Source organism: Artibeus jamaicensis, unplaced genomic scaffold (genome assembly GCF_021234435.1).
Source record: "Artibeus jamaicensis isolate MK-2021 breed Jamaican fruit bat unplaced genomic scaffold, CSHL_Jam_final contig_944, whole genome shotgun sequence".
Lineage (NCBI taxonomy): Eukaryota > Metazoa > Chordata > Mammalia > Chiroptera > Phyllostomidae > Artibeus > Artibeus jamaicensis.
Window position 1 is genome coordinate 2,769,753 of NW_026522020.1, and position 139,927 is coordinate 2,909,679.

Here is a 139,927-nt window from a genome sequence, read left to right on the forward strand (position 1 = left end):
GAGAGACACACTCTTAAGCTAGGAATAAAGAGCATTAGCTTTTATGTCCATTTTGCATTATCTTCCCATTACGGCCTCCATCAGCACAAATAATTTAGTTTCATAAAGTGCACCGAAGCTGCCCGCAGGCGTAGATCTTATAATAAACTCTTTCCTTAACTCCACTTCCAGGTTCTCATTTCCAACCAGACGTCAAGTGCCTTTCCCAGAACTGCCTCCTTCACCTACGAGAGAAAGAAAAGAGCCCGGGGCATTTCTGGAAAACAAGTGACGTCATGCGGACGTTCTCAGGCTTGACTCCCCTGAACTGCACTGGACAGGATCATGCCAACAGGCGTGACACCTTCCCAGGCCCCAGGGCCTGGCACCTCTTCACTGATGTCACTGTGCCCCTATCCAGTAAAGCAAGCTAGACGCCCGTGAGTGGGGAGGCCCTTTTGATTCACTTTAAAGTAAGCCAGTTGCCGATGTCCGTCTTTACCTGTGGCTGGTCCCGAGTTCCTCTGAGTGCACCAAGGGCACAGGAGACTCCAAGTGTCCCAGCACCTGAAATAAGTGCTGAAATAGCAAAGAGAACAAAACCAGCCCTGTCATTTTAAATGACACCCTCCAGGTGGGAGAAAAGTGGCTTTTGTTTTGCCAGCAACTACATGCAACAAACGCAAATCCTGTCTCCTCAGAGAGCTGGGTGTGGGTCTAAGAAAACCCATCCTCTGCACCAGGTCAAGTGCAGAAAGGCCCCCCCATAGTGGAGGACCACACTGTCCCAGCCGCAGATTGGAACACATCTGCTACTTGCAGCCAGGAAGCAGACTGAACTTGAAATTCAAGATGGCCCTGTACGATCTAAGAGATGAGGTGGAGTCCAACGAGGGAAGACTGTCCTGCTCAGCCTAAAAGGGGACAAAGATGGACCACAGCAGTAGGAGACGTTCTGGAAAGACAGAGGGAACCTGAGCATCCGCCCCACCCTGGCGGGTATGAGCTGGGTGCACGGTGTGTGCCCTGGTGCCCAGCCAGGCGCCTTTGGGCTGTGTCCTTCAGCTTACGGTGCAGGGGACCAGAACTAAGATAGCCACTCCTGACCCTCCGCTTTCGCTCTTCTCCTGGGAACTCAGGGAGGAGCTCCCCCTGCAGAGAGTTCGCATGCATCTATTTTGGGGTAAGCATTTCTGACATAACAGAACCAAATCTACTCAAAATAGCAGCAAACCCACAGCCAAGCACCCTTCGTGGTTGTTGCCGAAATCACTCCAGTCCTTCTAGTCCTGTGAAGCATGGCCGCTCTCACTTTCTCCAGGCGGTTCCACAAACAGAACTTTGCCAGAGGATTCCCTAGAAATAAATATTTAGGAGGCCTGCTTGCCGATAAAATGTTGCATTAATAAATATTTAGGGAAGCCAAAGTGCTTCTGTAAATGGTACCCAGATGAGCCATTCTTACACCACGAGGAGAAACATCTTCAGTGAGTAATAAATGGTAACTATTTTAATTCTTTATTGGTGCAATCCAAACTTATTCAACAAAGCTGAAAAAGGATCAAAATCTTCGTAAATGGAAGTACATGCAGAAGTTCAGTCTTTGGGAAGCAAACACATGGATACAGACAATGGGAAGGTGGTTGAGGGATGCAAGGCTTTGAAGACGTTCTTGGAGGATTTCTGTAAGAGAGGTTGGCTGAACGGAACATACACACACACAGAGATACGTTTCATTTTATACTTTAAAAAAATGCATTTATTTTTTAATTTTTTATTGATTTACTTTTAGAGAGAGGGAAAGGGAGGGAGAGAAACATCAATGTGTGGTTGCCTCTCACGTGTTCCCTGCTCGGGATCTGGCCGGAAAACCAGGCATGTACCCTGACTAGGAATCAAACCGCCGACCTTTTGTTTTGCAAGCTGGTGCTCAATCCACTGAGCCACGCCATCCAGGGCTGAAATAATGTGTTTGAATGAGCCAATTATTCGTCAGCTGCCTTGCGTGCGTATCCCAGTGCTGTCCTGCAGCACAGAAAGGTGCCGTCTCACGCCGTCGTTCATTCACGTGTTCATCCAACCAATACTGACTGAGCGTCTGACGCTGTGGGACCCACAGGGCACCACACTGTGCCTGTGTTCTCCTCTCCACTCCCAGGGCCACGGCCCTCCCCCCCGACCTCCGCACTTCTCCTGCCAAGCACAGGCTTTGCCCTCCTATCCTCAGTGGCCAAAAAATTAAATAAATAAATAAATAAATAAATAAGCCAAAAATAAACCTATAATTACAATCTGAGATGAACATCTGGGGGAAAGCAACTGGGCCTCTCTGTGATGGGGGACTCAAGCTGGCCAGCCACCTCGTATGAGTGGGACTGTCCCACCTTAGTTCCAAAGTCCCTGGATGCCGACCACCCTGGGCACACTTAAGTGGCTGATACTGGGCAGGGAGGTCAGCAGATGCCTGCAGTGGGGTGTGGAAAGGCCACAGCAGAAGGACTGATGGACAGACCAATGAGGCAGGAGGGGGGACTGGGATCACTAGCGGGTCCATGATAAGGAATGATAACCAAGGGTGGGAGCAGGGAGGCGGACCCCTAGGCAGAGTGGGTCTCAGGTCTGACTTCTACAAGCAGCCCGTCATTGGCTTTTGTTTCTTTAATTCAATTCTTGTTCCATTTGCTTAGAGAATTGACCGGCTCATGCTCATCGTCATCATTTATATTCAGTCTTGCTTGCGGCATTTTTATTGTTCTTTTGTTTGCTTTCTGTTTCTATTTGTTCAGATGACCCCACCCACCTTTTGCTTTTGCTGCATAGGGTTCTGTAGTGATTTGCAGAACAAAACAACTTTTATTATTTCTTTCCTTTTTAAAATTCTCTTTTCCTTTTTATTGTATTTTTTTCTCATTAACACTTAGTCCCCTTATACCCGCTCCCCCTGTAATCATCACACTGCTGTCCATGCAAAACATCTTTGAATTCTGTTAAATTACATCAGAGGTTTTTTAAATGCACTATAAAGTGCACTTTTGAACTTGTGGCAAAGCAGCTGCCCAAGCCATCAGACAAGTGGGCGGGAATCTGCTCTGAGGAAAACACAGGGTTTGCCTGGAGACGTCCATTCCCACCTCTTCCTCCTGCCTCCCCGGTCCCCCCTCCGTGGCCCAGGTCAAGCCAACCTGGAACTTTAAACACCATCATTTCTATTTTCCACTGTAAACTAGTTCTTTTAATACCAAAAAATCTTTTAAAAATAGTGCCTTAAAAATTGCACAGCATTACCTCAGTATATTTTATCTGCTCTTTCCAGCGGATAAATTTTCCTCAATTTTGAGTCCCAATTCGGGGATGACTTGCACTCTATCCCGCTATTTCTGCGTCCTCCAGTTCCGCTCCGTCTCCATTTTAAGCCTCTTTCTGAGAGGCTGCTACGCCTGGTCCTGAGAGGATGGGGCTCTGCACAGATCGTCCTTCCTCTGCCGGTCTCGGTCGGCTCCGACTGGGAACAAACTCCACAGACCGGTCCACCTCGTCCGCTGGCCAGAGTCGAGATATCGTTGTAGGCTAGTACCCACCGGTTCCCTCCTCACAGCCCCTGAATTCCGCCGCTGCCTCCTGAACATCGCTCTCTCTGCCTGTGGCCCCCTTCCCCCCCACCATCACAGCCCTGGTCCCAGCCCTCCGCACTCCTTGTCCCAACAACCAGTTAACTGTCCTCCCTGGCCTGAGCCCCGTCCCCTCTGGGCCAACCCTCCATACACCTGACAGGGGTACTTTCGAAGAACAGACTTTATTATGTTCCCAGTCTGCTTGAAATCCACAGTCTTCAGTCCAGACCATGTGGCAAAGGGATCTGCCCATCATTTGACTGTAAAATGCTTTCCTCCCCATTGCACACACATGCACGTGCCTGCACACACTCACACATGTGCACACACACCCTTCCATCCACCCTGAGTCACGCAGGTAGCCTTCCATGTCTCTTGCTGTTCCAGGTGCCCATACCTGAAGGACGCATGCCTGTCGTCCTTCAGAATACAGCCCCCGCTGGTTAGGTCGGTTCTGGCACACCCACAAGGCGAGTGAACACCCACACAGCCAGTGAGACCCTCTGTGCACGGAGAAAGGGGCGGGCCCTGCAAAGTGCTGTAGAGCTGTCCCCAGGGCGGTGCAGAAACCGAGCTGGGGGCTGCAGAGTTGTTTGTGGGGTGGGCCGGGGGGGGGGGACGAGGATGCTACCATTTATGCAAATATACATCGAATACAATGGCAGAAATTAAAACTCGGTAGAAAATCCTGATACTGCATAAAACAGAGGAAAAGGACAAAGAGCAAATGGGCCAGGAAAACGAGGCATCAGTCCACGAGGTCAGATATGCCAATAACAGAAGTTTCAGAAAGAGAAAAGGGAGGGACTAGGTACTTCTCAATTTATTTCTTAAAATGTCAGGAAAACTTCTCATAATTTCAAGATAGGCGCTTCCAGATTGCAAGGGTGGTTAAATTGTCCGTCCCGAATTACAATAAGTGAAAACAGAACCATGTAGAGAGCTATCTCCAGAAACTTCAGGACCCTGGGAACCAGGAGAAGTTTTCTGTCCACAGAGAGGGACGGGCTGCGCCCATCACACGGGGGCAGGCTGGTCCTCTGGATGGAGCGATGAAGTCCCTGCTGGTAGGTGATGCCCTTCCTCATAATTTGTTTTGTTTTCCCTTCACTCTGCCAGGGAGCTCAGAGCCCAGGTCTGTGGCACTCCGATGGGTCCAGTTTGGCCAAGATAAAAAAACAAAACAAAATTCTTTCCATCTCTAATTCATTTTATAAGACCCTTAAACATCTGTTTATCCTATAATGGCTTCATGGCTAGTAACTGTATAGACCCTTTTAGAACCACCTGGGCATGAAAAATAAGCCTGCAAGGAGGTCTTCCTCCAGTCGGGCACACCTTTCCAGGTGTGGCCCACCTCTCGCTGGAGTGAGCCTGCAGCCCAGGGCACCTGTTTATGGCCATGGCTCCCCTCCTGCACGGCTCTGCCTTCCTCGGAGCCCGGGACAGGCATCTTTCGAGGTGGCCGTCAAGTCTGTGGGAAGTCACAAGGAAAATGACCAATCTGGACTTTTTTACAGGCTCAGTTGATGTCTGGTCCCCGCCCGGTTTTAGATTCTGCGGGAGCCTCTATTTCTTGGGGCTTCGACACTGCCAGACATGTAGACATGTTCTAGGGCTGCCACAGACCGGGGGGGTCGGAGCAACACACATGGGTTTTCCCACAGTTCCAGAGGTGGCAAGTCCAAGACCAAGGCACCAGGATGCTCGGTTTCTGGAGCGAGCTCTCTTCCTGGCTTGCAGACTGCAGACAGCATCCTCCCACCGCGCCCCCACATGGCCCGCCCCCTGTTGGTGCAGAGAGAGCTCTCTGGCGTTATAAGGGTGCCAATCCCACTGGATGAGGGCCCCTCCTTATGACCTCATTTAACCTTAAGCACCTCTCCAAAGGCCTGCCTCCAAGTGCAGTCCCACTGGGGGCCAGGGCTCCGACACAGGAATCGTGGGGACACGGCGCAGCCCCTACCAGCTCTGACGTAGGATGTGTTACACGAATCGGTGGATCTGGAATCCTGGGGCTGGGGACGGCTTCACAGATGATCCAGCCCATCTGCTTCTTTGGCCCAAACTTAGCTCTCCCTTCTCTCTGAGCCGTGATTTATGTCTTCTTCTGGTCTCCCCCTGACGTGCGAGTTTCGGCCGTTACTGATTTCACTTGACCAAAGGAACACTTTTCTTTTTACTTGTTTGCTGAGAATGCCCTTGCAGATCCCTTTATGTGAAGCCCGCATGAGGTTTCTGAGTAGTTACTCCCTGACGTGAAATGTATCTTGTAGGTGTCCAAAATGCTATAACACATTAGCAGCTTTGGATAGTATACGGTCCGTGGAGACTTATTCCTGTTCGAGCTGCTATTTCTGGGAGTGTTGTGTCTATTTTGAGAAGCCTCTAGAATGAATCATGAGTGGTGTGGATTAAACTTCAACACCGCTGATTTTTATAACAGAGGTAACAAGTTGGCAGTCCAAACCCACCCCCCCTTCCTCTGACTTCCCTGTCGTCTTACTTCCTGAGCGCAGGGGACTTCTGAAAGCGTCACTCTTCTGTATGTGTGGAGTAGGGCCACTGGAGAGGAACCCACGCCGGTGGCGAGATGGGGCCAGTGAAACCCGCAACGTCTGCAGTCCACGCTCTTCAGTGGCCTCACCAACCTTTTTCCCTCCGGCCGCGTGCTCAGCCTCTTGCCGGCTTCAGTGGCTTTTGAAAGGCATGTTGGTGTATAGCTCATTTACAGCAAGGACCGTTCTCTTGTGTCTTACGTGAGGCAAAGAGTAACTTATCAGTGTGCGTGTATATAAATAATAATGACGACAGTTCGTATTTATACACACTGTCTGTGCTGAGTGCTCAGCCCACACTGAGCAATCTGCACGTGTTATGTCATTCCATCCCTGCGAATACTGCGCCCATCTCCAGGTGAGCAAGCACCCAGCCTCTAATGGGAGCTGGGCTCGCACCCAGCAGCCTCGTTTCAGCCCCCACGCTCTGTCTTTCTCTACTGATCTGTGCATGTGTATGTATGTATGTGTGTATATACACACTCATGCCACACACATGTATCCTGTATACATGCCCACACACACTAACCATAAATGCTAAGAAAAAGGTTTCAGGTAGACAGACGACATACTGTTAGGCACAAAGTCTTGTGAGAGGGTATGAAATGGGTTGACGCTTGCTTGTTCCTCTACACATTTTTCTCACCGTTTGAATCGTTTGAAACGAACCTGCATTATTTTCGTGCCTAAAACACCAAGTGACTGGGTTTGCTGTGCGTGTTGCCAGCAGGCCTGCGTCCTGAGTAACTGCATGTTCTGAGCGGCACATATTTTTTTCTCTTCTGTCTTTGGAAGGGAAGTGATAAAAACTGGTGGGACTACGAGAAAGGGAAATTCAGCAGGGGCAGCGTCGGGGGCCCCCCTGCCTTCCAGGGCACGGAAGGCAGAACAGTCTGTGAACAACCATGAACGACTTGCACCTCAATGGGCCAGGTGTCTCCCAGTCTCACCAGCCCCCGGTGTCACCGAGCTGTCCTAGCAAGAGAATGAGTAGAGGTCTGTGCCCTTTTTTGCTGCTGTCTTTAAACACTCTGACCTCCATAACTCCCTGTGCTGGGAGGAGGGCTCAGGCCACCGCCATACCTGGCATTGTTCAAAGACTGTGGGTGTCACAAGGCATGCTCTCTGCCCACCTCCCACCCCCCACCTGCCCCTTCAAACCCGGCAGCAGCTCCGTGTATTTGTTGGTTCCTGCACTTGGCTCTTTGTGATTTTCACGACGCTTCCTCAGTCTCTCTGAGGACGCAGCTTTCCCCGCACGGCGCCCTGTCTTTATTGGACTGGTTTTGTGCTGTGCCCTTGCTCTCTGCAGCAGGAGCAGTGGTGCCGCTTGTGCGTTGGGCCCTGCGTGGTGCTTCTGGGGATTGCTTTTCCAACCCTTTGTCCACTTTCTACCGGCTTATCTTCTGCAATGCTTTATTGGCATTTCTTAAAAATTACACAGTGAGGATGTTGGTCATTTGAAGCAGCAGCAATGTGAGCAGCTCACACTTATTGAACGCCAGTCTGCACCCGGCCCTCTGCTCAGCGCTGGGCATGACACATTCATTTCTCACCCTCCCGTCGGACACTGAGTCACAGAGGGGCAAGAGGGCTCCCCCCTCAGTGTTCCTCACGTGTCCCTGTGCCACCGAGGACCCCCAAGCCTCCACATGTCCCTGGACACCCTCCTCCTCCCTGATGCTTCTCTACCTGCCCCTCCCTTAAAAATCTGCACCATTCATCTGAGTGCTGTCCAAATAATGGAGCCAGAGCCACCGTGAAATGGAACGGAGCCACCAGGACAGGGGAACGGCCTTGCCTGTCTCACGTCTCAAATCTGTGGATGCGAAAACAGGGCCAAATAACCTCTGCGTGGGGCCGGAAGCAACACCACGTCCCCATGAATTGTTGGCGAAGATGCAAAGGGAGTAGCTGTCACGACTCCGGGACTGATGGCTGCTGGACTGACAATTTTTTTTTAAATGTTGAGAATTAACATCGCCATGTAATGTTACGTGCACCCCTGGAAATGCCCCCCCAACAGATGGAACTGTCCCCCCTTCCATTTTTCCTGAACACCCCTCATCTTCCATCGGAAGCAGACAGGCCCCAAACAGCTATTCTCATTGATCCCAAAGACAGGCTTGTTGCCTCTCACTTCGAAAAACCCTTTTATTTTTAGGGCAGCAGCGCTAATTTCATCCATTTTCAGGAACTCAAAGGTCCACACGTCAGTAGCACCAACATCAGAACACCGGTGCCCACCCTCCTAGTCCCTGTGTCTCCTGAAAATCCCACGGACTTCAGTTCCAGAGGCAGGAGCCAGGTGCCCTGGGCAAAGGGAGGTCCGTCTCCCCGGCAGAGGGAGCCTGAAATGTGGGTTCGAATTTAGATTCCCGCGTCCCCTGCGGTCCTGATACAGTACCCGAGGTCTAAAGTCATGTGTCAAATGTGAATAACAGTATCTGCCTTGAGGGGTAAGGTGAGGAAGGGCTCAAAGGGCAACTAGCTCTGGACAGGAAATGGCTTATCTTTTCTTTCCCCTGAAGACCTGCACTTCCTACTGGTTTCTGCCTAGCAGGGTGGTCACAGTCCTGCCGGGTGGGGGCTGGGAGGACACTCAGTATGCTGTGGTTAGAGCCCAGCCTGGGGGTGGCCTGGGGTCAAATTCTGACCACGGCTCTGCTAGCTCAAACCCAGCCCTCCAAGCTTGAATCTACTCCCGTGTGAAACGGACTATTGGGACTAGCCAAGTGTGGGATTTGGTGAGGATAAAGTGGGCCCATCCATGGAAAGTGCTTACCACACAATGAGTGAATTCATTTACCGAGCATTTATTGAGTGACTACTACGTGCTAGGCAAGCTCTTGGCAGGGACCCAGTGGGGCACAGGCCATATCAAATGTAAAAGGCCGTGAGGCGAGGTATGCCATCTGCATCTTGCTTAGCAGGAACTTCTCCTTTGTAATTTTCAGTGTGTCTGCCTTTTTTCTTGTTCTGACTTTTTAACTTTGCGTTTGCCTTCCAGGGTTCTCCACAAGGGTGTTTTAAGAGCTCTTTTAATTAGATTCTACCCTCCGGGGCCTGGCTGACGTCCGCTCGGGGATCCGAACCTCACCCAGGGACCCCAGAGAAGAGGAGAGGGGATGGGGATGGGGATGCCATAGGCACAGGAGCTCGGCCAAACGGTCTCCACGAAACAGCCGCATCTAGACGCGCCCGGTACCAGGGACCAGGATCCCGGGGACGCCCTGCGTCCGCTCCCTGGCCGGTGCCGGGAAGGGAAAAGAATGTGGCGCCGAGGCGGGATCCCGCGGGACTCCGGAGACCCAGCGCCAACCGCCTCCCCACCCCCCCACCCTCCGCGGCAAAGTGCCACAGCCTCGCTCCTGGTAACACGGCCCGCCTCCGGCCTCCGGGAGACCGCAGCTCGACCCCGCCCCCGGCCCCGGGGCAGCCTCCGCTCCGCCCGCCCCTCTGCGATCGCCCCGCCCCCCGCTCCGCTTCGTCCACACCCTTCTCCAGCGAGGCCACCGCTCGGTCCCGCCCCTTAGACGCCGCCCAGGCGCGGAGACCACCCCTGCCGCTGGCTCCCGCGATTCCCGCTTGGGTCACCGCCTAGCGAGCTCTGCCTCCGCCCCCGAACACCGCCCCAACGAGGGGACCTCCTTCCACCCGCCGAGGCGGGGCCCGAGCGCTCTGGGCACTCTCGGCGTCCCGGCCCCTCGCCGCCGCCACCGCGCGGTGATCCCCGCGGAGCCGCGCGCGTCCCCGGTCGGGAGAGTTCCCAGACCGAGAGGAGAGTCGCAGGAGCCGGTGAGACGCGATGCGAGCCAGGTAGGTAGTCGGCGCGCCGGCCGGTCCCCTGCGAGCGCTCCAGCCTGGTGCCCGGCCTCGCTCGCGCGGTGCCTGCTAGGGCTCGGCGGGCTTGGCACCTTTCAAACGCCGATCGTTCCCCCGCCGCCTTTGAGTTCAGGGTCCCGGGTGCCTCGGCGCGGCTGGCGTCCGGGGGCTTCTGGAAGCCTCGCGCGCCCCTTGCGACTTCCCCAGTCTCCCCGGTCACCGGCGCAGGCGGGCGGGTAGGGGTTCCGGTGCCGAGCCGTACCCAGAGCCCTTGCCTGAGCCCGGCAGATCCCCGCTCTCCTGGCCCTGGCGCTTCCCGGGGCGGCCGTGTGGGGTGGCCCACATCGACAACAGGGCACGAATATGGGGGAAGATCACTCGCCTCCCGAGGCCGTGGGGCGCCCTGAGGGCTGGAGGGTCCGGGGCGCCCCCTCGCGCGGCCCCGGGGTGGAGGGAAGGGCGCGTGGTCCCGGGTTAAACTTGTTGGTGACAGTGCATATTTCGGTTTAGGAGATCCCTCTTTTTTGGACGGAAATGAAAACCTGGGTTTATGGCTTAGTCTTGCAGTGACCGAGCAGCCGCGAGGTGACAGCGCCGGCGGCCGGCGGGTGGGGACAGCGGCGAGAGGCACTTTGGTCTTTAAGGGGTGTTTCCCCGGAAGCCCACTCCGAGGCGCGGTCAGTGGTCAGTAGGGTCCCAGCCTTGGGGTCCTGTGGCTCCCACCGGGGGCTGGCCCTGCAACCTGGGGTCCGGCCGCCCTGGCCCTTCCCCGGGGTGTCGGTTGGCCAAGGAGCAGCCGGCTCTCGGGTCTCTACCCGCACACTGGGCAGGCTTTTATTGGGGCAATTCTTTTCAAGTTAGGGCAGCAGCCTGGTGCTCTCTGCTTATCAGTAGTAATAAGTTAGTGTAACTTTTGTTCTGATCACCGAAACAATAATCTATGCTTCGTGTGGAAAACGTGGAAGTAGAGACATATAAAACAGAAATCAGCCATCACTGATCCTGCAATCCCTAGGCCTTTAATATTTACTCATCTTTCTTGGGGTCCCACGCTTGCAAATTTGTTAAGTGGCGACCAGAGCCTCTAGCCTAAAGCAAAAGTAATCTCTTCATGCCACTCTCCCCTCCCCACCCATCAAAATGGGATCATGTCCGAGCACAAGAGTTTGGGTTTCTGGGGCCTGTTTTTCCTCTCGGCAGGTGCCAGCCCCCTTTCCAGTGGGCGCGAGGTGGAGAGAGGGGGGAGCGGTCAGCGTGGACACTGGCTCAGGCAGGACTGGCCCCGTGCCTCTCCACCCTCCCCTGTGGTTTTGGCCCCTTGCCTTGTAAAAATGAAGGTAATGATTCTCAATCTGCTTTTCAGGCCACCATAAAAATTAATGGGTGGTTTGCAAAGCGTATGGCTGTCCTTGGGTGGACAGCGGCTGTACTTTGAGGGACTAGGGAGCACTGTGCTTGCTGTTCCGTGTTTTTGTCATCACCAAACAAAACAGGCTGCCTCCCACCTGGCCACCCTGACCCGGAGACCGACTCCAGGAATGTCTGGGGGAGCCTGGGGGCCAGTCCTGGTCCCCTGCTCAGAACAGCCTGTCCAGGCCAAGTCCCCCAGAAACTGGGGGCTGTGGACATAGACAGGTGCCCCAACCCTCCTCCACTCTGCCTCCCGCATCTGGGCAAAGGGGGAGGGGGTCAGAGGGCACCGATATTAACACAGGACCCGAGTTGCACAGGCCTGGACTGCCGAGGCCACACTGAGGCCACACTGACCCCAGAGGGAACAGTGAGTTCTGCGAGAGGGACATAGCGCACAAACCTGGCTTCCCAGGGTCTGCTTTCTGGCTCACTTGTTTACTAAATGAACAATGACCGGCCGGGATCAGCCTCCAGGAGAAGCCTCTGTGAGCCGTAGTGTTTTTCCTGTTGTCCCAGTCTGAGGCAGCACACCTCCCGGACCTTCGAAAACAATTAAAAGATACTCAGCCCATTAGTTAATTTCAGCTCTGAAAGGCCAGGAGTGGGGGGGGGGGGCCCTCCGCACAGGTTGTCTTTTGTCCCCCAGAACCGAAACCGATGGGGGAAGATCTGCTTTCTTGGAACCTCACCGCTCCCTCTCTCTGCTCTGGTTTGTCATCTGATAGTTTCAGTTTTTTACTGCTGCTCCCACCGACACTTTGATCTGCCCAAGGTCCAGTAGCCGACCCCAGCCCAGACCTAGGGGGTTTCCGGAAGCGCCCAGGGGCTGGACGGGTTGCTGATAAGGGCCTTGGCGGGCTCATTGTGTGGTAACGTGCTCTTCCTACGCCCAGTGTAGGGAGGAGGGGGCCTCTGGCTGCATTTTCCCCTGCGCTGTTGTTTGTGAACTTGCTGGTTCCCGGCCTCCAGAAACTGTTTTCCTGCGGGCTGCTGGGGCAGACTTCTTTCTTATTCTAATGTGGGTTCCTAGCCTGATAATAAGATATGCTAATGGCAGTGGGGTTTTAAGGCTTGGATCCCGGCCAGTGAGGTGTAGGAGCCTGCTGGGGAGGGAGCCCCGCCTCCCGCCAGCTTCTTAGGGAGCCCTGGACTCAAACTAGCGGAAGAGCCTGCCGTTCACCCCTGGTGACCTCACCCGGGCTCAGGGCAAGCCTCTCAGTCTCCCTGTTCGAGGTGCTAGCCTTGTTTTGACGGAGTAGAAGAGGCTGTTTTAGCCAGTGGGCCTCGGGCCAGCCACGTGGGTTTCCCTCAGCTTTGTTATTTTCAAATTTGACACCTGAATTGGGCCGCGTTGCTGTTTTTCTTCTGAGAACTGGAGTCAGGCCCCGGGATATTTTATTCCCTTGGGCCCGGACGATGGGCACTAGGACGTCTTTGTTCGCAGGGCGCTGCCCGACCACCAGGGATTGGGGAGAGGTGGCCCAGCTGGGAAATGGACTTTGCGGACAGTGTGCAGGCCGGCCTGGCTCCGGCCCGTCCGGGTTTACGCTCCGCTGCCGGAGCCAGGCCTCCTGGTTCCTTGGCTGTTGGCACAATAGAAGCCCCAGGTTCTGCCACTACCCTCTGGAGGAGAGACAGAACAGTAATTCAAGCCCCCGCACACCCGAGGAACAATCCAGCTACTTACTCAGGATCTTCCCTGGGCCTGAGGGCGTCCCCATGCCGTTCACAACAGCACCTGATGCGGCAGGACCAGCAGCCCATCGGAAGGATGCTGATCTTCAGCCTTTAGGAGAAGATAGGAGGATGCAGGCGCTGTTTGGGACATTGAGTGTGTTTCAGGGAGGGAATGGCGGGGTCCCATACAGTGGACGCAGGCTTGGGGCCACCAGGCGAGCAAAGACCTTCTGGAACCAGTAGTAGGCGCCTGCAGGTTGAAGGGAGAGAATGGTGGGCTGAGCCGAATGTAAATGAAGATTTGGGGTGTTTCCAGGGGGAAGAAGCAGGGGGCACCTGCTGAGCGCTTACCACGTACCAGGCCCTGAGTGCGCACTTTAAAATCCTCACCAAAACTGTGAGAATTTAAGTTGCTTCTCCAACGTGACAGTTCAACCACTAAGTGCTTGCCCTGGGACTCGAACCTGGAGCTGCCTGTGCCCACCTTGGTCTCTGCCCTGACGTCTCCTAGGGAACAGAAGTTAAACAAATGGCCGGCCCGCTCAAATTTTGGTAGCATCCAGGCAGGAAGCTGGAAGCGTGCCTGCCTCCCTACACCATGATTAAAAAGCATCAGAAATCTTTAAAATCCGTGAAATCTTTTTAGCCTGAAGGGAAGCCAGCTGGTATGGACCTTTGTTCCCAGGGGCTGGTACCCTCGTCCAGTCTGCAGGGTGAAAGTGGATTTATTGGGAAGACTGCGGTTTTGAAGTGGAGATAACCCAGCACCATGCACCAGGGAAGGTATTCTGGGCAGATGAGGTCACTGGAATGAGATTAAAACTATGGAAAGGCGGTTCAGTAAATATAAGATAAGGTTTCCACCTTCCCCGCCACAATCTCAGAAATGATGAGGTACTGGGAGATTGTTCTCATCGACTTGATAAAAACCGGTGTCCTGGAATTCTGCTGAAGCCGGTGAGCCCAGCTCTTCAGAACGGATCGAAGAGGATACTTCCTGCAAAATCGATTTTGTGGTTCCGGATTCTTACACATCATCCTTTCCTCTCTGTCCCTGTTCCCCCTTGCCCTAGGGGTCTGTGCAGTTTAGGAAAAGCCTGACCCCTCACTTCGGAACTTGGAAGCCTCCTCAAGTCTACAGGCCAGAATGGAAGACAAAGATTTCCATTTCTAGCTTCTCCAAGGTAGCAGGTCCTGAGCCCACCATGAGCCATGGCAGAGAAACCTGCTTTCTGGGGGGAAAGCCAAGAGCCTTGATTGTAGCGTCTGCCAATTACCAGGTGTAAATATCTTCCACTGTGGCCCACCTCAAGCTTCCAGTGTCAGAGCTGCGCGTTACTATGTAACAACCTGTGGGAGCCAGTAAGAGCCACTCAGGCTTACTTTCCTGGACAGAGCCCCTGCCCAGCCTCCTCCTGAGTGGACGAAATGGTTGGCTGCCTTCTGCTGGGACCCTGTCTGCCTGGCTGTGGGGGAAGACAGAGGATTTGGGTGTCATTTGTTGGCCTGCACTGGCCAGAAAGCATGCAGTGCTTCAAAACTCAGACCGACCACACATTAAAATTACCTTGGAGCTTAAACAATTTTTTGTAAAAATCCTTGCTGCCCCCTTCTTCTGTTGAATGGGAATTCTGAGGGAGGGGCTCGGCTGTTGTCGTTAAAACCCCCCCAGGTGGAATCACCATGTCTCCCCGGGGTTCAAGGTCACCAGTGTAGGGAAGTGTGTGGAAGAGGAAACTTGGAAAGTGCCAATGTAAGAAATGTCCAAACCGTGGAGCATTTTTACAAGAGTTTATTGCAGCCGATGCAGCGACATTGCTGGGGACCGAGATCGCAGCCGGAGCAGTTTGCGGTCTCTTTTACACACTTGGAATTCGGGAGGGACTGCGAGGAAGCGCCCTGGGGACTGTGGGCGGTGGCAGGGCGGGGACTGGACTGCAGGCCCTTCACGGAGTCTGTGCTCTCTGGAGGGGGGTTGTTCTTCCAGGGGCCTGAAGGAGCAGCATTTCAGAGGTGTCGTGAACCCTGAAAGCGGGGCAGGTGGGGGGCGTCTGGTGCTCACTGGGCTCACGTTTGAGAAAGCAGCCGTTTCTGCACAGGGGCGCTCACACGAAGAGCCCTCTGAGCTGCCCGTAGAGGTTTCCTGGAGCCCTGTGCCCACCAGTGGGACCAAGGGCTTTATACGTTTCCTTCTTCACCGCACCCCGAATTGGAGATTCCTATTGGCGGGGAATTGGCACCAGTGACCATTGGTCGGCAGCGCGTGAACCCGGATGCCCAGAAGCCACAGCCAGGGCTTGCCTGAGACAAAGGAGAGCCTTTCTATGGGCCTGGCGTGTAACTCCCGTGAGCGGGCCAGTTAGGAATACCCCCCGTGACCTGCCCAGTTAGGAATTTACGTAAGATCAGAGCACCTCGTGAGGTGACACTCTGGCCGGATTTGTGACAGAGCGCCTCTGTTGTCCATAGGAGGTAGTCTGGGGCCCCGCACGGTGTACCCTGTTCTGGCAGCAGGGAGCTGGAGCTTCCCCGCGGGTCCAGGAAGGGTTTCCAGCAGAAGGCTCTGAGCGGGGGACTAGGCAGGCAGAGCCCCCGTCTTCCCAGGTGCCAGCTGTCAGTCTCGCTCTAGCGGCCCTGTCCCTCCATGGTGCTGGGCACGTACCTGTTCAGCCTCGGTGGCATCTGCCAGTCTGGCACAGAGAAGGGCCAGGATGAAGCGAGGGGAGGGCCTTGGGTGGGCTGGGCTGGTCTCGGGTGCTAAAGCGGAGAGCCGGTGTCTGGAGGAGCTTCCCAAGACCCCTAGCAAGGGACGGAGGAACTTGACAGCTAAGGACTCCGTGTAAGAGGCCTTGAGCTCCGTGGCACACGGAAGCTGATTACTTTTTTCTGTAGCATAATTAGCAGTAATGTTAGTTTAAAACGAGACAGCATTTGGCCAGTGTCATTGAACTTCTGAGCCAGTCTTGTTAGCAGATCGGGGACTGGCAAGAGGCAAACCAGGCGCGCAGGGTGCAGGCTCCACGGAGGTGTCGTGCACACGTAGGGGTGCCCGGCCGGCCAGGCGAGAGCCGATGCCCACGCAGCCGGGGCTCACCCCTAAGAGTTGACCCCAGGAGTATGGAAGAGCCGAGTGGAGATTTGAATGTGGACAGCGGGGCCCGGGAGCCCAGTCTGGGTCAGCCCCTGCACCCGGGGCAGGGAGGCCCAGGCGAGGGGGAAGGGAGCTGCTGGAGGTGTGTCCCTGTGGCCCAAGAGGAGAAGTTGGGTGCGGAAGCCTCCCACAGACAGGTCCGGGTAGCAGATGGTTAGAGACTGGGACCAGTCTCATGATTGTGGTCGAGGGAAGCTTCTAGAACAAAACAGGGAACACAGAGCATAGGCCATGAAGAAGAATATTAGTGATGAAATGAGTAATTGTCCTTTGAAGGTGTCAAGACAGGAGGCACCCCGGGGTGGGGTGTTGGGGCTGGGCAGGCCTCCTGGGAGTGACAGGAAGTGGACAGCAGGGATTGGGGGAGGGTCCCTCGAGTGGTGGGTGACCCCAGAGAGGGGTGTGAATGGCTACCACCGGGAGGGACTGGCGAGAAAGCTTCCCCAAATGCGGCCTTGGTGGCAGGCTGACTGCAGGGGGACACCCGTGTCCCTCAGACGCAGTTCCCTATGGCGACCCTTTCTGGGAGACCTCTCCTGAGCCCCAGGTCAGGAGCTGACCACTGCTTCCTTCCTTACGTGCCTGCAGCCCTCCAGGGCGCCGCTGGACGCAGGGTTGCATTTCCTCCATTACGGCTCTCCCTTGCCCAGCACACGCAGCCAGCAGGTCTCACGAACGAAGGCGTTGACAGGTGGGGGGGGGACCGGCCATGGTGGCCTCGGAGGGTGGCAGTTCCCTCAGGACCACCCAGCGACAAGGCCAATGTTCTCTTCCTAGACCTCCTAACAGGTTAAGACTTACAACGTGTGGCCAACGTCGTATCCGGCCCAGGGGCTGTGACCATCTGACTCGGGGCCACCGTGGGGTGCAGCCCTGTTCTGTGCAGTCACAGGTGCGTTCGGCCGGGCCCCCCCAGCTCTGCTGCCCGTTTTACACGGTTGCCGTTTCCAAGAGGGTCTGAGTCCCTAACAGCTTTAGGACACGAAGAAGTAGATGGAGTATCTAACAATACACAGGTACCAAAACCTTTGAAACGACCGTGGCATCAGACTGTGGCCTGTGCATAAGTACAGAAGGAAGGGACCCGGTTCGGATCCAACTGGAGCTAATTCCTGGAGATGGTGTGGTCCCTGAAGGTCATTTCTGTCACGTGTTGGGCCCGGGGCCTGGGACCAGAGCAACTCTGGAGGTGGTGCAGACCTGGTGGCCGGTGCAGACAGTGGTCTGCTGTGGTCTCGCTCGCCCTCCCTCCCCATTAGCCCTGCCCCAAACATGCCCTGCAGAGCTGTGTGTTTGCTTCCCCCCGTTTTCCTTGAGGTTTCAGAAATCAGCGTTTTGGGGGTGAACGGGAGGGGGGCCCCGTCTGCTCTCCACTGAGAGCTCACCTTGACGGTGCTGGCGTTTCCTTTGGTTCTTTGGTTTGCAGGCCCGCGTTCAATCCACTGAGCCACACCAGCCAGAGCTGGCATTTCCACCTGTGGTCACAACATTTTGGACTCCGGGTGACGTAGCAGCAGGTCCATCACTTGCTAGACATCAAAATCCAGTTCCCCTGAGTCTGCTAAATGTTTTTTTCCCTTATATTTTATTGGCACCACCCATGATTTTGGGACTGTTTGGTTAATATACCCTCACAGAGAGACCGGGGATCTGGTCAGTGTGGAAGCTTCTGGGCTCTTCTGCGGTCGGGGCTGCGGCCGCCATGAGCCCATCTCCTCCAGGTGGGACCCGGGACTGGCTCCTCGCTCACACGTTGTGTTCTTAAGTATTTTAGGAGCCTGAGAAATTCATGTTTCGGGTCATTTGACATTTAGATAGATGCTAGTCTCTCCCCTACGGTTGCTATTTGGGGACCCACACGCACTTGGAAACTTGAATCCCCCTTCGAACAGGAGTTTTCTCGGTGCCACCCGCTCACTGGGCTTTCCGTCTGTGTCACTGCGCCCGAGTTTCCCGTAAGTGGCCGTCTCCTTTCGGTCGGTCAGATAGAAACAACCCAGTGTGCGTAACTGCAAGTCATCACATTTGATTCAAGGAAAATCTTTATTAAGAAATGAAGTGACTCATCATTTCTCACGTTGTTCCAACACTGTGTTTCCAGGCCATTGTGAGGGAGCAGAGACGGCCGGAACCAAGTTTTCACGGCTGGACTCGGGAAGTTCCTTTTCTTGGCGGGGTCTTCAGTGGCCCACCCTTAGGACTTGTCTTTTTTTCCAGTGACATCAGGGTTTCTCAACCCCATCCACCTGTCTGCGTTGGAGTCTTTGGCTTCTGTTCTTTTCTGGTTTTGACCTCGGGCAAGTTTTTGGACTTCCTCCAGCCTCAGCTTTCTGATCTGTCTGTGGTGATGGTGCTGCTTCCCCCAGGGCGGCGGGGGAACGGACCTGTGGAGACTGGGACCCACCACACCACCCGCCGCCTGTCCGGGAGCCCTGCGCCGCCGTGGCCCCTCTGCCCGGAGTGCGAGGTGTAGGTTACCCTTCGGTGCCGGGTGCACAGAGAGTTGCCTTTTTCACGTGGCACCACCTGCCTCAAGCCAGAGGGCAGCACATGGGCGCTTCTCTGTGCTCCGCCCGGCCTTTAGAAGGTGTACGGCGCACACTAGCAGGTGATCCCTACATAGGGATCAGGGCCCCAGATCGAGCCGGTTTCTCGAAGCCCTGGGAGCCAGAGGTGTGGGAGCAGCAGGGTGCACCCCAGCCCCAGACCTGGTTGGAGTGTGGTTCTGCCTGGCAGCGTGGGGGGCCGGCAGCTCCTTGCGGGAGGCTCTGTTTGCAGGGGCCTGGCGGCCCTGACTCCTCGGGGCACGCGGAGGGGGTGAGGAGCAGCATCCTGCAGTCAATCCAGGCACTTCCTAGATCCAGGAAGTGTTTGGGGACTAGTTTCTCAGGATTTTTCAAAAACCCTGTCTAGTTGAGGGTTTGGGTTTTTTAAAATTACTCAAGTGGTGCTCATTTCAGGAACATTAGAAAATGCAAAAGGAGAAAACATTCCCATCGGTGGAACTCTGCCACCCGGGATAACCCCCTCAGCCGTGGAGAAGTCAGTCTCGACTTTCCAAAGGCTGGCAGCGACCTCTGACCTGCCCTGGCCGGCAGCGTCTGCCCAGTGAATCCTGTGCTTTCATCTCAGACTGTTGCGGACGTGTTTTCGGAGGAACGGGCACAGATTTGGGTGGGGGGGGGACGCCCTCCTTATTTAACACGTCCTTGTTCCTGGGCGGTTTCCCGTTACTCGGGAGTTAGAAACCGGACTGCAGTGACCATCTTGAGATTATCGTAGCTTGTCTGCAAGTTTGTCGTTGCAGTGATTTTTTTTTTTGCTTTCATTGTGCTGCAAATCTATACAGAACTAATTTTGTGAATTGCTGGGTGAATGTATACTCGCTACTCGGGAAAGTGCCCCCAAAAGGAGACATGGGGGACAGCTTCTTCATTTCTTTTTGGTGAACTTGTCCATCAGCCTTAGCGTTGCCGGCACCCCTTCTGGGGGACTGACTTCTGATTGTCCAAATCCTAACATGCCTTGCACTGTGAGTTTTCAGGTGGGCTTGGAAGTGTACCCCTCAATTTTAGGATGCACACAGACACTCCCGTTTCAGGAACAATAAAATATGGGGGAGCCTGTGTGTTTTAGAACATGAGGAACATGTTCAGCTTCAGAAACGGCCACTGCAGACTTCCCAGGGTCATGTTGATGCAATCGGCTGTGACAGGATGGACGGCGGGCCAATCTGGCACAGGGCAGCGGCACAGACTGGATTTTCAGAGGCTCTGGGTTCGTGAAGAGGCAAGCGCCCCATGCCATCCTCTGACGACGAGGGGACGGGCTGTTTCTCAGGGCGGGCTAGCGAGCCGGGGCCACCTCCTGGGCAGGAGAGGAAAGCCCAGTTGTGGCAGCAGACTTTGGCCTGTCTCCTGAGCGTGTTTCTGCAGGGGGGCCTGGCTGCCGCCTCCAGTCTTGGCACCCAACGTGTCCTGAGTCATCGTCCACCGACCGGAACCTTGGGCCGCGTGCTGGGGGCTGCCGGGAAGCCAGGGATCTGCCTGCTCACTCTGGTTGAACCCGCTCTGATTTATTCCAGGGGGCACGGAGTGTGGGGGCTGGAGCCCCTGCGCCGGGCTTGATGCTGGGCCCTTGCGTAACTCTCAGGGACGCCATCCTGGCCCTTTTCCCCTCCTTCTGATCAGCTCCTGTGTGACCTGAGTGCCTGCATTTGTCACCCGCCCTTGTCACCCACCTTTGTCACCCGCCCTGAGCCTCGGTGTGCCAAGTGGAGGGATGGAGAAACCACCAGAGACGGCCCGGCCTGACGTCGGAGGTCAGGGTTCAAGAGGTGTGCTTCGGGGGCAGCAGGACAGTCTCCCCCAAGAAGCCCCACCAAGCAGGGGACACGGAGGAACTGCGTGGGTGCAGGCAGGGTCTTGGGGATGGCGAGTGGTTGGGTAAATGCAGGGAACCACAGGAGGTGACCGCTCAAGGGAGCATCCGAGGGTGACGGGGAGCTGGTGGCTGGGTGGACAGGCTGTGGGGCTGCGGTCAGCTCTGAGCTCTGTCTCCGGGCACCGAGGGGCCTCGATGAGATGTGCCCGCAGGATTGGAAAGGGGCCAGGGAGGCGACCGGCACACCATACCTCATGTGGGGTCCCCTCCTCACAGGCTCCCGGGACCCCACTGTTCGGCCCACAGCGGCACCTCTCCCTCGTGGGCTATTGTGAGACCATCTGATTAAATGACCCGTCTGTACAGTTCTAAGAGTTACCTTTATTTAAGAAAATGAAACTTGGGAAACGAAGCCTCCTGTCAGTCTAAAGGGAGTCACGGCCTTTTTATGCCCCAGAAAGGCCAGGTGTATGAAGATGGGGAGGTTCCCAGTGAGGTGGCATCGGAGGGACCTGGCGAGACGGGTCCCTGACTGTCTCCGAGGCTGCCCCCCAGGCCACAGCACCCAGGGCACCGGACTGCGTGAGTCCTGGCGTCCCTTGTCAGGTGCCGAAACTCCGCAGGCTGGCCGGTGGTGGCTCCCTCTCGGCAGCCCCCTCCTGGCCCCATGTGAGCTGCCGAGAGGCTGCGGCGTCGCCGGCCGGGCCAGCGGATTGCTGTGTTTAACCCACGTGGGCCTTGGGACTCCCGGGTCTGCTTCTGGGGACACTTCAGTACGACCTTCCGCTCCAGGGGGACATCCGGCTGTCCTGAACGCGCTCAGAGTAAACCACCACTTCAAGGTGAAAAGGACTTGACCAAGAGCTAGAAAATGATGTCATCAACACCACTGTTTGGTCATTCGTGACACTGTCAAGAAATGGCTCACTTGGGAGTCAGATGAGGATTCTGGGAAGAATTGGGCTGTTCAATGAGGAAATGGGGTGAAGAGCAAGGTCCTCGGGACGGTGGGTGGAGGCTGCAGGGACAGGGGAGTGAGGCAGTGGGGACAGACTGCTGGTTTACGGTAGGTAGGTGGTTGTAAGTCAGGCTCCACGGGAAGACAAGACGTGAATGGGAAGACGTGAGTGGGTGACTTTGAATGTGTCGGGCTGTCAGCCGCTGTCCTTCCCCTCAGGTTGTTTTACTGCCCAGAATTGCGAACAGGGGCCTCACAAACAGCACCTGGTGCGGGTGTGAAAGCTGGCAGGCGAGGTTTGGGGGCGTGGCCTCCCGTCCCCTCACCCCAACCCCTCTGTTGTCTGTGACAAAACAGACTAAAGTTTAAATGTTTGGTAGCCAGTATTTGTAGAGCACCTGCAGGCAGGCACTTCCTCCTGGTCCCTGACTTATGTGACCACCGTGGAAATCGGGGGGCTCAGTGTCAGTGCCCACATCTTACCAATGATGAAGCTGAAGCCAGGGGTGGTGTGGGGGGCCCACGGACTGACGCAGTGAGGGAGGGAAGGAAGTACCAGGGAGGGAGCTGCACGGTGCTGGTGCCCGGATGCTAGGAGAGGGGCTTCCAGCCCTCACCTTGGTGCCCCGGTGCCTCTGTGGGCGCACAGACCGCAGAGTGGGACTGTTGAGGTCATGGAAGGGGACACCACACCAGACGTTTCACCGTCCGCGTCACTCATGAGCGTTTCTCAGATCAGCCCCGCGGCAGAGAAGCTCCCACTCTGTCCCAGCAACGTGTGTTTCGAGAGCCTTCCAGACCCACTGGGTGCCTTGCGCTGGGGTGGGGGGGTCTGTGCCTGTCCCCCCCTCAGCTTCCTTTGAATGATAGGGACACTCAGGAACTTCAAAGTGGAAGTTGGTTTCATTGATGGCGAAGAGTCCTGGTGTCACACTGATGTGAACATTCTGGCGGGGAAGTGTAACCACTTAATCAGGCCGACAGGTTACCTGGTAACGGAAGAGTCACACAGAATCAGCTGAGCTAACGGTGGAGTTCTCCCCCACCCCCTGCCCCCACCGCCTCCCACCCTGTCCTTGTGGCCGTACTTACAGAGCTCGGACACACCGTGCGTTTGGAGATGACGGGACGTCAGCAGCCTTTGCACTTCACCTGTGAACTCTCCACCTGCACGGGTCCTGTGAGGTGAGGGGCTTTTGAGATGCTGGTGTCACCGACAGGGAGCTGATCCAGAGGAGAGGGGTACGGGACTTGTCGGAGCCGGGAGTGCAGCCCTGGATTTGCGTCCAGACCGTCACTGTGACACTGGGTGCCGAGTCTCCCCCAAGGCTGTCTCTCCCTCCTTCTTCCCTCTCATTTTCTACTTAACCTCTGGTGCCGTTGCATCGGGGCCGGCGGGTGTCCACCTGGATTCCTACTTCCAACTTTACTGAGGCTTCCAGAACCTTCTCGAGCTGGCTGGTGAGGACCCTTGGACCCCTGCACAGCAATCCCTTCGGGATGTGGGCTTTGGTTTGCTGCGACTAAGCTCATTGATGAAGTTCTGTTCTTTGCTGTGTGCCATATGGTCCATCTGGCGGGCGGTCATATTTTGGGAGCTGGGCACGTGGCTCCGGACACGCCCGGTGTTGCCGTTTTTCTGGAGCAGCACTAAGAGTTTTCTCCATCCGTGTTCCGTCTGTGAGGTGGTTGGGTCTTTCTGCCGCTAGACTGTCTTGTCCACCTCGAACGAAGTCCTCCGTTTTGTGTGTGTCCAGCGTCCCCAGTCCCAAATGTCACCTTTCCGGTCCTCCTGCATGGTCACTCTGTCTGGGTCAGTTTGTCGTGGGCTCACCTCACGCCAGGTGCGAGCGGCCCTTTTCACCGGGTGACAGCGCCCCGCCTCGTATTTGCGGCAGTGACGCCTGCGGTTGGTTCGACCCCGGCCTCTTCCTAGACCAGTTTGCGTCTGGGGCCCAGTGAGCTTCCTCCCTCTGCGGTTTGGAGGTCGGTTTGGAGGCCGGCCCAAGTCGCGGGGCGCCGGTCTGCCCAGCCGTTTCCTGTAGGAGAAGAAAGCATTTCCGCCGAGACGACGTGGTGGGGTCAAGAACGAGTGCAGCGTTAGCGCTCTCGGGGGGCTGCTCGCTGGAGGAGGTGGCCGTCTCACCGGTGACGTGCCCCAGGTGTCTCCCCCCAGCGTCTGAGGGTGTGGTTCCCCCTGAGAAAGTTGCCTCACGTGCTGTTGGATCCGCTAACCCTGCTGTGTGTGTTTCGTTGCTCTTTGCGTTGTTGGGTGGTTTGGGTTTTGTGCGTTTAATGCCTTGGTCTGGGGGTGATTCAGGTGACAGTCTAGGTCCCTCCCAGGTCCCCCCACCCAGTGCTTAGGGCCCCCATTTCTGCATTTGGGAGGCTGTGTGTTATTACAGGTAGGAACAGGTGTCTTAAGGACTCCATAGCCCCACGATGTCCCGTGGATGCCAGTCGGCGGTGAGTGGTGTGGCTGTGTGGCCCCAGCCTCCTCCTGTGAAGCCGACCCGCCTTGTTCCCGCTCATTCATGCCTTGGCTCCCTTGCAGACACGCACTGGTGCCTTCAGCGTGCTGGGCATGGTTTCGTCCCGGCCTTCGCCCTTTTCCGAGAACTGAGAGCGCCATCTGACCGTGTGTCTTCCCGGCCTGCAGACCCCCTGCCACCTCCCACCCCCTGGTTTCCCAGAGAGAGTCCCACTCTCCGGCCTGGCAGGTGGGCCGTGAGCATTTTCTCTCTGGCTGGCCCCTCCCTGAGTCCTCCAGGCCCGACCCTAAGAGGCCACAGTGTCCCCCAGTGACGAGTGTTCCTGGGCCTTCCTCCTGGGGCCTCCTGCCTGCCTGTTCCAGCCTCAGCTGCAACAGCCCAGGCGTAAGCAGTGGCACTGAGGACTGGCCGGATGGGGTCCCTTCTTACAGTATGTTACTCCTGAGCTTAAGGGGTGTCTCCGCGTCCTCCTGACCTCCGGCATCGGAGTCACAGTGACAGTTACTTGCAGGCCTGGGGCTGGGGCCCCCACATCCCTAATTTTCAAAGCGCCGTAGGCGGCTCTGCCCAGCCAGAGTGAAAACACCAGCCTAGGGGGACGGTGTGGGCATCGTGTCTTGAATGGTGTTGTTGCCAAGAAGCTGTTTTTTCTAAATGTTTGGTGTGCTTACATCTGTGGGTGGTAAGGGTGACGAGTGCTTTTGTGGCCGTTACGAACAGACACACACCTGGAGGGTGAAAGGCGAGTCGCTGTGCCCGGCTGGAGCGGACGGTATCTCCAGCCTGGACAGTACTCGCTGCGGAAGCCCACCTGGACGGGACTCCTCGGCCTTGGCCTTGGCCTCCGGGGCTGAGCCCCTCGGCCTGTGGGGCTCTTCTGCAATGCCGAGCAGGTCCCTGAGTTTCCTTTTCTGTCTCTCGGCCCTGGGCCACGGGGACGTTTAAATCATGGGCTGCCTGACTATTTTGGGGCACTGACCTCTTTTCCCTTAGATTGTCAAGCAAAAAAAAAAATGACAATGGCAAACACGACAACAGCCATTGGGTGTGAGTGCCCTGTCTTGAACCGTAAATATGCAGGTTACATAATAAAGCCGCATCTTACATCGTGCTGCGTGGTAAGGTTACTAGGCATCCTGCGCCCGATTGGTTAATTCTTGGTACTGGAAACCCTCACATACAAGGATAAGCACCAGGTTTTTTAGAAAGTCACTTCGGAGCGAAAAGGATAGGTGATTACTGTTATCAATTTTTTTTTTTTATCAATCAAAGTTATACCTAGTTTTTCGTCAGATAGGCAAACTGTATATTTTTTGGCATGCCGCAGAATTTAGTAATGAGTGTGTGTGCCCTGAGATGAAAACGGTTGGAAATCGCGGGCTTTCGGATCAGGACCCTTTCTTGTCTCTCTAAGCAGCTGCGGAGGGGATCGTTCGGTTTCCTAGACACTTTATAAGGTTCGTGAGTTTACGTTTGGAGAGAGGGAAAGAGGAAGAGGCCCAGGCCAGGCGCCCTTGCTGACGTGGCCCCTGCGGACGAGGGGGGCGCGCGCAGCCTGGAGGGGGAGGAAGCCCAGCGGCTGCAGCGCAGACGGACACCGAGGACGCCGTGCTCGGTGAAACAAAGCAGTCACAAAAAGACAAGCACTGTACGACCCTTCGTTTACAAGCTACCTGGAACCGTCGAATTCGCAGAAACAGAAAGCCCAGCTGTGGTTACCAGGAGTTAGGGAGTCAGGGTGGGGATTGAACCTGCAACCCAGGCGCCTCCGCTGACTGGGAATCGAACCTGCCACTTTTCACTTTGCAGAACAACGCCCAGCCCACTGGGCATGCGGGTCAGCGCTGCTGGGTTTGTCAGCTTCTCCACGGCTGTCTGGGTGGGGCTGGAGGCCCGGGGAGTTGGGTGGGTGTCACCAGACACTGTGGTCTTCGGAAACTACGTGAAGAGCACAGAACAGGTAGGTCAGTGTTTAGGGCCTCCCTCTTCTTAAGAAGTTTTATTTATTTTCAAAGGTGGTTAAAAGAAACATATAAGAGGGACCTCTTGGCTGTCTCGAATAGCGCAGCCGTGAACACGGGTGGGCCACTATCTCTTCGAGACCCTGTTTTCCGATCTTTTGGGTGGATGCTCGGAAGTGGGCTTGCGGCATCGTCTGATGACTCTGTTTTCGTGTTTGTTCCTGGAACCTCCACACGGTTTTCCACGGGGGCCGTGTCAGTTGTCACTCACCCGCACTGTGCACGGTTCCGGTCCTCCAGTCTCGCCAACACGCGTTCTTTTCTGTTCTGAGTTTTTTTTTTTAAGATTTGATTATTTATTTTTAGAGAGAGGAGAAGGGAGGGAGAAGGAGAGGGAGAGAAACATCAACGCATGGCTGCCTCTCACATGGCTCCCACCGGGGACCCAGCCCTAAACCCAGGCATGTGCCCTGACTGGGAATCGAACCGGCGACCCTTTGGTTTACAGCCCATGCTCAATCCACTGAGCTACCCCAGTCAGGGCATTCTTTTCTGGCTCTGACCATCCTCAGCCTCGGGGCTGAGCGGGGAGGCTGCGTCAAGGTTTTGACTTGCATTCCCCAGTGGTGAGTGAGGCTGAACACCTTCTCACCCATTTGTTGGCCGGCCTGCCCTTTTTCTATTTACTTAGATTTTCTGTAAAGTGTTTTTGACGGTTCCTTTTCTTGCCTTTATTTGGTACCCAAGCTGCTTGTAGTAAAAACGAAAGCCCAGTTGAGTTGTTTTCGGTAGCGCGGGTTCCTCCCACTTGACATAAGCTCGGGGAGCTGATTTCTGAGCAGACCATTTAGAAGGATTTCCTTCCATGAAATTGGGAGCAAGCCTCCCTGGCGTTGCTCCCAGAAAGCCGCCTCCCCCCCTCCAAACTGTTCAGAGGGCTCCTGTAGTTACTGTCCGTTGTCATGAAAACCACGGATAAAATGCTGCTGGTCGCCCCCCAGATGGGAAAGCTCAGAAGAGCCACCCCCCAGGGACTGTGGATCGCCCACTGAACGTGTCCTCTTGGTTTACGAGCACCCCGTGCTTATCAGAGATTTAGAAAACAGACCCTGTGGGAGAAGTGAAAAACCCTCTGACAGCCCCTGGGAGATGAGGCACGTGGACGTGGTTTCAGAAATGGGGTCCTTCACACCCACTCCTGCAGCCGGGGCTTCCCCCGCTGTCCTGGGGTCAGGTTGCTCCATGTCACCCGCCTGCCCGCCAGGGGCAGCGGCGTCTTCTGGGAGTTGTTTGCATCACTGCGTCACCACCCCTGCGGTGACGGAGGTCAGAGGTCCGTGTTGTCCATCATTCCTGTGCACTCCCAGTCCAGCCTTCTGAGAGGGGGTTTCAGCAGGCACCCCCCGCCACGGGAAACAGCTTCCCTGCAGCCCCGAGTCCGGCCGAAGAGCCTGAGGGGGCGGCACCAAGGCGGAAGCCGTCCAGCGTGTGGGGACGGCGTGCATGTGCAGACCCTCCATGCAGACTCTCAGGGGCAGCCAGCGAGTGCCTTCCCCTGCGTCCCTCCCCCACCGGCTGCCCTGAGGCCCTGTCCCCTTTCCGAAGCCAGGTTTGGGGGCTGCGGGCAGCACCGCGGCCATGAGCCCACTTCCAGGTGTTTCTCTGGGTCTGGTTTGGCAGGTTTGCCTGAACCTTCGAACAGGAACGTTTTCACCTGTCTCATCGGGTCAGCTCCTTACCAAACCTTGGAAAACGTCACTTCGGGATCCATGATGGTCTTGAACTTGACCCCAGTTTGCTGCCCCGAAAATGCTGTGTTGGGTGGAACGGGTGGGGGTGGGTTGTCCCATGGACACTCAGCTTGCAGTTCACAGTAGTGTTCTGAGTTACAGCTCGGGGCGCACTGGGCCCCCTTGGAAACCAGCAGCTTCTGGAACCTTCAGCTCCAATCAGCCCCGAGGCTTCGCCGTTAGCGATGGGCTGGCCCTGCGTGGAGGGACAGCATCGCCGCACAGCCCCCACTCCCTCCCCTCCCCCTCCCCCCCCCCCCCCCCCCTCCCCACAGCTCCCGGCCACTCCCAGCTGGTGTCAGCCCACAAGAGGGAGGACAGGGAGGAGTTGGGGCCTCTGCAGGGTCCACCAAGACATGTGACGACTTGTAACGAGGGTCGTCATAAAACTTACCCTGATGACGGTGTGACATGCGCCAGCACGCCTGTCTCAGCACCGTCCCTGGGAGCCCCCGAGCCGGGCCCAGCAACCAGCTGCCTGGGACTTTGTGGGGCTTGGGGGCTCAAGAGGGTATGGCTGGTGTGGGCTTGGGGAACTGAGCCCTTTGTCCCGGTGGCAGCGGCAGCTCTGCACGGGGGCGCCCACACCAGACACGGCCTTCGGTTGGGGCTGAGTAGTTTGTTCCGAGACAGAAGGCCTCCGAGTGACGGTGGTGACAGCAGCCCCCAGGGCAGCGGGTGATCAGCGGGTGCGAGGCGGTGCTGAGTACGCCTGTGCTGCCGCCCTCTGTCTGCACAGGGGGGACTGCCTCCCCAGGGGAGCTCGGGCACCTGTGGAGGCCGTGGGGCCTGCATTCCGTGGGGTGAGAAGAGCTTTCATCCACCACTGCCCAGGGAGCTCACTCCTTGTTCTAGAACCCTCCAGTGAGGCAGGCACCACGAGCCTCTTCATTTAGCCTGTGGGGAGGCACCGAGCACTTCACCCAAGCTTTGAAGGTCAAAAATCGAACAAAAGTGGTCTGACCCGAAGCACACCATCCTACCCCCCTCCCTGCTTCTCTCCCCAAATGGAACTTGAAAGAGGATGCGTTTCTTCTCCCCCGCACCCCGAATCCTCAGGTGCCCGCCGCCCGGTGTGTTCAGGCCCCGCACAGACGCCGAGCTCTCCCAAGGGTGGCGGCTCCGGAGCATGGGACACTCAGCTGAGGGCGGTGCCTGTGACCTGTGGGTCCTCTCCGTGTGCCCCAGGTCAAGGGCCATCCTCTGATGACACCTGGGAAGGACACCACAGACTTGAGGGACTTCACCAGGGAACCCATCCATCTCTGTAGGGTGGCCCCCTTCATCCAGGGCCAGCCACCTGACCAGGTGCGTGCCTAGGGCCTGAGCAGGGCCGCTGGTGTCTGGGCCCCACGAGAAGCTGCCTTCATGGAAACCCAGGCCAGGGTGTCTATCACCCGTGTCATTTACCCAGCCTCCCCCCACCCTGTGTTAACCAGCCAGCTCGGTCTCGTGCCTCTGGCTTCAGTCCTTGTGGGGAAACCGACCGGGAGTGGGAGTCTGTGGCTAAGAGGCAGCCCTCCCGCCCACTCTGAGCTGCTGTAGCTAAGCCGGGCTCTGTTCCCCGGACCTGTGCCGGGTGCTTTGCTTTGCTTGTTTTGTTAAAAATAGAAGAGCTTGTGTGCACACCCCCTGGCTGGCAGTGGACTCGGGGAATCTTTCGGCAGGGAGGGAGGGCGGGGCCTGCAGAAGGGGCTTCACAGACGCTGGGGGTGGGGGCCAAGGTCAGCACCAGCAGCCGAGCTGTGTTGACCGTACTTGACCTTGATAGAAACCGAGTAGAAGGGCACGTCCCCTCCGTGGCCTTCCTCCCCACACCCTGTGACCATGTAGTGACCGTAACAGCAGGTGCACCCTGACGGAGGGGCACTCACGGGAGCCCCGGCCGGTTCTGACCGAAACCACCAAGGTCGTCCCAGTGTGGGAGCGTCTGACAAACCGTCACGGGCATGAGGAGCCTCGGGAGACAGAACTGCGTGCGGAGTGGCACCCTGGGAGGGGTCCTGGGGCGGAAAAAGGACGTCGGGGGAGACGATGGCCCTGTGGGGGCGGAATGGGCATTAGTGCCAGGCAGGCTGTCCTACTGTGTGATGTGTGTCTCACGTGTGCAATGGGCCTTTTCCACACAGCTTTTCTGTGGATCTGAGTCTGTTCTGAAAGGAAGAGTGTGTTTAAAACACACGGGGACGGCCACTGGGTGGGTGGGTGGCATGGGGTTCATGCCCCCTGCCCTCTGCACCCACGCTTGGTCACGCAGCGCAGCGACCCTGGCTGGGGTCTGGGTCCTCCTCTCCCCGGCCTCTGGCCGCCCAGTTCCTCAAAGCCCAGCGCCCGGGGCCCAGCCCCTCCGGGTCAGGCCGGAGCCTGTCTCCTGCCCACAGCGCCTTCTTTGTTTTCCTGGACCCAGTGCTCAGAGGTGAGCTGCTCTCCTGGCCAGCGGGGGAGCTGGTTTCCAAACGCTAACACGATCGTCTCTTTGCCAGGTGAACTTGAGAATGGGAACAGAGCAGTGGGGACAATGGGCCCGTTTATAAGCTGCTCTGCAACGCCGAGGCCGGGGAGTTAGGCTCGGGTTGGGGGCGGGGAGAGGTGTTCGTGGTGGTGGCCCCGGGGCCCTGCCTGTCCTGTTATCCACTCGGGCCCGGGGGTTGCTGCGTGGGGAACAGGTGAGACCGTTTACCCCGAGGACAGTTAAGTAGAGCAAGTGCGGAGTGGACACGGCCACGCCAAGCTGTCTGCCCTTTCAGCTGTCTCGTGCTTACACCACACACTGGCACCGCAGCCCGGCAGCCAGCACGGGCACTTGGTGGGCCCGGGCGAGTCGCGGAGTGTGCCCACGCACACAGCCCGGGCTCTGCGCTCGAGTCAGTGCTCTTCGGAGGGAAGGGGTCTCACAGGACCCAGCGTCAGGGAGCAGGCAGACCCGCCTTGGCCCGCCCAGCCCGTCTCAGATCTGTGTGCACGGGCGTCGCCGGGGGTCTGGTTAGAAGGCCGGCTCAGACCCAGTAAGTCTGGAGGAGGGGGCCGCTGGTCCGGGGACGGCACTCTGAGTAGCAGGGGCCCCGGTCAGCAGAGGCGAGGCCTGGGCTGGGAGTGGCGTGGCCTCCAGGAGATGGGGCCCCTGCTCTGTGCCTTGGGGCCTGGGTCTGAGGTTTCATCAGACAGATAGATCAGGAGATAAGCCTGACCGTGAGTATAGGGCTGAGAGTCGGCTGGAAAGGGACAAGAGAGCGGTGAGGGGAGCGGTGGTGTGGGGAGGGGTCCTCGGTGGTCTGCGTCTGCCCACGTCGGGACTGGACCTGGAGCTGCTGCGTGGGCTAAGTGCGAATTATTCGCTCTCCCCAGGTCCCCCCCTTTGGAGACAAGCAGGTAGGCCAGGGAGGGAGCCAGGCTCCTCCACACCTGCAGGCGGGACAGGTGGCATGTCTCAGGTGACGTGCTCGCCCTTCAGACCAGAGTTCACGGCGCTTCCTGTGCTGGGTGAGCACCCTCGGGGTGCTTGTGAGCATCCAGTGTCGCCCTTCCCCTGAGATGTGGCAAAGGGCCAGACGGCCGCTTTGGTGTCCAAAGTACCCCTGGAATCACTCATGAGCCCTTCCCTGCAGTCTGGGCTCTCCAGAAGGCCCTTCGCCTCGACACCCCGCTTCCCAACTTCCCAGGCCTTCTGACCGGGCCCCGAGTGAGACTCACAGCACCTTTCGTTTGGCACCCACGGCATCCCCTGGGAATCGCTCCGGGCGGGTGCGAGAAAACACACTTCGGGTCCCTTCCTCCCCCTTCGGGAGGAGCCAACTGTGCGGCATGTGCAGGGTTTTTCTAGAAAAGGCAGGTGCTAGACTCCCAGGGGGGTCTTCATTCCTTTTAAGGCCGTGGTACAGAGAGTGGGGTGGCCGCCATGGCCCCGGGGACGCACGGGGGTTTGCACTTGTCCACATCACTCGTGGGCTGTGGACATCGTGCATTTCCTCACTCCATCTCACAAGGCTTGGTCACTCACTCATTCGTTCATTAAGCGTTGGCGAGCCTGAGAAATTGGGGTGTCAGGGTGGGTGGCAAAATGCAGGGTCCTGGGCACTGACCCACTGCCCCCACCATGGACCGTGTAGCCCCCGAGGCTGCCTGGGCCTGCGCCCAGCCCTTTGTGCCCCCAAGAGGTGCGGTGAGCTCTGGTTGGCTCCTTCTTTGTGGCAGGCGTCCTTCCCTTAAGCCCGTGCAGAAAGTTCTTTTGTTCCGCAGAATTGGCGTGACCAAATCGACGTCGCGGCCAAACAGGATGTGGCCTGGGTGGCTCCTGACTTCCAGCTGCCGATGGCTCTTGTTTTCAGATGCCTCGAGAGGGACAAATCGCCCACCACGGGCTGCTTCCAGGCCTCAGGGGGCAGCGCAGGGCTGATGGGGAGAGGCTGAGGCCTGCCCACCCCACCGCCCACGCCCTACTTACCGGGAAGGGAGCGGGCAAGGGGTGGGGCCATTTCTGGGAGCTGTATCCAGCCTGGGAGGAACTGGAGTGTGACTCCAGAGTGAGGGCTGCCAGGTAAAAGCTGGAGGCATGTGAGTTTGATTCCGCCGGGAGTGAGAGAAGGGTTTCCAGGTGGGGCCACGCTTCTAGGTCGGAGCTGCTCTGTTCTTTGTGGGGCGGAGCGGGGCGAGTGCACGGGGGTGGGGGCGCTTTCCCAGGCCCCACCGTGCGCAGGGCACCTGTCCTGACGATTCCATGGGGTACCAAAGAGCCAAGCCATGGGGTCGCTGAGTCTTAAGCTATGAATAATACTTGAAGATATTTAGAATGAGCAGAAACATCACAAAAGCTGTGAACAGCCCTCTAAACACTTGTACAGCCACTGCCCCAGCCAAGAAGTGGACCTTCACCCTTGACGTTGAAGTTCCTGGGGCCCCTGCCCCGCCCATGTCCTTCCCATCTGTCTCCCCAGGGTGTGTTCAGTCCGGCATCACCAAGCTCCCAGGCAGTCCCCGTCTTGAACTGTGTGGCTGTCGTTTTCTTGCATTTACTTAGTTTCACCCCGGAGCAATAGACCTGTGACACTATGCAACGTCACTTGTTCCTTACGTTTATCACCTCTGTGTGAGTGGAACTGTGTCCCATTTGTGGCTGGCCAGCTCTCCTGTGGCCCCTAAACCCCCCTCCCCGTAGTCACACCTGTGGGGTTCCTGCCCTGAGAGTGGCTGGCCCGGCCACCTGCTTCTAACAGACAGAAGCCACCAGACGGGAGGGAGGCCACTCCAGGACTCGATTAAGAAGGGGACCTTGATTTTCTGCCTTGCTGGTTTCAGTGGGGCAGGCGGCCACACAGAGCGCCCCAGTGGCAGAGCCGAGGCCCCCAGCTGCTGCGTTTTGGGGGGCGTCTGGTCCGAGGGGTCTGGGCAGGCACCTGACAGGTGTCTAATTTCCGCTTTCTGTACTGTTGGCCCTAAACCTGTGCTTACTGGCTCTTCTGGTTTCTTTTGATGCAAAGATCTTTTTCACGGTTTTGGCCCATTTTTCTTAGTGAATTGTAATTCTTTGAATTTTCTGGAAAAGGCAGAATTTCTTGGCCACAGGCATCGAGAATGCTGCCTCCCAGTTTGTCTCCTGGCCACGTGGGCTTTAGAAGTCCAATGAGGCCCGTTCTGAACCCTGTCCCGTGGGGACACTCTGCAGGCTTGTTTTCAAGGTGTTCCCGGTCCTGGCCCGTGGCCCCCTCCTCCTTGGCGTCGTGCCTGGGAAATGGGCTCCCACTTTTCCTGATGCTTTGACGCTGCCTCCTGAGGCGGAGCCAGCGCCCTCTGTCCGTGCTCTGTGGCCCGCCCGCTGGTCTGGGAGCGCTTTCCTGGGCAAACACCGCGGTTTGGTTTCTCCGTCACTTTGGAGAACCTGTGAGTCAGCATCGCACCTTGGGCCCCGCCCTCCAGCCCTCTGCATTTTGTGGCAGATCCCTGGTGGTGCCGGCTCTGCCCTGAAGGAAGGAAGGAATGCGGTGTCTGGGGAGAATGTGCCCAGCCACTGAGAGCGAACACATTCCTGGAGAAAGTTAAAATTAGAAAGAGCGGCTCCATTTCCTGCCCGTCCTCGATCCTGGGTTGGTGTTTGTTTTCACGGGGATTCTCAGGGCACCAGCACAGGAGGTGAAGTCACGGTTTCGGCATGGAGGGGGACCTGTTTCCATGGCGATCTTTGTTGTCGAGGGCCTGGGCTTTGTTTGTGAATTCCTGTAGAACTAGGCTGGAAAGGAAAAAGAATATTACTGAAACAACCCCTTTTCCCAGCTAGCAGGAAAGATTTTCTTTTTTTTTAAAGTGCTGTAATGAGAAGGGACCCTCGTGGCGAGTGCCCCTTTGTTAGTGAACTCAGAGAGGGGTGGACATGAGCCCCGCGGTGAACTCGGCTCCAGATCCCACCCCACCCCCCGCCCCTGGGCCATCTCCTACCTCTGCCCTTGAGACTACAAGTTTGGGAAACCCCTCGGAGAGGCACAGTGTGGCGGGCACCTCGGGCCACCAGGGTTAGCAGGTGAAAGTGCAAAGACACCAGGTTCATTTGAGTACCTGGGGTGCACGTGCACGCACAAGAAAGTGTTGTGTATCTACAGTTCGAATTCCCTGGAGACCCTCACCGCACCCCCTTCCCTGGCAGCACTGTGTGGTCCTTGGTTTGGGTTTCTTGTGGTGCCTGGGCCCCTCAGGTGAGCAGGGCCATCATCGCCTGCCCCTGTGGGCTGGCGGCCCTTGTGGGCAGACCTGTGGCTTCGCTGGGTCTGTCGGCTCTGTGTTTGAACACGTCTTCCAGCTGGCTGCTCTCCCTGCCCTGGCGAAGGCTGCTCTCCCTGCCCTGGCGAAGGCTGCTCTCCAGAACCTGCTGTGCCTGAGGGCAGGCCCTGACCTCCTGGTGGGTCTGATGCAAGGCCCAGGGGCTGGGAGGCACTGGGGAAATGTGAGCGCTCATCAGAGACTCACCTCTGCAGAGTTGAGGGCGGGAGTCCCTGCGGGCCTTGAGGTCACCTACACCGGCCTGCCCAGAAGTGCTGTCCTTCAGTGGGCCTGAGAGGTGGCACTGATACCTGGAGTCCTGGTGCGTGGGGGCTGGGGCTTGAAGGAGAGTCTGAGGAGGCACTCCCTGCAGGAGGGGATGGGGTGTGCGTGTAGGGTGAGGGTGGGCACCTGACTTGTCCACAGTTGAAGGCATTTGGCAGGGGGTGCTGAGGAGGCTGGAGGTGCAATAGGGCCTGAGTGGGGAGAGCCCTGAAACTGGCAGGTGGCAGGTCGCAGCAGGAAGCAGGCGCGTTGCGTTCCTGAGCAGAGAGGGATGGGCCAAAGAGCAGCGAGCGAGGTGGTGGGCTTCAGGGAGAGATGCACCTGGGACCACGTGGGGCGCAGACCCGAGGGCAGACAGGGACCGGGGACTCTGTTTCATGTTCAGGAGCCGGGCCCTGCTAATGAATGGAGCACCTTAACTGGGGGCTGGGATGCAGCAGCGCATGAGCCAGGTGGGCTCCTGGGCCAGGACCGAGCATGTTCACCTGGCAGAGCCGGCGCTCTGATTGCTTCAGGAGGTTCTGTAGCAATTTCCTGAGTGCCTGCTATGTTCCAGGTAGTCCAGGTGAGCCACCTGCCTTCACAGAACACTCATTCTGGTAGAGAAGAAGGAAAATGAACAAACGCTAGACAAGGAAATGTCGAGAGTGACGCATGAGGCTGAGGGGAGGGGGTGGGGCGTGAGGCGTGCTGGTTTTGGCTGGGAGTGTGGCAGGCTGACCAGCAGCCTCCAGAGACACGCTCGACCTGAGCCTTACGACCTGTGGCTGTTGCTCTGTGTGGCAACAAGGACTTTGCAGGTGTGTTTCCTTTAAGGATCTTGAGATGGAGAGATTACCCCGGATCACCCAGAGGGCCCCTAACTATAGTACAGTGACAAATGTCATTTCAAAAGAAGATCTTACTACAGAGAAGCCCACGTGGTGACGGAGACCAAGGTTAGAGCGATGGGCTTTGGAGGCGGAGGGAGGGACCCCCAGCCAGGGCTCCGATGCCACCGGAAATGGCAGCCAAATGGATTCTCCCTTTAGAGCCCATGCCCTGGCGACGGCCCGTGAAACTGGCTTCAGATTTCTGACCTTCAGACTGGCCAGAGTAAATTCGTGTTTCAAGTCACCGAGTGGGTGGCAATTTGTTAGAGCAGCCCTCGGGAAGGGGGGGACACAGAGGTCAGGGGTTGAGGAGGTGACATTCGAGCAGAGCCCCTTGGTGTCAGTGACTCACAGTGCACTCAGGAGGCCGGTGGGCGCCTGCTGCGTGGGTTCCAGGCCCAGCTGAGGACCGGGAGTCCCCCGGGAGCCAGGAGCTCTGAGGGCCTCCAGCCTGGCCTCCAGCCACAGGGAATTTGTGTATTTTTAATGTAAAAATGTCAGTGGCGGTATAAATAAATACCCTTTGCTTTTCTCCAGATTTAGTTGGGTGTAAGTGCATCTTATTGATGAAACAAGGTACTTCCTTGGCTCTCTAAATTGGGAGTTTTCTTTCTGCGGAGCCGACCAGGAATCGTACTACATGGCACGGCTGTGTTTGTGTCCTGGCCAAAGGCCCGGCGTCCATTGCCGGCCTCACGTGGCCGTCTCTTCTGGTCGGGGACTTTCCCAGACGCCGGGCTGGAGACGAGGACTCGGGGGCTGCTATTCTGGGGAGAGGTGGCCTCCTGAACTGGGAGCGGGGATCTGGGAAAGTGAGGTGGGGGAGGGGGGAGCAAAGGCCGGGTGGGTGGCCGAGCTCGTGGTCACTGTGACTGCTGAGGGGACCCTCTTAGAATCATCCCTCTGCAGGACAGGAGGCCGGAGCACAGAGGCCTGGGCGCTGGGGGCAGGGGGTGCTGCAGACCCCACGCCCCACTTGGTGTCTACACCGTGTGGTCTTCACTGGGTCCAGACTCAACGGGTCCCCGGGTCCAGAGGAAGGCAGGTTCCAGCCCCATCCCGGTCTGCGTGATTGTCGGCCATCGGCGAGGCAGAAGGTGCTCAGGTCAAGAGGAAGTTCACATGTGTTGGGGGGCAAGGGGGGCACAGAGACAGACAAAAGGGGGGGTTTAGCTTCTGTGCATGGTGGCCTCTCCTGACACCTCTCGGGAGTCCCATCCGCCGAGGGGCCCCTCCCCTGGGTCCCAGGAGTCCCTCTCTCTCTTTGCTCTGTGTGAGAGCAGCTTTACATCCCGGTGTCTGCCATCTAGGTGCCTGCTTTTCCCTCCACCCCAGAGAGCAGGGCACAGGGGCTGGCTTAGCTCGCCGGTCCCTCTGTTGGTCACGGGGAACGGAGCCCAGGGAGGACGCGTGAGAGGGCGAAGGGACGCGCTGTGCCAGCCTCGTGTCCCTCAGAGCTAGAGGGGCACCAGCCCAGACGGTTGGCTCTGTGTTTGTAGTCAGGGACGGTGGCTTGTGATGAAGGTAGGACCCAGTCAGGATCCGGAGCAGTCCCCGGCAGGGACATGGCCCTGGGGGGAGGAGGAATGGCGGACAGAGCCCGCCTCTCCTGTCGCTTAATAACTGACCAGGACCCGGTTCCACTCGACTTCCAGCCTGTGCCTGGAGCTCGGGGTCCTGGGGAGAACCGAGAGCCTTGCCACACAGCTGGTGCCCTTTGCCCAGCTTTGCTGGTGGCAGGGCTGCTGGTCTCCCACCCCCGTGACGACCAGTGGAAGCGCCTCCCAAGACGCACACCGCGCCAGGGCTCAGCCGGCCTGTGGACAGCCTCGTTCGAGTCTGCATTCTCTAATTTAATAAAGAGCAACAGGTTTTTTTGGGGGGGGCTGTTTGCATCTTTTAAAATGTCTTGTTTAGAAAGTAGGGTGTTCCCTGAGGTTGGGGGACTGCCTTGCATTTCTGGCTAACATGGCACTCGTCTTGATGAAGAGAGTAGAAACGCAGGATCCATTTGGGGGACGTATTTAGAAATACGGAATGCTCCGCTTGTAACTGCGTTCAGGTCTCGGGACTCAGGAACTGTTGCTTCCCGCCATCTGACCGGGTGCTTTGAGGGCGTGGGCGGCCGCTCGGAGGGCTGCACCCGCCGCAGGAGCCGACCAGGACTTACCCGATGATCTGATAAAATCGGTGTTCTGCCCTGCACCGCACAGCATTGGCCAGGGCTTCTGAACGGTGACGGTTTCCTCAGTGCTGACAGCACCGCAGACCAAGGCCATGTCTCCCCTTTGCACCGCTTGGCAGGGAGGGGGCTCCTGAGGGCCTCCGTCTGGTGTGAGTCGGGCGTGGAAGAGAATTTGGGATTTGAGCCTGGGTGGGTTGCATTTTTCCCTCTCTTGCCCCTTTCACGTTGCTAGGGTAAGAGGTTGCCAGGGTGAAGAGATGACCCCCCGGAAGGAGAATCCAAGAGGTCAGGTGGCTGGTGGTCCTGCTCCAGGACAGCTCTCCCTGCAGGGCATCCGAGGAGGGGTTAGCTGGGGATTTGGGAAGAGAGGCACCGGCCTTTGGAGGCCACACGTGTGGGGGGGGGACCCCGGTGACAGCACTGACGTGCTGCTGCCCACACCGCCCGTGGATGAGGAGGCAGGCGGTCATGGCAGTCAGCGACGGGGCCGGCGTTGGAGTCCGTGTCCAGGCGGGATTGTCGGGGGGCTGTTGGCTCTGGGCCTTCTCCCAAGACTCACCCAGAAAGTCCCTGCGCCTGGTCCAGGCAGGGTCTTGACCTTCTTCCTACTCCAGCAGACGGGAAGTTTTGTGACTTCGGTCGTGGAAGAAGGAAGGGAGGAAGGGTGAGACTGGGACCCTGCCCGGCATCTTACTCCCTCCCTCGGAGACTTCCTGTCTCACCGCAACCTGCTCAGTCATCCTTTGTTTGCCTTGCACTTGACCGTGATTCTGTGTATCGGAGTCAGGGGCTCAGGCTTTGCCTACCCCGAGGAGAGGGTGATCCCAGCCCCCCACCTCTTGATAGTGGCCCTTCGCTGAAACCACTGAGCCCTGGTTCTCCTGTTTGCTGACCTGCCCGTACCAGTGGTTGCCAGCATGTGGTCCAGGGACCAACAGCATCACCCTCACCAGGCAGGGAGGGAGAGATGCTCGTTCTCAGGCCCCCACCCCCACCTCTGGGGATAGAGACCGGCTTTGTTTCAGTGAGAGTCTGCCAGGCGAGGTGTCTGCTTGTGGGACGTTGAGACCCCCTGCCGCACTCAAGCGTGGGGGTGTCGTGGGGCTTCTGCTGCGTGTTGGCACTCTGTCTGGTCTTGCATCTGTCGAGGAAGGAAAAGGCAGGGAGCCTGCCCTCGCGGTGACCCTCAGGCACTGGTGGGAAAGAGGAAAGGAAAAAGCCTCGTGAAGTGGGGACACTCTTGCATGCTGGGGGGCCCTGTTTTCCACTTGAGGGGACTGAGGCCCCGAGCCCAGGTAAGGGACGTAGCACAGGTCACGAAGCTGGTAAGGGCAGCGCTAACGTGAAACCGATGGGGTGACTCGGAGCCATCTCAGACCTCCTGCCTTCCCAGGCCGCCTCCCCCACCTGGACCTCCTCACGCAGCTCCTGACGACTGCTGCCCCTCACTTAGTCACGGGAGAAGGTTCCGAGTCGGAATCAGAAGTCAAAGGACTTCTCCGGGAAGGTCTCCTTCATCAGCTCTTAAGTGGCGATTGGCCAGGACCCTGGCCTTGAAGCTCCCGCCCGCCGCCGGAGCCCAGAACTGGAGCCGGGTCCGACCGGGGAAGTCCCGGAGCAGCTGGTCAAAGGCTGGATGAACAGTGTTTTATTTTGTTTTGCTTTTTTAAAATAGGGAAACAGCACAGTAGATGTTTACCTCCCGGTCTCCCCAACACTGGGTGGAGGCCATTTCTGGGTGTCGTGCAAGGCCACAGTGGCGTCTTTCGTGACTGAACAAGCGCACTGCGTCCTCCGACTTCCAGTTTACCTGGAGCAGCAGCACGAGGACCCTGCGAGAACACCGAGCTCGGGGTCCCCCAGTTCTACTCCTCCCTCCTTCAGGGTTCACTCGGCCCATGTGCCAGGCCGTGCTCGGGGTTCACCGCTGTCCTTCTTTCCGAAATGTTCCATTCGGGTTGTCGTGGAAGCTGCTGTGGTCTCACTTGTGGCTTGTGGCCATTCGTTCGTGTAAAAGTAAATACATAACAATTTCTATGACAAGGCACAGCCCACAGGAGGAGGAGGAAGCAGTCTTCGGGCCATAGGTGTAGGTGTCCACATACTCGAAAGGGCACAGCTCACACCTGCTGCCTCGCCCAGGGAGGAAGCTCGGTCAGAAACACAGGCCGCACAGGGACCCAGACCGCTGACTTGATACACGGCGGGTCCCAGGTAGGAGCCCGCAGCTGCAGGGAGGGAAGGGACACACACACACGCCCCTGGAGGAGAGATAAGTGAACCGGTCCTGTGTTCTGCCTAAGAAAATTTCACCACCTGAACGGGGGAGATGCCAGACGCTCTCACGTGGCCGTGTCATCTGCCACGTCCCAAAATACTGTTTCCATGAACCGTTTCCACGGTAGCATTGGCAGCCTTGAACATAAAGGCCGTTGCCCGTTTACCCAAAAACATTCCCAATTTTGTAGATGGGTTGTTTCCCGGTTTCTACCGTGAGCCGTGAAAAACTCAGGGTCCGAGGCAAAGCCGTATAGTCCAGGTTGGTCCTGAACGTCACCTTTATAGGAACCTGTGCTTGTCGAGTGTGGGGGCCGGGGGTCCCCTGTGTGCCGACGCACTGGATTGGACACGGGCCGAAGTTCGCCTCTAGAAGAGGGCGAGGATTTGTGGGGTCCCGCTTTCCCCTCTCGTTCTGCTGTGGCACTTTGAGACATGGGCAGGGGGTGGGGAGAGACCCCAGCCCTGAAGTGAGCAGACGCAGGCTGTGGGGGCCATTGTGGGGGGAACCATGTGGGTGCTGCCTTGAGGCACGGCGCTGCAGCGAGGACCAGCGCTGGGGTGAGGGTTGGGGGGGCTGACCCAGGGCCACTGACAAGTGAGGGGCGTACAGAGAGCGTGTGCTGAAGTTGGCAGACTCTTCCGAGCGACCCGGCAGCTGCGTCCAAAGTAAACACTCGATGGGTGGACAATGGCCCGTGTCCTGTGTCTTGAGCATCCTGTCCCCAGCCCCCATTTTCCCACCTCCTTCGGACCCCATCTTTTGTCGTGGCAGGAGTGTTTCCTCACGTTGCTGCCTTTTCCGAGGAGTTCCCGGCTGGGATGCTGCCCTTCCCCTCTGCGCAAGGGTTGTCTCGAGTCACTGTACCTTTGGGAGGTCTGCATGGACCGTGGGACGAACTGTATCCACTCGAGATGGTCCTGCCTGCTGGACATTTCCTTCCCCCCCCTTGCCTTTCTGTGCATCTGGGATTCATTTTACTGGTGAAACCCCTGGGGGAACGGTGGCCTGGAAACCAGCCAGCCCAGCATCTCGGGGGAGCACCCGGCCTTCTCCCGATGTTCCTTTTAATTGCATGTGAAAGATTTACAGGGAGGATGGGCTGTCATGGGCTGGAGGAGGGGACACCCCCGTCCCCCGTTGCCGGCCCGGTGGCCTTGATGTAGCAAGGTGCCCAGTGCAGAATTCCCACCTCCTGTTCCCCAGCCTGACCAGGTCTGGGAAAACCAGAGCCCGGAGACCCTCTCCCGATGCAGGGAGCTTTCAGGGGATGCGCAGGGTGGGTGACCTTCAATGCCACTCCTCTCCTGTCATTGTCAAACTTGTTTAGGGAATCTGTCACAGACGTGGACTCTGTACTTAGCACGTTAGTGCCCTGTGACTTTAACCGCCTCCTCGAGACCCCACCCCGGGGGGAGGAAGCCCCACTGCCTGCAGGTGGCAGGGATGTGCGTTTAGGGCTCTTCCACTGAGCTAACACCACCAGTGTTGGCAGCGGAAGGAGCAGCAGGAGGGGGACGCCGCACCGCTGGGCAAGAAGTGCCAGAAAAAGGCCTCATCTCTGACCAGGCTCCCCGGAGAGCAGTCATGGTGCCTGAGGCCTGCGGGGACCTGAGGGGACACACGGCAAGGGAGGGGCTGCCTTGGAGTCCCAGGAGCTCCCACCCTGGGGGCCTTTCCTTGAGAGTGCTGGGAGCAAATGAGGGTCCGTCTGCCTTTTCGCCCTGCGTGGAGCCCCAAGGGGCAGCTCCAGGACGGGGTCCTGCAGGCCCGCCCCCTCCCCCGCCCACGTGAGTGCAGCTGCCCCACTGTGGACGAGCCTCGGATGGGAAGCAGAGGAGATGCGGGTTTGGAGCTGAACAAACCTAAATCTCAGTCACGGTTCCCTTGTTGTCTTGCAGTGTGCCCCTTCTTTTCGGGATGGAAGGCTGGGTCCCAGGACTTTGCCTCTGACATCGGGAGCTGGTGGCCTGTGGCAGGTGAGCTGTGTGCACGGAGTGTTGGAGTGAGTCGCCGCACCTGGGCCGGCTGCGTGGCGGCCGCTGTGTCCTGACCGAGGTGCACAGGTGCTTGTGGGGAGGTGAGCCCTGGGCACATGCAGAGCAGCGCAGAGGAGAGAAGCAGCTTGCGGAAGCTTCCGGTGGCCCCTGACCCTCTCCCTCATGGCCTGTTTTCACGGGACGGTCAGAGGTCACCGGTGCGCTAGACACCTCAGTGTTCCCCAAACAGCCCCTCATTCCCATTTCCTCTCTGCGGCTCCCCCTCTGTGGCTGCCCCTGGAATGTTCTCGCTCTACCCAGAACCAGATGGAGCCCAGGTCGGCTGCCCTGTCGTGTTTGCACAAAGGACTGTTCTCACAACGTAAGATGTCACCAGCTCCTGAACAGTGGCCAGCAGTGACGACAGAGATGGGGCCTGAGGGAGCGCCAGGTGGCCCTGCCGTTCCAGGTCGCCCCCACTGGGCCCTGGGATAGCACCTGCCCTTGGAGTACAATAGCACAAAATGTTAAAGGGAAGCACCGTGGTGCCCCTGAGGAACACCTGAGGCGGCTGGCACCTGCAGCAGAGCGGGAGGGTAAATGACATCCTGGTGGAAAGTTCATGGCTGTTTTCTTGGCTGCCCTTGCTGTTCTCTGGCAATGGAAGGAAACTGCCTTTTGTAAAGTCAGTTACGCTGGAGCGTCTCCGTCATTGGTTCCAGCCTTCCTGTGCTTCAAACGACAACGAAGCGCCCCGCCCCCGGGCTAAAGGATGGTGGGCAGAACTAAAATGGACATTTGCATAAGGCTGGGGTGTGGGGAGACTTGAGGGCAAGCTGCTCCGGGCTGCTTCCTGGAGGCTCACGGTTGAGCGAAAAAAGCCCCTCCCAGTCGAGTGGGGGCCACTGCAGTTACTTGGGGTTCTTCTTTCAACGCACAACTCTCTCTGCTCAGGGGAGGGGGGGAGGAGATTGGATGTCGTCCCAACTTTCTCCACATCTGTGTTCGCCAGGATCTGCCTGTGCTCTAGGACGGAAAGAATGCTCGGGATGTCTTCGGGTGGGACCGGGGGGCTTTGAGGAGGGAAGAATTTGGGGGGCGGGGGCCGTGCTTGGTCCCAGAGCCCATCCCTAGTGCGCGGAGGTCCTGGAGACTTAAAATACTTCTGCCGCAGGTCTTGCCTTATAAGTGCAGCCCCCTGGCCCGGAGGCTGCGGTCTGTCTGGGTGGCGGTGAAACCCGGAGAAAGGCATCCACATTCCTGGCATTCTTCGGGCCTGGCGTCGGCCGGAATGCTGGGGGTTTTGAAATCAAACACAAGAATGCAGCACGGTGCCTCTCTGTAGATAAACCTGAGAGAACCGGTGGGCTGTGCTTCAAGACTTCCTGTCTGACCCCACGGCTCGCCCAGAGCAGGCCCCTCCTGGGCTGGACGGAGGGAGATTCGTGGGGGCCCTGCCTGGGGCCCCTCTCTGGCTCCCCCAGTTCCCTGGGTGTCATTTACGTGGTTTGCTTTTCCTGGCACTGAGCCAGACTTAGGAGAGTGGCAAGACTTCTGGGAAGGAAAAATGGGAGGGAGGGGGGCGGGCCTGGCCCACTGGAGGTGAGCCAAAGCCGCCTCCGACTCCATCCTGGCATAAAGGACTCCTGGGAGCCTGGGGAGGGAGGTGCACCTTTACCTGCCTGGGGATGGCGGAGTGGGTCCCTGTCCCAGCATCTGAAGTGGCCATCGCAAAACCGGTGTCTTAACATATTCAACCACCTTTTGTGGCTTTCCCCTCAGAGAACATAACTGCATGTTTTCTTTCTGTTTCTTAATATTCAAGACCTGATTTTTCTCAGGTTCATTGGGAGATGTACCTTCCCAGGGTTTCAAGTTCTACATCGAGTTTTGCCTGTGCCTGGTTTTGTGATTTGCATGTAATTCTTGCAGCTGGGGGTCAGGTTTAAGCTGTTAGAGGTCCGCTATTAATCGCGGCCAGAAGGAGTTTATCAGGTGCCCTCGCACGCTGCTGCTGAAGGTGATGGGCCGAGTGAGGGGCGGGAAGGAGCGGACCCCAGCGCCCTCCACGTGAAGACCAGTGTGAATGGCTCACGTAACTGGAAGTGATAGAATTTGGCCCGACAGCGTGATCCCCCGCAATGCCAGTCAAGGCCAGAGCTTGGGGGGTGCCCAGCCTGTCCCCACAGCTGCCCAGCTCAGGACACTTCAGCTGAGCGCCCTCTGCAGGCTGTGCCTGCTGCAGCCCAGGGCACTGTGTGTCCTGCGCACCTTACATCTGAGAAGAGGCTCAGAGTTCAGGACCAGAGGACTGTGACTAACGGGAGGCCAAGACCAGGCCCGTGGCCCGCCTTTGTGAGCCCCAAGCTGCTCCTGTCTTGCCGCCTCCCTTTCCCAGCGCCCGGAAGGGCCCAGGAGCTCCGTGGGCAGCCACCCCAAGGCCGGCACCAACCAGCCCTGACGGCGTTCGGGCCCCAAACATGCGCCGCTCAGCTGATTTCTAGAGTGAAAATAAGCAGGTGAAATTAAGTTCTGTTCTCTTAGACTGTACATTGACGTGAACGTCAAGGGTATAGTTAAGAAAAGAGTTGGATAATCTCAAAGGATGGGGCCCGTCAGCTTCCTGGACTCGTCTGCACTCTGCAGGGGTGGCCGGGCAGACACCCTCTGTCTGGACCGCGTGGAGAGTCACTGACAAGTTTTCGTTGTCCTGGGGTGTTTTTCAGACGGGGGTCTCCAAACGCTCCTGACTGTGAACTTTGTGTAATGTCCAGCGAACCATTCCGTGGTGCTCATCGCTGGCGTTCAGCCCATTCACAGTGCCGTGTGGCCACCTCCATCTCGGGGCTCTCCATTCTCATCACTCCAGCGGAACGCCCACATCCATTCACAAACAGCCCTTCCAGCACCCTCTTCCCTCCTTCCTCCGTGTCACTTTCGAGGTTTGGCTAGGGCTCGGATCTGTATGTTGGGGTGATCCCGGCTTTCAGAGGTCGCTGGGTCAGAGCACCTTCGGCCAGCGTCCTTGACATCGAGACTTCCAGACCTGCGTGGACCGTCCCTGGCCCTGTGGCCTAGACACACTGGTTCTGCACCTGCCGAGGCCTGTGCGGGCCCCTTTGGGATGTCCGCACCTGTCCCAAACTTTTCGATAAAAACTTATTGGAGCCAAACAAAGGACACGCCTGGAAGCAAGATCTCAACAGACGGAGCAAAGTGCTTCTTTAGGAGGACAGTTTGCTGCTGCTTTTATATGTTTGGAATTAAAGACGGACCCTAAGGAAGGTTACAGGGAGGTGGGAGAAAGTGGGGCGAGGCTAAACTGCAGGGGCATGAGGATCCTGAAGGATTCTGAGCTCCCTTCTCGAGGGTGGTGCGGCTTATTTCAAAGGCTGTTTACCCAGATGCGCAGGAATGACGGACAGCACTGGCTTTGGGCGAGGGTAAACCCTTCAGAAGTCAGGGGCCGGGGGTGTGACTGCCCACCTGGACCCATCGGGTTGGGGAATCATGGGGGATCACACTGTATGTAGATCCCCGTGTGTCCGCAGGTCCGACCTCCCCGAGACCAGGGCAGGGGAACCTGTCCCGAGTGGTCCCAACACATTACTCAGGCCCTTTCAAAACTGTTGCATTAAAACCCCTCACGTGTTGCTGCTTCAGGAATAAAGGGCCCCACTGAATGCGGGAGGTCACCAGCCTCTGAAGCGAGGCCTGGGGCAGGTGGGCAGACTAGAATCCTGAGCCGGGGCCCCAGCCCCCCCAGCCACACGCCCCACTAAAAGTGGCCTTGGCGTTCCTCAGAGCCTTGCGTTTGGGCCCGGAGCTGCTAGCCTTGCCTCTTCACGCTTCTTAAAGCAGCCTGCCAGCCGGCTGCGTCGTGAAGACGGGGGAAATTTTTAACATACTTGCGGCTTTGGAGATGAAAGGTGCCAATGGAGAAAGAGTCTGCCGCTGTTTGTTTTAGGAGCCTTCCGGTCTGGGACCGAAACCTGCTCAGACCCACAAAGAAATCTCCAGCCTAATCTGAAAGCCCGGGTTTCCTGTCCGTGGGGCTGGCGTTTCCCCCCTTTGTTAGCTCGTTTTGCGAAGTCCCCTGGGCAGGCCGCTCTGCAGGGAGGGCCCTGGCAAGGCCTTTCGGTCCTGGGTCCGACCAGTGGCTCTGCGCGCAGCTCACAGCTTCGGTCCTGTTTTTAAAAGGATTCCAGTGATGAGCACCTGAGCCCACGTGGCATAAATTCATTTCCTTGGCCCTCAGTTTCCTCATCTGCAGAAACGGAGCCTCAGAAGGGTCTCAGAGGTAAAAAGAAGTTGACAGGCACTCAGACTTGCTCCAGAAGAAGCACTGGAGGGAGACTGGAGAGATGCAGTGGTGCGGGGCACAGCAGGTGGCGGGTGGCCTGGGCGCCGGAGTTTGACAAGTGAGGCTGCTCTTCTCCTGGAAGGGAGACTGTGCTTCTCCCGGTCACCTGGCCCCCGGGGCTCGCCCAGCACACGCCTGGCCCGAGAGCGGCCTGCAGCCAAGCACGGCAGTCCTGGACCCTGTTTGCGTTTCAGCCGGCAGGCTGTGCATCTGTGTCCCTTGCTGGCCCACTGGGGGAGAGGGCAGGGCCATGGGCATGTCCAGGGCAGGCGTCTCTGGACCAGGGAGTCATGGCCGTCAGTTCTCGCAGGAAAGGGAAGAGGCGGTGTGCGTGTCCTCACCTGGGCTTATGTGAGAGCTTCCCACCCCTCCTCCCTCCCTCCCTCCTTCCTTCCCTCCTTATCTCTGGTTTGGCCACAGCCCCAGCCCTTTGGGCTGGCCACGCAGCCTCTCGGGGACCCCCTTCTCGAGGGTCCTTGAGGGTCCCCAACACTAGTCCAGCGGCTTCTTTGTGAACATGTAGTTGGGGTGGCCTCAGGGTGGCCCTGCCCTGCCATTTCTCAAGCACATTGCCCTCCTGACCCCGGGTTGCCCCAGGGGTCCCAAAGGTCCCAAGAGGGATTAACCCGACCTGCTGGCCAGACTGAATTATTGGGGCCCCTCCTTCCAGGCGGTGAGCAGCTGGCCCCGGGAGAGCCGAGCTAGACTGAGACAGGTCTTCATTCTGGTGCGTGTGCTCTGATGTCTGTAGGGTGGACAGCCAGCCATGGGGTGTCCCCTGTTGGGGGACACAGGGCCTGGAGTCACATGTGAGCTGTACCCAGTGCCTCTTCTCTCCACTCTCCTCGGGTGGGGAGGGACTCGAAAGGCCACCGGGCCAGGCTTTGCACTTGGCAGAGGAAGCAGACTTAGCTGGCTGGTGGCTGTACGAGGTCACAGAGTGTCTTCCTGCTGCAACCGCCGTCCACCAGACCCGGGTCTGCCCCCTCTGCCATCATCACCCGGAGGGGCTGCCCGGCTCTGCCTGTGTGGTGGGCGTCCGGCCCGGCTCCTTGTGCCCCGGCACCTTTCCCTCTCCTGCCTCCCCGCCCAGCGCCAGCAGCCCCAGACTTTGAGCTCGATAAACACGGCTCGGTTCTTCTTCCTTCCTTGTCGTGGCCCTCGAATCCCGTCTACACTCCCTGTGTCTGCAGGTGGGCTGCGATGTACGGGCACCTCCCCCTCGGCTTGCGGGTTCTGCTGAAATTTAGACGGTTCATCGAGGCTCTGAGTTGGCCTGGGGTGTCCTGTGGTGAGAACAGTGGTCTGGAGCCTGGTTTGTTGAGCACAATAAATTTATTTTTTAGAGAGAGAAAGAAAGGGGGTGGGGAGAGAGAGAGAAGCATCAGTTTGTTACTTACCTGTGCATTCATTGGTTGATTTTTTTTTATATGTGCCCTGACCAGGGATTGAACCCATGTCCTATAGGTATCGGGATGATGCTCTAACCAGCTGAGCTACCGGCCAGGGCAAACATATCAACAACACAAGAAGTACGTTTACCTACACGGACCCTTAGTGGGGTCCTTTTAGAGGGTCTGCAGCAACTTTTACAGGTACGGGCGGTTTTCTAAAGACAGAGCCCCTCGCCCTGACCAGATTCCTCCGCGGGCCTGTGCCCTTCAACAACGTCCGTCCGCAGCCCCTGACTTGGAGGAAGAAGGCCTCGGGCCTGCTGGGGGACCCGGTGACTCGGGGGCAAGCTAATCGGGGCAGCAACTGCTCAGCTTGCACCACGATTAGACTCGACAGCCACCAGTTAAAACTCTTTATCTCCTGCATCTGCTTAATATTTTGGTTCCGTCCAGACACTGTCCGTTCATTTCTACAGCGGGGAAGACCTTAGGGTTTTGGTTGGGTTTGAGCCTCCTCTGAGCGAAACCTGAAAATCCAAGGGGCCCACCCGGCGGTGTGTGGAAACCCAGGGCCTAGGTGACTCTCGGGCCACCAGTGGGCGGCGACTGGAAACGGGGGCCCTTCGGAACAGTGCAGACTGCACGGCGTTCGGGTCCCTCAGTGGCACTCGAGGTTCCAAAACACTTGGCCACCAAAGGGAGGTGGCCCCCAGCAAATGCCGGTGCACGGCCCCCAGCAAATGCCGACTGGCTCCTGTCTGTGCGGGTTTGCCTGTTCCGGATGCTTCTCGTAAGTGGCACCATCCAGTCATGTCGCCAGGGCACACCCCTGCTGCGGCGTGTCCCCGAATCGCCTTCCTTTTGGTGGGGACGCCCCTCTGGGAGGTGGGCCCCACTGTGTCGGCCTCTTACGACCTCTGGCCCCTCGAGCGGTGTGGCTGGGCTCCATTATGTTTTGGTGTCCTGTTTCGTTCTAAGAGCTCTCGGAGAGACCTCTGGCTTTTGACTCCTGCTCCACACCCCCCACACCCGTCCCCAGTATTTTCCAGCTCTCCAAGAGCCAGCGTGGGTCGCCATCACACAGAGGCCAGTTTACTGCTGTCCCCGTGGGGTCACTCAGCTGTGTGTTGACACAGCAATGCCAGGAACAGCGAGTGACCTCGGAAGGTGCTGCTCTATGAGAGGGTGTTGATGGCAGACCTGCCAGGTGTTTCTGCAGGTGGGGTCCCCGGTCACCTGTGTCAGGACCACACACGTGGGAGGCTTGTTTTGAGAAAACAGCCTTTTGGACCTCCTCTGTGCTGGCTGCCACTAGTCTGTCCCTCTGTCCCTCCCAGCCTGTCCCTCCCTGCTGTGGGTAGATCTGGGTGCAACGCCCTCCTGTTAGGACTGGCCAGCCGAGAGGACGGGGCAGCAAGAGAACAGAGTGACGTAGCCTGGGGTTCTCCCTGCTTCCCCTGACTGAGGGGTCCTGTCTCCCCAGGGTCCAGTAACTGCTGCTCCTCCCCCGCCCCTCTGCTGTCCTGCAACCCGCCCCCCACACCTCCGTAAATTGTCCCTTTATTACACTTTTATAAAGGGGTGCTAATGAGTCTTGTCATGCCCTCTTAAGTGACGGTGCAGCCTGTCCCTACCCAGTGACAGTGCCACTGCGCGGCCAGGAGCCTTCACCCCGCAGACCTCGAGCTCCTCGGAGCCAGAGGCCCCCGGCCCAGCCAGTCCCCGACAGTCCCTGCTCCCTGGTGTCTGCAGCCTGGATTGGCCTCTCCTGTCCCGCCTCTGCCTTTGGGTGCGTCCCTCAGCAGCAGCAGCGTCTCCTGAGCCTCCCTGACTCCAGAGTTTGCAGAAGAAACACACGTCTTCCCGAGGTGGGAAGGGAGAGGACAGACAGGGCCTGTCGGCTTTGGGAGGGTGACCCGCCCTGCGGTCCCCTCGCACCCAGCCTCTTAGCTTCCTTCCAGGGATTGGAATCCCGCGGCCGTGTCCTCCCCACCCCTTGGTCTGTGTCCCCGGGGGATGGGGTGAGGTGCCCGGTGCGGCCGCGTCCCTGCAGCTGTTCACACCCAGCCCTGTGGCTGCAGCCTCTAATCCTGTCCTGGGCTGCGGGCGGGTGAGGGGGAAACCTGAGAAAGCTGCCCCTCCAGACTCAGCACACCCTGGGAAGGGGACAGCAGGTGGCAGGTGGGAGCCCAGCCTGGCGTCCCGTGTCTCTTCCTGCCTTGTTCCAGTAAGGTCTCCCCTCTTCCCCCCTTCCTGCCTGCCTCCTTCCTGGGGAATGGACATGTTCTCGTTCAGAAAATCTCAGAAGGGCCACTTGCTTCCTTCCTTCAGGGTATTGGTCCCAAATTCATGGGTTTTTGGTAAAAATGGATCCGTCAGAAATCTGTGGAGCCGCATGTTTATGGGAAACACCCCCATTCCGTTGTAACAGATTCTGACTGTTAGGAAGACATCCCAGCGGAGGCAGCAGGGCGGGCAGCCAGGACGGCAGGGGCTCAAAGCCACGGTCCCTGGACTCCGGGGCCACCTCACGCCACTTTGCCGCCTGGCCGTCAGCCTGGGGGCCTGCGGGCCAGCACCCAGGCGGGGCCGGTCTGCACCGCCCGTGTGTAGGCAAGGTTTAACCGGAGCCCAGCCGGGCCCTGCGCCGGCTGTGGCTGCGTCTGCCTTTCAAAGGCAGAACAGACTTGTTCCAGAAGAGGCCAAATGGCCCTCGAAACCTAAAATAGTTACTGGTTGGCCCCGTGGTGCCGGTAGGGGCCATGTCTGGAGAGCATCTTCGCTTATCACGACAGGTTGGGGGTGCTACTGGCACCTGGTGGGCTGCAGCTGGGGTCCTGTCCTTGAATGGGGCCAAACACACGGACTGTGCAGTTGTGGGGGGTGGGAGACTGGGGTGATGGAGCAGATGGTAGATTGGCTGCTAAGTGGGTTTTTTTTAGCAAGGAACAAACACATGCGAATATTGGGGGTTTAAAGGGCCTAGGGGAGGGCTGAGTCCTCAGGGAGAGTTTGGTTGGGTCCAGGAGAGGCCAGGTAGGGGAACGTCTCAGGCCACCATCTGCACTGAGGCCAGGAAATGGGGCCTGGGTTTGCAATGGGGGGACCACTATGGATTCTTGGGGGGTGGGGGTGAGTGGGTCCCAGCTGCGTGGTGACTCTCTGTCCCATCTGCGAACGAGAACATCCTGGGGGCTTATTGAAAGGCGAGGTGCTGCTGAGAAGGTTACCAGGTGGTTCCAGCAGAACCCAGGTGGAGGAGCCGTTCCGTGGGAGCCCTTTGGGGCGTGGGCGTGCCAGCACGGCTGGGAAGTGGAGATAGACCCGACCTTGACCCGGAAACCAGACGGAACTGGAGAGACAGCAGCGCGCCAGCCAGGGGCTCAGAGTTAGAGGATAAATAGCAACAGCACCGGGGCTGCCCCTCGGGACACTTGGCCTCTGCTGGAGACATCTCAGGTTGTTTGGGAACACAGATGCCGCTGGCTTCTAACTGGCAGAGGCAGGGAGGCTGCCTCACACTCTGCCGTGGACAGGGCGGCCACGAGTCCATCCAGGGTGTCGGTGGTGCCGGGACCAGGTCCCGGCGGTGGGGCTGGAGTCAGGAGGCTAAGAAGGCGGGGCTGTGTGTCTTCACCTTGGTGACCGGGCCCTAGCTTGTCCCCCCAGCTGCAGAGATGGGTGCTCGGCCCGCTGGGAAGAACTGGCCTTTTCTTTTCTGCTTCGTTCCCAGAATTACTGGATCTTGATGAATCTATAAACATGATGTTCCATTTCTGTGAGACAACACATTAAAACCCTACATGCCGGTAACAGGCAGTCTGGCCTCCACTGTGTGGCCTCCGGCCTGGGCTGCCCCTCATGGCCACCCAGAGGCCAGGCCTCCCTCCTCCCCGGGAGAAGGTCCTGCGTGTCCGCGCTGCCGCCAGGTGGGAACTTCGTGTCTGGGGCTCTGAGTCTGCAGAGCCTGAGTGCCTCCCGAGCTCGTCTCGCCTCCGGCTGCTGGGATCTGTCCGGGGTTTCGCCTCTGCATTTTTCTGTTTGAATTACCACGTATTTCTCTACTGGGTGCCGATGCTGCTGCACACTGGCTGCCTACCCCCCCAGAAGGAACTGGACACGGGTGCCCCCTGAGCTGCAGCCGCCATGTGCCCTGTCCCTCCCTCCCGTTTTCTGACAGATCAGGCACGTCCTCAGTTCGCCGCTGTGTTCAGACAGCGCCAGCAGCTTAGTGAAAGTGGCAGTTTCACAGCCCCAATTATGTGGTTACCACCAAGGAACCGCCTCCGCAGGGCAAGCCGGCGAGAGGTCCACGGTGATGATGCTCTGGATATACGGTGCGTGGGGGCGGGGGCGGCTACCCATTGCCTGCCGACACCTGACTCCCTGCAGGAACGTGGCAAGCAGCGCTGGGCGGTTCCCTGCTTGTTGGGGATCTGAGGAAGGAATGTTCTGGAAGCATGGAGGCAAGACCGCATTTTACATTAGAGGCCGAGACTGTCTGTGTGGGGAGCCTCACTTTCATTTGCTTCTTGGAGTCCTGCTTGTATTAGATTCGGCCGACAAGAGAGAGCTGGGGACAGGCGTGATGGGAAGCAGCGGGGGGCGGGGGGGTTGATAAGACGATTCTGCATCCACACCTTTCCGTTCTGGTCTCTGGGGCAAGTCTCTCAGACTGGGTGGTTTAAAACAACAGACACTCATTCTCACGGTCTGTAGGCCAGAAGTCCAAGGTCAAGGTGTGGACATACCGTGAGGTGAAATTAATGTGCCTTCCGCAACTGCCTGACGGGAGGGCAGAGGTGAGGCCTTTTGGCAGAAAGCGTGGGCTCCCAAAGCCTAACTCCCTCTCTGTCCCTTCTCAGAAAGGGCTGCCCTGCGCCCCTGCGCCCCTCCGCCCTGGGGAACCCCCTTGTAAATAGACAGAGAGCCGCTGTTTTTCTGGGAGAAAAAAGTTTGAAGAAGCCAGTTCTTACTCACGCCATGTCACTGAAGTTCTAGTGAGGCTATTTTTTAAAGGGAGCATGAGGTGGAAAGACATGTAAGTAAATTACCCTGAAGTTCATTTGGAAGAAAAAAGTAGGTGAGAATAACTGGAAGGAGACTTAGAAAGAGGGTGGTTCATGGAAACTGGTCCTTCCACTGAGCCAGGTGTGGAAAGAGCGCCGAGGTTAGATGAGGGCTGTTACCGGACTAAAAATGGTCAACAGGTGACACAGAAGAGACCAGAGTCCCACACGGTGGCCTCAGTGGCGTTCTGGCGGCATCACCTCAGTCAGGAGGGGACAGACTGTTCCAGAACGAGGCAGGCCACATCGCTCTGCTCTACGCTGGTTCTAGTCTGAGTCGTTCCTCCCTGCGCAGCCACGCGAGCCCTCTGTGCCAAGGGGGCCGCCCCGTCGTGCGCTTCCAGATGAAGTCACAACGGAAGGGTTGATGTCGGCCCAGCGGGTGGATTCGGGCTGTTAGGGGCAGTGGGGTCAGAGATAGCTGTTGGCAGCCGAGGAGGTTGGATGTAAGACTGTGGCTGAGCAAAGGGCCCAAAGCACAGCCCGAAAGCAGGGAACGAGAGCGGTGGGCATGCGGGGCTGGCCCGGGTCAGAGGAACGTGAATTTGGACTTCGGTGTTCCGATTCCCACAGGCCAGGGCGGCAGAGCTTTGGGCGAACCTCTGAGGGAGGGCGGGGAGCGGACGCCCACCGCCAGGGAGGGCAGAGCTTGCTACCACTTCCCAGGAGGCCGTCTGGGCCCGCCTCCTGCCCCCGCGAGAAGGTCACCCTGGGACAGGGACCCCAACCCCTGCGGGCGATTGGCGCTAAGACGGCCACTGCCCCGCCTGGCACAGACAGCAGCGTGCGGCTGGGAGCTGCTGCCCGCTCTGGGTTCCTCAGTCAGTATCGGTGAAGTGTGTAGGTTCTCGATCGGTTTATTGCTCTAGAGACCCAGGTGAGCAATTCGTGGACGTGGTGGAGAGTAAAGAGAGGGCTTCCTTCGCTCTGAGAATCCGTTGGTTGCTCACTCCGCTCGGTGCCGCCAGGTGCTCAGAAAGGGGGCGGGTGCAGCTGGCCCGGTGGAGAAGCAGCGAGGAGGGACGCTCCCGGGCGGTGTCCAAGGCCCGTGGACAGCGTGGGTCAGTACGTCCGGAGTCCGCTGGGGCTCCCTGGCTGTTTTCAGCTGTGTCCCGTTCATTGGCTCGGGTCAGCTGGGAGCCTTGCAAGGACTGTTGCTCAGCCTTGCGTCCCTTTTTGTTTCAGCAACTCCTGCCAAGCTTTCCTGTTACTAAATTCCCATCTCAGACTTGAACCTCAAACACGGCCTGTGTGTATCGCCATCTAGAATTGTCAGTCGGCTTGGGGGGGCCCTTGACCCTAGAAGCTGCCCGGCTGCTCAGGCTTGTGTTTTAATCTGAGTCTCATGAGCGAACCTCAGGGAAAACCCCTTTTCGTAAAAGCCGAACAAGCCCCAGTTTCTTCATCTGTACAGTGGGTGGCACCGGCCAGACCGGTGTCTTGGAGTGGCATCTAAGCTGAACTTTGAAGCGAATTTTTAGTTGAAGTACGTGTTTGTCTATTTGGCCGATCAACTGGCTTCCTCTTTAAAGTGATAGAAAGCTGCCTTCTGACCACCCAGCTGCCTTGAATAAACTGGACTGCGCTTAAAAGGAAACAGTAAATCATATTTGATTTATTTTTTTCTTAGGGACCACAGGAAATCAGTGACTAATGTTTGGCAATCACAGATCCTTTGAGGGCTGATGTTTTGCAGTCTCGGGGACCGTGTCCGGCGGGTCAGCCCTCGGGGGCCATCCCTGCCCGGCCCCGGGTGAGTGAATGGCCTTCTCTTTTCGTCGCCATCAGAACTCCTCCAGACACAGTCACGCTTCTTCCTTCTCGTCACTGGCCAGGGGCCAGGAGTAGTCGTGGTCAGGGTGGGTCACGAGGCTCTGGCTCCCAGCCTGTCTGTGGCTGGCTCTCTCTCACGGGTGGGCTGCCCCTCCCATGTGACTGGGGGTGAGGGGGGAGCATCCCACAAGCTGCCGCCATGACTGGTGTCCCTGCCAAACCCATGGTCGCTGAGCAGGTGACATGCCATCCATTGTGTGGGTTAGCCTTTGACCGTCTCGACGGGTTCAGCAGCAGGGCGCTGGACAGGGGAGGGGCGCCTCCACCCCCGACACTCGTGGAGGGACAGGGACAAGCCAACCGAGGTGCACCAGCAGAAGTGGTGGCAACCCCGCCCCTTTCTCTGCTTTCTCTGTCCTTGGTGTAGGCTTCAAGTGTGTTGCTGTCCCAGTCCAGTGACAAGCGGCGGACCAGAAGAGACCGGGACCTGCATTCCCGTGTCTTTGGTTCTGAGTGCACTGTTTGAACCAAACATCGGCACGTTCACCAGGTGACACCAAATGCCGGCTTGGGCCAGGCCCTGAGTTGTTGCTGGGGAAAGATCAAGAGGGGGACGCCCAAGTGTCCTGATTCCAAGGAGACAAATGTAGTGAGGGGACCGAGGTGGCAGCTGCAGAGCCACAGCGGTGATGCTCAGGATTAAAGCAGTGACCGTCTAGGACAGCTGACCGGGGCCTCCCGGGAGAGCCGGGCAGGGGATGCGGTCCCGGGTGCAAAGGCACCACTTGGCGGGGTCCGTCTCGAATGGGTGGGTTTTAGTGCAGCAGAAATGGGGAAGCCTGCTGGGTTTTTAAGAAGGTAGGGTGGGGAGGAAGACAGAAGTTCGGGAGGTGGCTGGGGGTGCCCTGCAGCCGAGACTCGGGAGGAAGCGTGAGGCAGACCTGCAGCTGGGCGGTGCGCGAGGGGCTGGGAAGACAAGCCAGGAGGCCCGGTTGTCTTCTGCAGACCGGGGGGCGTCTCCTGAGGTTGTGGACTTCATCCAAGGTGACGTGGCGTGGGCCTGGCACGGGGAACACCCCACAACTGGATGTGCAGTCCCCTCAGGGAGAAGGCCTGGGAGCAGGAAGCGGGGCCCCAGCAACTCTCCCCATGCCCCCCGCCCCCACCCACAACCCCTGATTCTCCAGACCCAGGGATCTGACTTCAGCGCCGGCTGGTGAAAACCTCCCACGTCACCATGCCAACTGCCAGCCACCACGGTTAAACCAGCGAGTGAGGAGTGCCACGCATGTGGACACGCCTCGGCTCCAGGGCCCCTCCCGCTGACCTCGCAGCCTGCGGGTGGCTTTGAGCCACCAGCGTGGGTCGAGCAGATGAGGACTGGACGTTGTGCCTGGGGCCCACGGAACCTTCACCCCCTGAGCGTTCGGGTCTCCCTCTCAGACGCCGTTCTTTGAACACAGGTGCTCTCTCCTGCCTGCTGTCCACTGTCTGGACAGAGCCTTGTTCCTGGAAATTGATGCTCAGCGGCTGTTGGCTGAGCTGCTGGGGCGTCTGCCTGGGAGACGGCACCCTCCTCAGACTCGGGGACCGGGGCGCATGGCTCTGCACTCGGACCTCAGGGCTGTACCCAGACGGCCTGCTGGGGGGCCCCACACAGCCTCTGCTGCCCCCACCGACAGAACTCAGTTGTTGCATTGGAGTGAAGTGCACTCCAGACGCATTGGTGTCCAAGGCCAGTGCACCTGGAGCCCCCTCTGTGGGCCACGGGGGGGCACGTTCATCTTGTCCTCCAGGTAGGCTCAGGAAAGTTCTAGAGGAGAGAGGCTTCTGTGACTGGGAGGGAAAGACCCCCCCCCCAGGGGGCAGGGAGGGCTGAGTTTCTCTGCATGTGCTCTCCTAGGGAGCCTGCCCCTTCCCTGCCAAGGGAGGGGCAGCCTGGAAAGGGGACACCAGTCACGTACTGGCTTTTCCACTTGGGCTATTGCCCCAGCTGGTCAGGTCAAGGGCCAAGAGGCGGAGGGAGCTGTATCCCTGCAGGGTGAGGGGGAGGAGGAGGCGTTGGCATCCAGAGACCCCCAGCCCTCCTTCCTCCTGGTCTCAGTGGGACCCCTGAAGGCCAGGCAGGCCCCACAGCCGCTGGAGGACAGGTCAGCGGGGAGAGGCGTCGTCGGGTCCCCTGAGACACAGGTTTGGGGAGCGATCGAGGAGCAGACTTGGAGTTTCTGCCGACAGGCCCCGGTGACTCAAATCACCAAGAATGGGCCGGAGCTCGGAGTTTCTTTTCTAACCCCGGGGGACATGTGATGAATCAGCCCTCCTGCTCCAGAGACCGGAGTCACATGCGGAGACAGAGTCACCTAGCAAGGCAGGGACAGAATCTGCCAGCTGGCTGTGTGCCCAGTTCCATCTGCTTTGGCCCGGGGCGGGGCTGCCGCAGAAGCGTCTGGTTGCTCAGCACCCCCTGGGGTGCTGGGTGGGCCTTCTCCCCGCCGGAGATGCCAGTGATCTGTTGTGTTCTTATTGGGCCTGGGGCGACACGTTGGCAAACAGGCCCCCACAAGACTATTGGGGGGCAGAGTGGGACGCTAGATGGAATCGGAGGAGGGGCAGGTAGAGCTGAGGGACTGTGTGCGGTCCCCACACTTGCCACCGGAATCTGTACATAGCCCTCTGTGTGCCCAGCGATGGCGTCTGTTCCGAGGCCAGTCTCCAGCTTCTGGGGCGGGGCTGTGGGCGGGCTCTTTTCTCTCTCAACGAAGCCGCTTGTCTCCTGGAAGAGGAAAACTCATTACTGATGAGTCAGACACAGGTCAGCCTTGCTGCCCCTGACGTCTTCCATATCTGACGTCCACGCGGGGCGCAGAGGCAGCTTCCGAGAGTCCAGGGCTGCGGGGACAGGGACGGGGATGGAGTGGCTGGTACAACCTGCGCTTCTGGCCTGTCCTGAGGGCCCGTGCTGGCCACTGCTCTGACCAAGGGGGCCTGCGCCTCAGGCTGTCCTGGACAGGTGGCTGCCTCCCGGGGCCGGCAGGGAAGTTCATTTTCTCCTGGAAGGTGTCCAGACTCAGAGGCCGGGCCACGCAGGTGAACCCACCTGTGTTTCAGCATGTCTGTAACTCGGCTGCAGCATAGGGTGGGTGGAACTCCTGGATGCGGCCTGCTGCGTGTGGTCACGTCACATCAGCCTTCCGGGGAGGGGGGCACTTGACACTTGGGGGGAATCTACACACACAGCCCATCAACCTGCTGCCCTGGGCACATCCTTCTCCCGGCGGAAGCAAAAACGCGCTCCTGAGGTGGCCGTCATTGGGGCCCGGGGCCGGCGGAAGACATACTTGGACACCGTCCAGGGCACACAGGTGGCCAGCATCTGTCCGCTCTGGGCTGCATGGGGTGTGACCGAATCCACCCCATGGAAAACGCCTCCACGACATGCAAAGGTGCCGGCAAGGTCTAGGTCCAGGTGGCCAGCATCTGGACTCAGAAACATCTGGATGTTTGGGCCTGATTAGCTGGACGGTGATGACTCCGGGATAGTTACTGTCATCTCCGTTGCAGGAGTCCCCTAAGTTCCGTGTGAGTCCTTCCACCTGAAGTTCATCTGCCAACCCCGGTCCCCCCATCCTGGGCCATGAAGCGGTTCGCCCTGAAACTGTGCCTGTTGCCCATTCACTAACTGCAGACCTTCCTGTCACCTTGTCACACTTGACCAGGGTGGCTGGGGTATCACTTGAAGGCTGACCTGTGTGTTTCCGGAGCTGGGTCTCCAGATCCGCCTGCTTTTGGGAAGGTAGTCTCAGCAGGAGCGTTCTGGAAAATGCCTGTAGGCATCTGAGAGCCTGGCGGTGTACTTGACCTTGTGGGGGAGGGGCTGCCCAGATTGGTGTCTAGTGCCATAAGAACCCCCCTCCCTCTGTCTGGAACTTCGGGTTGACTTTTCCTTTCTGTGTGATTTGACCTTTTTGTGATGAAAGGTGAAAAATAACTGCATAATACCTATGAAGTTTGAGGAGATCTTGCTGGATCCTAAACGGCTCAACAAAACAGATTTTCTCTACAGTAAGATTGCCCAGAATCTTACAAAAGCCCAGAGCTAATTTCCTCAACAGCCAGCAGGGTCTCTGGAGCCAGGCAGTGGACATGGACCTGTCTCACAGCCAGCCCAGTGCCTGGCACCTCGGCCTCCGCAGGTGCACCGTGAGCCCAGGGCCTGGAGGGGTCAGCTCCTCGGGCATCTCCCTGGGAACCGCCCGGTGACCTTAGTTGCCTGCACCCTGCTCCCTGACGGAAGGGGCTCGCCCTTCCCCGCACACCAGCTCTCTCCTCCTCTGCCAACTCAGGTGTCGGGCGTGTCGCCTGCAAAGGGCACACGTCACTTCTCGGGGCGGCTCTGTGCCCTGAGCAGGGAAGATGTAGAAACCATGCCAGAGACATGCCCTCCGGCACACGCCATGCAGATCTCTCCACAACAGAGGGTGCGAAGAGCTTTCCAGTGTCGAGCCGCCCAGGATGCTCAGAGTCTCGTGTGTGACCCGAAAGGAAAGACAAGAAGGCTGAAAATCAAGCACGCAGTCAGTTTATTCCTCAACAGCCACAGGACTTTTCTCCTACACTTCTCCACACAGGTGGCGACCCTGACTCCGCCAGACCCAGAATTATTTCTAAGCAGAGCTACAGCTCATTGGGCCGTCACACGGTTCTTTCTTCCGTGTCCATGTGCACGGGCGCACGCACACGCTCTGGATGGATGGCTGCAGGAAATCAGGACGGACCGTATACCTGGGAGGGCTCGGTCGTAGTACAAATAAGTGAGCAGAGTTCGTTCATTCCTTTGCGTTTGAGAGCCTGCTCTGCAGGGCTCCGTCACAGCACAGGGTGCCGGGGCAGGCTGGGTGCTGCGGCCTGGCACAGCTCAGTCTCCCGGAGAACTCGGGAGAAACAGCCGATGCGTGATGGAGGCGGGGGAGGGGTGCCACTGCTGTGGGCGCCTATCCCCTGCTAATGTGGTGACATTAGTGCAGAGGCGTGGATGCCCGAGGGATCCGTCCGGGGACTCAGTGGTGGCCTCCAGGCTGTGGGACAGTACATGCAAGGGCCCTGGGGCATCAGGGAGAGGCCCGAGGGAAGGGCGCGGCGCTGGCCTGGCCCCGGGGATCCGGCTGTTGAGGGCGCTGTGAGCACACTGAGAAGTCAGAAGGCTTTGGAGGGTCTGGAGTAGGGTCCTGACTTGTCGGAACATCCTGTCCCTGCAGGGTGGCCTATGGTGGGGGGTGGGGGGAGGCAGTGGCGTGGAGGTGCCTGGGCTGGGGGGGGGCAGGCCCCACGGGGAGGGGGAATCTCAGGCATTTTGGCAGTGGAATGAGCCAATCAGCATTGACTTAAGGGGCAAAGGCAGGGTATAGGGGGAGGAGGTGGGGCAAACCCCAGAGTCCAGTTTGGATCCAGGAGGTTCAACTCCCATCGGTCGTGAAGGGGAGCCTTCGGCAGTCTGAGTTCTGGGTTCTGGGTTCAGGGGTCACTCGCCAACTGGGCAGGAACCCAGCCATGCCCACGTGTGCTGGGAGGGGTCAGAGCGCCCGGGCGTCTGGGTTTAAGGCTCTGTACAGGCTTTCCATTAAAGGGGAGACACACCCTCACACTCCCGACACGCATCTAGAAATGCAGGTGGCAAGCGTGTCCTTACAGCACTTAATCCTTTTAATGTTTTACTGCAGACAAGTCAACCGTGTGCAGAAATAGGGGAGTGATAAAAACAAGGTAATAAATGAAATAGGAAAACGTAAATAACGGGAAAACAATATATAGGTAGTATACTGCTGTAGTTATATACCTATCAGTACAGATAAACGTGTTTGTGGCAATAGTGTGGTAGTTTGTAAAATACGGTATCCAGTCACTTCCCCTACGTTACTTCCATAATAAAGCGAGGGCTGATTCGGAGGGTGAGGCGCATGAGCTCACCAGGCTTGACTTGGAGGCTCGGGGTGCTGGCTGCCTGCAGGTGTGAGGCCAGCAGGCGGGTCACTCGGGTGTGCAGGTCGTGCGGGGCCGTGCGGAGCAGAAGGAGGTGGAGGAAGGTTTTCCGGGGACACGGGGGAGGGGTGTGTGTTCTGGCAGCAGAAGCTGGAGTGGGACCCTCGGGAGAGGCGGAGCCTGAGCGTGACCCTGGACTCGCTGTGGGTGGAGCTCGGCCACAAACCTCAAAGGTTGCCTGTGGGCCGGTCTGGGAGCAGCACGGGGCCTGGGGGGGGCCTGAGGGCGGGGGAGAGCTTCGCACAAAGGCCTGCTGACCCCTGTGTGTTTGCAAAGACCCTGGGAGGACAGGGCAGGGGACTCCAGGTACCCTCCACACCTGGCTGTGGCGTTGGTGGAGGTACGGGGCTCCCCCACCCATGCTCACCTGACAGCACCTGCTCTAGGAGGTGCCAGGTGGAAGGGGCCTGCCAGGCTTGGGCCAGCGGGGCCAGGTGCCCTGCACTCATTGCGAAGGGGCAGGTGGGTGCTGGCACTTTGTTTAAGGCCCATTGCCCCATGGCCACCGGAGACAGATTCGCCATTCCAGACCTCCCACAGGGCGTTGAGCACAGGGGACAAAACAGCCCCCTCTGGGAAGATGGGGTGAATGGCTTCGTGGTCACTCAGCCCAGTGCAGGGGTGCCTTTCCCGGTCTCCGGATCGGACTCGCTGCCCTGGCCCCGCTCCGGTGGGTAAGTGGCAAGGCCGTGCAGTTAGTGGTGGCTTATCTGGCAGCCTCGGTGAGGGCGCCTTTTGTTTTCACAAGGGCGGCGGATCTGCCATAACCGCTGACCCTTCCTGCCTCCCCACTGGCTGTGGGCCATAACCATGTTCCCCATCGACAGTAAACAGAAACGGCGCTCAGCCTCCCAAAATTCCAGGGCCTGTGGTTCGTTCTGCCGGCACCCAGGGGAGGTGGAGGCCAAGGCTCTCACCGCTCTGACGCGTTTCCTGCTCTTCATCTTGCCGGTGCCCGGCCCCTCCAGGTGCTCCCTGGAGAGCCGGCTCAGTGTCCCATCTCAGTGTCCCGTCGGTGCCCGGGCCAGCTGCTGGCCAGCACCCTCCCAGCCCCAGATGGCCCTGCCCCACCCAGACTCCGCCCACGTCACCTGCTGAGGACCATGGGGCTCTTCCCAACACCTCTCCTCTCCTTGCCACCCACCCACGTTCCACACCCTCGGCTGCCTCGGTAACTTTCGAAGATGAGGCCATCGCTGCTTCGGTTTTTCTCCTCCGCAGGCAGCGAGCTCTTTCTCCGTCATCAGGAGCCTTCCCCGGGCCTCCAGGGCAGCAGCTAAACCCTGCACCGGGAACAGGGCTGTGGACACCCCCACTTCAGGGGCCACAGCCACGAGCCCGCCCCGTGTTCCAGCATACCTCGTGGGTTATGAGTTCTTCACACAAACCCAGTTGGGACAGGGCACTCATCACCCCTGTTACAGATGGGAAAACTGAGGCTTAGAGGAGCAAATTGTTCACACAAGGTTGTCCACCGCGTGGGTGCCCACCTGCGGCTGCCTGCTGCCCCCTGGGCCCTCAGCCCGCACTGGGGGAGGAGGTGGTGGACAGGCCTCCAGGTCCCCCGACTGGTGACGGTGACACAGGGGTCAGAGCTGCATTCGTTTTTAGGTGTCTTTGGGTGGAGGAACAGGGGTCCTCCGGCTGGGTTGCAAGAACCCAGCTCCACTGGGATGAAACCCACCTGCGCACAGTCGCCCTCTGCTGTGCGCGCTGCGGGCCAGCTGTGCTGGGCGGGGCCCACCGGGCCAGCCGTGGGGCATCCACCTGTGCCTGTCCGGGAACATCACCTTCATCTCCAGAACCCCAAACGCCCGTGCGTCCCCTCCCAGAGACAAGCTGAGGCCTCGGGAGGGAGTCTTGTGTCCCTTCCCACAGAAACATCCCCTGCTCGCTTAGCGACGGCACCATGGCACAGTAAAGGGGGGGGTTCACAAAAGCACCTCATGTGTGCAGATGGCCCCGTGTGCCTTTTATCTATGAGTGTTTGTGTGCTTGGGGTCTGGGGAGGATTTAACGAGAGTGCGGGCAGGGAGCGAGCACGGCCCCGGGGGGGCCAGGGCTGCGCAGACCCTGGGCTGTCCTCCTCTCCGACTGGAGGGAAGGGCGAGCTGGGTGTGAGGCCACACTACCGGGCTGTGTGGGGCGGGGCCTGCTCCCCACCCCGGGGCTGCCTTTGTTGGAACGGCCTCTGGAAGGAAGAGGGGCCCCTCCCACAAAGTTGGCACCTCGCCCACATTTCACGTGCTCAGAGACATTGCTCTTCCTCCTCTGCTTTCAGGGAGAAGCGCCGCGTACGGTTGGCACCCCGTCCATCCGGGCAGCATGGCCTCCTGAGACAGAGGCCCCGGCCACTGCTGGCGTAACCATCAGACAGCGATGGCGCCCTAGCGGGTCGCCCGGAGGAGAGCTTCGGGATGGCAGCTCAGCGGATCCGCGCCGCAAACGCCAGCGGCCTCCCTCGGTGCAAGTCCGAGGGCACGTTGATCGACCTGAGCGAAGGGTTTTCGGAAGCGAGCTTTAACGATGTCAAAGGTGAGCTCCTGGGGACAGGCCTGGGTCCGAGGGCTCAAAGGCTGCCCGGTCACGTTCTGGTCAGCACGTGGTCGCCCTCTGAACGTCACCGTGTTCTCTGTGCGGCCCAGGGGCAGTGCCCACGTGTCCTCTTTGGCATGTGGGGAGGTTGGTTTGAGTTCCCCCGTTAGTAGTAAGAATTCATACAGAATATCTCTGTTCTCTTTTCGTGCGTTTTAGCGACGGCAGGGCAGGAAAGTTGGTATCACGGAGCACTTGGGGGAGGGGCTGGGTTACTGCAGACTCTAGAGAAGGGAAGTGGGTGCAGGGGGAGCCGTCCCCTCCCACGATGGCATTCGGGAAACGTGTGAAGCCTTGCAGGACACATGACGTCGGTCACAGCTGTTCAACTCTGCCGTCGTAGCTGACAGCAGCCATAGAAGAGGGCAAACAAGTGGAAATGGCTGTGTTTGGATAAAACTTTATTGATAAAAACAGCCGGTGGATGTGGTCCAGGGGCCGTAGTTTGCTGACCCCTGGTTTAGAGGTGGCCCGGGGTCCAAGCGCCCTGCCCCTGTGGGTCTCTCTAACATCCACTGAGAAACCGGGCTGATGAGAACACCTGTCTTTTGGACACCAAGGGCGATACTAGGCAGGTGGCCTTCTCTCTGGAAGCCGGCCCAACCCCACTGGGCCACGGTCCGGGTGCCGTGCGCCTCCTTGCCTACAGGGACTGCCGCATTCTGTGGAGATCACTCGGCCTGCAGGGAGCTGTCTTTGCCCTTGTGTCTGGGGCCCACGGTGCAGACTCAGCCACATAAATCTTCCCCACCCCACTGCCCTCCCGGACAAAGTCCTGTTCCTCCCTGGCATGTGCTGAGAACCACGCGGACACACTTCTCCTTCCACTGTTTTCTGTCTTCCGCCCTGTTCTCCGCTGCTGCTGCTGCTGCTGCTTCCTCTCTGTGCTCCCTGCCGAGGCCCTGGGCTTGGCTTTAAGTGTTCTCTGAACAGAGACTGGCTGAGGGATCGCGGGGATCGTTCACGAGAGCGGCGGCGTTACCGACCGGTGCTGTGACTCATCGAACATTCGTTTTTCATGGGCTGGGAGTGGGCGTTCTTTTCTCACTTGAGTCCAGCTCATCTCGGGTCAGGGGGCAGAGAGCTGACTTTTAACCAATAACGAGAATCTGGGAGGAGCTATTATTCGTAAAAGGACAGCAGCGTTGAGGGGAGGACGACACATGAGGCAGCTGGGATGTGAGTAGGGGCTGGGGAGTGTGTGTGTGTGTGTGTGTGTGTGTGTGTGTGTGTGTGTGTGTGTGTGTGTGTGTCGGGCAGTGGGGGACAGAGACCCCCAGACTCAGCTCTCCGTGGCACCCCAGGCTGTGCCCCAGCCCAGCAGCTTCACACACATGCACGTGGTGAACAGGCTCCAGGTGGGAGGGGATTCCAGCCAAAACCTGACGGAAGGACGGACAAAGGGACGCCTTGCCGGCCGAAGACCTGAGGCAGGCGGGTGGGAAATGCGGTACAGGTGCTCTGAGCCTCCGGACGCCCAGGGGGCTTTTTGGTATTAAAACCAAGGTAGCTGAGGATCTGGGTGGCACTTCCCGGAATTCACTGAGCTGGAATTCGGTGGGGGCGTCCCTGCATTCGATGGGGCGGGGCCCCAGCCTGGTGCCCCGGACGCTCCGGCAGGTGACGGATGGAAGGCCCCTTCCAAAAGGGGGCTCACGCCACTGTCCACTCCCAGGAGGCACCCTGGGAGGGAGCCTGCCCCTTGGGTGGAATCTATTACCATAACTTTCCGAGGAGAGTGCTTGGAATTTTAAGTAAAGCCATTTTCATTCTTCAGTCTGGAGAGACTGAGGGGGTAATTTGCACTGATGCATTTTTTTAGGCTATGTACGAAGCCAACCTAATAGCTTTGGTTTTTAATTTAAAAAATATGACTGAGGGAATTATTCTGGAGGACATTACAGGGATGTAACCTTTGAGGGATTCTAACAAGATTTTAATAGTTTGCAGGCCTTCTTTAATTTTCATTTGGTTTTAATTTTCACGTGACATTTTCATTAGATGTGTCAAGAAAACAAAAATGGTTTATATTGCAGGAGCCCGTGGCCGGACGACAAAGTGCGAGGGAAGGTCTTGTATTACCTCTGGGCCCAGGCTGTGATCTTCTCCCTCCCCCACCCCCTTCAGTCTCCTCCCTTCGGAGATAGTGTGATTGATTTCATAGCAGAGGGCACTCCCAGACAGAGTTCTGACTCTGCCTTCGGTCCTGACCTTGACCCAGTGGCCTAGATGAGGCCTCTGTTTTAAGCAGACAGGAAAAAGATGATCTGTAATTGCACGCATGTTTATTGGTTGAGCACCTGCTCTGTGTTGGGGCTTGTACCCGGACGGGGCTCTGGACCCCTCCCCTATAAGTGTCTGCTACGTTGGTTGGTGATCAGGGCCGTGGAGAAAAGTACAGCTAGGAGGGAATGCCCACGTCGGCTGTAACGAAACGTTCGGTGAGCCTGTTCCTGGGGCCGAGCCTCGGTCCTCTAAGTCCTTTGTGGGCACGATTTCCTTCCATCCCCACCAGGGCCCGTTGGAGAAACACACTTGTCTCCATCATGAAGAATCTCAGGGTCTGGAGCTCAGAGAGCTTCCGAAGGCCTGGACGCAAAGCCCAGGCCGAGCGGTCCGAGCGCCAGAAGCCCCCAGGCCCCGGGCGGAGGGGCTGTCTCGGAGGCCAGCTGTGCTTCCTGGCAAACACACCTACCTGGTCGCCTAGTTCCTGCAGATGCACCGACACTTCCTGCTCTAGACTCTGCCCAGGATAGGCCATTTAGAGGCTCCTCGTTTCCCTGCAGAGGAGAGGGGAGAGGACGGGGGGACGGGCTCTTCGCAGGCCCGGCTGGGTGGAAGAGAATGCCTGCTGGCTTAGTCACACGAAGTGCAGAGGTCCTTTGCTTGTTTTTGAAGGCAGCGTGACAAAAAGGTTTCCTTTCTCTCCCTTGTTGGTTTCAGGGAGTCGGAATATGAGTGAACGGTACCTGCGTGGGTGGGGGAGGCTTGTTTCCATCGGAAGGAACCTCGCGCCCAGTGGAGGAGGCGGAGAAAGCACGCAGGTGTGGGATTACCTGCTATTTTTCAAAGCCCCTTGTTCAGGTGGTTTTGTTTGCTCTGCCCATCGCTGTCCACTGTGGACAGTCGAACGCCTGGAGCCATGAATTAGCTGAGTCCCCACTTCCAGTGTCAGGATTTTTCAGGCCGCTTAAACCGTTGTTCAGAAATGGTGTGAACCCGGCCAGACGCAAACCTTGGACTCCTTCTTACAGTGTGTGGGAGAGACCGTGTCCCGCTGTCATTCTGAACGGTCGGCTCAAGGAGGTTGAAAGAAAGAATCTGTCACACGAAGAGTTAGTTTGAGGACGGGCTCAACTTGGAAGGGGGAGAAACGGGCCGGGTGCCGAGGGTGCGCCTTCCGCTCCTGCCCACAAGGGGCGCTTCGGAGGCTTTCCCACGGCCCGGCCACTGGCCGTGGGGTCACTGAGTGCAGAACATCTCTGCGGCTTCTAAGGACACCCCACTCGGGGTCTCTTCCTACTTGGCAGAGGGCTGCTTTCCCCCTGCTCTAGGTTCTCTGGCTGGACTCACAATTAGGTAGACATCAGTCATTAACGAACGGGAAATTTAATTGCATGAGTGAGCATGGGGGCCCCAGAGACGGAGGCCAGGCAGTCGGGCAAACAAAGGCTTATGTGCCCTGGTGAGGTAAGAGGGGAGTGGGGGAATGGGGCTTCAGGGGGAGGGAGACAATTCACAAGGAGGCGGGACCAGCACAACGGATAAACAAGTGTTTTCCCCACTGTGCAGAGACGATGGGACAGGAATCCGTGTCTCCAGGCCCCTTGGGGGTCCCCATACTTGGTGCAGTTGTCTCTGGCGGTAGCTCTCATCCCGGAACAAGCCCTCTGTCTGAATTCTTGTGAGCAAGTGAGGAAGATATGAAAAGGCTCTTCCCGAGTCAATGGGGCCTCGGTGGTCTTCCCACCGACCGAACCCACGCGCCCAGTGGTGCATTGTGGGGCAGCCTGCCCTTCACTACCTCGTCACATTTCTGGTCACTCAGCGGGATCAGGAACAGTTCGATCCAAGCGAGATGCTTGACACACCGGGACAGGTGGCTCTTCTGGGTGCTGATTTGCACTTCTGTGGGTGGCGGTGTGTGTCGACCCTGGACGTGACCAGGCGTGGTGAAAACAGCCATGCTCTCGTCTGTGTGTTGATCACACGCCACGTTCCACTCTGGTCTGTTGCTGTGAGTTACACGCCCCCGCTCGCTGTCTGCGCCTGGCAGTGGGTGTTTCTCGGGCCCCATCTCCCTAGTTCGGGCAGCGCCTGGGGGCCCCCTGGCCTCACCCTCACCTTCTGTCCTGTGTCTCTTGCAGTGCCTTCCCCCAGTGCCTTGCTGGGAGACAATCCCACGCCCTTCGGAAACGCGAAGGAAGTGATCGCAATCAAGGACTACCGCCCCAGCAACTTCACCACCCTGAAGTTCTCCAAGGGCGACCACCTCTACGTGCTGGACACGTGCGGCGGGGAGTGGTGGTACGCCCACAACACCACGGAGATGGGCTACATCCCCTCCTCCCACGTGCGGCCCCTGAACTGCCGGAACTCCACCCTGAGCGACAGCGGGATGATCGACCTGCTCCCCGACAGCCCCGATGAGGTGGCCAAGGAGTTCGACGTGCTCGGGGGGTGGACGGATGACCAGAAGGGGTCAGGCAGAACCTACAGCAACAACCCTTTCTGGAACGGGGTCCAGACCAACCCGTTTCTGAACGGGCATGTGCCGGTGGGACCCGGCGTGGAGGAGCCGGCTCCCAAGAGCACCGTGGACTTGCTGCTCTTCGACGCAGGCCCGTCTGCCTTCACCAACGGCAGCTCGGCCACCACAAACGGCGCCGGCCACGGCTTCGAGGAGCTGCCGGCCACCGATCAGCTCCCTGCCGAGGGGCCCGTCAGGCGGGACAACCCGTTCTTCAGAAGCAAACGCTCCTACAGCCTGTCGGAGCTCTCTGTCCTCCAAGCCAAGTCCGACGTGCCCGCCTCATCGGGGTTTTTCTCGGGCCTGAAGTCCCCGGTCCCCGAGCAGTTCCAGAGCCGGGAGGACTTCCGCGTGGCCTGGCTGAGCCACCGGAAGCTGGCTCGGTCTTGCCACGACTTGGACCTGCTGGGCCAAAGCCCCGGGTGGGGCCAGACCCAGGCGGTAGAGACGAATATTGTGTGCAAGCTGGATAGTTCTGGGGGCTCCGTGCAGCTCCCCGACACCGGCATCAGCATCCATGTGCCCGAAGGCCACGTGGCCCCGGGGGAAACCCAGCAGATCTCCATGAAAGCGCTGCTGGACCCCCCCTTGGAACTCAACAGCGACAGGTGCTGCAGCATCAGCCCGGTGCTGGAGGTGAAGCTGAGCACCTTGGAGGTGAGAACCGTCCTGGTCCTGGAGATGACGGCGTCCGCCGAGGTGAAAAATGACATCTTCAGCAAAAGCACAGTGGGCCTCCAGTGCCTGAGAAGCGACCTGAAGGAGGGGCCCTATGTCCCCATCCCCCTCACCTACAGCTACGGGGACACGGTCCAGGTGCACCTGGACAACCTGGAGCCCTGCATGTACCTGGCCATCGTCGCCCACGGACCAAACATTCTCTACCCTTCCACCGTGTGGGACTTCATCAACAAGAAAGTCACAGTGGGGCTCTACGGCCCCAAACACGTTCACCCGTCCTTCAAGACGGTGGTGACCATTTTCGGGCACGACTGTGCCCCCAAGACCCTCCTGGTCAACGAGGTCACCCGCCAGGCCCCCAGCCCCGCCCCAGTGGCCCTGCAGCTCTGGGGCAGACACCAGTTCGTCCTGTCCCGGCCCCAGGACCTCCAGGTCTGCCTGTTCTCCAACATGACACACTACGAGGTCAAAGCCAGCGAGCAGGCCAAGGTCGTGAGGGGCTTCCAGATGAAGCTGGGCAAGGTGAGCCGCCTCATCTTCCCCATCACCTGCCAGAGCCCCGGCGAGCTCTCGGACTTCACCTTGAGGGTGCAGGTGAAGGACGACCAGCAGGCCATCCTGACCCAGTTCTGCGTCCAGACTCCCCAGCCGCCCCCCAAAAGTGCCATCAAGCCGTCCGGGCAAAGACGGTTTCTCAAGAAGAACGAGGTCGGCAAAATCATTTTGTCCCCGTTTGCCGCCACCACCAAGTACCCCACTTTCCAGGACCGCCCCGTGTCCAGCCTCAAGTTCGGCAAGCTGCTCAAGACCGTGGTCCGGCAGAGCAAGAACCACTACCTGCTGGAGTACAAGAAGGGGGACGCCATCGCCCTGCTCAGCGAGGAGAAGATCCGGCTGAAGGGGCAGCTGTGGACCAAGGAGTGGTACATCGGCTACCACCAGGGCAAGGTCGGCCTCGTGCACGCCAAGAACGTGCTGGTGGTGGGCAGGGCCCGGCCCAGCCTCCTCGCCGGGCCCGAGCTGAGCACCTCGCTGCTGCTGGAGCAGATCCTGCGGCCTTGCAAGTTCCTCACCTACATCTACGCCTCCGTCAGGACCCTGCTCATGGAGAACATCAGCAGCTGGCGGGCCTTCGCCGACGCCTTGGGCTACGAGAACCTGCCGCTCACCTTCTTCTGTCGTGCGGAGCTGGACAGCGAGCCTGAGCGGGTGGCGTCCGTCCTGGAGAAGCTGAAGGAGGACTGTAACAACGCCGAGAACAAAGACCGGAAATCCTTCCAGAAGGAGCTCATGATGGTAAGTCTGACGGGGCTGGCGCTGGGCGAGGGCAGCGTGACGCCAGCCGTCTCCTGACTCCGTCACAGTGGTGTCACAGTGGTGTCACAGTGGTGTCGGGCCTCCTGCCCGCTCCCCAAAGGGCGGGGACAGGGCTTTAATCGTGGAAAGAGGCGTTCACTTGGGACCTGGCGGAGCCCCAAACGGCTCGGGAGCCACTGCAGTGAAGATCATTCAGGGCCCTTTTCCCGCTGAATTTGGGGGCCCCCGGGGGGCCCGTGCTCCAACCGCCTCCCTTCCGACCTCTCGGGGGAAGATCGGTATGTCCTCTGTCTCCCAGCCGCCTCTGTGACTCCCAAACGTGAGGAACCACGGGCCCCAGGCAGGCTCCGTTTTACCGGGTTTTCTCTCCATGTCTCACTGGAAGGTTCCACCGGGCCCCTGTGTTGCCTCCTCTTCCTCCTTTCCTTGTGCGGTCAAGTCAGGGCGAGGACACCCTGTTCTGCCGGCACAGCCGGGAACTGGAAAAAAGGGGGAAGTTGGTGGCACACTCACTGCAGGACACACCCGGCCCGCCGGGAAGCCTTTACCGGACCGCTCACGGCTCTGGCAGGCCCAGGCTCCGCCCCGGCGCCAAGCCCACCGGCAGCCCCTCTGAGTTGCCGGATGAGCCCTGGGGTGGCCTTCCCTGGGCCTTTGCTCCGCAGCAGAGGCCGGCTCAGCTCCCGTCCCCGGGATGGTTCCCGGGGGAAGCTTGGTCACCTGCTCTTCCTCATTCCGCTGACTCCAGACAGCCCCTCTCGCCTCCTCACTTGGGTGAGAAGTGACTCAGCACCCCTGGCATTCCTGCCACTTGTACCCTCTCCTCCCTGCTGCGTCTGCCCCTCTCAAAACATGTGTGTCCAAGCGGCCTGTGTGGGCACAGGTGTGCACCCAAGGCTCATTCACATCACATCCGTCTCCACCGTCCCCTCGAGTCAGGGACGGAAGGGACAGGGTCTGCCGTGGTGTGGCTTCTGCTGCCGGGGGTGGGGCCTGAAGCAAGGCCCTGACAGTGGCCCACAAAGGTATGGGCACTAGACAGGTGGGGCACAGCAGGAAGCTGGCCTCGCCCGGATGAGGGAGCCAGGAACTGGGCACGGCAGGTGGAGGGGTGACCTTGGCCACCAGGGGGTCACCAGGGTGTGGGCAGGTTTAGTGGCGAGCACAGGGGCTTGTCCTGGCTGGGGCTGATGGGGGCGAGTGGGGCTCCCGAGCCCCGGGTGTAGTCCCCTCAGCGATGCTTCCTGTCCCTTCAGGCTTTCGACAGCGCACCAGCCCACCTGTAAAGTCAGGTCCCGCCCTCATTGCCGGTTTCCCTGGGCGGACCTCACACTGCGAGGGGCTGGGCCTCCCTCTTGCCAGCCCCGGGCTGGAATTCTCCGCCGGTGATGGAATTCCAGGCGAGCGGGAACGGGACTGATTCTGCCTCCGCACCAGCACAAAACGGCTCCCCGGGAGTGGGCAGAGGTGGGCAGTGAGCCGGCCCTGGCAGCCCCTTCCCCGCTGCGGAAAATCCGGGGAGGTGGCTTTTCCTCATTTCTTTTTAGAAGACTTAAGTGATCGCTCCTTTTTTTTCCACTGGGGGAGCCCAGGATAGCTTTTCTGGCAGGCCTCCTTAGGTTCCTCCGTGTGAGGACGAGGCTCCGTGCGTGTGGGACCCTCGCCCCTGCCGCAGCCCCGCACCCCCGGGCTCCGGAGTCCCAGGGCAGCTGAAGTGAGACTCGGGCCTTGGCAGGGAGGTGCCCGGGGGCGGTTGGACCGGTGCTGAAGTGAAACCAGCTCCGCCACGTCTCCCCTGGACTCCCTCACTATCTCCTTGTCATCTCCGAGCCGCAGAGCTGAGTGGTTGGCCAGGCTTCCAGAAACCACACACGGGCTTATCCGGGCGTGTCGGAGGCACTGCCGGGAACGGGTGCTTTATTCCCAGGGAGGCAGAAACCCCACGCACCAGGGTTCCTGCGGGGCCCCTGAGGACCTGGCTGCCCGCTCCCTGCCAGGCCACGCCCTCCCTGCCAGGCCACGCCCTCCCCGCCCTCCCCCTGCCCAGGGTTTGCTGTTCTAACGCGACCTCGGTTGGGAGATCCTGCTGAAATGGAGCAGACAGGGTGAGGGTTTCGGACAGCAGGCTTGCAGGGGAAAGGGAAGGAAGCAGGTCCGTGTGTCCACTGCGTTCGGAGTGGGTCCAGCCTCGTGTGTCCCGCCGGTGCAGGCCAGTGGGCCTGCTGCTTTGGTTTTGATTCTTGAGGCCCCAGAAATGCGGGGGCCGCACAGAGCACATCAGGCCGTGGAGCCCTGGATCGGGAGCCTGCCTGGCCCAGACCCTCTCTAGGAGGGACTCCAGCCCCAGGGCGGCCTCCTGTTTGCCAGAGCCCAGCAGGGACTTGGGCAGGGCTCCGTCCCGTCGCCTGCCTCTGGGGTGGTGGGTGTGCCTTTGCCTCCCAAGTCCCCTCGTACGTAGTTGGTCATCTCTGTCCTAAAGACACACAACCCAGAAAGTCCCTTCAGCTTGGACAAGGACTGGCCCTGCCGCATCTGGAAAATGCGAGTCCACAGCCCCACCCCTCTGCTGCCCACGGAACACACCCCCGGCCCAGGGCCCCGCCACTCAGTTGCTCTAGCGGGAGTGGGAGGGAGCAGCTGTCGTCTGCACCCTCCCTGGGGGGTCACTGTGCTGGTGCTGCCACAGCAACGCCCGCACACCGGAGGCTCCAGTCTGCCGGTGCAGGCCTGGCCGGGCGGCTGGTGGGCTGGAGCATCGTCCTAAAGCCAAAAGATTGTGGGTTCAATTCTCCGTCAGGCCCGTACGGGAGGCAGCCAATGGATGCTTCTCTCTCTGAAAGCAGTGAGAAGACGTGCTCAGGTGGGGACAGAAAACGAAAGTGCCAGTGTACTCCCTCGAGTTCGCGGAGTTGTCCTCAGGGCCGGCTCCGTCCTCGCCTCCGTCCTGGCTCCGGGGCTCCGGTGACATGGCTGCACCGTCTCTGCCCTTCTTCCCTCTGCACCCTGTGCCTCTGTTTCTCGCCTTGTAAGGCCCCAGTCATTGGATGGGGAGCCCACCCCGATCCAGGGTGACCTCGCTGAGCCCCATCACACCTGCAGAGACCTCACTTCCAACCACAGGCACGGGCGGAGGTGCTGGGGGCGTCCGCCCCACACGCCAGCGATTCTGCCATCCACTGTACACGATGGCGGCACAGGCCCTCAGAGCTGCCCCCTCACGCTCTGCTCCTCCCCAGGCCTTGCTGAAGATGGACTGCCAGGGCCTGGTGGTCAGGCTCATCCAGGACTTCGTGCTCCTGACCACAGCCGTCGAGGTGGCGCAGCGCTGGAGGGAGCTGGCGGAGAAGCTCGCCAAGGTGTCCAAGCAGCAGATGGACGCGTACGAGTCCCCCCACCGGGACCGGAACGGGGTCGTGGACAGTGAGGTGAGCCGGGCAGCGTGCCCCTCGACCTGTGAGGTACAGGCGTCCCCTTGTCTGCTTCATAGCACTTTTCTGAGGACAAAATGAGTGAGAGCATGCAAGCTCGTGCCTAGCACACAGTAGGTCCTCCCTGAGTGGGGCGGGTCTGGTCCCCCTCCGGGTGTTGAGTGGGAACTGCCAGTCACTTGTTAGCCCCCTCCTTAAACGGCCTTCCACCAGAGGGACAGCACAGGCTCCGGGGCGCCTTGCAGTCCAATCCATCCCGGTCTCTCCCCAGGTCCCCGCTGCACTGAGGAGACCTGGCAGGTTGTGGTGCCTGGGCCAGAGCTGGCTGGGTCCCCGCTCAGCCACTGTTTCTCACTTGTGTGCAGGGGCCGTGTTACGCTTCTGGAGGCCAAGGAAGCTGGAAGTTCCAAGCGTAAGGGTGTCATTTGTTAACAGGTCGAATTTCTAAATCAACAGCCCCACTAGGAAGTGCTGTGTCCCCACTCCTGCACAAAAGGCACCGTTCCCTCTGAAGTGTGCCGTGGCCCAGGACACAGACACATGGGAGCTGCGACAGGGGCAGGGACAGGGGGCAGGGTCGAATGTCTTCCTCACCTTTGTCTCTTCTCCCTCCTTTTGTTTGGACGGCGCCCCCCGCAGGCCATGTGGAAGCCTGCATATGACTTCTTACTCACCTGGAGCCACCAGATCGGGGACAGCTACCGCGACGTCATCCAGGAGCTGCACACGGGCCTGGACCGGATGAGGAACCCCGTCACCAAGCGCTGGAAGCACCTCACGGGGACACTCATCCTGGTGAACTCCCTGGACGTGCTGCGCGCGGCCGCCTTCAGTCCGGCCGACCAGGACGACTTCGTGATCTGAGCGGGGTCCCCCCACCAGCCTGCCGCTGCCGAGGGGGCCTGTGCAGTCACGTTGCTGGGAGCGGGGCGACCGCCTTCCCCACCAGAGGAGGGTGGCTCCGGGCTGGCCCCACACCCCAGGACCAAGCACACGGACACTCCACCCGCCGCCTCCACCGAGGAGGAGGCCTGAAGGGAACTCCGAGGGCAGGTGGTTGCCAATCAAATAGCTTTCTATTTGTCAAGCATACAGTTAAATTTAAAATTTCTTTTTTAAAGTTTGGGGAGGAGGGGATGTATGCGAAAGGTGGTATTAAATTTTTAATGGACCACAAAGGTAAAAAAAAACACGGAACGGGGCAGATGCTGTTGAGGTTTTTACGTTCTCTGGAAACCTTCTTAAATTATGTTACAGGTGTACATAGGTATTTAAAAGTCATCGGGGGCATTTCCTATTCCCAGACGGACTCCAGTTCCAACGTCTGGCACGGGAAGTCGCTTGTGTTCGCGTGTTGGGCTTTTTTCACTCCGTACTTGTACGAAAACAGTAAATCAACTAGGAACCGCGGTTTGTCAGTCCGTGAGTGTAGCTCAAGCCCATCCTTTCTGAGAACGTTCTGGGCCCTCTTTTATTTTTTATCTTACATGCCTTTGCCTCGTGGTGCAGTGAATGAGGGGCCACAGCGCCCGTGGGCAATTTTGTGGGCAGAGTTAGGTCCGACGTGAGGGATGGGCGCCCTTGAGCTGAGGGAGCAGCAGGGCAAGGGCGTTCCCAGGACCCCTGCTCATCCCAGCGTGTGGTCCCAGACGCAAGTGAGGTGGACCCCACAGAACTGCCCCTTCCCCCCGGGGTCCTGAAGGAACCTTGGTCGCCCAGGACGCCCTGTGCAAGGTGCCTGCTGCCGTTTGCCAAACTCTCTGCTTCATTTCATCCGGATGTAACCCCTGTCCCTTCCTGGCATTCCCACGTCTCCTTGGAAACGGATAGTTTGGGGAAGCCTTTTCATTGACAACATAAAGACCTGAGCGGGATTGACAGTGGGAATACTTCCCACGTCAAATCAGGGACCTGGTGGCAGGTCACACCGACAACCCTTACGGCTGCAGATCCGGTGGGTGTGCCGAGCTTCACGCTGCCGTCGTAGTCACGGTGTCTCAGAGGGAGATGGGAGAAACTCCGCCACTACCCAGTGAACCCACAGTCGGCCCCCGGGGATGTGCCTGGACACACCCGGATCCGGAACCTCACTCTCTGAGTCGGCGGCGTTGAATCACGTGAACTACTGGGTGTAATCGATGAAGAATCCCTTATTGGACTGAAGCACCCTTAAGCATCTATTGATTTGGATCCTGAAGATCAACTGGCTAGGAAAAATGATACAAAAAAAACCACTATGTATTTTATGCTGCAAGAAACAAGACACACAATTCCCCAGTCATCCCAAGAGATGACCTTAAATCCAGCTTTCCAACGATCCGCCTGCCTTCTTCCCAGAGACCCTCCCTCACCTTCTCCCCAAAGAAGACACAGAACCAGTTGCACCTTAAACCATGGATATTTTTCCTCAGGGGCTCACATAGTTTCCTATGCAACATGTCTTGTAGCACAAACTAAATTCTACAAAAGTTGCAGTAAACTTTATTTGGATATTTTGACCTGTTCAGTGTGCGCGTGTGTGTTTCTTTCCTCGTACCCACCAAACTTTGAATAAAACAGTGAAACCTCGTCTTAGCATCTGTGCGTGGAACAATGTGCCCCCCCCCGCGACGACAGTCAGTGTGACCAGTGGGTTGCCAGGTGTCCGTTTTGTTGGCACTAATCTAATTGCTCCTGGAACACCAGGGTCTCTGCCATCACTGGCCACTGGGAGTCAGTGGTGCCCAGAGCCCCGAAGGGTCACGTGGGCGGCTCCCGTTCTGTGCCCCCACCCCAGTCCCACCACGCAGTTTGGGGATGAGCGCTTTCTGAGTTTCCGGCGCTGTCTTTTAGGGGCTAGCTGCCACAGCACCCGTGGCTGCCGTGGCCCATTCTGTGCCCCAGGAACACGTGCTGTCAGGGAGGAAGCTGGGTGGGGGCGCCTTTGATGGGGGCCCTCCCTGCCTGGAAGCAGTGGGGAAGTGGGGTTCAGGAAAGCTTCCTTGGGAAGTCTGAAGGCTGAGTAGGAGCCAGCCGGCCCAAGGCCAGGCCAGTCCTGAGGACCAGGGCGTGTGCGGCGTTGCGAGGGTACAGAGGCTGGCCCCGCCCCCGGCACTGGGCGGCCTCTCCCACACCCCTGCCCGCTCATTCCAGCCTGCCCGGGCCCATTTACACCTAAGGAGGACAGGGTTAGTGCCGTCCTACATTACAGCTGCGGTCTGGAGCCCAGGGCTGTCCTGACACAAAAATGAGTTCTGTCACCGTCACGGAGGCGTCCTGTGGCCCTCTTCCGTCTGTGTCTGCCCCACACCTCCCTCTGTGAGGACAGCACCCGAGGCCGCGCTGCCAGGGCCTGCGGGCAAGGGGAGAAGCTGGGGTGCAGGGGTCATCCAGTGCGATCGTCTCTGAGTCTTATGCCCCACTCGTCTAGGAAGCCAGAGGGGTGCAGGGAGGCTATTCTTAAAAGGGAAGCCCCTCTAAGGAGACCTGCTGTGCTCCCCGAAACCCAGGTTCTTCCTAAGCAAATGGCCAGACCCTAATTAGTCCCTCTCAAACGGGTCCCCTCCCACGGTTATCCGAAGTCAGCCCTGTCCGAAAATACCAAATGGAAAATCCCAGAAAATAAATGATCCCTAGAGTTCGACTTGCAAGCCGTTCTGCGTGGCGTGATGAGACCTGGCCGTCCTACCCAGGAGGGGAGCGTCCCCCAGCCCCGGTGTCCAGGCTGCCGGCTGCCCGCCCATCGGCCGCCCCGCAGCCCTCGCCAGGGGAGAGCGAGCACACGCCTCTGTGTCTGTGCGCGCGCTTGGGCAGCCCATGTTCTACTTCATAAGGCCGCATTCACAGAGCTTCCTACGGTACGTCGTTCAAATTGTTCTGTTTGGTTCTGAGTCATCGTCGCTGTCTTCTGTGCCTAATATGTGAGTTCAACGTTATCACAGGTGTGGACGGAGGCTCATTTCTATCACAGCACACAGAGGAGGTGGTTTCACGCACCACCGGGGTCTGGGAACGCAGACCCAGCTTTGGACGGCTGAGGGCTGGAGGACTGCAGACTATTTGCCAACCCCCCAGGTGGGCGTGGCTACGTGACTCCGTGTAGCCAATGGGATGTGAGCAGAAATGATGCAGGGCGCCCTCTAGCGGGCTCAGAGAAGCGGCCAGGCACTGCTTCACTCTCCCGGTCACACAGAAATGTCTCCAAGGACCTGAGGACCAGGGAGAGCCAGCAGACCCCGGTCCTTGAAGGCTCTGTCCAGTGACATCTCTGTCAATTGGGACGAGACGTCACCCTCAAGGCACCGAGGGCATGAGGGCTGTGAATTACAGACTGTCACTCCAACCTCATGCACAGAGTAGTGGGGTCGTTTCAGCGGTGGAAAAGCCGGAGGGGAGAGGGTTTGCTTTTAAGAGGGAGGCGTCCCGACCCCCCCTGAAGGGCATCGGGTAAAGGCCAGGAGAACCCAGTCTGGCCCTTTTCCGGGCCTGGTAAATCCGGAACCGGTCAGGACCAGTGTGAATAGAAACGGCTCTTCTGTTTTTACTGAGTATGCTCTAGGCCGGCCCGAGGAGCTCAGTTTAAATGTCCAGTCCTTTATGGAAGTTGATTTTGATACTGATAAAAATTTGCACATAAAATTTTGGTGTTGGTAGGTGTTTTTGAGAATCAAATATGAGGGAAAAGATGTAGTTGGGAGAAAACCTGATCTCCGGAGAAAAGGGCAGTTTGGTCCCTGATGAATCCTGCCATCCGGGGAAATTGTTTCCTTCAAGATCGCCCAGCCCCCACCCCCTCCGAGCTGCGTCTGTCCCCAGGTCCTGGGGGCCATTCCCACTGCTGGGAACAGACGTAGGACCTCCTCCCCGCCACTGTCCTTTCACTTTGTCTGAACCACTCCAACACCACCCTCCTGCCACCTTCCCACTGTCTGCTGCTCCACATCCGTGGGGTGCAGGAGTGAGACCCAGAGAGCCACTTGCCTCCTACCGTGTGGTCTCCTCTGGGCTGAGCCTCCCGTCCTGCCCTGCGGAACCCCCGTGACCCCCTTGTGCTGTCAGCCTCCCTGTCTTTTTCTGAGCTGGGCCCGAGCTCGGGCACCTTTCCTTCCTTCACCAGCCCGCACACAGACACCCACCGCTGAATCCCCAGAGGCTGGTGCGATGGTGCTTCTCGCATGGAGGGACGGACCCTGCCTCTGTGCTAGAAATGCATCTCAGCCCTGACTGGTATGGCCCTGGATTGAGCACAGGCCTGCAAGCCAAAGGGTCGCAGGTTCGATTTCCAGTCAGGACCCAGGCCTGGGTTGCAGGCCAGGTCCCCAGTTTGGGGCATGTGAGAGGCAACCACACACTGATGTTTCTCTCCCTCTCTTCCCCTCTGTCTAAAAACAAATAAATAAAATCTCTATGTATAAAGAAATGCATCTCAGAGCGAGGACAGCTGTGGCTGGTGGAGGGGACAGAATAGGCTTCGTGCTGTGTTTGCAGCCAATGTATAATAAAAATAAATGAAAATCTGCCCAGCAGTGAATGCATCAAAACCAGCTTCAATTTTAAGAAGGGTTCTAGGAGGGACCCGCGGCGGGGGCGGAACGCGGGGATGTGCACACCAGAAGCAATTACATTTCCTAATGATTCATTTCCCGGCACGGGGGAAACATCGTCAGTTTGGTCCGTGATTTATGCTGTAATAAAATTTTCTTTTACACAAAGTAGATGGCAATGGTCGCATCCTAAACAGTAACAAATGACCTGAATGGGACAGGGGGAGGGAGTGACACCAAGTGCCCAGTGATCCCTCTGTCTACAGCGGGGTTGTCCCGTTTAACCTTCATAATGACCTTGGTTTTGAACGCAAGGAAACAGGCTCAGGGAGAGCAGACAGGCCCAGTGGGCACGGAGGCCTGCCCACCGGTGGTGCACAGAGCCAGCTCCGGGCAGCCCGCGGGCACCTGCGTGTCTGGTGGAGGGGGGCCGCCAGCCCTCCACACCCGCCCTCGCAGCTGGCTTCGGGGACCTGTGTGCTGCTGAAGGGGCCTCACTGCTGTTGTGTGGCCACATCGTCCTGAAACCCTTAGTGTTTAAAACCTCTGCACTTCACCAAAACATTCCTTTCTAAAACCAAATGTCGGCCTTATTGATTGCACCTTATCGAGGGGTAATCAACGTGTAAACGAAGTTTCCCTTTTCTAAGCCCTCGTCACTCCCAGCGAGGAGCCCTTATAGGCTGCTGCCCAAGGTGGGTGTGAGTGATAACACTTCTGAGCCGTCGTGAACCATGGGACAACAGTCAAGACGGCACAGTTTGCTGGGTATGTTTCGTCACAGTTTCTCTTAATGTGAACAAATACATGGTCTGGGTTCACGGCCCTCTGCTGCGTGACCGTCCGTGTTCAAGAGGGAGAAGGACATGCACGACTCCACGCTCCTCCTGCCCTGGACCCATTCTCAGTGTGACGAAGCCCTCAGGCGCCTCGGGATGACTGAAATGCATAAAATAAACCGAGGTCGCAAATGGAAGCAACTCTATTCACGCACGGTCCCCAGAAGATTGTTTTAATGGCGTGTGCTTTCTGTGCATTACGTCACAGTCTGGGAACAGATGGCGCGTCCCGTGCGAGCTGAGCGTCGGGCCGAGTGTGGCGCGGAGGCAAGCCAGCATGGAAACAGGTGCCTGAGGTTTGGCGATTGTCCGAGCCACAGGTTTCTGTGACTGCGGCATTCCTTGTCCACAGGCGGGAGTGAAGGAAAGGCTGGTGTTCGGGCAGAGTGCAATGAAAACGATGTGATTCACCCCATTTTCTTTAAAAAGCTCCTGCTAAGGAAACTGAGTCACCCAGCTTTCTCGTCCCCCTTGTTTTGAAAAGCTCGTGTTACTCCCTTTTGTGCGCCACTAAGGAGCAACCAGACCCAGGAGCCATCTCCTGAAACTCGGGGGCACTGGAGCGTTCTCATCAGCCCACCAGAAAGAGTCTGAGAAATGGGGAGCCCAAGCCTGCGGGGTGACGGGCTTCCAGTGCGGGATGGTTGAGTGTTCCAAGAGGAGACACTGCGGTTGGGAGTGGGGGGAGGTGGAACCCTAAGATCCTGAGAGGATGGGAGGGTTTGCTGATGGCCAGACACACCTGAGCATGTGTGCCCGGCCCTGCTCTAGGCCCCGGGGTGTGACCCCGTCCCCGTAGAGCCCACACGTGGGGACACTGGTGATCAACTGGATCAGTTTTCGGTGCAAGGTCAGGTGGAGGTGAGGGCTAAGGAGGAGCACGCCAGTCCCGGAAGCTCCAAGTTAATGAGCGCGGTTCCTGCAATCTGCCCACCCTAGTTTATCCTTTAACAAATCCCTTCTCAGAAGATTTATGCGCTGTCACCTCTGCTGCTTGCAGATCAGCACCTGGACTTGTAACTATTTTATTCCTTTGGGATTCTGCCCTGGTAACCAGCTGCCTCTGGGGCATCTTGTGTCTGTCCCACCCGGGCAGCCCTGGGCCCTCACCATGCTCGTGACCCAAGTCTCTGTAGGAGCTGTGCGCTCACCCGGCCCCAGACTCTACACCGGCGAGGAGAGGCCACTGTGCCCAACGGACATGCCATAAATTCACAGTGACACTCAACACGTTCCAAGTCCCACTCAGGAAGTTCCTGGATGGTTGACTCACTGAATGAACATCTTCCCAGTGACTAGGGCGGATCACGTCATTTCAGGGAAGGGAGGCTACTACCTGAGCAGCTTTGTTTGAAATCGTAGTGATTTTTCTTGTATTAAACAAATGTAAGTGTGATGGGGCGGGGGTCCATGCTGGATTTTTTTTCTGGAAAGTTCTATGTCTACTCATTTTAGTTCAGTGTTCTCCCTGTGATAACATGATACATGTTTAGCTCAGCCAAAGCATAACAAGGGAATAACAAGGGCTTGGTATATTTTTCACACAGTCACATATTTTTTTACACTTCAAGTGCAAAATCAGTTCACACCCCAGGTGTGGATGCTCGCACCTGGGTGGCAATAGCAGACACCTGGTGACTTGGTGCGCATCAGTAGCCTCAGGTGAGCGGTCTTGGAGAGTCACCTGGGCGCCTGAGCAAAGTAGGGAGCAAGAGGGTGGGCCAGCCTCCCGGGTGGGCAGGGCAGTTGCCCGGCAGCTCCGGCACTCTCAGGCCCTGGTTCTCTTGTCTGTGAGAGAGGGATCTGCAGGATCCGGCCTCTTTCAGCCTTCGCTCTGAGCTTGGTCAGAGTCGACACCTACGGAAGGAAGAAATCATAGCAAAATCCATGCCGACGAGTCACCAGGCCATCGTAACACCGACAGGAACAAATGCAGTCCTGCGTGTGCAAACAGACGTGCCCCGTGAAGGTGTGTTCCTTGTGCAGCTGGTGATTTTGTAAGAACACCACAGTGTGTTCGAAATCTCTGTGAGTGATCAGAGTCCAGTTCTCCAAGGCGTTTCTGCAAAATCACCCTTCTGTATTCCTAATTATCACGTTTTGCCTGTGATAGAGGAGTTGAAAAATTAAAGACAAAAAAGGTGACGAATGCCTGCTGAGGGCCACAGGGCACTCGACCTAGTTAGAATTAGAGCACACTCGGAGATTTATGTGTTTTCCCTGGGTGTGGGAGAGAGCTATCATTTTTCAGATATTAGGCTTGTGCAAAATACAGAGAGATGTCCCGGCGGCCAGTGTGGCGACATCATGCACAGGAAATTTGAGCTATGTAAACAAGAATAGATTTGTTCTGCATTCAGAAACTCAGATCCTACCCAAGTAAAGGCAACTCCATTTAACTCCCTTTTCTGTTTGCAGCATGCAACGTATTAAAAAATTCTGTTTAAAATATTATTAGATACTTTGACGGTCGCCAGGCAACCCTCTCTCCTCAAACAGAAGGGCTTTGCATAGTGTTTCACTTCAAACAAGGCGGTTTATTAGTCTCATGATTTTTCAAGATGCCTTTAAAATATAATATTCTATTTTGCATTATTCGAATGTATATAATATTTACTCTTATTTGGGTATTTTTCAAGTCAATCAATCGGATCCCAATGGGGCTCTGGCTGGAATAATCATTATTATTTTGATTCCCACATATTTTCTTCTGCCCACGGTTCTTGGAGGAGGTTAAATGGGTGCCTGCCTATAGTAATGTTCAGAAAATGAAAGACTCCACCTGGCTAAGATCATTTTTAAAATGTAACCCCCGTGATTCCTGTGAATCTGCACCTCACCCGGCTTCCCCCTGATTCTCGGGTGCCCTGAAGCGTGACGGCTGCTCGATATTGAATCTCCTGGTAAAACGCTGGGGAGGAAAGCCGCGTCCATGTCGGTAGGAGGGGATGGGCGCGGATTCTGCTTTGTGATTTCTAGATATTCCAGCAGCCGCAGCGCCACTCATTGTCCCACCGGCCGTCACTTCCTGCTGAACTTTAATTAAAATCCAGGCAATTGTTTTGGGGAGCCTTCTGCCATACAAACTGCGACAGGATAAACGGGCTGGTTGGCGCTTAGCAACAGGCCCGCCCCTCCCTGCCCTGTGCCTGTCAGGCTCCCTGTCGGGCAGGGCTAGTGACTCCTCTCTGCTTCCCCTGCTGGACCCCCGCCCAGTGCTCTGACTTCAGGGGCTCTCGTCCTTGGCTGTGGGGATTTGCAGCTGGCCCCTGTCTCTGTGGGGGCACCGCCTAGGCAGGTGCAGCGTCCAGTCACCTGGTTAGTGGTGTTCTCAGGCAGGGCCTTGCAGGAGCTGACCCCCCCACCCGGCACAACAGGCTTGATGCGCTTCCGGTGTGCCTGAGAGTGTTGGGTGTGTGCGTGTGTATGTGTGTCTGCACCAGAGGTCAAGGAGCTTCTGAGACAGGCCTCCTGGTGACCTGGGACAACACCGCCACTGCAGAAGCAAAGGGCTCCTCTGATCTTCAAGGCCATCCAGCCTAAAAACAGCGCTGCCGTTGTGCCCGTCACAACCCTACAAACCTGAGCAATTTTTATTCATTCATTTGATCCTCAAGAGGTCCCTGTGAGACGGGGACAATTATTAGCCATGTTTTCCAGATGAGAAAGTAAGGCCCAGAGAGTCTAAGTCACTTTTCTAAGGTCACACAGCTATGAAGTATAGAACTGAGATTCAAACCCAGGCAGCTTGGCTCCGAGTCCTGGCTGTTTCCCCCCACCCCCACCGCCATCACTGCCACACCAGGTGACACCTCTGCGGGTCAAAACCCCCAGCAAGAGACAGGATTGGGGACCTGCATAATTAAAAGTGGTAAATGCAAAAATTGTGCTTTTCCCTTCAGAACGTCTCTCATGGAGGTGATGGAAAGGGGAGACGGCTCTGCCACAGGCTCTGCCTGGGGTTCCCTCGCTTCAGGCCCGCGGACATGATCAGTCCACGTGTTCTCCCCACACGCCAGCGCCGGGCACAGACACAGCGCGGGGCCTGCTGAGCCACGGGGGAGGTTTAAATGTGCTTCCCCATAAAGGTCCATCGGTAACGGGCAGTTCGATAGAGGTCAGTAGGTTCGCGCAGCAGAACTCTGTTCGACCAGAAAAAGGAGCAGGCAGATCCTTAATTATTGGTGTGAAAAGATCTTCAAGATACAGGAAGTGAAAAAATAGAACAGTGAGCATAAAACCTCCCATTTCGTTAAAAGAAAAAAACAGGACCGTGCACAAAGCACCCCTAAAATGAGACAGAGAGGCTCGGCCGCAGGCTTGCCGGGCCTGGGGGGCCTGCATCTGGGGGACGGCCCGGTTTCCACATGCACCTGACTGTGCCACCCACTTCTCGCTCTGTGCCGGTGATGTCTTCATAATTCTCTCCCTCTTTCGTGCTGCAGATAATAATTTATAAAATGAGAGTAATTTAGAATTAGCGGCAAGTATCCACGGAACAGAACGGACACCCCATTTGCAAAATTAACACTCAAACAAGTACCTGATTTGCATATGGCTAATCAGCCCAGTGGGCCTATGCGGGCGGGTAATCGCTGTTGATCTGTGCACAGGAACAGGGCCTTCCCACCTGAGCTCCCGGGTGGGCCTGAGGGCGTCCAGGAAACCCCCCAACGGAGCGCTGATATTTTGTTTGTTGTGACCTGTGCGTCTCCTGAGGAGGCTACCCAGGGTTTTTAATAGATTCTCACACAGGCTTAGGATCCACAGAAGCTGAACAAGCGCTGGCCTGGACCAGTGGGAAAGATCGTTCGTACGAAGGCTGTGCTATTCAGAGCTTTAATGGGCACGAGAGAGGACCCTGCACAACGCACTCTTGTGCCAGGACCGCACTGGCCTCGGGCAGCAGGAGGCGGGCCGCGAGGGGCCGGGCTTTGTCCTTTTCACCCAACAGGTGGTCCGGGGTGGGTGAGGGTCCGGGGCTGATGCTCTCATCCCGGGGACGCCTCCTTTGTGTCCTGCACAGCCACCCTTAGTGTGGCTTTGTCCCGCAGTGAGGCCCGCGTCGCTGGGAGGCGGGACCACTGTCCAGGCAGCCAGGAGGGGAGAGGGCAGAGGGTGTGGGGTCTGCGGGCTAAGTCTGTCTCTTTTCACAGGGGAAAGGACCTTTCCCGGCCAACGGCGCTCAGTAGAATCCATTGCGTTTCATTGGCCAGAGAATCATTTTATACGGTCACCTGGGGGTTGGGGTGTGGAGCACTATGTCCCCCAGGTGGTCGTGATGTAACTGTGAGCCAACTGGAGTTCCTGGTAGGGTAGGTGGAGGACGGGGGCCAGTGGAGAGTGTTCGGCCCACGCGGACGCCCACGCGCGTGTACACACCTGTTTCTCCGCGGCGCACTGGCGGGCGTGGATGTGCTGGCCATTGGGCCCCCAGACTGACCCGCAGGCCTGTTGTGAAGCCGGGCCAGGGTCGTAGCTGACAGGCCTGCAGGCACTGGTGCCGCTGGACCCGAGGACGAGCTCGGCGAGATGGCTCCTAACTGCCCGAGTGCAGTCCCGATTCTTCTCACAGTCGTCCTGGTGGACACAAAATGCGTTTTCTTTCCGTTTTGTTGAGATATACTTGACGTGCAGCCCTGATCCATTTCAGGTTTACGAGTTTGATAAGCTTGTAAGATTAATGTAAAATGCCTTTTAATGAAACGGACATACAAGAAAAGGATGCGGGAGGAGGCCCCGGGGCCCAACGTCCGCCACGGGAGGCCCAGGAGCCGGTCTGCAGAGATGCTGTGAACCTGAACAGCTCCCGGGAACCCTCTCTGGACCTGCCAGATGCCAGAGCTACACGGAGGGACCTCCCCCAGCAGAGGGCCCAAGGCGAGGGCTGGGGAGGCTGGGGAGCCGGGTCCCCAGGGGCGACCCTGGAGAAAAGACACAGGAGCGCGGAGTGACGTGCTGTGGGCCCTTGAACGGAGTGACAAAGCAAGTCGTTAAACGTGTCCGTAGAAGCCCTGGCTCCGCCTTCGCGCAGGCTTTGTGCGGAGTAAAGTGATGCGGACTCATTAGCGCCGTGGGGTGGTCTCCGCTTCCCGCCGACAGCCTGTTCCAGGTCCCACCTGCGCCCGCCAACCCGCCAGAGAACCTCTGGGCTGAGCCGCCTTTTTCTCTGCCGAATGTTTGGGGGGCGTTTGGGTGAGAAATGCCTGCAAAGTGGCCTTTCTCCAAGGGCCCAGGACCCACCGATGCAGAAACCCAGCGTCAGCTTTATGACGCTCCCCCCTGGGAATCGCCGGCCACCTCCTTCCCATTCGCTCCGAAGGTCTAATCTGAAAACCTGGTAATTTTAGGGGAGGAGGAGGAAAAACACAGCCTTCCACATTCCCCTGCGGCTTACCGCCACGTGGCGGAGGTCCCACAGGTGCTGGGTTTGTGTGGGTCAGAGTTTAACACCCGAGGGAGCAGTGAGCGAGGGTGTCCTCGCAGAAAGGGCTGCAGAGCGAGAGAAAAAAAGAGTGAGACTGTCCTCATTTCCAGAAGAGAAAACTCAAAATACCGCCTTTTAGGGAGATTTTGAGAGGATGCGTGCAGATTGTGGTTCTTTTACGTGGTTATACACGACGGTCGTTGAAAAAGTCACCCGAGATACCTTCTGTCTGTTTCCTGCACACCCGAAGGCGTGACTTCAGTGACCCGGCCGCTGTGACTTGGGGAAATCTCAGGCCTTTCACTGAGTTTCCGAAGATGAATTTTAATCCGTGTTTCTCTAACACAAAAGTCCTGTTTTTCACAGCCTGCAGCGTTTGGAAGAGGCAGAGTCCATGGCCTCGGCTTGCGTGGAGGGCGTGGAAGCCTAGGGCAGCTGCAGCTCGTCCCGTGAGCCGCACAAAGAAGCGATCGCAGCGCTGTCCCGGGGAAAGTGCAGGGCGCTGAGCGCGCAGCGGTTGGAGTCTGCGCACTCCGACTTCCCGTGTCGGCACAGGCCCTCCGCCAGGGCTTCGGTGGGTGCCGTTAAGGGGGGCTGGCGTCCTCTGATCTGCACGGACTCCGGACACCCACAGTACCGCTGGGGCAGCCTGGATAAGACTGCACCTTAGCAGAACCTTCTTTGGGGACAGGATGTGCAGAGGGGGACGTTAGACCTGAAAAATCACATCCGGGGGCTGTGCTCCATTGTCCGACCCTTCTTGTCACAAGAGAGGTCACCTCTTTGGAGTGGCTTTCTCCCCCCAGAGCTGGCCCTACCCTGGGACCCTTCCTTTCTAGCACTTTCTGTCAGGGGAGGGGCTTTGTGAAACACTCCTAGATCTGTGCCCCTTTCCTGCAGAGAATGTCTCTCACTTCATCGTCGCCCCATCTTTAATAAGAGTCTTTCCTTGACGTCTGACTCCCTCGAGAGACTCGGGGCTGCTGCCTTGTCTGGCTCAGTTCACCTCGTATCCCTGGTGGCCTGACTGTAAACACCTGTGGTGGGAAGGGAAGGGAAAGGAAGGGGAAGGGAGGGGGGGGGAGAGGAGAGGAGGGGAGGGTCACAGTGGGGACTCACCCAGTTCTCACTTGGACGGTCTGCCCTGACACCCCTGCAGACCTCAGGCTGGAGCTGAGCACGGATGGGTGTTGCTGGCACTTTCGTTAACTCCGAAATGCAAACAGCCAGCCATTGCCAGTCCACACGCCAGGATTTCCTCCTTGCCGCTCGTTTATTTTCTTAATGCCCGCCCCTCTGAAGCACCGCTTTCCACTTTGCCGGGAGGCCCTTAGAGGACCGGGTCTGCCACCGCAGTTTCCAAACCACTTCCTACCGAGAGAGCCGAACACAGGGTGGGTTTCTGAGGACCGCCTGCAGGGCCCTGCCCTGGCACCTGTGGCTTTATGGCTCGGCTTTGCGGAAGAGGGCCGCCGAGACCCACTTAGTCTTCTGGGAAAATGTATGGCCTTGACCCGCCCTGACTGCCCTTGACCCTGCGGCGAGTGTTTCCCACCACTGCATTGCCCTCCGGAGTGACGCGTCCCCACCAGAGCTCGGTGGAGAAAGACGAAGCGCCGCCCAACCTCTGTGAAGTCCACCGGGCCTCCCGCACCCGGGCACAGCTGCCTCTTTGTGTGGCCAGTGGGGACCGCGTGAGCGTGGCTGCAGCAGGCCCCCCCTCCTGGCCCCCTGCGTTCCAGAGCACCCCCTTCCTCCTGCCAGAGCAGGTGTGACCTCCACCAGGCCGACCGTGGCCCCTGCACATCAGGAGGCCGCTTCGCCCTGCACCCAAACACTTGAGAAAGAGACCAGGGTGGGCAGCTCCCCGAAGGGCGGATGAGCAGGGATTTCGCTGCCTTCCCTCCACTCTGCTCGCTGCTGCTGTGCAGACGCCTCGGTTTTGAACTTGAACTCCCTATGAAAGTGGTTCCACACCGACACCCATCCGCTCAAGTGCTGTTACTGGGAGCTCAGGGTCCTCTGGGCGGCGACTTGAGAGCGTGTTGAGTCCGGATGCCGTTCTGTGTGGGCAGGAGGCCGTGTTCTCTGAGCTCCCCTCTGGGGGAGGGCTGGGGAGCAGGGCCGCGCGAGGTTTGTTTCACTGGTTAGCTTGTTCGTCATTCGTTCTAAGGACTGACTTCCCTTCAGTCTTTCAGGGACGGGCTCCCTCTTCTACTCTGGGTTACTGTTGTTATTTGGGGTCCCCCCATTTTTCTGCTCCTTTCTTCCAGTGAAGATAACAGTTGAAGAAACAGTAGACTGTGTCGTGGTCACGTTGTCCCTGGGTGTCCCCCACACTGGCCATAGGACACCGACCGCATGTGTGTGTAAACTTCTGTCTGCCTTCATTCATTTAGTGGAAGAAGCCTCTAGACTGGTTAAATGAGTGTTTTAGGAAAATAAATGGGAAAGATGGACTTTTGCTCCTAGCCATGAAGTGTGACCAAGTACTGAACTTGCTCACCAACCACAGACAACCAGCAAACTGGGTAAAGTGTAGGAAACAAACGTTTTTAGACATGGGGCCAACGTCAGTGCAGGATTCCAGGAGAAGACAAGTCAGGGGACATCCCCTGATGTCACCACCTGGAGGCACCACCTGCCCCCCCGATCCAGGGCCACAGCCCCGGGTGGGGGGGTTGAGCAGATCATTGGGGTCTCCCTGAGCTGGAGATGGGGGTTGGGGTTCAGGGAGGCTGGAAGGCCAGAACCCGCGGAACAGAGCGACGCACTGGAATGAGCCGCCTGCCTGCGAGCCCTCCTCTGCTCTTCTGGAGTCTTCGGGCGAAAACCGCTCGGTGCCTGCAAAGGACCGACTCTCCAAGGTCAGGGCAAGAACCGCTGTTGGGATTTCCAAGCTTCACAGTTTCCGGAGCTCACGCAGTTCCAGCCAGTGGAGTGGAGAGACTTGGTTGAGTAAACAGAGCGTTCAGGACAGAACGCATCAGAAAGGGCACCCTGGGTCTCAGCAACACTGCCCAAGAACAAAGGCTGGTCTACACCTGTCCTTAAAAAGTTCAAGCCAAGGCTCAGAAAGATCAAGCTGACTCCAAATCAATCAATTAATTAATTACCTGCCTGCCCCCCCAAACCCTCCCAATACTGGACACTCAGGAATGTAATACCCACCATGTCCAGCATCCCATCGGGATTTACCAGACAGGTGAGGGTGTGAGAAAATACACAGAGTCGGGATAAAAGTCGGTCATGACACAGACCCAGAAGAGATTTAGAAGTTGGAGAGAGAATGGACTTGGCCAAGAAGGGCTTTGTTATTTCCTGAAACAATCTCACATGCTCAGGAGTTTTAAAGAAAACAAGACCAACGAGGAGAGAAATTGGAGACGGAACCAAAGGAAACTGCTAAACTGGACAGGACAACATCTGAACTTTGACGAAACTCCCACATCTCTCCCAATCTAGGGGGACTGTCGTGTTTTTAAATTGTTTAGTATGAAAAAGTTTTCCAACATCCACAAAAGTAGAGAGAGGAGTGTGATGAGGGCCAGCTCCCACCCTCAGTTTCAAAAACCACCCACATTCCGTTCTTGCTGTTCCATCTGTCCCTTCTAAACTCTTCATTTTTCAGGAGCAGGTGAAACACGCCCCAGATGTCACACCCTTTCACTCAGAAGTGCTGCAGCCTTGGTCCCTGGCGTATAAGTGACCCGAGCTTGAACACGCACACACAACGCCATCACCACACCGGCCAGAGGAGCCGTGACCTCATCCGGTCACCGGATAACCGCTCTGTTCGGTTTTTCTCGATTGTCTCCGGAGGTCGGAACTGGCCTCCCGGGCTCTTTAGCTCTGCTCACGGCTTTCAGCTGGTTTGTCCCTTAGTTCTCCTGTCGTCCCACCCTGGTTCCTCCGTGCCGGGTACTTGAGGAAAACAGCCTGGCAATTTTCTGGGTCATTTGCCCAAGACAATGTCTCACCTCTGGGTTTGGCTGGCGGGAGCACTGGGGGGTCCTTGAAGTTTCTCCTGAACCTCCAGTTTCCTGTGAGTCCGTAGTGAAAGCCCAAGGCTCGTCAAGTTCAGGTTCACGGTGTAGACAATGACACTCCACAGGTAGCACTGTAGCTCCGGGCTGTGGGGCGTCAGGAGGCGCAGTCTGGGGGTCCCGCCGTCGGCGTCATGACGATGAGAGGGCTCCGCCGTGTCAGGCTGCTCCATCCTGATAAGGCCCCGTCAACTCTCCATCTGAGGGTTTTAGCTCTTCCGTGGGCTTGCTGTTTTAAAGTATCTTTGCCAACCCCATGATTGAGAAGCGGGGCCCATCTGTTCTCATTGGCCAGGGTTGGTTTGGTGCTTATTTTTCTTTCAAGTTGGGGGATTGATTCCTCCACGAGGCACCTGCCCGCCTCCTGGCCAGGCCTCCTCCCTGGTGTCCTGCCCAGCTCCTCGCCCGAGTCCTGCCCGTCTCGCCAAGCTCCGTGGGCGGCTGATGCAGACACCATTCCACGAGCAGCTCCCGGGAATTGTCTCTGCATCTCAGGCCACAGGAAGGTTTGAGACCTGGGCCCTGGTCCAGCTCCCCACAGGGACAACTGCTGTGCAAATCGAGGCTGCCAATGTCTCCGAGACCAACAGCTGTCCTAGGAAGAAACTGAGGTCACCAGGGACCCCCTGGAGAGGCTGCAGGGCCGCCCACTGCACATCCTTTTGCAACCGCGGTCAGCACTGCAGAGCGGTCAGTGAGGGGGGAACCTGCTCAGTACCGGCCTCTGCTCAGTTTCCGGACGTTCTTCCTAAGCCACATGAATCTCGAGTTGGGCTGTTGGCTTTGGGCCCTTCTGTGCTTGTCCGCTCTCCCCTCTACGGTGAGTTACTCCCCAGGACGGTCGGAAGGCTCTCAGCAAATACTCCTAGTGGGGGAGATTGGAGAGTGGGGGCAGGGAGGGAGGGGAGGGGTTCCCCACGGTCTGCAGAGACGCACCCGGCTCTGTCGGAAGCCCAGGATGAACACAGGTGAGCCTGGCCTGGGGGACCCTGCCCCCACCTGCTCAGTGATATAAAGCAATAAGGTCACACCCTCAGAGAGGTGCGGTGTGCCCCAAAAGAAATGTTTTTCTTTTTAAATCTTCACTCAAGGATTATTAATTTTAGAGAGAGAGGAAGGGAGGGAAGGAGAGAGAGAGAAGCATCCACCGGTTGCCTTTGGCCACTCGCGCCCTGACCGGGGACCGACCCCACAACCCAGGTGCACGCCCAGCCTGGGCATGGAGCCCACGACACTTCGGTGCACAGGCCAACGTGCCGGCCAGCTGAGCCGCCTGTCCACAGCCCCGAAAGAATGATTTCCTAAACGAAAACAATGTAAGAAATATTTTTATAATCCAAGTATCTTCATGAAAAATGTTGAAAATCTCCCTAGGAGTTCTCCAGGAAGCACAGATGACTGTCCCTCCAGCCCTCCGGACTGTGCAGGGCACCCACGAGGCGGCGTTTCTGCTCCCTCCCACGAGAAACTCCCCGGGTGGCAGGTCCTGACCAAGGACGAGCTTTGGAGTCTGGTGGGTGTGTTTCCCGCCGACCTGAGCGATTCCAGAGTGATGGTGGACCACTGAGTGGTCTGCGTGTGGGCGGCGGGCCCTTCTCCGTAGGCTCCCAGCCCCGATGCTCTGGGAGAATGTGGCCTCGGGGCCCAGTCTGTAGAGCTCCCAGGTGGGGCCACCCCGCCCGGCCTCCACCCCTCCCGGCTGGGACTCCCTTTCGTGCACAGTCAGGTCGCTCCCCTTCCCCTCTGCAGTTTTACTTCGGTGCCCAGCGACTGCTCCCTCCGCGGGACGGGCACTCTCTGCACACACCCTGAGCTGGGACGGCCGAGTCCGCCTCCACCCGTGAAGGCACAGCGAGCCTTGCTGCGTGAGGTCTGAGGCCGGGGCACAGGGGACCACGTGGTTCTGCCACATTCGCAGGCGCATTTGCTCCGGACGTCCCGCTGCCACGTGAGAAGTCCCATCACTCCGAGGCCGCCACACTCTGAGGAGGCCGGGGCCACGGGGGAGGCCACGCAGACGTGCTCCCGCCAGCGGGCCCGGCTCAGAGTGCTCGTGCGCAACCAGACTCGTGTACAAGAATGTCCACTGCAACCCTGGCAGCCTTAGCCAAGGCCCCCCGGGAAAAGCTCTTAAAGAGCAGTGGAGCCCTGGCTGGTGTGGCTCAGTGGATTGAGCACAGGCCTGCGAACCAGAGGATCGAGGTTCGATTCCCAGTCAGGGCACATGCCTGGGTTGCAGGCCAGTTCCCAGAAGGGGACACACAAGAGGCAACCACACACTGGTGTTTCTCTCCTTCTCTCCGTCCCTTCCCCTCTGAAGATAAATAAATAAAATCTTTTTAAAAACCTTAAAGAAAAGAGCAGTGGACAGTGAGCCTTTCATTATTACGTCAGTGCCCAGTAACACTCCAGACAGGCGAGCAGGGGGAGATCGACCTCGGGCACAGGAGGCAGGAGGCAGGAGGGTGGGACGGCAGGAAGTCACACGGCTGCATGTGGGCCACTGCGAAGTGCTAGCTTGTGTTTCGGATGGTGAGTTCTCAGGTGCTTAAAAATAACCAGAAGAGCAAATGAACAAATGTAGGTCGGCCACAGGTCCACAGTGAGCGTCTGTCAGGAAGCATTTGACCTCTGTCGGTGTCTCGGGAGAGAACAAAGCAAGAGGGGTGTGTGGGGGGAGAGAAGGCGGAGCAGGTGGGTGAGAGGCGGAGCCGCAAGGGGGGGAGTGAGGGTGGGGCCGGGGAGTGAGGGTGGCCTCCAGAGGAGCAGGTGGGGTCAACAAGGCGGGTTTGCATTTGTGTGTTTAGCGTATTTGCTGGCGGGAACCACGCAGCAGCCGCTGGAAATCTGATGATGCAGGAGAGGGGGCTTCGGGGTGACACCCGGAGGCAGGAGGCAGGAGGGGACAGGAGCCCGAGCAGAGAACAAGTGCTTCTCTTCCCCACCCACTGTCCTGCATAGGAGCCTTGGCCCACCAGCCAGGCATTGTCCCCACAAGGGGAGCCAGGAGCTAAGACTCCGCCCTGCACGTGCAGCTCAGCCTCGCACCCACCCACGTGGCCCTCAGGGGGCACCTTCCCCTCTGCAAGGGTGAGAGGCCACAGACTCAGACCACCCGCCTCCACCGGCCCCACATCCCCCAGAGCCCTGCCTTTGTCCCCATTCTCCTGGGGGAGGAAGAAGCCCACTTCTCCAAGGGGGTTCATGTGGCATCGGTTAGACCACAGCCCCCTTTGTCTGCAGAGGGTCCCGAGGCTCCCGGACCCTGCTCAGATGCCCCTGCCTGGTCCCCAGTCCCAAACGCTGGCCTCAGACAGCTGGGCGCAGGGCTTCCCCACCGTGCTGCTCCCGGAGCGGATTTCCTCCTGCCCGCCCGGAAGGAACCCCAGGTACGACATCAGGTTCAACTCCAGTGCTGCCCCCCCCACCTGCCCCCCACCCCACCGCCCACTTCTCCTGAGCATTCAGTCCTCTTGTGTGCCCAAAGGCAGTGGGGCTCCAAACCCCTCCTCCCTTTCTGGGCAACGGTGGGGGTGGGGAGGAGCTGTTAGCAAGGGGGGGGCCTGTGGCGGGAGGGGCCAAGGTGGGGAGCCAGGAAGCTCACCTCACGCTGAGTCAGACTCACGCCCAAGTGATGCCTGCTTTCACTTCCCTGAAAATCGCTTTCTCCAAAACGGGGGCTTCCCACTTGCGTGCAGGTTCTTCACCCTGTGGCTGGATGCAGACGCCTCCGAGTCCTTCTGGAACAGTCCTGGGAACACCCTCCGCAGCACCTCCCCCCTCCCTCCCCCGTAGAACACCACCCCTCCCCCACCTGGGGGCAGGGTCCTCTCCCTCCCAGTCCCGGACACACGCGGCCGAGCAGGTCTCCACACATTCCTTCCGCCTGCCCCTTGTCCTGGTCCCAGTCCCCGTTCCCATCCCGTCCCCCGGTGCCCTTGCCCCAGCCCGGCCCTGGCCGCCCACCGCACTGTCTGACCAGACCGGGGGAGCTGGGGCGGGAGCGATCTGCCCGGGAGGGTGGGTCAGGCCACCTGAGTCCACTTCCTCCCGCCCCACGGCCTTTCCCAGGGCCAGGGAGGCGGCTGCAGCAGAAAAGCCCAGGTGGGACCTGGACAGAGCAGGTGGGACCTGACTTGCATTGTGTCATTACCTGGGGGGGCAGGAAGAAGCGGGCGAGGGGCCCCCAATACCACACACTGTGCCTCCTACATCCACGCCTCCAGCTGTGCCCGAAGAGGCGGAGGGCTGAGGGCTCTGGTCCAGGGGCGGGATCTCCCCCAGGGCCACCACCTGGGGCATGAGCCCCCCACCCCCTGCAGGAGGAGCAGGGACAGCAGGTGGAGGGGAGGGACCCTCAGACACAGGGTTTGCCTCCCTCCCGGGATTCTCAGACCGGTCAGCTCCTGGCATGGGAATGGAATTGTTTCTACCATTGAGCCAAAATAAGAGATGGGTTTCCTCGGCAACCCAGGAAACATCTAGAGAGAACAGTTATATTGTTTTGAAATGTTTTGAAATCTTATCAATGGTTTCCAGGGAAACCGGGGCTGACAAAGGGAGCCTTGCTGAGTGACTTTCAGGAGAGGTGCAGGGGGACCATGTGGATGCCAGCACTCAGCTCTTTACTGAGGCAGAAACACATGCACCACTCACAGCTGACACTTGTGTCACTGCCTGTTCAGGCTTCCGTACGGGGACTCCTCAGTCAGTCTTACCTGGACCACGATTTAAGACATCACTCAAAGTTCAGAAACTAGGGGACAGGTGAGTCCCACGAGAATTGGATTCCTAATTGATGAACTGCGCTTTGGGGAAGCCCAGGTTTAAAGGACCAACCTGACTGCCCACCTTCAGTCAGGACAGTGTGGGAACCAAATGGCAGCTGCGTGCCCTGGGGGTGGGCCAGTGGTGGGATGACCAGTTAGCCCAGCGGAAGGTGCCCTGAACCCTCCAAGTCTCCGGCCAGCCCGCCCTCACTGTGACACTGTCTTGCCAGTTTCGGCCACCCTGCGTGCCCCTCAGCAAGATGTCCCGCAGGTCCAACTTTCCAGCGGATGCTGGTTTCCATTGCTCTGGCTCCGACTGAGACGGCTCAGCGCCTCTTCACCCCTCCGCAGGCAGTGCTGGTCCTGCCTCAGCTGGTTCGAGGTCAGGGTCACGCCGCAGGACCCGCTCCCGCCTCTGAGATTCCTCTGAGAGGACCAGGGCCGCCACCTCGAAGCCCAGTCCGCCTACACCCTACGTCACTCAGAAATATCTTGTTTAATTGAAGTTAAACGTACGTTGTGACTCTCTGAGTGGCACGTAGACGTCTTGCTGGGAAGTGCCCCATTAGGACGGCGGCAGGTGTTCTTCAGGGCCCGGCCGCAGAGAGACGGAACGTGAACAAGGACAGGTGTGATCCAGGTGACGCGTCGGCCGCTGCCCCACTGGCTGGCCCTCCCGGCTCTGCCCTTCCTCGCTCAGCCTGCATGGCTCTCCCTGCTGGAGTGTGAGCCCGCGGCCACGGCGCGCCCGCCGGCCCGCCCCTCTTCACATGGCCCGGCCGTCTCTCTATCTGCCAGCACCAGTGCCGTTTCCCCGGCTGTGACTCTGTGCCCCGGTTATGCACGGCGCCACCTTCGGGAAAGTGTGGGAAGGGTGTGTGAGGTCTTCCTGGAGGCCGGACCAGGGCACTGCGGTCAGCGTGAGGGCTTCAGGACCTGGAAGCGTGTATTCCTTTGGGGTGTGAGCGACACCGCGCAGCTGGAGCCAGCTTTTCTGGGGGTGGGCGGTTTTCTCCAAGGCTGTAGGCAGACCGTGGAAGTCAAGGGCAGGAATGCGCGTGGGCATCAGGCAAAACCGGCGGGGAACCTGGTGGACACACCCATTTTCGCCTTTATTTCACTCTTTCTCCTGAGCAGACGGGCTTTCTCTCTTCCTTAGTCCACACGAAATGCAGAAGGGCCGTGCCAGCTCCCAAGTTCACAGACTACAGCACCAGCCCCTGAGAGAAGCTGACCTCTTGCCACTGGATCTTGTCTCGAACTTCCAGGGTTCTGACCAGGTCTCCTGGGCTGGTGCCTTCATGACAAGTGGCCAAAGGGCAGGGTCATGCCCCACAGCACGGCTAGAGATCCCCAGAGGCGTCCGTCCCCAGGGGCCCTCCTGAGCGGGGCGGACACCCCAAATGTCTCTATTGCCAAGGTCCTCAGGGCACCTTCTCTTCAGCCCGGTAAACTTACTGGGCTCATGGAATGAACCACGTTTTCTCTTTCAGGAGGGGATCCTCTGTGTTTTCCAACTGCTGCATTTTAGAAGATTTTCAACAAGAGCTGAAACCAACATTTAGCCTGGCTTCTATGAAACCAGAAAATTAAATTAACTGGAACACAAAATCCCCGAATAGCCCAAGATTCAGAGTCTTGTTTTATCATAAGCCCAGCTTTAGGCAAGTCAAGACCACTCGCTTATGAATTTATAGTCGTTTCCTCCCCCGCAACCTCTTAAACTTTCTAAAATCGTTACTTATTATTCAAATACAATAATTCATCCGGAGACGGTTTACGGCACGATGACCTTTTTTCTGTGATGCAGAAACACAGTTTCTCCTTCGATGCACAGACACACAGCAGACCGGGGTCATTTGTAACCTGCGTTTTGGGGGGGGGGCGTTGCTGTGACAAGTTTCCTCTGCGCCTGAAGCTCCCTGAGAGGCAGAGAGAACCCTGGGACTAGAGGCCAGGCAGCGAGCAGCAAGGCCACTCGGATGAAGCCGGGACAGACACACAGACTCGTCTTTCCTTCTCTCCAACGCAGATGTCTCGGAGAAGGATTTCCCCTCCTGTAGGGGCGTAATGGAACCAAGACACAGACCGCCCACGCATGCTGAATAACTGCAACAGGTCGCCCGTGCCCCTGCTCCCTGGGTGGGGGATTTGTTGACTTAATCCTGTGGTTGGCCCCCTGGCGGTTCTTCATTAACGAAGGCTCTAGAAACAAGAGGGCTTTGTGTTCTTTAATGACGTTATTTCTGAAACACCAGAGTGGACACAGAAGTTTTCAGAAGCTCTTGGATTCTACCCATCTTCCCCCTGCTTGGGGCTCCTGCCAGTGAGGGGGCTGAGGTCGACCCTGCGGGGCCCCACAAGCAGAGAGGGGGCTCAGACTGAGGTGGGCGGGGCTGGGACAAGAGCTCTGGGCAGCCTGGGGGGCTCCCTCTGCCCGCCCGCAGTCGGGGGTCGGCGCGACAGAACACAAAATCCCATTCCAGACATACTGCTTCTGGCCCGGAGTAGATGTACTCTTCCCCACGGGGTTCACAGTGGGGCCTGCGTGGTAGCTGCCTGAAATACTGCTGAGGAGCAGGGAGGGTCCGAGGGCTGACTGGGAGGTCTCCACAGAGGTGGGCGGGCAAGTTTCTCTCGGGAGTCGTGTAAGAACGCAGCTGGAAAGAATCCCGGAGCAGAGCGTGGGAGCAGAGCCCCGCGGGGCCCCGGGGTTCCAGCCCCCGGTGTAGACACCGCGTGTACCCGCTCCTGGAGAGCTTATGTGATGGGGGATGGACAGATGTTTGCCCTCGGGACGGGGTTACCTTGTGTGACCAGGTCATGGGACAATGGCTCCTGTGACAATGTGTGACCTTGTGGATGACTCCACAGCCCAGAGGCAGCCGACCGGCCCTGCAGAAGCTCACGGCTGTGAGGTGAGCTGCCATGTGGTGTCGGAAGAGGGCCACACGGCTAGGACTCTGGGAGGACTCTAGGAGCGGACAGTGACCCCTGGCTGACAGCCAGCAAGAGAAGAAAATGGGTCCTTGGGGCTTCTGCCATCCTGTGTTGGACCCTGCCAACCACCCCACAAAGCGAGAACCCTGAAGCTTTGGTGGAATCACAGCCCCTCCGGCGACACCCTCGGTTCAGCCTGCAGCGACCCTGCCCAGAGGACCCTCCACGGAAACCACGAGGTAATAAATGTGTCGGTTCAAGTTGCCATGTGCCAGTTTGCCCCACGACAGGAGAACACCAATACAGATCCTACCAGAAAGGCAGCGTAATTTATCTCGGCAAGAATTTGTAAGAAGGACCTTATGCCTCCTTTACAACAGAGGATCGCTGGTGCGGGATTAAAAACTCGGTGCATCACGCAGAACAGAGAGCACCGAGGTGAGAGTCAGGCCGCTTGATTCTGGCCCACCCTTCGCTGACGGGCTGCCCTGAACCCGCCTTGTCGCAGGGGCCAGTTTCAGACCCTGGTAGGTGAGGAGAAGCAGCGGCGACGCTCCCTCAGCTTCCTTCTACCTTCTAAACCACGAGTCAGTGACCCCCGGTCCGTCTCTTCAATGATAAAATGTATCCGTGCGAACATTCCCTCTCCTGCTGAAGCCCCTCCAGCCATTGGCTCCCTGGTCCACTTTCTAGAACAAACTGGGTGGCCTTTTCAACACGCCCACCTTGTCCTCTGTCCCCCGCCCTCACCCAGCTCTCCAGCTCAGCGATGGCCCTGGGAGGACCCTGTACTTGCACCAGTGTGAGCGCCTTGATGCACCTGTGTACCCCACCAGGGCCATTCACCCAGCTCGTAACGGGTGAGTGGCCCTGGGCAAGCTACCTGACCCTGTCACGTCATGTCTTCCCGTCTAGGAAAGGCGGGTAAGGACACCATCCCATCTTCCTGGTCAGGTCACGCAGTCACTCAGCAAACGTGCAGTGAGCACTCACCCGGGCGGCGCCCTGAGCCGGTGCTGGCGGTACGGTGGCCTCACGCTGCACACAACCTCCGGAGCGTGTGTTCCCTCGAGGGGGGACCAGGTGGGTCCCTTTGAGAAGAGGAAACTGCAGCCAGACCTGGAGGAAGTGAGGTCACGGCCACGCAGGTACCTGAGGTGAGGGCGACCGGGAACAGGGTGCAGCAGAACTGAGGCCTGGGTGCTTCCAGGTGGCAGGTGGGAGCCCCTGGGATGGAGTGGGTCGGAAGCTCCTGCGACTTCCTAGCACCTGCAGCGCAGGTGCTGTGTCCGTGCTGGGCAGGTTACGGAGGTCGGGCTGGGTGCCAGGGCGCTGTCCGGGAGGGTGCTCTCCAGCCAGGGAGGAGGGCGGAAGGCTCTGTGGGGAGCCACAAAGGCGCTGCTGCGCCTCAGAGGGGAGGGAGAGCCCTGGTTGGGGTGCCCCCAGCTGCGTGCATTGGCAAGAGGACGGCACAGATTCCACCTGGACCGGTTAACCAGGTCCTTAGGCTTCTCGATGCTCAGTGAGCTTGCACGGAAAGTGGGGTGTGGTGATAACGGGGTGCACTGGCTGGGCTGAGGGAGGCCTCAGGGGACACCTGTCCTGAGGCCCAGGGGCATCCTCATTCCCGTCCTCTCCACTGCCTTCTCTCCGTGGGGGGCCCTGGGGACCCTGGTCCCCTGCCTGGGCTCTTCCTCACACCTGAGGGCCCATCTGGGGCGGAGCTTCCTTGGACCATCTATCTGCCCAGGGACCCCCATCCAGCCAGAGTGTCCCAGGCAGCCCTGTCTCCCAGAGACCTGTCTTCGCAAATCTTTCGAGGGACCCCAGGAGAGACCTGCACAGGCCAGTGCGATGACCCTGGAGATCTCTGGCTGGTCCCCGCCTGGCCCACACAGAACTGAATTAGGCGGGTGTGGCCTCTCCTACAATAAGCCACAACCAGGAGTTTCACAGACACAGGGCAGCTTCCTGGCAGTGAAGTCCAGCAGGGATTTAAGCTAGTTCAAAATCTGGATGGTGCCTCACTACTCCGGTCTCACCAACAATGCTGCATCCGCGGTGCCCTTCTGGGCGGGCTGGAGAGCGAGCTCCGGGGACCTGGACTTAGGCTGCCGGAACCTGAGCCGGGTCTCAGGCTGGAGCAACAGCGCCACCTGCCGGCAGTGGTGGTCACGTCTCTTCGTTGGTCTCTAAGCAAACCCCAACCCCCACCACCACCACCCACACCACCCACACCCCCACCCCCGTCCCCCCATCCGCCCTATCCCCCCCACCCCCGCTTTGGGCAAAGGGCGAAGTTACTCAGGGATCCTGGCTTTGGTCTGGGCAAGGGGACCCCGGTGATCAGAAACACTCTCCCCAGTAAATGTATGAAAGAGCACCAGGCCCCCATCTGGCAATTGGCCCTGGCGCAGGGTGACCCTAAACCCTGCTTTCCCGAATGACACCTCCAGGGCACAGGGGCCTGCCTGTCACGGATCTTCGCCCTTGAGGCTGAAGGCGACTTTGTCCTGAAGCAGGAAGGTTCCTAGGGTGTCAGCGGCACTGGGAGAGAGGGTCACGATGCTGTGCGTGTTCAGGGAAGAGACCATCACACCAGTGCACTCGTCCAGTTGTCCTCGAGGGCAGCACGGATGCGGGACGCTCGTCCAGGGGTCCTCGGCGTCCACTTCCTTCCTCTCCGTCCCTGTCCGGGGTCCCCGTAGTTCTCCTGGGAGAGCCGGGTGCTCCGGGCACTTGAACGTGGTGGTGGAGGAATGTTCACCAATATCGAGCCGCTGTTGCTCCTCATCTGTGCACCCGTAGCTCTCGATAAGAAGCGTGAAGCTGAAACCAGTTCTCTCTGTTTCTCTGTGAATCTTCATGTCGCTTTAGGGGCTGGTGGGAATCACGCAGGTGGTGATTTATATGATAAAATTCTGACGTTTTGTGTTATTTTGTGCTGCAGTGATAATCCAGTTTACACAGCCCTAGGACGGTGTATGAATGAAATGCGAATTCGTGGCACATTTCTGAACCTCAGTTTAGCTCTAAGACTTTTATCCATGATTCCAGTTGCTCCAGTTTTAGCAGATCGAGGTTTCTTTAAAAGGAAACTTTTAAAAAACGATCTAAGATCCTAATGACTCCAGACAGTTTGTCTAAATTGTCATTGCTCTCAGTAAAACACACATCATATGGAAATGTTGATTATAGCATCACTGGTGTTTTTGATGACACCAACATAGGAATTTATGGATAATATACAACTCATGAAGTTGTTATTTAATTACTTACTCAGGCAGGGTGGCCTACCCGGAGGCTGCCCAGGCCCGCAGCCCGGCACACTCAGGAGTCTGTGCTATTTTACCCACCTGTGGTTGTCTCTAACCACGGTTCCACCTACTTTGTTCAGGAAGGGCGTGAGGGCTGGCCAGCCTTTCGTCAGGGCCGACCGCTTCCGGAGGAGAGCGGTTCGGTGAGGGGGGCGTCCTCGCCGAGGGTCCTGGCTGGGCAGCAACGAGGAAGTGCCGCCTCTTCGCTGGTGGAGCCCCGACAGTTCCGCGCCCGCTGCCGGGGAGCTTCCTCCTGGTTCCTTAGCAGAAACTGGAAACCACAGCTGACGCTGACGTCAGTCGTGCCCCACGTCAGTCGTGCCCCACGTTCCACGGTAGCAAAGGTGGGGACTTGGCCCCACCCCGCAGGACTCTCGGGGTCCAGCTGTGCAGAGGGACCCCCTTCACGCGGAGCTTTTAGTTTCAAGTCACTTGCCACCTGCCGTGAACCATGTGATGGTTTCTCAAGAAATTAAAAATAGAATTAGCATATGGTCCAGCAATTTCTCCTCTGGATGTATAGCCCCTGAAACTGAAAGCCGAGTCACAAACAGGGATTTATTCACAGCGGACAAAGGCGAAAGCAACCCCAGGGTCCATCAGTAAACAGATGGGTAAGCAACTGTGGAGCCTCCGTGCGATGGAATGTTATTCAGCCTCGAAAAGAACAGAATCTCTAAGGGAAGCTACCACGAGGGGACCTTGAAGATACTTCACTAAGTGAGCTGAGCCAGGATAGAAGGAAGAACACGCTCTGGTCCCTCCTCTGGGGGGTGGGCCCCCGGTGGAGTCAAGTTCATGGAGACGGGAAGTCCATTGGTGGTTGCTAGGGATTGAGTTTCAGTTTGGTGAGATGACAAGTGTCCCGGGCATGGGTGGCGGTGGTGCTGAATGTATTTATGCCACCAAACCGCACACTTACATGCGGTTAAGTTGGTAAGTCTTACACCTATTTCACCTCAAAGAGAAACGGCTCGTTGCTACTCCACACACCTGCCCACCCTTTTGTTCATCAGAAGGCGGCTCTGTGAGGCCCACGGTGGTGCCAGGGGCAGAGCGCTGACCAGAGGGGACCGTGGGGCCCACCCCTGCAGACCCTTCGACTGTCTCCGCAGTCCCCCCTTTCCCAGGGTGTCCCGCAGGCGGAGCCCCCCAGTGTGCGGCCTCCCCCGCTCAGAGAGACGCATGCCTCCAAGTCTCCTCCGTGTCTGTTCACGGCTCAGTCTCCTTCCTTTTTTATTTATTTATTTATTTATTTATTTATTTATTTATTTATTTTTATTTTATTTTTTAATACTGTTGTTCAAATACAGTTTTCTGCCTCTCCCCCCACCCCAGCCCAACCCCCCAACCCTCCCCTCCTCCCCTCATTTCTTTTTAGCTCCGAACAACAGCCCACCGTCTGGATGGGCCACAGCCTCTTTGTGCACGACCAGCTGCGGATCAGCTCAGTGGCGTCTGAGGCTGGGCGATCACAGATAAAGCCACTGCCAATGTCCGAGCACGGGGTTTGCGCACACGCAGCGTTTCGGTTGGTACCCTCTGAGCAGGTACCAACCAGTGCGATTGCCGAGGCTGACGGCACAATTTGTTCGGTTTGGCGGGAAGCCGCCGTGTGAGGCTGGGTTCTCACCAGCCACGGAGGAGCGTCCCCGGAGCTCTGCGCCCTCGTCTGCACTTGGGGTTGTCGGAGTCCCGGAGTTCGGCCGTTCTCACAGGCGTGCAGTGGTGGGGTTTACGTTCGTCCCTGAAGTTTTCCTTCCCACACAGTGGCCACTGTGTCACTAAGTGGGGAAGTCGGACCAGTCAGCAGACTGCCCACGACAGGAGGTCCTCACACCCAGGGAAGGACCCAAGCCCGCGGGAGAGGGACAAGCAGGAAAGGTAGCCAGGCCTTGCAGCCCCGGCATCTCTCGGACACAAGAGCCCTGAGTGAGCGCTCGGGGGCTGGGTCGCTTTACGGTGACCCCGGGCCAGCCCTGCCCACCGGTCACACTCCCAGCCTCCTGATGAAGGCATTGCAGCCTCGCCGCTGTGTGGGTTTGCGATCGCAATAAAACCGAGACTGCGCTTTCATTCCCGGGAGGCAGCGGAGTTCTTCTGGACACAAACGACTCCCCGACACGCTCTTGCCGCAGAAATGGGAGGGGTCTGCCAGCTGCCCGCAGCCAGAGCAGCTCACCTGCAAGACACCCTCCCGCCAGGGCTTCCCCAGACTCTCCCTCACCTCCTCCCGATTCGAACTTTGTGAACATTCGGGCGGGGACTACACGACTCATTACATTCAGAGTCAAAAAGCGGCTTGCGTGGCACGCTGCTCAGGGTCATGTGTCAGCCGGGCTGGACCGCGGCGCCCGGCGGTTCGGTCAACGCCAGTCCGGGTGTTGTGCGGCCAGGTGTTTGCTACGTGGAATAAACATGGGAGTGGTCAGTAAACCCCGAGGGAAGCAGCTCGCCCCCAACCTGTGGTGTGGGCGGGCCTCGTCCGATCAGCGGAAGGGCCTGAAGGTGAAGGCCAGGCTCCCGGGAGCAAGAAGGAACTGCCTCCTGCCTGTGGCTGTGGGGGCTCAGCCACAACGTGGCCTCCTGCCGGCGGTGCCGGCGGCCACCTGTCCCGAGAGGTCCCGACCTGGAGCCTCACACCGCGTGGGCCGCTTCTGTAACGTAACTGCCTCTCCGTCTCAGTGCCTCGTCCCCGTTCCCAGCAGCGGGGTCTGTCACGCCTCCACCCCCAAGCCTGCCCCCGGCTGGGCCCTCGTTGTTCTCTCCTCGTCACCTGAACGGCACCTTCTCACGGAGCCGCCGGTGCCCCAACAAGGTGGGCTGCCCTGTGACGGGAGACTCCAGAACTCAGCAGAGGTCCCCTCTGGGGACTCGGGACTGACGAACCTGCACATGAGCGACGGCCCCTTGTTCTTCGTCTTGCTCTGTCTATTCCCACGCCCCCTCTGCTTGAGTGGCCGGGGTCCTGGGTGGTGTTAAATGCAGACATCGCTGGGGTCAGCCCCTGGCAAGGCAGCAGCCTGGTCCCTCTGACCGGGAGGGAGCTGGTGGGGGGTGGGCCCAGCACCCTCCTGCGTCATCCGCTGGCCCCACGGCAGGGTGAGACCTGGCGGGAGGTGGGGAGGCTGCTGGAGCTCTGGGCGTCCCCACTGGCCCTTCCCTGGCCCCGCACTCAGCACCACCGGGCAGAGCGCTCACCGCCATCGCCATGCCCGCCGTGGGGTCCGCGCTGGGGTCGGGTTTCAGGGGACCGTAGGCTGTGTCCAGCACTTACCCCCCCACCTCGTTCACGCTGCAGGGAAAGCCACCCCCACGGTGCTTTTCCAGGTCAGCGATTTTCAACCAGGTGCCACAAGAATTTTTAAAACAGGTGACACCTGACAATTTAGTCAGGGGCACTGCCCTCTTTCCCCTCAGACTGTCAAATAGAAAATGACAACAGCCAACACAGAAGTAGCCATCCAGTGTGAATGAGTCAAAATGATATCTGTTTTATTGTCGGATCGCAAAAAATACATATTCGTGCGTGTGCCACAGAATTTCAGCAATGGGTTTGTGTGTGCTATGAGATAACAAAGGTTGAACATTGCTGTTCTAGGTGTGTAAATTGTGTCAAATGTAAACAGTGGAATAGAGAAGATGAATAAAACCTCATTCCAAATGGGAGGGGCCGTCCCCAGGCTTAAACAAAGACACCCAAGAACGCCACATGGTCATTTCAGAGCTGGCGAGCCGAGCAAGTTCCAACTGTCAACGGAAGTGTCGGTTCATCCTTTTAAAACTTGTGTCCCAGGTGGGCCCTGGGAGCCACCATCAGGGGCCAGTGGCGTTAACGCGGTTAGGACCTCCTGTTGGACGGGCCCCTGAGCTGCCGTCAGGAAGGGGCGGCATCCGAGCTGAAAACCGCGCGGACGGGCCGGCTGGGAAGGGCGCAGGGGTGGCTGCACCTGCTCGGGCGCTGTGCTGCTGGGCCAGCCCCGCGCCGTTGGTGAGGGTGACGCGTGGTGGCACCTGGTCCAGAGGGTAAGGCCTCACATACTCGGTGTCACATCACCTGGGAGGCCGCAGGAAGCAGAAGTTGTGCAGGGGTCGGGGCCCAGGTCCCCTGGGCTGGGGAGACCCCGGCAGGGAAGTGCAATGGGAGCTGAAGGGTCGGGGAGCGAGGGGACAGCAGGAAAGGCCCACGATGGAGGGGGGGTGCGACAGGCACTGAGGGGGGTTCCGCAGCGGGGAGTGGAGGGCAGAGGGGGCGGCTTGTGAAGGAGCGCTGCGGTGTGTGTGTCCATGTCCTGTCCTGTTCTCTGAGAGCCACACTGTGGCTGGCAGCAGAGGTCCTCCGTGTCACTGCGGGTGGCGAGAGGGGGCCCTGGGGGCGTGGAGATGCACTGGGTCCCACAGGCAGGGAAAATCCGCTGGGTTAGCCCGTCACGACCTGTCCATTTTGAAACTCGCTTTATGTGAGGCCTTGCTTTGACCTGACCAGTTGTGACCCTGGGGAAGTGCTGACCGGGCTGGACCTGTGGTCTCCCACCCACGCTTCTGCCCACTGCCACTGCCACGGCCTCCTCGGGCCACCGCCCCCATCCCCGATCTGCGCCCACTTCAGACCCGCCTCCTGTCCTGCTCTGCATGGTGCAGCGGCCCCCTGGGGCCGGGGTCCTGCCGGGCTCGGCCTCCCTCCCTGGCCGTGGCTTTCGGTCTCTGCCTTCCTGGTGGTCAGCCCCGGCCACGAGGCCGGAGCCTCGGTGAGTCTGCCCCAAACACTCAGCCTTCCCCATCTCTGTCCAGGGACCTCCTGTGACACCGGCTACCTCCGCCTTTAGGGGCTGGTGCCTCTGGGGCATTAACCCTTGTTTACTTAGTGACCCGGTGCTTAGCACGAGCTAAACTGTGTGAATTAACTTACAAAATCCTCAGTCACTGTTGTTCGACTCATACCCAGCCAATCAGCCTTGATCAAAGCCGTAACGGGTGTCAGCTGGAAATTAGGAGGAGGTAACACAAAGGTGAAGCTCATGTCAATACTTTTCCCCCAAAATTGCAGTACGTTTTTTTCCTAAAGAGGCAGAACAAATTTTATAGACTCTCCACATAATTTCCATCTTATGGTATATGAATGAAGCATGAAGGGCCATTCACTTAGTCCTGAAGTTATTTCTTCCCTACGTTCTTCAACAAACCAGAAAAAAGTGCATTTTGGATCCCAGCGGCTACCTGGCATGATGTTTCTTTATTTGCAATCCTGCACTGCCCTCTGGTGGTGACAAACGGGCTACAACAACTGCGAGCCTGCTTTTTTTGCAACCATTGCAGCCTATGAGCAAGGACTAGGAAGAAAAACTTAGTTTGCTTATTTCTGGACTTTTCACCCCAGAACCAATCATTTCTCCTCCACCAGTCTCATGCTTAAAACATGATCTTTAAACTTGTCTTATGATTTTTGTATGGGGTCTTGCAATTTAATTTCTTTCATAGTTTTATGCAAGTGAACAGACAGACCTTTCGAAAGACACTTTCTCCAAACCCCGTAGCATCTGCTAACAGAGGCAGCATCCCTCCCAATCCCACATCACTTATTTTTGTAAGGGTCTTATTTGGTAATTATCTCACGGGTCATCAGTAGTCTTTCCACAACAGTGGACACCTTTATTCTGAATTGTGCGGTAAAGTTCAGTTGTGTCTAAAGTGTTCCCACGGAGTAAGATGTTTGCTGTACATTGTGGCGTTCTCTGCATTCCCTGGGCTACTAAGATTCACCACAAATAAGCTGAATTTTGTAAGTTTTCTGACTTTCCTGAATGCTCCTCAAGGCTGTCTCATTGAACTAACAATAGGGTCAATTACACTCTTGGATTTTTCTGATATTGGGGCTCCCTCACACTGTTCAGACCTTGTCACTTGTTCAGACTATAATGTGAGAGATGTTCGGGTTAACTAATGTATCGCTTGGGACTTCGGCACGAGTGTTCAGGAGTAGACTGGAGCTACAAGTATCTTTTCTTGTCCTGCCTTATCTAATTTTGGAATAAAAGCTACTCAACATAATAACACGTATTTAACAGGTTTCCACTTTCTAAAATAATGTAGATAAGGTAGAAATCTCCTGTTCCTGAAAAGTGTGTTTAACTGTCATGCTGAGCCTGAGCCTGATTTCTGAGAGGGGATGGTCTTGCATTGCAATTTCAAGTTTTTTACATTTTTGTTGTTTGAGTCCAATTTTTTATTTCTTCTTGTGCCTATTTTTATAGTCTATATTTTTCCTGAAATGTATTTATTGTACCTAGCTTTAAAATATTTTTAGAATGTACTTGTTCATAATATCCTCTTATTTTAAAATCTGTGATTTTCCATCTTTTCCTTATACATATTGTTTATTTGCACTTTCTGTCTTTTAATTAGTCTTGATGGAAGTTGCCTCTTATAAAACCTAGTAGTTGTTGTTCATTTTCTCTGTTTTTAGCTCTCCTATTTCTGGCATTGTCTTCATTACTGATTTCTGACTTTATGTTTATTACCCCACACCCTCCGATTTGCGTTTCATCTGATGCCCTTTCTCACTCTCCAGGTCAAAGGCTACACTTGTTTGTCAGCTTCCCTGCTTCCCGGTAAATGTGTTTGTACATTTTCCTGTCGGCGCCGATGTCTCTGCTTCTCAAAACCGTTAGCCCATGGGGATTTCATTACTATTCAGTTCTAAATATTTCATTGTTCTAAGGATGCTTATCATTAAATCCAATCTTTATTTAGGAAAATCTTGTTTAATTTCCAGGAACAAAGAGTTTTCAGGCTTTGTTACTGACCCCCAGCAGTGCTCTCTAGTGGAATTGATTCTGACTGCCTTCTGTCTAGGAAGACACGGCCCAGGTTCTGTGGGCGTTTTGTGGGGACTTGAGAACAGTGTGTTTTCTCTAGTGTCGCGGCGGGTTGCGGGCTTCCTGTCTGTGTTGTGTTCCGTTTTTCTAATTAAGTTTGACTGATGGGGTTTATTTGTTCCCAAATCTGTTTCTGTTTGGTGTACCCATTATAGTAATCAAGCAATTTGTATGTGCTGAATTACAATATGCAAATGAAACATGAGTTCCAAAACAGTGTTTCTACGAAATCTTGGGTGAATCTTTAGAAAGACAAGCGAGAGAATTGTTTTAAAGTGTATATGGAATTCAGTGACGAATCGCAAAGGGCAGAAAGGGAAAGGAAAGTTCAGAAGGACTCTGCCCTTCAATGTCTCACTGGGTATCCGTGCGGACCGGCTGGACTTGACTTTACACAAAGCCACGTGGTCCCTCATAGAGAACCGTTTCCGTTGTGGTTTATGCAGAAAAGTGACTCAAAATTCCAGTCATAGCTGAAGATACCATGAAAATACTGTCTAATTTTTATAGGTTTTAAATTAAAATAAAATATTAAAGAATAGGCAAGGCCTGTCCAGGAAAAGCCCAGCCATTGTTAATATAGGAGACTGGTTTGCACAACATCAGTGTCACCCGGCAGCCGAGGAGAGTGGACTGGACTGCGCATGCGTGAACACTGACGACTTCACTGTACTGGCCAGTGGGGGCTGAGTGCCGAGTGGCTGTCACATTCAAAGCACATTCAAAGCAGTTGTATGTTAAGCCTGAACACTCCTCTGCGGAATCTGTTCAGACCATGAGAGGCCACAGCTCTGGGCACCTGGTGATTGGCAGCTTCATCACGACAACACACCCGCTCATGCGTCATGTCTCATGCAGAGTTTTTTATGGAACATCAAATCACCCCAGCGACTCAGCCCCCCTACAGCCCAGATTTGGCACCCTGCGACTTCTGGCTTTTCCCAAAACTACAATCACCTTCGAAAGAGCAGAGATTTCAGACCATGGATGAGATTCAGGAAAATACGACAGGACAGCTGATGGTGACTGGGACAATTGTGTGAGGTCCCAAGGTGCCTACTTTGAAGAGGACTGAGGCGTCATTGTCCTGTGTACAGTGTTTCTTATATCTTGTATCTTCTTCAACGACTGTCTATTTTTCACAGTACGTGGCTGGATACATGCTCTGCATTTTTGAGCATGACGTAGAGGGAATTGGGGTCCCCCCAGGGGAGGGGGGATCATTCTACTCTATCACGCCATTTTTATATCTTTTATTTTCTTGATTTACTTTCTAGTTTTACAACAACTAACAAAGGACAAGTAAATACATTTCCTTCCCAAGATATTATTGAAATTCAGGGAACAGTCACTGGTATGAAGTAAAACAGCCTGAGAAGGGAAGGAGTGAGGCCGGTTCTCCACATCCACCTTCCGCTCCGTCCTGTTCCAAGTCCCCAGTTACAGGTGGACTGTGTCACCAGCATCGGGGACTCAAACCACACCCGAGTGAGTGGGTGAAATTCCGTTCACGTGACCAAGAGTCTGTGAGGCGACCTCTGTGTGGAGCACAGTGTTCATCAAGGAGCGGGCAGTCACAGACGTGCCTGCCGGGTGCAGGTCTCCGTGTGTTCTCTGGGACAGCCACCTGGGAGCAGGCTCTCGGCTGGGTCACGGGGTGAACCCCTGTTGAGCCCGAAAAGGACCCGCAGAAGTGTTAGAGTGGTAGAGGTGACACGTGGGCTGTTTGCACTCAAACAACCGAAGTTAAACAAAACGTCTAAGACCATCCGAATTCATTTCAGGGCCGGAGGGCCCCATGGCACCGACCAGGGGCTGCATGGGGGGTGGGGCAGAGAGAGACGGTTTCCATCATCCCAGAAAATTCTCCCAGCCCTGGTGTGGATTCAAACGTTGAGTCCAGAATAAAAAACTTATCACTGACCAGAATGACAGGTGTTTTTTAAAGCCATAAACAGCAGCATCCTTGCCAAATCCAGTTACCAGAGGAACCGCCCCATCTCGCGTTCACTTGTGGAACTAACATTTGGCGGTGCCCAAGGACCAGCAAGTCCCACGGCCTGAAAGTTACAGTTCACACGAGCATCTGGCTGTCCGCGTGGAGAAGCCCCCCACGGGGACCCACAGCCCCCCTGGACTCCGCCAAGTTCTTCTGTGAACAGCTGCAAGACCCGAGGGCCCGTCGAACGGAGAGGGGGCTCGCTGCGGGGAACATCCGGGGCTCGGTGGCGGGAAGCAGCACAACCCGACCCCATCGCAGACTCAGAAGCGCGCTCCGCATTGCTTCTCGGGTGGTCTCTTCTTCATCACACTCACAAGGGGCCCGGAGCCCAAGTGATGAAATGTGGTCCACTGACCAGGCTGGACGCTCCCCATTTTGGGGTCCAGGTTCTTGAAGACCCTGGGCTCTGACGAACAGCACTTTTTCGGACCACGGCCCCAGCTGGTTGGTTTCCCCTCAGCTTTCCCCTGCGAGGGTCTGACTTCCCCGCTGCCGGGGCGAATGGCGAGGAGGCTGCACCCGCAGCTGTTGGAGGCGGCGACCCCGGGCCTGGCTCCGTTCCTCACGGGTGGTCTTTTTCAGAGAGGGGCAGCCACTCTGCAAAAGAAGGGGGCCTTGATTCCTCTGGGGCAATGTTGCATGTTGTGATAGAAAGTGTTTTAACCACCGATTTGAACAAAGCTGACCAGACAGTAGGCCTCTTGTGGCCTTAGCCATTAATCTTTTCCATGGTGGGAGAGTCCGATGCCTCCATGATGTCCCTGCGGGGCTTCGGAGAGGACCGATGGGACCAAGGCCACCACTGTTTCCCAGACACAGCGGTTGCAGAGGAAGCTGCCTCGGCCTTTTCTTTTCTGGGGGGACGATGGCACACGTGCAGCTGGCCACCAGGATGCATGCTGCAAGGGACACTTGGAGAATTTGCCGGAATGGCTTTGTGGAGGGGATGTGACATTTGCAAAGAGGCTCCCCCATCTGTCATCTGCTTTCTTTTCACCCCCAAATAAAAAGCTCTTTTCTTTTTGGTGAGTTTGGTGAGTCTGGTGGAATGCGCCCCCTTCCTTCACTCCACGGTTCCTTCCCCACTTCACCTTCGGTGGGGAAGTCACCTAGGGCAATAAAACAATAAAGTGATCTTGTGGGAGGGGACAGGTGGTCAGCATGAGCAAGGGGACAGACCCTGCAGCTGTGGGAAGAGGCTGAGAGGCAGGGCTAGGAGGAGGGGTGGCGGGGGGACTGGGTGCTGCCCTCCCAGGGCAGGTCTGGGGGCCAAACTCTTCATGGCCCCCGGGGTGGGTGGTGAAAGGACAGAAGGGGTGGAGAAAGGGAGCGACTCCAGGACACCCGCTGAGATTTAACTGCACAGGCGCCCAAAGTCTGAAGCTGCCCTGACGGGAAAGCGCAGCTCCTAGAATGACCTTGGGGGAGGGTGATTATGGGTTTGGGGCACACCAGCAGGGGACCAGAGCCCACCGTCAGCAGACTGATCGCAAACGCGGCCCCTCTTTCCCACTGCTCCTGCCTTTTGTCACGTGGCCTTGCCCTCTTTCCTTCAGGAGTTGGGGTACTTCCCTCATCCCTGAGTCCAGACTGGCGTTCGACTCGCTTCAGCCAGCGAACCTGGCAGAGGCGCCTGGACCGAGACTGGCAGGTGCTCTGTGCGCTCCTGCTCCCGCGAGTGGACCCTGATTCCAGGACGCGGGCAGGCAGGGCCTCACCGGGGCTTGCTGGGGCCCCCTACACGGGCAGCCGCAGACGTGGGCACCGGTCCAAAGCTTTTCTATGGCACCAAGTTCGGGTGGTTAGTCACCCCATGCAAACAGGACCGGTAACTCTTCGGAAACCGAAAGTCACTGAGGGCCGAGAGATTACAGGTGACAAAATCATTATAAAACCCAAACCCCTCTCCACTCAAAGGCCAGCAGGAAGTATTCATGGCAAATCCCCCCGCGGAAGTAAGCAGAGCCCCCGGCTGCCAGTCGCCGCAGGCCAGGCGGTCTGCACTGGAAGCGTGGGGTTTCCGCGTGATTCCCACTACGGCTGCAGAGGCAAACTGTTGCCCCAGCACTTAGAGGGGGGAGCTGTTGACGTTTCAGCAGGCATCCTTTAAAGATGGGTAGAGTGTGCGCACACACACACACAGCTCCCGTAACCGGGCTCCAGTGATTCGAATTTACATTCACTGCTTTCCTAAGATTACAAAACACCACAGGCTCACTGTGGATGATTCAAACAGCCCGGGACATTCACGGTCAAATGTGAAAAGCCCCCACCCCCTGTAACTGCCAACAAAAGCCGTGTGAACTCCTTCCAGAACATTGTTCTCGCTGTGGCTTTGCTCCCTGTCCTGCGCTCTGAAACGTGAATCTGCGTCTCAGTGACACCCATGTCGCCGTCCTGCACCCCCCCCCAGGTTCTTGTGCAGATGTTCTTCGTGTTGTTTTCTGTCTCTGAGTTCCCAGGACGGTCGGTCGCCCTGAGATCGTTTGCACAGCAGCCTGCCCTTGTCCAACGACGCAGTGTTCATTCTCTGAGCCCTCGGAGGAAACACGTTAGGACAATTAAGGGCCTCCTTCTCTTTCCTGGATTAACCACGTCTCCCTGCCAGTCATTGGCCACGCTTGTCCCTTTCAGTTTTCCTCCCGAGTCTAATGATCCTCGTATGTGGGTTTACATTTGTCAACGGGAATCTAGGGTTGTCAGTGTTGATAACTGTCATGACCATTGATAACTGTCATGACCACCCTTCATAAACAGGAAGGTCACTCTCTCAATTCCCCAGCCTGTGTCCACCTCGAGTGCTTGGCTGCATGTTTTTTTAATATATATATCATCGTTCATGCTGTTACAGTTGTCCCAATTTTCCTCCCTTTGCCCCCCTCCACCCAGCCTGTCCCCCATTCCCCTAACTAATCCCACCCCAATGTCCATGTGCATGGGTCCTTCATGTATGTTCTTTGCCTACTCCCTTCACCTTCTTTCAACCAGCCCCCCCTCCCGCCTCCCCTCTGACAGCTGTCAGTCTGTTCCATGTTTCTGTGCCTCTGATTCTACTTTTGTCCTTAGTTTATTCTGTTCATCAGCTTCTATGGTACTCGTCTTTCATTAACTGGCTTATTGCACTTTGCAAAATAGGCTCCAGTTCCATCCATGCTGTTGCAGATGGTAGGAGCTCCTTCTTTCTCTCTGCTGACTAGTACTCCATCCTGTAAATGTACCACGGTTTTTTGATCCACTCATGTACTGATGGGCACTTAGGCTGCTTCCAGATCTTGGCTGTTGTAAATAGTGCTTCTGTGAGCGTAGAGGTGCTTATGTTCTTCTAAATCGGTGTTCCAGGGCTGTCAGGGTGTGGTCCCGGCAGCAGAATCACTGCGTCAAGGCAGTTCCTTAGCTTTTTCGGGAAACTCTATTCTGTTTCCCGCCGCGGCTGCACCAGTCTGCTCCCACCCACAGTGCACGAGGGTCCCCTTTGCTCCACAGCCTCCCCAGGGCTTCTTGCGTGTTGATTTGTTGATGACTGGGCTGCACGTTTTAGCTGTGGCTTGTCCCTGGCTGCAAGGCGACCACTGGCCACGAGGGGCGCTCCTCTTTAGTTTGTGTGGATGGGGAAGGGGATGGAACGCACTGGCTCAGCCCTGGAGCTGCCCCCAAACCCTGGGTGTGGGGGAGGGGCTTCCCCAGGAGATTGGCACCCTAAGGTCAGAAGAAAGGGGGCCGGCTGTGCCGCAGCCAAACCAGCGGAGGAGCAGCTCCAGAGGGCGGGGCCGAGCGGCGGGCGGAGTGTGTAGATCACTGCGCCAGGCGTTGATGGCTGCGTGGTCCATTGCCCCTGGAGCAGAGTGGGGGTGTCCACGCCTTTGTGAGGTGCACGAAGCTGTCGCTGCTTTCCTTTCACCTATCCAGTTGTACGTGATCGTGTCACAAAAACATCCCAAAGCTCGGGCCAGAGTGGCCGTGTGGCGCTCGGAGGCCTCGTCCCCCAGGCAGTGAGGGGAGCAAGCGCATCAGCTCTCTGCACCGGGGAGGCCGGCCAGGCGTTCTGACAAACAGCGGGCGACACAGCGGTCCAAAGGACGGGGCAGAGAGCACAGAAAATCCCCGCTGGAAGGTGATGCGTGGCGGGGTTTGGAGCGACGTGCTTGGTGGGAGCGTGGGCACGCGGTCACTTTGATGGGTATTCCTTTCATTGCTAGGTCTGCCAACATTTTCTCTGTGTTCGTCTCCTGGTGTTCGAATTTTTTGTTAATTCTCAGCTCACCCTGTGCATTCGAGTCCGCTGCGATTGCACAGACGGGTCACCTGGGCTCACCCACTTACCCGCCCCCGCAGTCACAGAGAATGACAGTTCTGTTGTTTTGGGATGGTGCCCGCTTATTCGGTCACCTGGATGCTTAACTGAGCAACGCTGAATAAACACTATTCACGGACGGAATGTTCTTGCTGACTGTTCATTTATCATTAAATTTGTACATGATTTCTAAGTTAGAAAATTGCATTCCTCAGGCTCTGCAGCCTCGGAACAGGTCCAGGCCAGGCAGGACGGTGAGACGGTGGCCTTCCTTCGTTCCTCCAGTTCCCGGTTCCCCCTCCCGCTGGTGGCGCCGCGGCTGCTTTGGTTTGGAGGCACTGAGGCCGAACCGCAGCGCACTGGGCTTGGCCCCTTAGGACCGGAGTCCCAGCGAGAGGCACGGAGCTGGCTCATCCCGGCTCCCTCGGTGCTGGCCCTCCTTCCCGGGCCGGCAGTCGCCCTGCCTGTCCAGGGGGCACCTGGGGAGGTGGGCCAAATGTGTCCATGCCCTAATCCCCAGTACCTGTGACTGTGTCACCTTACATGGCAAAAAGGACTTTGCAGATGTGACAAAAGTAAAAACCAGAAAGGATTCTAGATCACCAGGACGGCCCAGTGTGGTCTCTGAACCCGACCCTTTGTAGGTATTAGTCTCCTGCTTCTGCAGGACAGATCTCCACAGAATTAGCGGCTTAGAATAATGTGTTCTTTCACGGTTCTGGGGGTCAGAAGTCCAACGTCAGTGTCGTGGGCTGCAGTCAGGTCCCTGTGGAGGCTGCCGGCTCCCAGCTCTGCCCCAGGGGCGCGGTGCCTCCCCTCCTCCGTCCAGGGTCCAGCCTCCCCTCCCCTCTCTCACAGGGACACGTGTGGCTGAGGAGGACCGTCTAGGACGACCCCCACCCCCACCTCAGGACGCTTAACGGCATCTGCCGAGGCTTTGTCCTGGGAGGCCTCACCGGCCGGTTCCAGGCTGCTGCCTCTAGCGGCCGCCGTTCAGCCCACCGCAGTCATGGAACCTCCCTCAAGGATCAGATCGCCCTCATCTGAGCGAGCTGTCTGCCCCCTGCTAGGACCTGACCGGTCCAGCCAGCGTCCCAGTGTTTAAAAGAACACAAATCCAGGGATAGGAATAAGTTAAGTTGATGACTTGCACATGGCTTTCAAGGCCATTTACGTGCTCGTGGCTCCTGACCGACGTCCTGTTTCCTTCCCTCCTCGGGGCCCCAGGGTCCCACAGCCCCGGGACGGTTGGTGTTTCCATGTGGGTGTGTCTGTTCCATTTGGTTTCCTGGGCACCTCAGCTTTGTGTGCAAAACCAGCTCCTTCGCTGGTGTTTGCCAGCTCGAAGGTCACGCCACCACCCACTAGTTCACTCGACCCTGTCACCTCCATCCCTCCACATCCCCTCCGTGCCACCGACCCACCCAGCGCTAGGTCCCTGCAGGTGCTGCCTCCCGGACAAGGGGCACGTCATCTTGCAAAGGATGGGGACTCCAGGAGGTGTGAAGGGCTGAGGTCGCTGCTGGACTCTCCCACGTGGTCAAGGAGTGTGGAGAGCAGGCTGACCTGGGGGAAGCGGGGCCCATGACCTCCCCAGAAACAGGGGGGCCTCCCAGGCCCCGAATGCATCCCGGGCTGGCTGTCCGTTCCTCCTGGGGCTGTGCCTCGCTGTCCCTCCTGGGGTAGGAGGCACTTGGCCCGGGGCAGGTTGGGGGGGACATTCCGTCTGCATCGTGTCCCCACTCGTCCCTGCTCAAGGTCACTGGAGGGGTCTGATTAACAAAGGGCTTCATTGCCGTTGTTTGTGATGCATCATGTCGCCATGAGTCCCAGTGTCCTTGGCTTGACAATCAGGTCTGTCTGCTTCCCCTCCAATGCCAGTGATTGACAGCCAGAAGAGGAAGTCCAGGCTCCAGGGAGAGGTGACCTCAGATCTGGGGAATGAGTCTCACAGTAGGTGCACCTGCCCAGGCCTCGCACAGGTCCCCATGCCGAGGGCCGAGAGGGCCGGCGCACCGCACAGAGGCTGCTGCGAGGAGAGGCCCAGGGTGGGGCAGGTACTGCGCAGGCCTGGAGACGGGCAGGCGGGCACCTCGGGGACTCCGGGGGGCAGGCTCCCAGAGAGGGGTCCTGAGGCTGGGCAGGGGTGCTCAGTGTCTGAGCTGGGTGTCACCCAGACCTCCCTACTCTACAGTCATCCTCCAGACCAAGCATCAATCACTGTTTTCTTTCCCTGTGGTCACTAGATGTCACTGCAGGGAAAAATCTGACCAGAAAACAAATGCCAGGCAGAGACATTCATGTTTTGGGTCCTCAGGAAGTGGTTGCCTTGGCAACAGGGAGCACGTGAAAGAACTTCCTCTTTATGGACAGCATGCGACTTCTGAGTGACGTGCAGTCAGCGCCCCCAACGGAAGACACTGTCCGGGGCCCAGGCCTTGTCTGGGGACGGAAGGAAGAAACAGGACAGGAGGAAGGGTAGGGGGCACTGTGGAGGGGGAGGGCAGACAGACAGACAGACAGGGAGCCTCTAGCACTGAGAATGCTCCGTAAAACTGTTGATTCTAAGTCTCGAATCCAAAGACACAACCAGAGTACTGAACGACAGCCGGGCACGGAGGCTGGAGGGCGTCCCTCACGCTGGTCTCCAGCCCCTCCACTGCTCTGATTCCCACTTTCTCTGCAGGAAGGGGATGGATTCTACCCCAAGCAGTGGCAGTGGGAGAGGGGAGGGTGATGGAGAGGCCAGTTGGGCCAGCCTGGAGGTTTTGGTCTGAGCAGTGACCAGCTGCAAAATCCCAGGCAGCCGGGAGGGGCTGGGAAGGTGCAGACTTCGAGCTCCCTGTCCTCCTGCGGCCCCCACAGCCCAGAGCAAAGCTGTGACAGGTGACCCTTTGCTTCTCCCTGTCCCTTTCTCCTATATTCCTAGGGGCCTGTGTCCCTGGACCGACCTCTGACTTTTCAAAATGCCCCCTCTATGCTGAGCCTCCTTCCCGTGACCATCGGCACATCCTGGGCCTCGCTGGTCTTCAGATATTGGAATGAATCAGCTCACCAGGGGGTGACCCTCAGGGGGGTCAGTGGTTCGAAGGGTAGTGTCTTTTCCACATGCTCATCTGAGTGCCACAGGGTGTGTGAGTGGGCGAAAGAAAGGAGCGTTCCAGACCGGACGCCGCCCACCGCTGCCAAAGCCTCCGTGGTCACCTCATGAGGGCTCGGGCAGGGTCCTCCCTGGCGGCCCTGGGCAGTGGGCGCGCCAGGCCAGGGAGGGGCACCACGATCCCCAGACTCCGATGTTGGGGGTGGGGTGACAGAAACACTGAGACAGGCTGGCCAGAAGGTTCGAGCCCCTGGGAGATCAGGATAAATGACAAACGACGAGAGAGCAACATTCTGAAGCCCAAGGGCCCCACAGGTTCCAAGTGCAGGCTGTCCAGCCATGCCAGGTGCGGTGTCTCCGTCACATCAAGGCCACGCAGGAGTGATGGGCGGTGGCTGTCCTTAAGAGGCAGGAGGGGCGGGCAGCAGCCGTGGGGCCCTCGCAGCGGGCCAGGCCCCGGGGCAGCGCGGCCAGCGGGGGACCAAGGCTTTGGGACCAGCTGCCTGAGCCCTGGGGGGCGGGACCCTCCTGGTTGCCCATCATAGTTTTATTCTCCCATTAAACATTTGTTATCTGTGTTGTTTTACAAATATAAAAACATTTTGTGGGCATGTTTTGCAGATGACAGCAAGCTGGTTTCCTTGACATTTCAAATATTTGCTTTATCTCATGCTTTAACGGTTACTAAGTGTCTGTTAAATGTATTGAGCCAAATTTTTCATATCAGCTGCTGTTAAGACGACGTGTTTTAGGCTTTATTTCAGACACACATGCGTGATGAGAACACAGGACAGGCCCACGAGAGAGGCCGCCTGTCCGGCCCCTAGTACCAGAGACTCGGGGCAGGTGGGGACCTTGGACAGGGTGACTGGGAGCGCTGGGTCCTACCTGTGGGCTGGGTTCCTGCTGCCTCCCCAGCCTTCTGTGGGGAACCTCTGTCCCCCGAGCTGATGGCTGGGGCTGCTCACTGCTCCCCCTCCTGCCACAAAGAGTGGGGACATCAGTCCCCGATGGAACGTGGCACACTCTCTCCTGGCTTTGCAGTGACGAGGGGCAGCCTCGTTGGAGATGTAACTCTGTGGGTTCCTGGGCTCAGCTCCAATGTGTGTGGGGGGCTTCCCCACACCACAGGCCACTGGAGGTGACCAGCCAGGTGTCTGAGGGTGCAACTCAGTGTGGGCACTGTCCCCTGCAGGTAGCAGTAGATTCCACAGGCTGAGGGCTCAGCCCCCCAAGACCTCCCTCCCCTTCCACTTCTGAACCCCCAGCCCTGGCTCACTGCGGAAGCCAGCAAGAGCCCAGCTGGTTGCCTGTGCCTGACCAGCCAGCTACAGGTCAGGGGCTCCAGAAAGCCCACCCTGGGCTTGCAATACCAGCTCGCAAGCCCAGGTCGTCACCAGGGCTCCTGACTGAGCGGCTGGGGGAGGAAGGAATTGCCCTCTACTCTTCCAGGTTCCTTTGGCTGGCCTAGCACTCAGATTGACAGGAGACGGCCTAAGAAGAGAAAGTAGCCACATTTAATTACATGTATATATATATGGGAACCCCACATAGGCAGAAAGTTCAAAACCGAAAGGGAAACTGAGGCACACCCGACATTCCCAGCAAGGGACGAGGTCAGGTGCCTGGGGCTGCAGAGAAGAGGAAGGTCACTTGAAGGACAACAGAACAGATGTGCAGTAGTCAGATGTGTGCCCTCCCCTGTAGAGAGGTCACGAAACCCAGTTATTTCTGGGGATAACTCTTACCACGGACAAGACCCCGATTAAAACTCCTCAAGGGACAGGTGTAAGTTTTCCATGAGCCTCCGGGGACTCAGTCGCCTTCAACTCAAAGCAATCCATGTGCCCAAGTGGCACAGCTTGGGGACTCCTGTTTGGAACCCCCTCAGTGGCCACAGATCAGAGGCCCCCCACCCCCTCTTCAGTCCCATTAATTTGGGGGAGCAGCTCACAGAGCCCAGAGCAGCGCAGCCTCGCCGGCTCTGCGAGAACAGGACAGGACTCAGCAGCACCAGGTGGGGGCGCCACAGGGGGCGACCTACAGGGGAGGGGTGCGGGCTGCCCTGTCCCCACACCCCCACGTGGCCAATGCCCCCGAAGTTCTCCCAACCCCCTTCTTTGGGTTTCAACAAGGGCTTCGTTCTGCAGACCTGACTGATTAAATCGTGGGCCACTGAGGTTGGTCCCTGCTCCTGCCTCTCTCCCCTGCTGGGAGCTCCAACCCTCTAATCAAAACATACGCTTAAATCACCGGAGAAAAGAGAGAGACCCCGGAGCGGTGCATAGGGTGACAAGGAGGACAGTGTCTGTGAGCCAGGAACGCGATTCTCATCAGGACCGACCCTGAGACGGCCCTAGTGTTGGGTGTCCGGCTTCCGGAGCTGTGAGCTCCGCTGCGTGGGATTCTGTCACAGCGGTCCCAACAGACAAAAACAGTTCGGGGGGTGGGGGACACTTCACGACACATGAGAGTTATGTGAACATCAAACATCCATAAATAAAGTTTTATTGGAACACGGCCCACTCATTCCTTTGGGAATTCCCACGGCTGTTCTCATATCACCCGCAGAGTCACACAGCCACAGCTGCCGTCACAAACACAGGCGGTTCACCCAGCCTCATATTTACTTACCGTTTGGCCAACCCCGGAGCCCTGGGGTCAGACCCACATACTCATCTCACCTCATCGCCCATGATTTTTCAACCCTCATTCCCATGAAGATAAAGGTATGGCCCTGCTGTTTGACCTTGGCCCCCATCTTTCCCCATATGTCTGACTTCCCTCTCTCTCGAGTCCCGCACCCTCCTTGGGCTGTGCAGAGCGCAGGGCCCTCCTTTTCTAGAAGCCGTGGACAGTTTTTCTTGATGCCTCGATCTCTTCTTTGCTAAACGCAGCCACCAGCACCCCACAGCTCGGCAAGGCGCGGGCCCTCTCACGCCAGTTTTGTTCGTTCCTCGGGGCTCTGATCTGGGGCCTGCGCCAGGGCGTCTCCGTGACCAGCAGCCCCAGAGCCATCGGCGCAGAAAAAGGACACACCGAATTGTCAGCCAAGTCGGGGCCAAGTTCACGGGCCGTGCCGTTACTGGGTGTTCTTCCCGGCACCCAGCCCGGCTCTGCGCAGACGGCGCATAGAAGGATTAACTGACAGACTGGCTTTCTCTCTCCAGCCCCAAACTGCCTTGTCCCTCCCAGTCACCCTTTCATCCTCCACAAATGTGTTAAGCATCGACACTGAGCTGGTGTCTAGGGTCACAAAGTTGAGTTAAGAGAGAAACAACGCCTTTGTCACCCACACATCCGTGGGAGAGGGAGGCGTGCGCTATAAGCAGCCTGGTTTGGGGCTTTGTTCCACTCATGTGGGGGTCCTGCCTCCCGCCAAGCATCTCTGGGAGCCCCACATGGACACAGAACACATTCAGGTCCAGCCTGGGGCACTGAGGGCCCTGCCGTGGCTTGGTGCCAGTCTGAACCACAGTGGCGGGCATGGCAGGTGTTTGTCTCACTGCTCCCTACCGGCCTCGGGGTGCCACCGGTACGGAGGTCTGTCCTGGAGGTCTGTCCTGGAGGCTGCCGGAGCTCCCAGGATGCTCAGTGCCATGCGGCTTGGGGCCGGCGCTGGGCCCTTCCCCCACGCGTTACATACAGCAGCTGAGCCAGAGGCCCAGCTTGTTACAGGGCCCCGTGACTGTATGGGCTGAATCGTGTCCCTCCGAATGCGTACGATGAAGTCCTAACCCCCCAGGACTCAGACTGTGACCTTATTTGGAGATGGGGTCATGACAGATGTCATTAGTTACAGCATAGCAGAGTAGGGTGGGCCCTAGTCCAATGTGACTGGTGTCCTTTTAAAGAGTGTGCACTGGAGCCAGAGAAAGGCCTGCAGCGAGGAAGGACGGTGTGAAGAGACACAGGGAGACGCCGCCATCTACAAGCCAAGGGAGAGGCCCAGAGCAGCATCTACCCCGGGGCCACAGAAGGAACCAGCCCTGGGGACACCTCGATGTCCTCGCAGCCTCCAGCCTGTGAAACGACACATTTCTGTGTGAGCCACCAGCCTGCGGTACTTCGTGTGGCAGCCCCGGCAGAGCCGTGCAGGCCGCTGCCCGTTAACACAGGGATGGCCAGCATCTCTCCATCAAAGCCGGTTTCTCCAGGAACAGCAATGAGTTATAATCCGGGACATGTGGTGCCTCTTGGAGCCCCGTGCAGGTCCAGAGAAAAGAAGGCGAGGATGCTCTTTTGTGGACTTGGGAGGGGCTGCTGTAAACAAAGGGTCCAGTGGAGGCAACTGGAAGTTCAATGGATGGTGACTTCTCATTGGCTGAGTTCCGGCCACCTCCCATTGGCTGAGCTGTTACCAGGCAGGGAGGAACCTCTTCCTTCCCTGCTGGAATGGTAGTGCCCCTGCCTGCCATGTGCGCTGAGTGACTGCATGAGAGCTCTCTCTTCTGGGCTCCTTTGTAAATGAGGTTTCTGTTTATTAATTTTCAGCAAGGATGCAGCTCCGCTTGTGGTCTCTCTGCCCCCCCAGGAGGCTGCCCTGAGTCCCCATTCCTCCCGACAGTTAGGACAGGGCGAGGTCTTCCCCAGGATGGACCCTGGGCCTCGGGTGGTGGAGGGAACCCAGAGACAGCCCTGCCCCAGGCTGATGGGGAGGTGGCAGGCAGCCGCAGATGCAGACGCAGGCGTAGTGTGGCTCAGAGGAGGGGCTGGGCCGAAGGCTGGCCTTGATGTGGGAGCACCTCCAGCAGTGGGCACTGCAGAGGCGGCACAGGGGGAGGGCGAGGACCCCCCCAGGGACGGGGATCGTGACCGGTGAGGAGGATGCGGGCACCAGATGGCACTGGAGGACGGCAGCCCCGTAGGCGCCTCCCTGTCGTTTCTGTCCTTCACTTGGATGGCCTTCCTCCTCCTCACACTAGCTCGTTACACACACCACACAGACCACCCAGCACACACTGTACACTCTTACAGCACACTCACATACCACGCACATAGACACTATACACTCACACACACCATACATGCCACACGCGTGCACTCTCATAACATACTTACACACTCACACACCCCACCCATCACATACCACATACACACACACACACACACACTGACACACTGTTTTCCCACCGTCTGACAGTATCAGCTCAGGAGTCGGCCCTGGTACACACTCTGTGAAGTGGAGAACGAACAAAGCAAAGACGTCCGCCTCTCTGAGTTACAACCTCCTCTCCTGAAACAACGTGATTGTCCCTGCTGTACTCTCCTACAGAGCTGCCACATGGATGACATTAGATTTGACAGTGGGCAATGCTCTCCTCCATGGCATGAATGTGAGGGGTGCCAGTGAGGATGATGAAGATGACAATGATGGTGATGATGGTGATGGTGGGGACCCTACTTTCCAGGCTTCTGGACCTCTTGGCTGGACCACAATCTTCTACTGCCCTTGAAACCACAGCCAAGAGGGGACTGGTTAGCAAACGTGGAAAGAGGAGCTCTATTCCCAGACACTCACGTTCATCAAAGCCCGGGTGGTGGGTGGTGGTCCTGCTGCTCAGAGACCCCCTGTCTTCCATTCGCCAGCTGTTGCCTGGCACTTGAAAAAGCCTGAGGACTGCCTGTCACCACCCACCTGCGTGGCCCTTGTGCTCCAGAAGGAAGACCTGGACGTGTGAGCACCGCAAACGCGCCCCCTGGTGGCTGAGGCCAGGTGAGGGCGCCTCTTGCAGCCGTGATGCGCTCCCCAGTGGGAAACTCGGCTGAGCCAACGGAAATGGGAGTTCAGTGCTCATCCTCACGAATTAGAGTTATCAGCAGCCCCCTGTCTGAGTCATATCCTTTTACCTTTGTCCTAGAAATCTGAGCCTTGTGACCAGAAAGATGCTGCCCCTCAATCCCCAAAGGCCTCTTAAGGCAAATTCTCAAAACCTCAGGGCCTTACTCAGCAACTGTGTTTTCCCAAGGGCACTGGATTTATTAAAGGTTATCACTCGGAGCTCGAATGTTTTCCGTACTTTGGAACCATAGTGAGTTTCAGCGACATTCCACATAATCCGTTTCTAAGGTTCAGTTGGAGGAGGAAAGTTAGAAACAAGTGCCTGATGGCCCCGGTGAGCCATCTGTCAGGACAAGCAAGGTGTCACCCAGGTGACAGTGGGTTAGCTCGGCGCAAGCTGTCCCCACACAGGGCAGGCCACTCAGGGCCGGGTTGGCAGCCCCACAAATCCTCCCGCCCGTTGGTGGCTGAATTCTGGGAGGCGGCAGTGATGCCCGTTCTGAGAGGTCATTAAAAGTCCAGCCAAGTGGCGCCCGACAAGCCCCAGGGGGGAGTTTCAGGGAGTGAATAATTCTGGAAAGATTCTGGGCATCCGTATGCACAAACCACAGATGTCCACTGAAGTCCGAGCCACAAGTGGAGTGGGGGTGTCAAATGTGGCCCATATGAAATGGTAGCCCTCTCTCCCCTCAGCCAGTGCCTGGGTCCCCCCGCACCCACCCCTGCCACCATGGGCTCAGCAAAGGACTGCCTTCTTCCTCTTCCGATCACCAGAGAGGAACAGGCCAATTCTTCCTCAGTGACCGTCGCTGCCCCCACAGGGCAGAGGCGGGGACTGAGGCCGGGAAGAGCCCAGAGGAGAGGCCTGCTCGGTACATGATGTCTCATGGAAGCTGGTGGTGGAAGTGGGGCATCGACCTGCCCCTGACCTTGGCCTGGGATCACCATCGCCCAAGGGAGCCGGGGACCACATCCCTACTGTCCTGTCTCCTTGTCACTCTCCACCAGGGACCCACGGTCCAGGCCTTCCTGCCTTTAGCATCAGCACATCTTAATGACCCTGGGTTCATTACCCAACCAGTCTGAACCTCAGTTTTCTCATCTGTCAGATGGGAGTGGCCCTCTTCTGGTTGGAAAAGCAGACGTATTTATGTCACATCTGAAGAGGTTGGGGGACCCTTGGAAATGAGGATGGCAGGGGTCTGGAACGTGGGGCCACCGTGCCAGGAGACTGAATCGTGTTAGGCTCCGAGGGCCCGTCAGCTGCCCTGCTGACCGACCAAGAGCTCCGGAGGGTTTTCTCTCAGGGGCAGAGGGACTCGCCCCAACTCCAGGGCATCGGCGTGACCCAGGCTGCTTCCCTTTCTGCATGTCTCTCCGCCCAGGGCGCATTTCTGGGGAAGGACACTCAGACGGGATTGGGGAACGGCCGTTTTCCCTCTGTGAGAGGCCGTGGTACAGGCTGCTGGACTGGTGGCAGGTCACCTGCCTTGGGTCACCTGTGCCTGTCACTGATCAGACCTGGAGGTCTGGGTCACCGCAGCAGAGGCAGAGGTGGCATGTTCACCAGTGGGGAGCAGGCGTGTGGGCCACACACCCTGTCGTGAGAACTGTGACACACACACACACGTGAGGTGTCCAGGCCCCGGCAGTGGAGGTACTGACGGGGCCCGGGGGTCAGAAAAATCCCAACGCTCAGCAAGGGCTTTCGGGAGGTTCTAAGATTCCCACACGCAGGGCTGGCTTCCTGGCGTGACCACACTGTGGCCACAGGGCCCCGACCCAGGAGGGCCTGGTGTTCGGGTTGCCTGGACTCGAGACTGCTGAGTTCAACTTCCTAATAATTTCCTCTGTGAATCAGTGCTCTGTAAGTGAAGTCTGATTAAACTTCTTAATCATTTCCTCTTTAAATCAGTGCTCCGTAAGTGAACTCTGATGCAGGGTGATGGAGGAGAGTCCCATCCCTCCCCCACCCCCCACAGGTCCTTGGTTCCCAGGTCACTGCCTGGGCCCCCAGGCTGTGCCCTCCCCAGGCAGGGGCCACTGTAGCCTCTGGTAGGTGGGCACCCAGTGCACTGTGGGGAAGCCTTTCTGCGGCCCCTGCCACCCGTGGCCAGGGTCTGGGCGTGAACACAGGGGCAGGGTCCAGCATGCGTGTCCAGCAGGGTCTGAGGACTGGTTATGACGGTGGCTGTCTCTCTCCCCGGCCATCAGGGGCACATTATAGCAGGTCAGCGACTTGGCAGGGGCCCCGTCCCGGGTGCCGACACCTAGACTCCAGCCTTTCGAGAGTCAGGGGTGAGGTGTTATGGGAAGGCCTTTAAGAAAGTGATGTTTGGCCAGAGAACTGCCAGTGGGAAGGGGCCCTCTGTGACCTCTCTGGTGGCAGAAACGGGAAGGAGAAAGGCCCCGCGGAGGGAAGTACATGACAGGCAGGTGGGAAGGAGTTCACAAAGGTCAGGGTGGCGGCCACAAAGAGCTAAGGAGAAGGTGGCGGGAGGTATGGATGGGGGCCAGGGGGTCTGGGCACTGGGGGCCCTGGCAAGTGGTCTGGGTGGTGGATGCCATGGGTAGCCATTGGGGACATGAGTCAGGACACGATGTGACTTCATTTACACTGGAAACATTACTCTGGCTTCCAAGTTCACAATGAGCTGTGCCAAGCAAGAGTTAAAACCGATCCCAGCTCAGCCTGTGAGGACATTATTACCCTGGTACCAAAACCAGATGGGGACACCCCAAGAAAACAGCGGAACATCCCTGTAGATGCAGGGACACACCTCCTCGGCCAAACACGAGCCAACCCAATCCATCAGAGTGTGAAAGGATTACCCAGACCAAAGGGGCTGTACCTCAGGGATGCAAGGTTGGCTTAGCACCCCAAATCAGTGGGGGTCCCGGAGCTCTGGACAGGTCCGCGTTCTGGTTAAATGAATCCCAGGGCTCAGTAAACCTGAGTGAAAGGACTCCGTACAGGTTTTAGATTTGTGGTTTGTGACTCACTGGGGTCACACGGCAGTGGCAGTGACAAACCACCCCCTAGCCCTGATGCCACCCGAGCTCCCCGGGTTAGGTGTGTGGAGGAAGGCGAGCAGGAGAAAGGACCCAGGTCCAGTTTTAGGGATCTTTCCCTGCACGCTGTCCACACCCCCACCAAAAAACATCAGGGCTAAAGGGCCCACACGGCCCAGCCCGAGCTGTGCCTCCCCAACCCCGAAGCTTCGCAAGTGGCTTGGCAGACACGGCCTCATCAGGAGGGGTGTGGTGACGAGGACATCCAGCTCTGGGTGGGGGGTTGAGACATGAGCAAAGTCCAAGGGGCTGAGCCCGAGGGGGCTGGCCGTGGAAGCCTCCGAGAGCCGGGATCAAAGGGTTGGCACCCAAAGGATAAAGGGCAAGGGGGGCCAGAACTGCCCCCACCTCCCAGCTGAGCGCTGGGCAGGACTTGGAAGAAGCATAAAGCGGAAGACTATGTTTGGTCTTTCTAAACAATGTGTGTGGGCTTGATTGACTTAAAAAAAAAGACAGACAACAACAAAACAAAGCCAGACTCACGGCTCCGCATCCTCTCTGCTGTGCCTTTAAGGGGCCAGCAGCGGACGCTGACCTGCTTGGAGGTCTCACTCCAGTGTGAAAGCTACCGCCAAAGTCAGGCTTGAATAGGAAGCTGAAGTAGTGAGACAGCGCCTGACCCTGGGAGTTAATGTTTGGTTTGGAGGCCCACAGGCTGCAAGCTGCCGGTTCACGTACCTGCAGGCAGTGGGCTCAGAGCTCCCATTGGCTCCCTGTGCTCACTGAGGTTTCAGTCCGCCCGAGGACTGCAGAGCGCTCCGGGCTGTTTGAGGGCCGAGTCCCACCATTTCCTGCTCCGCTCCGGCCCAGGAAGGACCGAGCACCTACACCTCAACGGGGAGGTCATCCCGGGAGGGAAAGCACCGGAGCAGTTCTGCGGGGTCCCCAGGCGCCCACAGATTTCTCCCTGCAGCAGCCTGTTGTCTCCACTGCAGCCTGTACCGGGCTGACCCTGGTTCTGGGGAGCCCGCCCACTTCCAGACTTCTCTTCCACAGCAGCAGCTTAACCCGAGCATCCTGCTGTTTCCTGGTAGTGTCTGCCTCCATTGCAGGCTCTTGATGTAGAGAGGTATCTTCTTTGTATGCCCCGAGATACTCTCCCACGGATCCAAACTGGGCACGACTGTCCTGTGATCGAACAGATACACCTGTTCTCTCTCTCTCCCCCCCCTCAGGAAAAGACAAACTGCCCAAATCTGTACTGTCAGTCAGTTAACTGATTTATCCTCCACGTCCCCATGTGTCAAGGTTCCTGAGGAGGAGGGGCTTCCTGTAGAAATTATTATTGCCACAGAGGATGAGGGAGAAGAGGTGGGAGGGAAGGGCAAAGCCACACCAAACCAAATCCCCCCGAAACAAAAATTCGGCCCTGCTAGGGTGTGAAGGGATCATCGGAAGACAGAGGCACAGAACATCGGGCTGTCTGCAGCCGTGAGTAACGGGAAAGGGTCCTTCCGGCTGCACCAGGCGAGATCTCTGGGCGAAGAGAGGACACCAGCTTACAAAGCGGAGCTTTTACTGACAGACACAACCTGACAGGGGCCGCCTCTAACCTGGAGGTGATGGGCGGTCACAGCGTGGACTCACCACTCGGAGGAAGAGTGAATCCCGGCAGCTTTAAATTCCGGTGATCACAGGTCACACTCAGACACGGCCTACGGGGCCGTGGGGAGAGCCACAGCCTGACTGCAGGAGGAAAGACCCCCTGTGCTGGAGATAGGCGTGGTTATTAACTTCCCCAGGCTCTTAACTTGAAAACACAGCCACCGCCCCAAGTGAGAGCCAGCCCTGGGACTGAACGACAAGTGCAGAACAAGCACAGCAGTCCACCGACGTGCTGATGAATATCTTCCGGGGACCACTGCCTCAATGAGAATTATTTTACTTTATTTTAGAAAAGTTTTGGTTCATAAAAGAAATGAAGCAAAAAATACAGTCCCTGCCCCCCACGTAGTTTCCTCTATCATTAACACCTTGCATTAATGAGGCGCATTTGTTATAGTTAACGAACCGGCATTAGCACGTTATCGTTACTGACCGAAGTCCAGAGCTTCCTTCAGGGTTCACTCCTGGTGCTGTGTGTTCTCCGGGCTCTGTCGGATGGACATGCCTCCTGCGAGCCCGTCGCACTGCTGTGCAGAGTTGTCTTGCAGCCCTGAATGTCCCCGGTGCTCCACCGTCTGTCCCTCCCCACCCCACGCTCTGGCAGCCACGAGCTGTTACTGTCTCCTGGGTGCTGCCTTTCCCCAGGTGTCACACAGTTGGCATGACACAGCACGGAGCCTTGTAGACGCTCCTTCACTCAGCCGTGGGGACTGAAATTGCCTCCGTGTCTTTCTGTGGCGGCCACCTGGGCCCTGCGGAGGTGCCTTGGTCTGTCCATCCGCCATCCGTGGAAGGTCGACTTGGTTGCCTCCAAACTTGGAAGTAGGAAGAGAACAGCTGTAGACATCGGCGCACAGGTTTTCCAGGGATGCCAGTTTTCGACTCCTTCGGGGAGATGCCTCAGGGCGCTGGGGCTGGGCTGAACCCTGAGACTTTCATTAGCCTCAGGGGAAACTGGCTGGCCCTGTCCAGAGCCTCTGAACCCTGCTGCTCTCCCCCCAGTGATGGCTCAGAGCCCCCGCTGCCCCACAGCCGTCTGCGCCGGTGCTCCCATCAAAACCGCGTCTGCCCCGTCGTTCCGAGGTGGTGCTTCCGCGCCCACGGCAGCCCTCCCTTCAGACCACTGCCGTGTCTGCCCTTTGGGTCCACGTTCTGGTCCCTGGGGCTCTCCTGGTTTTGTGTACAGTGTGGTCCTCTGGGGGGTACTTGGAGACTTCAGCACCTGCCTCCGCATGTGTGAAATTAAGTAATATTCGTGTCTGGTGTCACCCACGCCCCAGAGTAATTATAACACATGGTCGCAGGCCTGCGCTGTCCCAGCCAAGGGCCCAGGGTGAAACCTGTGCCAGGGACGTGTTCTCCTGCACACGTGTCTCTTCTGGCACACACATCGAATCCGCACACCCTGCTTGGCACCAGCTCCCCTTGCTGAGTTTAGGGAAGGGTCCTGTGGGCGGCCATGGTCCTTGGGGAGGGGGCAGCTGCTGGGCTCTAGAAGGGGCTGGCTGTGCAGGGACAAAGTGGCTGTCCTCCAGCCAGGTGGTTGGGGGTGAAATTGAGATTCCCTGAAAACCCCAAACTGACCACTGTTCCTGAACATGCAGAGCCCCGATGCGCCCCGTCACACAGTGGGATTGTGGGCCACAGCTGCCAGGCCGGCAGCTCCCCGAGGGCAGTCCCTGACCCAGGGCCAGGCTGCAGTCCTGTCTGCTGCAGAGCTTGGCTCCGGGGAGGCGGGAGGAGGGGCTCCAAAATGCAGTCTCACCTGCAGGGTGGCAGAGAGAGGCTTTTAAAGAACTGGCTCACAGGACCATCGGGCTGGCGAGTCTGAAACCTGCAGGGCAATAGACAGCTGGGTGCTCGGGTGGGGCATCCACGACACAGCCTAGGGGCGGCAGCCTGGTCTTGCTGGAAACCTGCTGTAACGGACTCATTGGATGTGCCGCCCCCCCCCACCATGTAGAGCAGATACTCTCTTGGCCTGCAGGCCCTTCCTGCTTGCTGCCTATCACCGGGTCACCTGCCAGTCCCAGGCAGCATTTCGGACCCCACTGGCCTGGTGGTCCGTCAGTCGCTGAGCCCCACCCTCAGGTGCCCAGCATGCAGTGCTGATTGCCAGGACTCAGGGAGCCTGGGTTCTCAGTTGCGCCCCCCTTGATGTGTGAAGCCTCCTGGGTGCTGAGCGATCTCTCTCGTTCAGAGGTGTCTCGTCTTCAGGATCCACGAACGGGCAGGCAGGTGAACTGACGTCTGCCTCCGAAATGCAGAAAGGTTTGGGCAACAGAATGGCCCCATTTAGCTGCTCAGGTTCACGGAGAAATAGTCACCTTTCGTAACATTTATAAAACAAACACTCCCTTCATTGACAGACGAGTCAAAATGTGGTCCGTCCACCCCCTGGAACGTCATGCAGCCGCAGGAAGGAAGGAAATGCCGCCACACGCTGCGACACGGGTGAGCGGTGCGAGCACACGCCGAATGGAAGAGGCCCGTCACGCAGAACCACCCTCCTTGTGATTCCACGGACGTGGGAGACCCGAATGGGTAAACTCAGAGAGAGACCGGGGCTCACCAGGGGCTGGGGGTGAGGGGAGCGAGAGGTCCTGCTCAATGTTAATAGAAAAGTTGTGGACGTAGAGAGTGGTGAGACTCATATGGTGGTGTGAATGTACTTACCGTATGTTTACAACAGTTAAAATGGCAAATTTTTACCATACACACACACACACACACACACTGACCCTCAAACAGCACAGGGGTTGGGGTACTGGCCCCTATGAGGTCAAAAACCTGCGTGTGACTTTCGACTCCCCCAAAACGCAACCACTAATGACCTGCCGTCGACTGGACACCTTACCGGTAACAGCTGGGTAACCCATGGTTTGCACACTAGGTGTGTTATAAGCTGTATTCTTACACTCAAGTGAGCCAGAGGTTGAAATGGTACTGAGATTACCAGGAAAAGAAAATATGTTTGCAGTACTTGCTGGAAAAAATTCGCATGTGAGGGACCTGTGCAGTTCAAACCCACGTGGTTCAAGGGTCCATTGTGCATATGTACACAAACTACATCTCGATAAAGCTGTTTAAAAAACAAACAAGTGTTCTTATTGCTGCGACAGCTGTGTGAGAATGTCGCTGTTATGGGTTTCTGTCCTTTTACAGGGAAAAGGAAGAGATGAACTTGAAGGAAGGGCTCCTTGTGCCCGAGCAGCTCCAGGCGTCCCCCCCGCCGCCCGATGCCTGGGTGGCCCATCCTGGCCCCAGGGTCCCCTCCCCTGGGCTGCATTTCCAAGCCCCTCGGAGGAGGTGAGAATGGGGGGGACACCCCACCATCATTCCCCAGCCTCCCTGGGAGGGGCCCTGAGGCAGGCAGAGGCAGCAGCCCGGAGACGTGCTTGCGCCAAAGTGGCCGCCCAAGAGGGTGAGGCTGTTTTATAAACACGATTTCTCTTCAAAGTTAATCCCAAGGATTGGACACAGCTGGGCTCGTTCTTCCTGGTTCCTTCATTTCAAAGCCGCTCCATGCACTTTGATCTACGGAGGTTCAGTCGCTGATGTGAAAGTTGTTAATTAACGATTTGCTACCCTGTCCTAATTTGTTCTAGATTTGTTCACTTTCATGATGCCCCTTGGGTACCTTCTCCATTAGAGTCAGCGATGAAAGAATCGCACGGTTCCATCACCTGGGGTCCGGACACGTCGGGGCAGCAGCTGCTTCCGACCTTCACCTGCTGTGCCCCTGCACGGCGTCGGGGTCCGTGCAGATGCGTGCTCCGGACGCGTGCCCCGAGGACCGGGGAGCAGCGGCCTGGGTGCCCACCTCCGTCAGGCTACACACGGTCTTCGGGGAGAGATCGGCTTCTGAAGGTCGAACTCAGAGCAGGAGTGACCTTCTACAACTGCACTCACGCACACCTCCTCCGAAGAGCTTACAGCGCGCAGAGTCACTCTTCAGTAAGATGTTTGTACCCACCTGGAGATGCACACTCCGGGGACAGACGTCCACCTCCAGAGAACTTGGGCTGCGGGATACCCTGGCGCTTCCCCAGCACAGGACTCAGGAAGACACACACACGCCATGGGACCTCACAGATGCAGCTTTGCAGGAGAAGGCAAAATGAGGATGAAAATTAATGAAGTTTATTTGCAAAACGGTTAAAATTCATCTACGAACTACTTAGGGAAGGCGCAGGCGAAGTCAGAGGCTGGCGCCCTGCCACGCACAGAGCAGACGTGGCCCTTGCCTGGTTTGTGCAGCCCCTGGGCTAAGAGTTTTGTTTGTTTGTTCCATGTCCTTTAAAGGGTCTCATTAAAAAAAATGAAAAGAACAGATGGCAGAGAGCGTGTGTGGCCCATGACGCCTAAAAAGACTTCCTTACTCCGTGGCCCTTTTCAGACACAGTTTCCAGCCTGGAACAGAACAGCCACCGGGAGGTGGCGGGCAGGCAGTGACAGTGGGCTCTCCGGACAGGGGTTTGCGGTCTCGGTGCTGAAGAAAGGTCGGAGGTCAAGCACACTGGATGCAAATCTCCGATACTGTCTGGCTCTGTGACCTCAGACAAGCTATTTACCCTCCCCAGATCTTTGTTTTCCAACCTGTAAAATGGGAACAGCAACAGGACCGCTTCATCGGGATAAGGTGAAATTAAATGGACAGGACACGTGAGGCCCATTGGGTTCAGTAAACATTAGCTGTTGCTTTAAAATAAAGTTTTCCTGTCTTTCATTCTCTCTCTCTCTCTCTTTTGGCCACCACAGAAAATCTGACAACTATTCCATTGCTCTGAAAGAGTGAGGGACACCCACCTCCACGGTCTGGGTGAGTTGCTTTGTCTTGATAATCGAGCTCACGTGTTCACTGTTCACTCCTCCATGCACGTGTTACCTCACATGCAGCCCCCGTCCTCCCAGAGGACCACGCTGAGACGGACTGAGGAACGTGAGAGGACTTCTGGGAATCCACACCTGGGGAAGCTACACGAGGGGAGGAGAGGCCCGGGGCAGGGCGACGTCAGCCCACAGCAGCGCCTTGGCAGCCAAGCAGGCGAGGTGACCACAGTGGCAGACACATCCGGGCCCCAGCATCCGTCCACTGGGCTCAGTCACTGTCGGGCAGCCCTGAAGAAATGGGGTCACTCCAGGAGCCACAGTGGAGCTTGAAGTCTGTACAAGCTGGAGCCTAGCAGCCCCCCACCTGCCAGCCAGGCCTCGGCTCGGGGAGGCCCACGAGCGCTGCCCCAAGACCAGCGCTTGCTCTGGGCCTCCAGCTCCCCATCCTTCATCAGGGCTCCAGGGGCGTCTCCCCCAAGGGCCGCTGCAGTGGGTGCTCCTTCCTCCACCCTCTCACCCTTGGCTAGAGCCTCGGCAGGTCTGGGGGTACCTGGTGGTGTGGCCCGGACCCGCATTCAGGAGACTCAGCCCCTGGTTGACATCCTTTCTCAGGCCGAGGTTGCTGCCTGCGATCCACTCAAGGTCACCGTGGGGCAAAAACACCAGGGAGTGTGCAGGTGGGGTGGGCCACGAGTTCCACAGGGACCCCGCGCCGCCTCCTCTTGATTGAAGACTGGACCTGAGTACCCTGCCAGGATGGGATTTGACCTTCTTGGAGCCCTGGCTTTTCCCCAGCAGCAAAGCGCCCCCTCAGAAACCAGTCCCCAAAGAGCCCCGACTTGCAGGGAAGGGAATTACTGTCTCCCTAGGAGAGTCCTTCGGAAGGACCCTGGGCTCTTGGGGTCCCCTGAGGACAGCAGCCAAGGCAGGATTACACATACATGGGTGTTCCTGGGGAACCACGGTGAGGAGGAAGGGGTGCAGGGGGTGGGGGGATGGCCTTGGACTCCACGGTCCTGACACTCGTGAGGGAGAGAGAGCGCAGCAAGGAGGGCAGGGCGGGAGCCCCCGACTGCAGAGCCAAGCCCACGGGACGTCCTCGAACCCGAGTTACCCGTGAGAAATAGCAGTGGGAGGGAAAGCGGGAAAGAGGACTGAGTGTGAAGAGTCTCAACTGATGGAGGCGGGTCACCTAGGAACAGAAAGCAGGGAGGAAGCAGATGGGACAGGGAGGGCCTCCGTGGGCAGGCAGGCCCGGTGAGGTCCTGGGGACCCGCAGGGCGGCCCAGAGCCAAGACCGCCAGCTGGAGGAGCTCCGCTCCGGACAGGCCCAGGGCCTGGGAGGGGCCGGGTCTCAGCCCCAAAGCTCAGACCCAGCCCCAAGCCCCCGAGAGCTGCAGGCTGCCAGCTCCGGGCCCCTGAGCTGAGTGGCAGGTTCTCTCCTGCCGGGAGATGTAAGCCCTGCCCCCCAGCCCCCCTCCCCCCACAGAGCACTGTGACCCAGTCATTTCCCATCTTACTGCCAACATTAGCTGCCTGACTGCTTATTTTCTTCACCGTGAATAAAACAATGGTGAATGCTTCTAGTGCCGATGTACAAGTATTTATATTGCTTAAGAGAGTTTTCTCAAGATGAAATGCCAAGGTCAAAAGCATGGCCATTTTTAAGATTCTTGCAGCACATCTGGGTCGTTTTGGGCGTCGCCCAGCAGGGCAAGAACCGCGGCCCCTGGGAGGAGGCCCAGGGTGGCCCAGGGCGAAGCGGAGGGGGGCAGGCCACTTTCGTCAGGACGTTCATTTACTGCACCTTGAGTGGGCTCCGAGTCCGATGCAGGTGGGACTGTTCTTTCCCCTAAATGTTGTTAAACAGAAGTGGTTTCATTAGGAATTTGTCTCCCGAGAGGCAGGTGCCGAGAGGATCAGCCGTGTCAGACACTCGCCTGGGCGCCCCCATGGGAGAGACGGAGGGAGGTGGGAGAGTGGAAGCCCCGGGGGGTGGAGCTTTGTCCCACGTGAAGGAGCCGGGGAGGGAGGGAGGGGGAGGGGATCTACTGACCGCAGAGGCCAGAGAGGGACAGCAGCACAAAGCTGATGGGGCAGCGGCACCCCGCCGTCCAGCCTGGGACAAGCGTGGCCTCTACGACCCCACACACCCCAATTTCTGCGTATGGGGGAGTGTGCTGGTGAAGGCTCCCCTCTGTGCTGTGCATCTGCGTCTCCCCTGGAGCCAAGGAGCCTTCCAGCGGCTTCTGGGCTCACATGGGTGTCTAGCCGGACAGTCGGACCTTCCCTCCTCCTCCTCCTCTTCCTCCTTCTCTCCCTCTACCTCCTGCTCTTCATTTCTCAGTGTCTCCCTGAGAGGACACGAACTAACCTCCAGTTGGGTGGGTTTAAACCACTGGCGTGTGAGATTTGTCGTTTCCCATGGCTCCATCACAAAGCATCCACAACTCAGGGTCTTTTTCTCTCAAAACTCTGGAGGCCGGAAGTCCAAGGCCATGATGTGGGCGTGGGCCCCTCCAAAGGCTCAGGGACAGAGTCTGCTGCAGGACCGGCTCTCAGCTTCCTCAGCTTCACCGCTGGCAGCCACCCTGGGCGCTCCTTGGCGTGTCGACACATTGCCCCACCTTGACCTTCATCTTCACGAGAGGTCGTCCTCTTCCCTCTTCTCCCCTTCGGTGAGACACCCTCACATTGGGCGAAGGACCACCTGCTCCAGAATGACATCATCTTAACTAATTCCATGGAGCAGTGGCTCTTCCCTCCAGGGCGAGATGAGGCGAGGGGCGGGGCTCGTGTGCGTGGGTCTGCTCATTCTGAGCACTTATGTCCCCCTCTGTGCCTCAGGGATGTCTTCTGTGTCCCTATGTCCCATGGCCCGGCACGTGGACTCAGGCCTCATCATGCCCGCGGGGGTCCTGGGTAAGCGGGGCTGCTCAGTGGCGGGCCAGCGGAGCTGATGGGGGGCCGAGGGGGCAGGAAGCTGGACTGCGGTCCAGGATGGCATGTCGGGCCGCCCCTCCAGCTTCCCCAGTTTGAAGGCTGGTGTGTCCTGCCTGAAGCCAATCAACCTTAAACTAGTCTGCCCTTCCACTAGGTAGGGGTTTGGGAGTGTGATAAATTGGAGCGCTGGCTGAAGAGGACTGGCCCGGGAGGAGAGACAGACGCTTAGGCTGGGACAAGAGGTGGCAGTAAGCCACCACGCCACAGGGAGCTCAGGGGGCAGGAGGCAGAGCCCGGCTGGCGGTGATCAGCATGGCAGTCACCTTGTCCCGACCTCTGCAGGCCCAGCTGGGCCGCGGCAGGGAGCGGAGCAGCAGCCAGAGGCCGCGTGGTCCTGGCCGGGCAGAGCTGCCTGGCACGGGCTGCTTGGGCAGCATCGGCAGGTGCCTGCCCAGGTTCCTGCCAACTTCCTAGCCAGCTCCGTAGTTACACTTGGAGAGATTCTGGTATCTCCCTCTTTGTCTTGTCTGACCTTCATCTCAGGTCAAGGCAGATTTACCCTGCAGTTGTGCGGCCTTCTGCATTCACTCCGACATGCACGACTGTGCTAATGAGCATTCTGCCCTTTGGTGGACTCGGTGGATCTCACGAACACACAAACGGAACTGTGTAAAGACCCATACAAGAGAGGGAAGCGGAGGCAAAGTTGAAGGACATTAACATCAATCTGAAGGTCAAAATCAACCTCCCGTGAGACTTGTTCCTGGAGCACCTGGGAGTGGGAAGGGATGACACAGTCACGCCCAAACCAACAGTGGCAGCCGGGGCAGTTTCAGGATGACTCGGGGGTGGGGGCCGAGCAGGGAGAGATGCCCACTCCCACTGTGGGCCTCGTGCCTGCACAGCCCCACGCAGAGCACAGTGAGTCTGGGGAAGAGCAGGAAGGAGAACCATTGGTCCCAGTGGCCACCGGGGTCACTTCAGGACCATCCACAGCAGCTGCTCTTCAGGAGTCTGCTGGGGTGGTTCTCCTGGTGGAATGACATCCACACAGAGAAGTAGAGAGAACTGGCCTCTGGGAGCAATTCTACAATGGGAGGCAGCGGCAGATGGCGGAGTGGCCAAGACACATCCCCAAACAGCCCAGCCTCAAGGCAGTGCCCAGGTGCCAGGTGAGCAGGGCTCAAAAGGAAGCGGAAATTAAAAGTCCTTCTCTACTTAGAATGTGCACAAAGGAACACAAATCTAAGACCTGGTGATTCCCATGTCATCACTAAACACCCTAAATTTTGCATGAAAATAAGACATATCAGACGCTGCTGTTCGACAGAGGAAACAGAGGCGTTTGACTTCTCTGTGCAGCAGACAGCTGCTGCTACCATAATGCTGCTTAACAAACAGGCCCAGACCCCGTTATTTATTTCTCTGTTTTGTAGGTTTGTGCGTGCACTGTCGTTCCGCCGGGCTCGGCCAGGATCTGCCTGGCATGGCTCCCGGCTGGGGGTCTGCTCAGGTCTGCTCAGTGGGTCTCCTCATTCTCCTCAGAACGGTGGCCACCTAGGCAGGTCCCTTGGACGGCAGAAGTGCAAGAGGCCAAGCCACACATGCAGGCCCATCTGAGGCCTCAGCTGTCACCTTGATTGCTGACATTCCTTTGACTCACAAGAGCAAGTTGTGAGACAACCTCACAGTCAACCAGAGACACAGGCTTTCTTCACACGCTCCACGGGAGGACTCCAGAATCTGGAGGAAAAGTCCGACATGGACTCCCTTACAAAGAAGGGGTGACAGGCTGGGACCCACCACCCAGTCCACCACTTTCCTGACGGGAGGTTTTTCTCCAAGCTGTGCAGACCTGTAGGTCATGGAGAGTCACGTGCAACCGACCCTCCAGGCGAGAGTGAAACCAAGAAGAATGTCTCTCACATGCCCCCTCTCTGCTGCTGCCTGCAGACACAGGACTCTCTGGAGAGGCCTTTGCACAGACGTGCGGTTGACTTTGTGTTTTCGGAGACGCTTGGCGCAGTGTTCTGGTCAGATTGCAAAGCCTCTCTTGTCTGCACAGCACAACGAGATGGACATAATTTAAGATAATTACTGGAACAAAGTATATTTTTAGCCTCAGGCACAATATGTCAGGAGGCAAATCTGATTAATGTTCTGTTCTGTGCACACCAGAACCACCCTGGGAAAAGGCTGGGCTGCGTACCAGCGTCCCTGGGTCCCTGGGAGATGCACGAAGGAGCAGGAGATGAAGTCAGGGCTCTTGGCTCCCAGAGGGCCCAGCCTCAAACCCCCAGAGCCCATGAGCCCGACGGTACCGTCCAGTGGGCTGGGAGCACAAGACACAGAATCCGTGTTCAGCCGTCACCTCTCACAGTTTCCCAGGGAGACGTTTACCGCTTGCTGTGGGCTGGGTGACACTGCAGTGACAAACAAGTACAGACACAGGCCACAGGGGCCCAGTTCTGCTGCCCTCTGCCGCCCTGGGTGCTCTGAGGTCAGGAACAGAGCTGGATTCCTGTCTCTCTGGGTCCCCAGGCAGGGGACCCACAGGCGATGGGACAGGCATTCTGTTCCGTAGACCCTCACTCTCCTCCATGTGAGTCAGACCAAGGGCTGGCTTCGGAGCCAGGCTGACGGGAACCCCAGGCGGGGCCGTAAGTCCGAACGAACTGTTCTCTCAACGAACAAACACAGTCTCTGCTGTTGGTTTTAAAACGATCCCTATGGCTCTTGTGTCTTACTCCTCAGTAGGTTCTGAAGTCATTTTTAATAAGCTCTCTGATCAGTCTCATTAAAATATAAGACACACACAGAAGTATACACACAGGGAGTGAGCGGGCAGAGGCATGACTGTTCATAAACGGTACACGTGTGTTCAACACGCAGGTGACGAACAGATCCAGAACCTGGGTCCAGAAACTGAACGTCCCCAGCCCCAATCCCGCCCAAGTCCACTTTCACTAACCAGCCCCCTCTTCCCACCCTTCTGACTTTGAACCTCACGGATTCGTCCGACCAGTTTTCGAACTTCACGTCGATAGAGACACAGGCTGCATCTTCAGAGCCCGGCTTCCATCGTTTCGTGCTGCGTCTGTGAGCGTCGTCGGTGCTGGCCAGGGAGCCCTGATGGCGCGCTTCCGTCGCCGTGGGAGATCCACTTTCTCTCCTTCTCTCGGTGGACCTGGGGTCGGTTCTAGTTTCGGACTCTTCCAAACACTGCTCCTAGTCTGAGGAATGTTTCCATGCCCCCGAGCACCATTTCTGGGGAACAGGTGTAACGGGGCACGCGTCTGCGCAGTTTCTGGAGTGGCTGTGCACATTTACACTACCATTAGGCGTGTACCGCAGGTTTAGGGCCTCGAACTCCCACCAACACTTGGGCTGACCTCCCATCAGCCGTTCGGGTGGGTGTGTGGTGGCCCCTCCACGTGCCCTTCCCCGACTCCCAATGAGATGGGGCGCCCTTGCCCATGGGCGTCGGCCATGGGGGCAGTCTCTTCCATGAAAGATCTGGTCATGTCTGTTGCCCATTTTCTACCAGGTTTTCTCTTTTGCTTTTTTTTTTTTTTTTGTCAGCATAAAGGCTTCACATTTTCTATGGCGCAGTCCGGGTCAAGTATATGAGTGTAACTCGAAAGCACGTCCCCGCCCCATGGCTTACAATCTCCCGATCACCCTCCGTCTCCCCTTTCAGTGGCTGACGACTCCAGCAGAGCCATCTCTGTGCGGCCCGGGAGCGGCCCCCGCAGGTCTCTGCACACCGGGGGCGGCTGGATGTGCTGGTCCTGGCTTCTCAGCTCATCATCCAGGACCCTGCCGTGACTTAGTGCCCACCATCCACTAAAATGCGTGACTTCCTAAGAGGGAAACATCCCTTTACTCGGAGCCATCGGCCATGATTCTTTTCAACGTGTCCTCAGCACAGCCGTCTCCTGAGGCGCTTCCGCTGACATGGCCTCTGTGGCAGTCACGAGAGTCTGTGCAGCTGCCTGGGTCCAGGGGAGGGGGCCT

At 57.8% G+C, this 139,927-nt stretch overlaps 1 protein-coding gene across 6 annotated transcripts; it reads left to right on the forward strand.

The window, feature by feature from the left end:
* The first annotated feature begins 9,716 nt into the window (after window positions 1-9,716).
* On the forward strand, window positions 9,717-76,045 carry SH3BP4 (SH3 domain binding protein 4). Of its 6 annotated transcripts, XM_037161393.2 has the most exons (8): window positions 9,717-9,967; window positions 42,064-42,141; window positions 54,598-54,720; window positions 55,168-55,290; window positions 63,058-63,311; window positions 67,739-70,098; window positions 73,356-73,544; window positions 74,187-76,045. In XM_037161393.2, the coding sequence occupies exons 5-8, from the start codon at window positions 63,194-63,196 to the stop codon at window positions 74,409-74,411; spliced, it is 2,892 nt and encodes a 963-aa protein (XP_037017288.2). In that variant the 5' UTR covers window positions 9,717-9,967; window positions 42,064-42,141; window positions 54,598-54,720; window positions 55,168-55,290; window positions 63,058-63,193; the 3' UTR covers window positions 74,412-76,045. The 6 variants fall into 6 exon arrangements, with proteins under 6 accessions (XP_037017288.2, XP_037017287.2, XP_037017285.2 ...); XM_037161392.2 differs by lacking the exon at window positions 54,598-54,720; XM_053655234.1 differs by lacking the exons at window positions 9,717-9,967; window positions 54,598-54,720 and adding an exon at window positions 35,657-35,765.
* The last annotated feature ends 63,882 nt before the right edge of the window (window positions 76,046-139,927 follow it).

What these genes read in the sequence shown, in the direction of transcription:
- SH3BP4 (XM_037161393.2), top strand. Translation starts at nt 63,194, where the DNA reads ATGGCAGCTCAGCGGATCCGCGCCGCAAACGCCAGCGGCCTCCCTCGG. An exon ending in GAGCTTTAACGATGTCAAAG is followed by an intron (nt 63,312 to 67,738) that starts GTGAGCTCCTGG and finishes TGTCTCTTGCAG; the next exon opens with TGCCTTCCCCCAGTGCCTTG. An exon ending in TCCAGAAGGAGCTCATGATG is followed by an intron (nt 70,099 to 73,355) that starts GTAAGTCTGACG and finishes GCTCCTCCCCAG; the next exon opens with GCCTTGCTGAAGATGGACTG.